The sequence below is a fragment of the Hemitrygon akajei genome, chromosome 11 (assembly GCF_048418815.1).
Source record: "Hemitrygon akajei chromosome 11, sHemAka1.3, whole genome shotgun sequence".
NCBI classification, from domain to species: Eukaryota; Metazoa; Chordata; class Chondrichthyes; order Myliobatiformes; family Dasyatidae; genus Hemitrygon; species Hemitrygon akajei.
The window spans coordinates 6,252,323-6,368,514 of NC_133134.1; the positions used below are offsets into that span (position 1 = coordinate 6,252,323).

The following is a 116,192-nucleotide window of genomic DNA, read 5'->3' on the forward strand; positions in this document are numbered from 1 at the left end:
AAGCCGAGCCTCCAAACTCGGCACACCTCCCTGGGGAATTCTGTGTACTGCTGGATTCTGATATGTTTGATCCAAAATACTTCCAGAGGTCAGGAAAGAGGCTTAAAGCTTGTTGCTTTGTGATTGTTTTATTCAGGGCTAATAGACCAAAGGGAGTCAAAAAAGGGGAATAGTGAGGGTCCAAGACAAAGAGGAAAGGAAGAGAAGGAATAAAGGTGTTGAGGGAACATTGTCAATCCTTCCATAACCCGTGGGTAAGAGACATTCCATTCAACTATGTAGATAAGGGTTCACCAATCAGATAGCCCCTATTCAAATAATGAAATACCAAGAGAAGATTCCAGAATCATGCAAAGAACCACAACCACGAGGGAACACGCTGAACAATTGCATATGCATAAATACGAGAAAGTCTGCCGATGCTGGAAGTCCAGAGCAACACACACAAAGTGCTGGAGGAACTCAGCAGGTCAGGCAGCATCTATGGAGAGGAATAAACAGTCGACATTTTGGGCTGAGACACTTAATCAGGAATGGAAAGGAGAGGGAAGATGCCAGAATAAAAGTGGGGGAAATGGAAGGAGGACAGCTAGAAGGTGATAGGTGAAGCCAAGCCAAATGGATTGGAAAGATAAAGGGCTGGAGAGAAAGGAACATACATATTGTGACCACTAGGCAACATACTAAACAGTTACATACATATAAAATATAAGCAGGCAATTATTTGTTAAACTGCAAAGATAATTACAATTATACAGTCTAATCCAAAGTAGACTCACAGCCCATCAGAGTGGGACATCTCATCCTAAACTCCCTCTCACTGTGGACTTACTGAGAAATGTCGGGTACCTGTTCCTGTTGTAACTCTCTGTTCCTCTTACAGACCTACCAGCCAAAGTGCGGGAAATTCTGGTTAGTGACAGAATTTTGTTTAACTCACAACTTCCTTCCCCATTTGTCATGGTCAGCATTTTAATCCTGTCTCTTACACTTCAGGACAAATTGTTGGAGGGGAAATACATCGAAGGTAAGAGTCTGCCATGTGTGTTTACATCAAATGACCTGAGGCCTTGCCAGACTGCCTGCCTCCTGAATCTCTCTCTCTCTCTCCCTCAGGAACCGTTGAAGCTATTGAATATCTCAGGTAGGTTCTTCACCCGATGCCAACCTGCGTTGACTTAGTGCCTTTCTCTGCCTTGTGACATCTCAGAATCCTCTCCAGACAACAAGTTGACGTTGACATCCTGTGGGTGAAATTGCACCTTTCCGTAAAACTGTACATAAAGCTCCCACAATCAGCATGAAACTGCTTCTTACTGAACGGACTGAGGGATAAGTGGGGGCAATATCTCTGGAGACAACCCTGCCCCCCCGTTATAATAATACAGAACACCCTTCCCATCGTGGGATGACCAGAATCAACTGCAATCCTAAGATAGTAGATCGGTTGGTGGGGTGGAGATACGTCTCTACCAAAGGAGGTGCAAGCCACTCCTTCCCTCCGCTAGCCTGCAGGTCACCATTGGGCAAGGTGTGGCACCTGATTAGCCCCTGAACAGGGTCATGTGAAACCACAGGAGCAGGTGGTGGATGGTCGTATGAGCAACTGGTGCAGATCACAATTTCTGGTTCTGCGACCGTTGACACCAGGCAGACAATCTCTGAAGAGTATTGATAATGGCTGGGGTCACCCATCTTGTAAAGACACTGCCCAGAAGAAGGCAATGGCAAACCACTTCTGTAGAAAAAATTGCCAAGGACTATCATGGTCCTAGTAAGACCACATAATGATGATGTCAGCACAGCACATAATGATGATGATTGTACTTGCCTCCAATGTCACCTCTGACTATGCATTCCAGGCACTCACCACTCTCCATGCAAAAGCAGTTGGCCCATACATCTCCTATGAACTTACCCCCAATATCTTAAGGGTGACATGGATGCGTAGCGGGTGGTGTCACACTTTACAGCATCAAGTACCAGGTTCACTTCCACCGCTGTCTGTAAGGAGTTTGTACGTTCTCCCCATGATGACATGAGTTTCCTCTGGGTGCTCCGGTTTCCTCCAATCCCAAAGACACAACGAGTCGGGATTAGTGAGTGATATGCTTCCATCAGAAGCGTGGTGACACTTAGGGGCTGCCCCCAGTACAAAGTTGACGTTGTACTGATCTCTGAACACACAAAAGTGCAGAGGAGATTTACAAGGATGTTGCCTGGATTGGGGAGCATGCCTTATGAGAATAGGTTGAGCAAACTCGGCCTTTTCTCCTTGGAGTGACGGAGAATGAGAAGTGACCTGATAGAGGTATATAAGATGATGACAGGCATTGAGCGTGTTGATAGTCAGAGGCTTTTTCCCAGGGCTGAAATGGTTGCCACAAGAGGACACAGGTTTAAGGTGCTGGGGAGTAGGTGCAGAGGAGATGTCAGGGGTAAGTTTTTCACACAGGGAGTAGTGAGTGCGTGGAATGGGCTGCCGGCAATGGTGGTGAAGGCGGATACGATAGGGTCTTTTAAGAGACTTTTAGATAGGTACATGGAGCTTAGAAAAATAGAGGGCTATGGGTAAACCTAGTAATTTCTAAGGTAGGGACATGTTCAGCACAACTTTGTGGGCCAAAGGGCCTGTATTGTGCTGTGGGTTTTCTATGTTTCTATATTCTAAATTCAATCTAACCTTCCCTCCCACATAGCCCGTTTTTCTTTCATCCAAATGTACCTCATGTATCTGACTCTACCACCACCCCCGGCAGGAGTTCCACGCACCCACCACTCTGCGTGTAAAAAACCTACCTCTAACTTCCCCCCACACCATATCTTCCTCCAATCACCTTAAAACTATGGCCCCTTGTAATAGCCATTTCTGCTCTAGGAAGATATCTCTGGCTGTCCACTCTGCCTTAGCCTCTTATTATCTTATACCCCTCTATCAAGTCACCTCTCATCCTCCTTCACTCCAAAGATAAAAGCCCTCGCTCACTGAGACAGCATCCTGGTAACTCTCCTCTGCACCCACTCTAAACCTTCCACATCCTTCCCTTAATGAGGTGACCGGAACGGAGCATTGGCCATTAACCCACCCGAAAACAAAGAGTTTAAGTTGCCCCCCCCCACCCCCCAGACAACGGCGTGTGCTCTATCTGTTACAGGAATCAATCCTTTGATGACCACTACAGAGAGATGCTGAGGTATCTCCATTCCAAGCACGTCAGTCTGCAGACCCTCCAGGTGGGAGAGGAACAGCCTCGCTGTGGGCGATGAGATGGGTCATGGGGGAGTGGGTGCTGGAAGTGTGCGGGTCTGGCTGGGGATGGCAGTCGGAGAGGTCTGGATACACAGTCGGGAGGTCCATCCATTGCCACTAGGTCACATGGGCTGATCTCCCAGGTGGGACCAGCGAGAATCAGACGGGCATGGTCAGGGTAAGAGGTGGAGACATCTTTGCTGCAGGGCTGGACCTAAGGAGCAGTGGAGGGATGGTGGTGGTGGAGAGGCAGAGACCTGGGTTGTGGGAAATGGTCTAGGCCTTGGAGAGGGATGTCCGGGTTATTCTGAAGGGGAAAAGGTCTTTGGAGGACAGGAGTGGTGGAGGTCTATGTAGCGGCAGGGCCTGGTCTGCCTGAGTGTGACTGACTGATGGGGGGGTGAATGAAATCTGGGTGTGTGTGTGTGTGTGTGTGTGTGTGTGTGTGTGTGTGTGTGTGTGTGTGTGTGTGTGTGTGTGTGTGTGTGTGTGTGTGTGTGTGTGTGTGTGTGTGTGTGTGTGTGGCCTGTGGAGGTGGGGTCTGGGTATGTGGGAGTGGTGTGTGGAGGTGGGGTCTGGGTATGTGGGAGTGGTGTGTGTAGGTGGGGTCTGGGTATGTGGGAGTGGTGTGTGGAGGTGGGGTCTGGGTATGTGGGAGTGGTGTGTGGAGGTGGGGTCTGGGTATGTGGGAGTGGTGTGTGGAGGTGGGGTCTGGGTATGTGGGAGTGGTGTGGAGGAGGGGTCTGGGTATGTGGGAGTGGTGTGTGGAGGTGGGGTCTGGGTATGTGGGAGTGGTGTGTGGAGGTAGGGTCTGGGTAAGTGGGAGTGGTGTGTGGAGATAGGGTCTGGGTAAGTGGGAGTGGTGTGTGGAGGTGGGGTCTGGGTATGTGGGAGTGGTGTGGAGGTGGGGTCTGGGTATGTGGGAGTGGTGTGTGGAGGTGGGGTCTGGGTAAGTGGGAGTGGTGTGTGGAGGTAGGGTCTGGGTAAGTGGGAGTGGTGTGTGGAGGTAGGGTCTGGGTATGTGGGAGTGGTGTGTGGAGGTAGGGTCTGGGTATGTGGGAGTGGTGTGGAGGTGGGGTCTGGGTAAGTGGGAGTGGTGTGTGGAGGTGGGGTCTGGGTAAGTGGGAGTGGTGTGGAGGTGGGGTCTGGGTAAGTGGGAGTGGTGTGTGGAGGTAGGGTCTGGGTAAGTGGGAGTGGTGTGTGGAGGTGGGGTCTGGGTATGTGGGAGTGGGCTGTGGAATGTAGTCTGTCTGTGTGGGAGTGGCCCTCAGTGGGTGGGGTCAGATTATATATGTGGCCCCGGCATGGGCAATCCGCTTATGTTGGAATAGACTTCCCTGTTGCAGTGAACTTGGGTGGGTCTGCATCTGGGGGTGGGGTCTGTCAGTGTGGGAGGTGTCCAGTGAATGGGGTGGGGTCTGTCAGTGTGGGACGTGGTCTTTCTGGTGATGGTCAGACCATGCTGGGTGAAGTCTCTAGGGACAGCATCTGTCAGTTTTGGGGGTGTGTGTTTTCTGGGGGGTCAGAGCCAACCCACACCAGTGGATGTGTCGTCCCTTTGGGGGTGGAACCTTGCTCTGCAGGCTTGTAGATGGACAGAGAGAGCTGTGTTAACCGGGGTAACGGGGTAGTGCAGGGATGAAGTTCCTGAGCTGCTGGGAACATTCCCATTTCCAGTTGTCTCTCTTCACCTTCCAGACATCGTTCGCTGCCTACTTCCAGGGAATCGTGCAGCAGCCCAAGCAGCTGGGTGCGGAGCTTTGGCAGATGGACACTGACACCTTCCTGCTCAGCATGAGATACCTGTACAGCGACGGGAGTGTGGAGGTTGGTGTCGCTGTGCGAGGTCATGGTGTTCATCCCCACTCCTCCCTCCTCACTGTAACCCACTCCCCACCCATCCCTCCTCACTGTAACCCACTCCCCACTCCCCACCCCTCCCTCCTCACTGTAACCCACTCCCCACCCCTCCCTCCTCACTGTAACCCACTCCCCACTCCTCCCTCCTCACTGTAACCCACTCCCCACTCCCCACTCCTCCCTCCTCACTGTAACCCACTCCCCACCCCTCCAGCCTCTGAGATCCCTGAGCCACTCCCGTTGTGGTTTCCTGAGTGCCTGTTCATCCCCACCCCTCTTCCTTTCAAAGTTCAAAGTACATTTATTATCGAAGTACACATCTGTCACCATGTACAAACCCGAGGCTCATTTTCCTGCGGGCATACTCAATAAATCCATCATAGAATAATGACCATAATAGAATCAACGAAAGACCACAGCAGCTTGGGCGTTCACCAGTGTACAAAAAATTGCAAATACAGAAAAAGAAATAATAATCATAATAATAATCAATAAATAAATAAGCAATAAACACTGGGAGCCTGAGATGAAGTGTCCTTGTAAGTGAGTCCATAGGTTGTGGGAACAGTTCAGTGATGGGGTGAGTGAATTTAAGTGAAGTTATCCCCACTGGTTCAAGAACCTGATGGTTGAGGGGTGATAACTATTCCTGGACCTGCTGGTGTGGGTCCTGAGACTCCTGTACGTTCTTCCTAATGGCAGCAGCTGGAAGAGGTTAAAGGTAAAATATTTAAGGGGAACCTAGGGGGAATTTCTTCACTCAGACGGTGGTGTGAATGTGGAATGAGCTGCCAGAGGATGTGGTGGATGCAGGTTCAATTATAACATTAAACAGAAGTCTGGATAAGAACGTGGATGGGACTAGGCAGAAGATCAGGTTGGCACTGACTAGATGGGCTGAAGGGCCTGCTTCCTATGAGAGTCCCATAGATCCCTGATAGTGGCAACACAAGTTGATAAATGGTGCAAAAGGCTTGTGGTAGGGTAGGGTACAGAGTGGGCTGGTCTTGGGCAACCCCACAAAGCCACATGGAGTACAGTGTGACATTCCAGTTCCCACCTGGGGAGGATGTGCATGGAGAGAGAAAGATCTCTCTATCTTTCCCTGGCTTTCTCCCACTCTCTCCACTTCTCTCTCTTGCTCCCTTTCTACCCCTCTCTCTCCCCTTTCTAACCTTGTTAATTTCCCTCTCTCTCTCTCTCTCCCTCTCTCTTTCCCCCCTCTCTCCCTCCCCTCTTTCTCTCCCTCCCTCTGTCTCTCTTTCTCTCCCTCTCTCTTTCTCTCTTTCCCTCTCTCTTTCCCTCTCTCTTTCCCTCTCTCTTTCCCTCTCTCCCTCTCCCTCTCTCCCTCTCCCTCTCCCTCTCCCTCTCTCCCTCTCTCCCTCTCCCTCTCTCCCCCTCTCCCTCTCCCTCTCTCCCTCTCCCTCTCTTTCTCTCCCCTCCTTCTCTCACCTTTCTCTAACAGGCTCCTCTACTTCCTCGCTGAGAAACCACCATCAGTGTGGATCGGAAATAACAAAGCCCACTGCTCTACTCTCTCTACACCCACGACTGTTTGGTTAGGCATAGCTCAAATACCATCTATAAATTTCCTGATGATAACTATTATTGGCAGAGTTTCATACGGTGGCAAGGAACCGTACAGGAACAAGATCAATCAGCTGGTTGAGTGGTGTTGCAGCAACAACCTTGCGCTGAATGTTAGTGAGACCAAAGAATTCACTGGGAATTCAGAAAGCAGAAGACAAGGGAACACACACCAGTCCTCATCGAGGAATCAGAATCGGAAAGCATGGACAATTTCAAGTACAGTACCTGGGTGTCAACATCTCCGAGGATCTATCCTGGGCCCAACATACTGATGCAATTACAAAGAAGGCACGGCAGTGACTATATTTCATTAGGAGTTTCAGGACACTTGGTATATCACCGAAGACTCTAGCAAATCTCTACAGATGTACCATGGAGAGCATTCTAACCGGTTGCATCACCAGCTAGTATGGAGGGGTCACTGCACAGGGTCAGGAAAAGCTGCAGAAAGTAGTAAACTCAGTCAGCTCCATCACGGGCACTCACCTCCCCAGCTTCCAGGACATCTTCAAAAGGCCATGCCTCAGGAAGGCAGCATCTTCATCAAGGACCCCATCACCCAGGACATGTCTTCCTCTCTTTGCTACCATCAAGGAGGAGCTGAGGAACCTGAAAACACATGCTCAGTGTTTAGGAGCAGCTTCTCTGCTGTCAGGTTTCTGAATAGACAATGAACCCATGAACACAACCTCACTATTTTGCTCTCTTTTGCACTACTTATTTAAATTAATCTTGTTTATATATATTTCTTATTGTAATTTATATTTTTATTATTATGTATTGCACTGTACTGCTGCTGCAAAACAACAAATTTCACAACATATGCCAGTGATATTAAACCTGAGTCTGATTCTCATTCTCTCTCTCTGTCCCCCTCCTCCCCCCCGTCTCTCTCTCTCTCTCTCTCTCTCTCTCTCCCCCCCTCCTCCCTTCTCTCTCTCTCTCTCCCCCCCCCCTTCTCTCTCTCTCTCCCCCTCCTCCCTTCTCTCTCTCTCTCTCTGTCCGCCTCCTCCCCTTCTCTCTCTTTCTCTCTCTCTGTGTCCCCCTCCTCCCTTTTCTCTTTCTCCATCTCTCTCTCCCCTCTCTCTTTCTCCATCTCTCTCTCACTCTATCTGCCTCCTCCCCTTCTCTCTCTCTCTCTCTCTCTCTCTCTCTCTCTCTCTCTCTCTGTGTCTCCCCTCTCCTTTTCTCTACCTTTCTCCAACTCTCTCTCTCACCTCTCTCTCTCTCTCTCTCTGTCCCCCCCTCCTTTTCTCTCTCTCCATCTCTCTCTCTACCTCTCTTCCCCTTGCCCATTCTCTGGCTTCCCATCCACAGCTCGTTCACACGACCCTTTCCTTCGGGGAGATCCGAGAGGCGCTCCTGCGCTCCCCGGGCGGCGGCCGCAGCCTCTTCGTTCCGCTCTGGCAGAGGTGCTCCCTGCAGCTCAGCTCGCCCAGGTGCCTGGAGCTTCTCAGCAAGGCCCTGAGGCTGTCGTCAGCCGCCTACCTGCAACCAGAGATGGTCACTGACATGCCCCAGGACCTTCCGGAGGACACTTTCAACAACATGTGAGTCAAAGTAAATCTGTTACAGAATCTGCCACCACGTACGGTACAACTCTGAGATTCATTTTCCTGTGGGCATTCACAGTAAATACAAAGAAACACAATAGAATCAGTGAATAAACACACACATGAAGGACAAACAAGCAACGTGCAAAAGACAACAGTCTGTGCAAATACCAACAGGGAGAAAAAAATAATAGCAAGCAATAAATATTGAAGACATAAGATAAAGAGTCCTTGAAAGGTTGTGAAGTCAAATTAGCGTTGAGGTGAGTGAAATTATCCACAGTGGTTCCAGAGCCTGATGGTTGCAGGGTAATAACTGTTCCTGAACCTGGTGGTGTGGGACCTGCTGCCCGATGGTGGTAGTGAGAAGGGGAGTATGGTCTGGGTGGTGGAGGTCCTTGATGAGGGAGCTCCTTTCCTGTGGCAGCACTCCGTGTAGATGTGCTCGGTGGTGGGGAGTGCTTTCCTGTGATGGACTGGGCCGTATCCACTACTTTTTTGAGGCTTTTCCATTCATGGGCATTGGTGATTCCATACCAGGCTGTGATGCAACCAGTCAGGGTACTCTCCACTGTGCATCTGTAGACGTTTGTCAAAGTTTTTGGTGACATGCCGAATCTACACAAACTTCTAAGAAAGAAGCAGAAGCACTCTGGTGCTTTCTTTGTGATGATGCTTACGTATCACTCCCCAGTGAGTTGTTGCACAGAAAGTTTGAGGGCTTTGTTCCACCCAACGTCTCCAGTGATAGCCATTGCTTCCTATTTGGCTGCAGGTGAGAGTGAGGGTGAGGCAGGATTTTCAACTGTGCCCCGCAGGGTAGGGCTAGTGTTACTTTTAAGAGCAAGTCTACCTCAATACGTTAAGTCATTAGTAGGTAGCTGTAAGCTTACAGCTCAAAACAGATCATTTTTATATACTTACAGAGTCCAGTAATTCATCCTGATCTGCATCCATCTGTAATGAGTCCATTTGTCTTTTGAGGCTTCTCTTCTTCCCACCCCCCAAACCCAGGACAGTTGTGTCCTGTTTTTCTCTGTTGTCAAGACACTCCCTGTCATAAAACACACGCCCTTCAAAAATCACTCCTTTTCTTGAAGCTTTCATCCAAGCAAGTGAACAGTCCAGCAGAGCACCCTGTGATCACACCGGTTCCATTTTGTCACATTACATTTTACAACTGCTAGAAATTCATAGACACTTCAGGGTTACAGATATAAGCAGTCACGCTCTGTGCACACGCATGTGTGTGCACGTACACACACATGTACACACATACACAGAGTGAGTAGGGGGATTTCCTAGTCTGACACCCACTCCTCTACCAGCATTATCAGAGTGGACTGTCTGTTGACCATCATCCCACTGTTTGTAGGACCTTGCTGTGGCCAAATCGCAGAGCTGGTTTAGTTTGAGATGTTTTGCTGTCATGAGAGGCACCACATGAGTGCAGCTGCTGTCCCTCTGACCGAGTCACCTCTCTGACTCCACAGCACCGCCGTGTTTAAGGAACTGTACGACGACATGACGTCTCGTTGTCAAAGGGCGGTCTACGAGTGGATCCGACACATCCTGCAGAGACCCAACCAGCAGTCTGGTATGTGATGTGGGAACCCTCACCATCCCGACCGTTCCTCCCATCCAGACCCTCCGACCCTCAGACGGCCAGTGGCAGTGGAAAAGCCGTGGACACTTTGAACACTGTTTTCTTTCCCACTGCAGGAGCGAGTGGGGGAGCGCCGTGGATTGTGGCCGAGAACCTATGGTTCCTGGGGCGATTCGTGGTCCACCTCCCTCCTGAGGAGATCCACAAGATCAGCCTCAATGAGGTCAGCCTCACCCACTATCCTCCTCCTACCAGGCAGGGAGCAGGACTGAGAGGCTGAATGGCCTCGTTCTATCTCAGGCCATCTCAAGTTTTAGACCCTAGAAGAAAAAATCACAACGCGAGAGAACCTGCAGATGCTGGAAATCCAGAGCAACACACACAAAATGCTGGAGGAACTCAGCAGGTCAGGCAGCATCTAGGGAGACGAATAAGGGGTCAAAATTTCGGGCTGAGATCTACTATCAGGACTGGAGAAGAAGGGGGCAGACACAATGAATAGGCCATTCAGCCCACAATGCTGTGCTGAAATAATTGACAGAATCAGAATCAGGTCTAATATCAACAGCATGTCATGAAATTTGCTGTTTTGTACATAAAAATTAAAACATATATAAGTTACAATATGAGATGTACACAATATAAAAATTAAATTAAGTAATGCTAAAAGAGAGCAAAAAAAGACTGAGGTGATGTTTATGGGTGGGAAATCTGATGATGGAGGGGAAGAAGCTGTTCCTGAAATGTTAAGTGTGTATCTTCAGGCTCCTGTACCCCCTCCCTGATGGTGGTATTGAGAAGAGGACGTGTCCTGCATGGTAGGGGTCCCGAATAATGGATGTTGCAACTCCAACCTCAGCAATCTCCATTTCCACCATCCCCTTCTCATCCATGTGTTTATCTAAGAGCCTCTAAAGCACCTCTTCTGTATCTGCCTCCTCCACCACGTCTTGTACCACATTCTAGCCCCCACCCCCCACACTCTCTGTGTTTAAAAAACACTTGCCCTACAGATCTCTTTTGAACCTTCTCCCTCTTCCCTTCAATGCGTCCCCTCTTGTATTAGACATTTCTACTCGGGGAGAACAAGTCTGACTGTCTACTCTATCTATGCCTCTCATAAACCTCAGCATCCACTGCTCCAGAGAAAACAACCCACGTTTATCCAACTTCTCATTAAAGCACACCCCCTAAGTCAGGCAGAATGCTGGTGAACCCCTCTTGCAGCCTCTCCAAAGCCTCCACATCCTTCCTCTAGTGGGACGACCAAAGCTGCATGCAACTCTACAAGTGTGACCTCAGTAAAGTTTAAGCATCTGCTCATACTCCACGCCTCAACCAATGAAGGCAGACATGGCATAGGCCTACTTTAACACCCTGGCCACTTTCTGGGATCTACAGCCTTGGGCATTAGACCTCTCTCTCTCCCTTTCCATTGAAACTTCCCTCTGACCATTCTTTGGAGCTGTATAAAATCACGAGGGGCATAGACAGGGCAAGTGCACTCAGGTCTTTTTCCTGGGGTGGGTCTATCAAGAAGCAAAGTCAAAGGTTTAAGGTGAAAGAGAAGAGGTTTAACAGGGATCTGAGGAGTGAAATTTCAATGCATGTGTGGAGCGAGCTGCCAGGGGAAGGGTTTGACTTTTACACGACACTTGGACAGGTATATGCATTGGAAAGGGTTAGATAATCATGGGTCAAATGCAGGCAACTGGGGAAAGCTTGGATGGGCATCATCGATGAGTTAGGTCAAAGGGCCTGTTTCTATGGTGAATATGACTCGCTCTATAGGAAGGGTGCTATCTCCCGGGGGAAGGGTTTGAGTGTTGCACTGAAGCCATTGAAAAGGTGCGGTGTTCTCCAATCCCTCCCTGGTTAACCAGTGAGTCATTTCCCCCAACCCCAGATCCGGCTCTTCATTAATTACGACAATGCCACGAAGCAACTGGACTCAGTTTACGACATCACGCCAGCAACTGCCAGAGCCTTCCAGGAGAGGATCAACGCCAGCGGCTTCAACATGGCCAACACCTCGACTGTGTACAGGTGAGTCGCAACTCAACCCTGGGAACTTCCCCCACCCCAGCCCCACACCTCTTCTTGTCTGGCTATCACCAACATGAAAATCTGAATCTGAATTGGGTTTATTATCATTGACGTATGATACAGCAGTTACCTCCTGTGCCTAATAAAGTGGCCACTGAGTGTATGTTTGTGATCTTCTGCTGCTGTGGCCCATCCACTTCAGGGTTTAATGTGTGTGTGTTCAGAGATGCTCTTCTGCACACCACTGTTGTAATGCGTGGTTATTTGAGTTTCTGTTGCCTTCAGAACAGCTTGAACCAGTCTGACCATTCTCCTCTGACCTCTCATTAATAAGGCATTTTCACCCACAGAACTGTCGCTCACTGGATGGTTTTTGTTTCTCACACTACTCTCTGTAAACTCTAGATTAGGGGTTCCCAATCTGGAGTCAATGGATTCCTTGCTTAATGGTATTGGTCCATTGCATGAAAAAGATTGGGAACCTCTGCTCTAGAGATGTTTGTGTGCGAAAATCCCAGGAGATCAGCAGTTTCCGAGATACTCAAACCACCCCATCTGGAACCAACAATCATTCCAGAGTCAAAAGTCAATTAGATCACATTTTCTTCCCCATTCTGAAGTTTGGTCTGAGCAACAACTGAACCCCTTGACCATGTCTGCATGCTCTTATGCATTGAGTTGCTGCCATGTGATTGGCTGATTAGATAGATGCCTTAACGAGCAGGTGTACAGGCGCTCCTTCCCTCCGCTATCCTGCAGCTCAGCCTTGGGCAAGGTGAAGCACCTGCTTAGCCACCCCCCACCCCCACCCCGAGCAGGGTCACGTGAAGATATGAGAGCAGGTAGTGGGTAGTCATGTGAGCAGCTGGTGCATATCACAAGTGCTGGTTCTGTGACCACTGACTCCAGGCAGACAAGCTCTGAAGAGTTTTGATAATGGCTGCGGTCACCCGTCTTGTAAAGACACTGCCCAGAAGGCAATGGCAAACCGGCTCTGTAGAAAAATTTGCCAAGAACTATCATGGTCATAAGACCGTGATCACTAATGTCATACAACATGGCACATAATGAAGATGATGATGGTGTAACAAAAGATCAGAACATTATGTTCTTTCTGTAACAATGATGTGTAATTTATGTTTTATTTCTTGAGAATGGCTGCCCATTGATGACAGTTGTGTCATCTCCATGGACGGTGCCATTGTCAAGTTTAAGTTTGGCTTTATTGTCATCTGGCTGTACATGTATACGACCAAAATAGTGTTCCTCTGGAAACACGGTGCACCACAAAACATATATCACACACAGCACATACAGTGCTGTGCAAAAGTCTTAGACACACACACACACACTCACACACACACACACTCACACACTCACTCACACTCACACTCACACACTCACACACTCACACTCACACACACACTCACTCACACTCACACACACTCACACACACTCTCACACACACACTCACTCACTCACACTCACTCACACACTCTCACACACACTCACACTCACACACACACACACTCACACTCTCACACACACACTCACACTCACACACACACTCACACACACACTCTCTCTCACACACACACACACACACACCTATATATAAAAGGATGTTGGGAATGGTGAGGATGGAGATCCACAGGAGGGGTGAGGGACAGGTGACAGAGGAGGAGCGCCAGGGGCAGGGGAAGGCATGGGTGCAGACGCACCCAGCCCTGAGACACCAGTCAAGGTCATTTGATTCCAAACAACTGGTTTATTGATCATTACAGAATGTCTCTCTGGTGCTTCCCACTCTCTCCCCTCTCCCTACCCCTTTTCCCAACCATGATTCCCCTCTCCCTGCCCCCTTCCCACTCTGAGACCACAATAGAGACCCCTATCAGAATCAGGTTCATCATCAGAAATGAACCAGCAGCAATAGACTATACATGGAGTCTGGTTTTGAGGTTAAAACCACGATCTTTATTAGTAATTACTTAATATAGTAACTTAAACTAAGATGTGTATATATATGTATGTAAATATAACTCCCAAACTATATTGAGCTTTGAGGGGGAACAAGGCTTAGAGTCTTGAGATGGTAAAGTAGGGAAGTTCAGTTCATCCATGGAATAAATGATGGGAGAGAGATATTTGTAATCCAGTGTAATATATATATATATAATCTCTCTCTCTCTCTCTCTTCCCCCCCCCCTTTTAAAATCCACAAGCTGACATTATAGTCCCGCCTCACTCGGGCACTCCCTTAAAGCAACAGTCACAGCAAACAAAACCTATGGGTTCGTAACAAGCAGTACAGTGCAATACATAAAATTATTGCAGTACTGTGCAAAAGTCTTAGACACCCTGGTTATAAATATGTGCCTAAGACTCTCACACAGAATTGTACAGAACGGAACAGAACTGAGTCTGATTCTCATTCACACACAGCACACAAAACAAAATATTACCATAAATAAAATATAATTGAAAGTGCAGGAAGATTGCAGTACAGGTAAGCAGCTAACAGCTGGCTGTCGAAGTGACGAGACCTCGGTGGTGGCAGGGTTGGACTGATCACCAGAGATGACAAATCCAGGTATCACCAGGATGTAAACAAGGTAGAGTCCTGGTGCAATCACATGATCTGGAACCTAATGCCCTCAAAACTGTGGAGAGGGATATCGCCGTCAGGAGAAATGTGTCTCATCATCAACAACTCCAGTTCGCACCGTTTCAATGTTCATCTTCCTGGGCATCAATTCATAGGAGCTCACGGCAGGATCAGAATTAATATCACCGATATATGTCATGAAATTTATTAACTTGGTGGCAGCAGTACCATGCAATACATAATGATAGAGAAAAAACTGTAAATTACAGTAAATATATGTACATTAAATAGTTAATTTAAATAAGTAGTGCAAAAATGGAAATTAAAAAAGTAGTGAGGTAGTGTTTATGTGTTCAATGTCCATTCAGAAATCAGATGGCAGAGGGGAAGAAGCTGTTCCTGAAATGTTGAGTGTGTGCCTTCAGGCTCCTGTACCTCCTCCCTGATGGTAGCATTGAGAACAAGGCATGGCCTGGGTGATGGGGGTCCTTAATGATGGACGGCACCTTTCTGAGATGTCCTAGGTACTATGGAGGCTGATGCTCACGATGGAGCTGACTGAGTTTACAACTCTCTTGCAGCTTATTTCGATCCTGTGCGGTAGCCTGCTCATCTGCAGCCCCCCCCGCCGCCCGCCCGCCCATACCAGACGGTGATGCAGCCATTTAGAATGCTCTCCACAGTACATCTGTAGAAATTTGCAGGTGTTTTTGATGACATCCTGAAACTCCTAATGAAATGTAGCCGCTGAACATGCCTTCTTTGGCATCGATACATCGGATGCAGACTAGGTCCTCAGAGATATTGACACCCAGGAATTTGAAATGTGGGAGAAGCATCTCTCCTCCATTAACAAAAAGGCTCGGCAAAGGCTGTACTTCTTGCGACAGTTGGTAAAGTTCCATCTCCCTTGATCCTCGTCTGATAGAGGTGAATAAACAGCCAACATTTTGAGCTAAGAGCCCTGATGAAGGGTCTTGGATCAAAACGTTGACTGTTTATTCCTCTCCATAGATGCCACCTGACCTGCTGAGATCCTCCAGCATTTTCTGTGATTTGTTCAGGATTTCCAGCATCTGCAGAATCTCCTGAGTTTGTGATTTGTTGTTTTTCTGATGCCGTGTGCCTGTGACGCTGTGGCAAGTAAGCTTTTTATTGCATGGACTTGCACACAGGACAATAAAATCCACCTTGAGATTAGCTGGCTCCATGTCAACCTCACCATGTGGAATTCATTGCCACAGATGGCTGTGGAGGCCAAGTATGTTTAAAACGGAGGTTGATGGGTTCTTGATTAGCCAGGGTGTCAAAGATTATGGGGTGAAGGCAGGAGAATGAGGTTGAGAGGGATAATAGATCAGCCATGGTGAAATGGTGGAACAGACTCAATGGGCCAAATGGCCTAATTCTGTTCCTATGTCTTATGATCTTAACTGTTCCCTTTCACAGACTTGGCCTCCTGGTTTGCTTCTTTGACAACGTGCAGGAGTTGGATACTGGCGAGGCCCGCAGCCTCCTCCACCAGATGATTAAATGCAACCGCCTTAAGGGCTTCCAAGCTGATGTCAAGAAGGTAGAGTTATCATTGGGGGCCCGGGTTCTACCTCATTGGGTATGGAGGCTGGAAACTGTGGGACAGAAATGAAACACAGAAATACTCGGCAGGGCAGGCAGCATCTGAAGAGAGAGAAACGAGAGTTAATGTTTCAGGTCAAAGACCCTTCACTGTTTCTGGCAGTGCCCCCCCTTGGTATGCAGCTGGAAATTGTGGGGCAGCAAACTAAATGGGGAATCAGTATCTGGTTTATTATCACTGATATTTGTTGTTTTGGGGCAGCAGTATGTTGCAATACATAATTAAAAAGCCATAAATTACAATTTCAAACCCGGCGGGTTCCAGCCTGTGCAGCAGCAGTAACTGCGTGGACGAAAGGCCTGACAATCTAGTTCCGTATCTCGCCATGAAAACCCTATAGACCCTATGGTCCATGAGGTCACGAAGAGTCAGACTCAACGTAATGACTGAACAACAACAACAACTTCTAAAGGAGACCAAGTAAAAAGAAAAAAATGGTGAGGTCACGTATGTGGAATCATTGTTCATTCAGAAATCTGATGGCAGAGGGGAAGAAGCTGTTCCTGAAAGATTGAGTGTCTCTCTTCAGGCTCCTGACTCTCCTCTCTTGATGATAGTAATGAGAAGAGTCCATGTCCTGGGTGATGGGGATTCCTTAATGACAAATGCTGCCTTTTGAGGATGTCCTTGATGCGGAGGAGGTTCATGCCCATGATAGAGCTGGTCGAGTTCACAACTTTCTGCAACTTTTTCCGATCCTCCGTTCCAGACAGTGATGTAACCAGTGAAGTGGAGAGTTCGGTGGTGGTAAATACACTCTAAATCAGAGGCTCTCAACGTGGGCCATATTGAATTCCGTAGGGACCACAAGTGAAAAACCAGAAACTAAGGACATAGAAGTTTCTGAACAGGCCTTGATAAGTTTACTGTTCTAATAAAATATTGCTAAAATATATGACCTCAGGAACGTCAAACCCCAAATCCCCCCTCCCCACGCAAAAAAAACAAACAAAACAGAACAGGAACATCCACCCACAAATCCCACCTCCCCACGCAAAAAAAACAAACAAAACAGAACAGGAACATCCACCCCCAAATCCCCCCTGCCCACGCAAAAAAACAAACAAAACGGAACAGGAACATCCACCCCCAAATCCCCCCTCCCCACGCAAAAAAACAAACAAAACGGAACAGGAACATCCACCCCCAAATCCCCCCTCCCCACACAAAAAAACAAACAAAACGGAACAGGATCACCCACCCCCAAATCCCCCCTCCCCACACAAAAAACCAAACAAAACAGAACAGGAACATCCACCCCCAAATCCCCCCTTCCCACGCAAAAAAACAAACAAAACGGAACAGGAACATCCACCCCCAAATCCCCCCTCCCCACACAAAAAAACAAACAAAACAGAACAGGAACATCCACCCCAAATCCCCCCTCCCCACACAAAAAAACAAACAAAACGGAACAGGAACATCCACCCCCAAATCCCCCCTCCCCACGCAAAAAAACAAACAAAACGGAACAGGAACATCCACCCCCAAATCCCCCCTCCCCACGCAAAAAAACAAACAAAACGGAACAGGAACATCCACCCCCAAATCCCCCCTCCCCACGCAAAAAAACAAACAAAACGGAACAGGAACATCCACCCCCAAATCCCCCCTCCCCACGCAAAAAAACAAACAAAACGGAACAGGAACATCCACCCCCAAATCCCCCCTTCCCACGCAAAAAAACAAACAAAACAGAACAGGAACACCCACCCCCAAATCCCCCCTCCCCACGCAAAAAACCAAACAAAACGGAACAGGAACAACGACCCCCAAATCCCCCCTCCCCACGCAAAAAAACAAACAAAACAGAACAGGAACATCCAGCCCCAAATCCCCCCTTCCCACGCAAAAAAACCAAACAAAACGGAACAGGAACAACGACCCCCAAATCCCCCCTCCCCACGCAAAAAAACAAACAAAACAGAACAGGAACATCCACCCCCAAATCCCCCCTCCCCACACAAAAAAACAAACAAAACAGAACAGGAACATCCACCCCCAAATCCCCCCTCCCCACGCAAAAAAAACAAACAAAACAGAACAGGAACATCCGCCCCCAAATCCCCCCTCCCCACACAAAAAAACAAACAAAACAGAACAGGAACAACGACCCCCAAATCCCCCCTCCCCACGCAAAAAAACAAACAAAACAGAACAGGACCATCCACCCCCAAATCCCCCCTCCCCACACAAAAAAACAAACAAAACGGAACAGGAACATCCACCCCCAAATCCCCCCTCCCCACGCAAAAAACCAAACAAAACGGAACAGGAACAACGACCCCCAAATCCCCCCTCCCCACGCAAAAAAACAAACAAAACAGAACAGGAACATCCACCCCCAAATCCCCCCTCCCCACACAAAAAAACAAACAAAACGGAACAGGAACATCCACCCCCAAATCCCCCCTCCCCACGCAAAAAACCAAACAAAACGGAACAGGAACAACGACCCCCAAATCCCCCCTCCCCACACAAAAAAACAAACAAAACGGAACAGGAACATCCACCCCCAAATCCCCCCTCCCCACACAAAAAAACAAACAAAACGGAACAGGAACATCCACCCCCAAATCCCCCCTCCCCACGCAAAAAACCAAACAAAACGGAACAGGAACAACGACCCCCCAAATCCCCCCTCCCCACGCAAAAAAACAAACAAAACAGAACAGGAACATCCACCCCCAAATCCCCCCTGCCCACGCAAAAAAACAAACAAAACGGAACAGGAACATCCACCCCCAAATCCCCCCTCCCCACGCAAAAAAACAAACAAAACAGAACAGGAACATCCACCCCCAAATCCCCCCTCCCCACACAAAAAACCAAACAAAACAGAACAGGAACATCCACCCCCAAATCCCCCCTCCCCACGCAAAAAAACAAACAAAACGGAACAGGAACATCCACCCCCAAATCCCCCCTCCCCACGCAAAAAAAACAAACAAAACAGAACAGGAACATCCACCCCCAAATCCCCCCTCCCCACGCAAAAAAACAAACAAAACGGAACAGGAACAACGACCCTCCCACACAAAGGCTGAACAAAATAGATCAGGCACATTTTCCTCCAAATTCCCCTCCCTGTGCAAGTGGAAAACAGTGAACAATGAGGCTGATATCAACTCTAGTCCAAGTCCACATCCAAAACGCAGAAAACCTGGGGACACTCCCCAGGCCCAGTGGCAGACCGGCTTTCGAAAGCTTGCACCTGCTCCCCACCTGCTTTGAAAAGCTCGTAACCATCTCGATGTTGTGTAAAAGGTTGATCTTTGGTTACCTTCAATCAAATTGCCACCAGATATTCAACAACTCGCTAGTTTGCATCAGTTGTAAGATCCCACTAGATACCCAAAGTAACAATATTAAGTGCTTTTCCATTGCTGGTTGAAGAATATCATATAAATTATAAATAAAGTATCCGATTCAGGGTTCCTTAAGGTTGTTATAACTGGGGGTGGTAACAGAGAAAAATCCCACTACCTATTAAATGCTCCCAGTGGGTAGTAAGCCCGGTGGAACTGTTTCTACTGAAAGGAGAAGGGGTAAAGGTGAATTACTGGTGCCCTAAAACCAGTCGCTTCGGGCAGATGGGGCTCATCAGCCCTGGTTGGCTGATCTAGGGGAAGGAAAACTCGAATCTCAAACTTCTCCTGATTGGGAAGGCTTCGGGAGTAATCTGCTAGGGAGAATCCAGGATTCAGTCCCTATGGCAGTCCTACAGTGACGTCAGCGCTGACTGGCTACTCCTGTGATGCTGCTGGAGTCAAACTGTATTGGTTTCTGCCCATGCTTTGAGTTCATCAGGTGTGTGGAGAGGGGGAGCTTGCTCTCCACACCGTACTGCCCTGACTTGCGTATCTGGACAGCTAGGGTGCAACTTCCATGGTCGACCCACACCAACGGAGGCCTCAGATCGCATTCAGAGCTTTGCAATAGTTTTATTTTTCTTATACATCTGTTGAGGACCTCAGCTGTTTAGGGTCAACCATGGAACAATATCTTGGGCTCTCCATTTCCAAGACGGACCATGAATGCTGCATCCCAGCTGTCTACATGATACACAAGCCAGGGCAGTGCGATATGATCAGAACTTTCCTTCTCCTAGATGAGCTGCCAGCCACAGCTGATCAGCCCCATCTGCCCAAAGCAACTGGTTTTAAAATGGCAGTAACCCGTCTTGGCCCCTTCTCCTGTCAGTAGAAACGGTTCTGCCAGGCTTCGTAGCTAAGCCACACGTGAAGGTCAGGAGCTGGACTTGGTCGTCAGAGGCTATTTGAGATACACGCCATTGGGAGAATTTAATAGTTAGTGAGAGCTTGTCCCCATTACCACCCCCAGCTATGACAACCATAAGGTTGTTACATTATATTTAACATATAATACTATCTATAACCTGTTAAAACATAAATAAGTATTGAGTGTATATTAAAATAATTAGTACAGCTGCCCAAAAATAAAACGTAACCAGCTATCTAACAGAGACAGTGGAGGGTGGAGGCCTCAGAGGTAAATGAAAGACACAGTTGGGCCCCGAGGAGAGGAGGGTTGAGAACCATTGTTAAAAATTGCAATAGTCTTTAGTGTCACAAACAGGAGGAAATGTGCAGACGCTGGAAATCCCAGTAACACACACAATGCTGGAGGAACTCAGCAGGCCAGGCAGCATCTATGGAAAAGAGTAAACAGTCCACATTTCGGGCCGAGACCTTCATCAAGTGTATAGTGTGCTGGTGGAGCAGCCTGGTTTCCCGGTGGCGTTACGCTGCCCTCATCCAGAGAGTTTCCAACCTGCTTCTCAGAATCAGGTTCATTATCACTGACATAGAGCATGACATTTTTGTTTTAGGGCAGTGGTACGGTGTAATGCATTAAAAAATTACTATAAATTACAATAAAAATATATATTAATGCTACCTTGGCTTAAGTGTCTACAACCAGGGTTCAATATCAACACTTAAGAGAAGTTTGGATAGGTATCTGGATGGGAGCGATTTTGATGTAACTAGGCAGATTTGATGGGCTAAGAGGCCTTTTTCTCTTCTCTATGTCTCTAAGAGGTGACTGTCCCATTGACCATTCATTCCATAGGGTGATGGTCGCTGATAGTTAATAATCGGGTTATTACTGTCACACCTACCGAGGCTTGGTGAACAGCTTTGATCTGCTTGCCATGCACAGAGATTATACCATCACATCAGTGCTGGTTCTGAGGCTGGTTTCAGTGATGAGCTCAGTTGAGACATGGGTTAAGGTAGGCTTTTATTGGTTGGAAGAAAGCACAAGCAGCAAGTGACCATCACACAACATCCTGGAGACTGAGGAAGAGTCTGTGGCTCCAATCGCCTTTATACAGGGGTCCGTGGGAGGAGCCACAGGTGCAGTCAGCGGGGGGGGGGGGGGGGGCGTGTCCAGACAGATATATGTAGTTCACCACAGGTCCGTGGACTCCGACTGTCCTGACCGCGACTCTTTGCTCTCTTCCAGCTGAAGTCCCAGCTATTGGGACTCGTGCTGAGAACTCAACGGCTTAATGAGACCCTGGGCTCCGTCTCCGACGCTCTTGGCTGCCTGTCCTTCCCTCAGCTCGAATCCCTGCCGCCGGAGTCCGTGCAGAGCGCCATGCCAATCCTCGGAGCAGTCAGTGGCTGGAGCCCCGGCCAAGCAGTCATCCTGGCCGACAAGATCGTCGGGGATGGCGGTGAGGTGAGGGGGAAGGGGTCAGGGTGATTGTGTGTGGACCCGCTCACAGGGAGGAGAAGATCCACCAGCTTGTTCAAACCAACCCGCGGGGGACTTCAGTGAGTCTGACAGTGTCTGTGGAGGCAGAGGGATGGTCAACACCCTACAAGGCTGAGAGTGCAGATGAGAGAAAGTTGGTGTCGAGAGATAAGAACGTTTTGATAGGGTTCATTTTTGTCACATGTACGGAGGTACAGTGAGAATTCAAAATTTGAATTGGTTTATTTTTGTCACGTACCCAGATCGGGAAAAACTTCAGACCATTACACAGTGTGATGATGTTCAAAGTTCAAAATAAATTTATTATCAAAGTACATGTATACAAAAGGTAGTGGATTCAGCCCAGTACATCACGGGTAAAGCCCTCCCAACCATTGAGCACATCTGCATGAAACACTGTCATAGGGAAGCAGCGTCCGTCACCAGGGATCCTCACCACCCAGGCCTTGCTCTTTCTCATTACTGCCTTCAGGTAGAAGGTACAGGTGCCTGAGGACTCACAGCACCAGGTTCAGGAACAGTTACCACCCCTCAACCATCAGGCTCTTGAACAAAGGGGATAACTTCACTCACTTGCCCATTCATTGAGAAGTTCCCACAGCCAATGATCTCATTTTAGGGACTTTTTATCTCATTATCTCATGTTCTTGTTAATTATTGCTATTTACTTATAATTGCATTTACACAGTTTGTTGTCTTCTGCAGTCTGGTTGATCTTTCATTGATCTGTTATAATTATGTTCTAAAGATTTGTTGAGTATGCCCGCAGGAAAATGAACCTCTGGGCTGTAGGTGGTGACATGTATGTACTTCAATAGTAAAGTTTACTTTGAACTTTGAACTTCTGAACTTTGTCACCATATACCATCCTGAGATTCATTTTCTTGTGGGCATTCATGGTAAATACTAAGAAACATGATAAATAATGGAAGACAACACACAAAGATGGACAAACAACCAATGTGCAAACAACAACACATAGTGCAGACACAAAAAAGAAAAAACAAAATAATAATAATAAATAATTACTGAGAACAGGAGTTGTAGAGTCCTTGGAAGTGAGTCCATAGTTTGTGGAATCAGTTCAGAATTGAAATTAAGTGAAGTTATCCCCTTTGGTTCAGGAGTCTGATGGTTGAGGGGTAATAACTGTTCCTGAACCTGGTGGTGTGGGTCCTGAGGCTCCTGTACCTCCTTCCTGATGGCAGCAGTGAGAAGAGAGTGTGGCCTGGGTGGAGGGTGTCCCCAATGATGGATGCTGCTTTCCTGGGACAACGCTCTGTGAAGATGTGCTCAGTGGTGGGGAGGACTTGGCTTGTGATGGACTGGGCTGTAGCCACCACTTTTGAGGTAGAACAAGGAAATCGATAACAATGCAGAATAAAATATAATGGTAACGGAGAAAGTGCAGTTCAGGTAGACAATAAGGTGCAAGACTGTAACGAGGGAGACTGTGAGGTCAGGAGTCCATCCTATCCCATTAGGGAGTCATTCAAGTCTCTTAACTGTGGGGTAGAAGCTGTCTTTGAGCCTGGTGGGACGTGCTTTCAGGCTTTTGTATCTTCTGCCTGATGGGAGGGGGAGAAGAGAGCATGTCTGGGTGGGTGGGGGCTGCTTTACTGAGGCAGCGAGAAGTGGAGGGGAGGCTAGTTTTCCGTAATGTGCTAAACTGTCTGCTAGGGGTCAGCATGGTCCCAATGGCCTGAATGGCCTCCTGCAGAGGGGTGGGATTGGTGTGATGTTAATGGCTATGTGTATTCACCGCCCCCCTTATTCCTGCAGCAGTTGACACTGTCTCTGCTGAGGCAGATGGGATCTGTGGTGCCTGGGCTCGGTGCCAACATTCTGTACAACACCCAGGCTGGTGAGCTGGCACAGGCCCTGCGGGGAGTCCTGACCGAGCATGGAGACCAGCTCTCCATCGCCCAGCGGCTGGCTATCGTCTCCCAGGTAACCAGCACTTCAGGGTGGGGGGGGGGGTTCAGGAGAGGGGGAGGGGTCATGAAGGGAATGGAATGAGGGGGAGAATGGGGAGGGAGCGGGAGGTGGGGATGGGATGTGGTGTTGGAACAGGATGGGGAGAGAATTGGGGAGGTGGGATTCTTCTGGTCTGAGCCTCCTCCACTCCCCAACACCCTCTCCACATCCATTCTATCCTGACCTTTCAACATTCCGTACATCTCAATGAAATCTCCCCCCGCCATTCTTCTAAATTCCCATGAATACAGGCCCAGAGCCATCAAACACTTCTCATTCATTAACCGTTTCATTCTCGTGAACCTCCTGTGGACCCTCTACAATACCAGCCTTGATAAGGGGCCCAAGTACTCCAAGTGCGGTCTGACCGATTCTTTATAAACCCTCAGCGCTGCATCCTTGCTGACACTGCATTTGCCTTCCTTACCAGTTGCAAGTTAATGTTTAGGTCCTAGTGACACTGTGCGGGGAGGAAGATGCTGGATCGGTTTCCCAAACAGACTGCCAAAGCCTCAGGGCCGGAACATTTCCAGCGAGAACCATATCCGCATCGGATTCCCAATGCGCGGTTCACTGGCCGCGCCGCACGCTGCTGTGGATGGCTCCAGAGTCAGAATCAGAACCAGGTTCATTATCACTGACATCTTGTTGTGAAATCTGTGGTTTGCGGCCGCAGTACACTGCAGTACATAAAAACCTACCAGTTATATAGGAAATATAAAAAATAGTAGTACAGATAGAGCAAAAAGTTAGGGTTCACAGACCGTTCAGAAATCTGATGGCAAGGGGAAGAAGCTGTTCCTAAATCGTTGAGTGTGTGTCTTCAGACTCCTGTGCCCCTCCCTGATGGTGGCAGTGAGAAGAGAGGGCATGTCCTGGGTGCTGAAGGTCCATAACAATGGCTGTTGGCTTCTTGGGGTTTCGCCATTTGAAGATGTTCTCGGTGGGGAGGCCAGTGCTCACAATGGAGCTGGCAGAGGTTACAACCCTCTGCAGCTCTTTCCGATCCTGTGCATTGGAGCCTCCTAGAACAGGGGACATTTAGGGGGAGTAGATTTAGGACGGAGATGAGGAGGAACTGCTTTTCCCAGAGTGTGGTGAATCTGTGGAATTCTCTGCCCAATGAAGCAGTGGAGGCTACCTCAGTAAATATATTTAAGACAAAGTTGGATAAATTTTAGCATAGTAGAGGAATTAAGGGTTATGGGGGAAAGGCAGGTAGATGGAAATGGTCATGTAACACTTGCCCAACAGGCTGGTAAATGTCTAGGGGAAAAAAGGAACAGCCACTCACCAACCCTGCCTCCCGTATACGCAGGTGTTGTGGGAATCAAGTTAATGCCGCGTCGCACACACAATATCAAACTCACACCAGATACCGTTATGGAATATACTTTAGAGATTTTACTAAAACTAAATGAGTACTACCAATACAGTATATATGAAGGAAAAAGAAAATAAAGTAAAAGGCGCCAAACTTATCAGAGTTCAGTCGGTTTAGTGCACATCGTTGGAGCTCAACCATTGAACCATTCGACCCCTCGTCGCTTTCCTCCGACCTCCACGCCCTTGCACCTGGGACCACCCTGGTGGTCCACCGAGCAGTGCAGCACGTGTCTACCTTCCTCGGCGTCTTCTTCCTGACTCCTCGAAAAGACTGCGAAAACCCCCAAGCTCCCAGACCCACAAGACAAAATAACATCCCCCCATTGGTTAACAAATGAATACAATCCCCGTTATCAGCAATTCTAAAGCTAAACAACTGCGAGAGAAAGCACTTCTCATAACAAAGAAGCATTCCTACTCTTAACAAAACAAAGAAGCCATTTTGATTAACATACTCAGTACATTGTACAGTCAGATCAGCCATGATCTTATTGAATGGCAGAGCAGGCTTGACGGGCCGGATGGCCGACCCCTGCTCCTATTTCTTTTTTTTTGGTGAGCAAATGTACATTTTATTTGAATGAAGTGTTTTAGTACAAGGCTAAAATAAACAAATAGTTCCATTATACCTCATGAAAAAAGTTAAAGGCTAAGCACTGCCACAGATCACTGAAAATTGATGGTTCAGGCTCCAACCTGGGCAAAAGCCTCAGGTAACTTGGAAACGTACGATTACACAAATCATCTTGAGATTTGGATTTTGCCACCTTCATAGCAACATACCAATGGAAAAAAGACTGAGCAGCCACCGTAGGAATGTTCTCATCACATTGTTCCACAGTGAAGAATGCGAACAGTAACACTCTGTGATCCTTTTGATTCCGTTTGTTGTATGACATCGTAGCCTTCTACCACACGGCCAAACACAACATGCTTTCCATCCAACCAATTAGTTTTGTCAGTACAGATAAAAAATTGTGATCCATTTGTATTGGGCCCAGCATTTGCCATCGATAGTGTTCCTGGTCCTTCATGTTTGAGTATGAAGTTCTCATCTGGAAATTTGTTCCCATAGATGGATTTGCCCCCTGTGCCATTGCCTTTTGTGAAATCTCCACCTTGGCACAGAAAGCCAGGAATTACTCGGTGAAAAATCGATCCCTTAACCCCGTCACCCTCTGGCTTGGTACAAAGCACACGGAAGTTCTCTGCAGTTTTTGGAACAACATCGCTCCTTAGCTCGAATACAATGCAGCCCCCTGGCTGCTTATCAAAACCAGTGTTGAAGAAGACACGAGGGTTGCCCATTCTCTTTTCTCTCACCACTTACTGCTGACCTAACTGAGCACACTGCTAGGAGTGCTAATTCCCCCTGCTCCTATTTCTGATGTTCTTAACTGACATGTGGCTGTTGTGTTTTTACTGTTTATTGTTATGTTTATTATTTAGTGTTGTGTTTGTTATGTTATGTTTGCACTGCTCCTGGGAAATGCTGTCTCATTCTGCCCTGCAGAGCTGATGTATGGTTAGAATGACAATAAAGTTTTTGAATCTGAATCTTTATGAGCCTCCATACAAGATGGTGATGCGACCAGTCGGAATGCTCTACATCGGTAGAAATTGGGGGACACACGGAATATTCTCAAACACCTGATGAAATACAGCTACCAAAGTGTACCACAATCTCATCACCATGAGCAATGACAATGAATTTCTACTCTGTTCTTCATCAGTATGGTGGTACCAGCGTAGACCTTCAGAGATGTTGACATCCAGCAACTTGAAACTGCTCACCCTTCCCACTGCTGATCACTTGATGACTGTTGTGTGTTCTCCCTGGCTTCTCCTTCCTGGGAATGGGACCCACCCTCTCCAGAAATGCTCCTGTGCCAGTCAGGGATGTAGAGGTGTTTGTCCCACACTTCTAAGAGTCGTTCCCAGGGACACACACTAAATCATCAGCCCTGTGAATGATTCCTCCTGGTCTGAAACTTTATTTGTCACATTGAAGCATACAGAGACATGTGTCGTTTGCATCGATGACCAGCACAGTCTGAGGATGTGCCGGGGGCAGCCCACGAGAGTCATCTCACTTCCGGCACCAACACAGCACGCTCACAACTCACAAACCCTAACCTGGACTGTGGGAGAAAACTGGAGCACCCGGGGAAACGTACGTTGTCACGGGAAGGCCAGACTGCATTGTGGAGCCTGGATCAGTAGGTCAGACTGAATCACGGTGTCTGGATCAGCAGGTCAGACCGAATCACGGTGTCTGGATCAGCAGGTCGGACTGAATCACGGTGTCTGGATCAGCAGGTGAGACTGAACCACGGTGTCTGGATCAGCAGGTCGGACTGAATCATGGTGTCTGGATCAGCAGGTCGGACTGAATCACGGTGTCTGGATCAGCCGGTCGGACTGAATCACGGTGTCTGGATCAGCCGGTCGGACTGAATCACGGTGTCTGGATCAGCAGGTGAGACTGAATCATGGTGTCTGGATCAGCAGGTCGGACTGAATCACGGTGTCTGGATCAGCCAGTCAGACTGAATCACGGTGTCTGGATCAGCAGGTCGGACTGAATCACGGTGTCTGGATCAGCCGGTCGGACCGAATCACGGTGTCTGGATCAGCAGGTCGGACCGAATCACGGTGTCTGGATCAGCAGGTCGGACCGAATCACGGTGTCTGGATCAGCAGGTCAGACTGAATCACGGTGTCTGGATCAGCAGGTCGGACTGAATCACGGTGTCTGGATCAGCCAGTCGGACTGAATCACGGTGTCTGGATCAGCAGGTCGGACTGAATCACGGTGTCTGGATCAGCAGGTGAGACTGAATCACGGTGTCTGGATCAGCAGGTCGGACTGAATCACGGTGTCTGGATCAGCCGGTGAGACTGAATCATGGTGTCTGGATCAGCAGGTCGGACTGAATCACGGTGTCTGGATCAGCAGGTCGGACTGAATCACGGTGTCTGGATCAGCAGGTCGGACTGAATCACGGTGTCTTGATCAGCAGGTCGGACTGAATCACGGTGTCTGGATCAGCAGGTCAGACTGAATCACGGTGTCTGGATCAGCAGGTGAGACTGAATCACGGTGTCTGGATCAGCCAGTGAGACTGAATCACGGTGTCTGGATCAGCAGGTCGGACCGAATCACGGTGTCTGGATCAGCAGGTCGGACCGAATCACGGTGTCTGGATCGGCAGGTCGGACCGAATCACGGTGTCTGGATCGGCAGGTCGGACCGAATCACGGTGTCTGGATCGGCAGGTCGGACCGAATCACGGTGTCTGGATCGGCAGGTCGGACCGAATCACGGTGTCTGGATCGGCAGGTCGGACCGAATCACGGTGTCTGGATCAGCAGGTCAGACTGCATCGTGGAGGGAAATGGGGAGTCGACATTTCAGGTCAGGACTCCGGCTGAAGGGTCTCAACCTGAAACGTGGACTCTCCAATTCCCTCCATAGCTGCTGTTCGCTCGATGCATTAAGTTCTGCCAGTGGTTTGTGTGATACTCCAGGTCCCAGATTCTGCAGTCAGTCTCTTGTGTCTCAGGGGATGAGCAGAGATGGTAATTGGAACCTGCAGTTTATGGGGACGATTCGAATTGTAGAGTCATGAAACACTACAGCACAGAAGCACGTCCTTCGACCCATTAAGTCCATGCTGACCTGACCTTCCTTGGCATCACACATACAACACTACAGCAATCAGGATCAGAAAAAACTGAATTACAGTTAAATTAAATACATAGTGCAAAAATAGAAATAAAAAAGTGGTGAGGTAGTGTTCGTGGGTTCGATGCCCATTCAAAAATCAGATGGCAGAGGGGAAGAAGCTGTTCCTGAATCATTGAGTGTGTGTCTTCAGGCTCCTGACCTGAACTCAGCAGGTCAGGCAGCATCTGTGGAAATGAATAGGTTTCGGGCTGAGACTCTTCTACAGGAAAGGAAAGAGGGAAGACACCAGAATGAAAAGGTAGGGCGAGGGGCAGGAGGATAGCAGGAAGGTGATAGGTAGCGGGTCTGGGTGAGCACACAGTCGAAGAGTTGGAGAGCAGCAGAGATCACAGAGGGAGGGTCTCACTGATGAGAAGATTTAAACTTCTTCAGGGTAGGTTAAAGAAGCTGACCTTCCTAGTGTAACGCAGACACTCTTCACTGTATGTTTTGATGTATATGTGATAAATAAGCCTGTTTCTCGATCTGAATGAACAAATCATTTGCTGAAGGGCCTGTCCATATGAAAAACCTCAATGGGTTTAAAGTCACCAGGCCTCCGTTAACAAGAGCTGCTGGAAACAGTGAGAGCTCACCGTGGGGGGAAGGAGTTGTCATGGACACTAAAAGCAGTGAAAAGTATTTGTTTGTGTGTCTTCCAGGTGGATCATTTCACAAGTACATCGGGGTGGTACTAAACCAGAACACAGAGTCCCGCAACTGGTCATCTAGTCCATACTGATTGATCTCTTGCCTAGTCCCACCTACTTGCACACAGACCCCGGCCCTCCATACCCCCGACTTCAATGTTGAAATCAAACCCACATCCAGCACTTCCTCTGGCAGCTCGTTCCACACTCTCAGCACCCTCTGAGTGAAGAATTTCCCCCTCATGTTCCTCTTGAACATTTCACCTTTCACCCTTAGCCCATGACCTTTAGTTCTCGTCTCACCCAACCTGAGGGGAAAAAGCCTGCTTGCTGTCATCCTGTCTGTACCCCTCACGTTCTGAGACTTCATTTTGTCGCAGCTGCAGGTTTATTCGGATATGAAGTTTATTTATTTATTTGTTTAGTGATTCAGCATGATAACACATCCAAACAAGCCCGTGATGCCCAATTTCACTCTTGTCCAGTTCGTTGTCACTTAACTATATACACATGTACCGTTAAACGAGATGACGTTTCTCTGGACCAGGGTGTAAAGCACACTAGTACTGTACACATAACACACAATAACTTAGGGAAGTAAGAATTAAGTCCACAAATGAATTACGCATAGATAAACAAAGTGAAGTGTATAAATTAAATATTGTCAGGTACAGTACTAATTATCCGGTGACAATTCAAATGTGATGCGGCTGGGAGTTCAGAAGCCTAATGGCCTGAGGGAAGAAACTGTTTCCTATCCGGACTGTTCTTGTCTTTATGCATCAGTGTCTCTTGTCTGCTGGTAGAAGGTTAAAGAGGACGCTGGATGGACGAGTGGGATCTTTGATCATACTAATGGCCCTGTATACACAGCACTCCTGGTAAATGTCCCCTGTGATCCTCTCGGCCATTTTCACAGTCCTGATGTGACCAATTAACCTACTAACCCATACTTCTTTGGAATGTGGGAGAAAATCAGAGCACCCCGAGGAAACCCACTCGGTCATGGGGAGAACGTACAAACTCCTTACAGACAGAGGCAGGAGTTGAACCCTGGTCACTGTGCTGTAATAGTGTTACAGTAACCAATATTTCATAAAAGTGTTTTTTTTTTGTCCTCAGATCTGACTATTTATGCTCCCATTCCCAGATTGCAGATTCCAGGAATGTGTCGGCCTTGCTGGACCTCTTGGATGGTCCCTTCTTAAAGGAGCTGCCCCTGCAGGGCCTGCTTCCACTGGAGAGCTACAACATCAGCCACCTTGAGCGGAAGGAGCTGAGGAGAAGTCAGGTTTGTCTTACCTCCTTCCAGCTGCTCATTTCTTCACATCGGATTCCAGCATCTGCGGATCTTGTGCCACACGCACAGAGAGCAATTCAGACAGACAGACAGACATACTTTATTGATCCCGAGGGAAATTGGGTTTCGTTACAGCTGCACCAACCAAGAATAGTGAAGAAATATAGCAATATAAAACCATAAATAATTAAATAATAACAAGTTAATCATGCCCAGTGGAAATAAGTCCAGGACCAGCCTATTGGCTCAGGGTGTCTGACACTCCGAGGGAGGAGTTGTAAAGTTTGATGGCCACAGGCAGGAATGACTTCCTATGACGCTCAGTGTTACAACTCGGTGGAATGAGTCTCTGGCTGAATGTACTCCTGTGCCTAACCAGTACATTGTGGAGTGGATGGGAGTCATTGTCCAAGATGGCATGCAACTTGGACAGCATCCTCTTTTCAGACACCACCGTCAGAGAGTTCAGTTCCACCCCCACAACATCACTGGCCTTACGAATGAGTTTGTTGATTCTGTTGGTGTCTGCTACCCTCAGCCTTCTGCCCCAGCACACAACAGCAAACATGATAGCACTGGCTACCACAGACTCGTAGAACATCCTCAGCATCATCCGGCAGATGTTAAAGGACCTGTCTCCTCAGGAAATAGAGACGGCTCTGACCCTTCTTGTAGACAGCCTCAGTGTTCTTTGACCAGTCCAGTTTGTTGTCAATTCGTATCCCCAGGTATTTGTAATCCTCCACCATGTCCACACTGACCCCTTGGATGGAAACAGGGTTCGCCGGTGCCTTAGCCCTCCTCAGGTCCATCACCAGCTCCTTAGTCTTTTTCACATTAAGCTGCAGATGATTCTGCTCGCACCATGTGACAAAGTTTCCCACCGTAGCCCTGTACTCAGCCTCATCTCCCTTGCTGATGCATCCAACTATGGCAGAGTCATCAGAAAACTTCTGAAGATGGCAAGACTCTGTGTTGTAGTTGAGGTCCGAGGTGTAGATGGTGAAGAGAAAGGAAGACAGGACAGTCCCCTGTGGAGCCCCAGTGCTGCTGACCACTCTGTCTGACACACAGTGTTGCAAGTGCACGTACTGTGGTCTGCCAGTCAGGTAATCAATAATCCATGACACCAGGGAAGCATCCACCTACATCACTGTCAGCTTCTCACCCAGCAGAGCAGGGCGGATGGTGTTGAACGCACTGGAGAAGTCAAAAAACATGACCATCACAGTGCTCGCCGGCTTGTCCAGGTGGACGTAGACACGGTTCAGCAGGTAGACGATGGCATCCTCAACTCCTAGTCGGGGCTGATAGGCGAACTGGAGGGGGTCTATGTGTGGCCTAACCATAGGCCGGAGCTGCTCTAGAACAAGTCTCTCCAGGGTCTTCATGATGTGGAAGGTCAATGCCACTGGTCTGTAGTCATTGGATGAAAGGTCTCTGCCACACACCCCTCCATAGATGCTGCCTGACTTCAGCCAGGATCAGCCTTATTATCGTTGATGTGCCATGAAATTTGTTGTTTTGTGGCAGCAATACAGAGCCATAGATAAAATCACTATAACTTACAATAATATACCTACAGTACTGTGCAAAAAAGTCTGAGGTCGCTGTATACAGCTAGGGAGCCTAAGACTTTTGCACCGACTGTATTTGTCAATGTGGAGCGGAGAGCGAGTTTGTAAATCTGGTGGGAGCAAAGGATGTTGGGAATGGTGAGTGTAGGGTGGCAGAGAAGGAGTGAGGGACCGGGGGGTGGCAGAGAAGGAGTGCCAGGGGCAGGGGTGGCGTGTGCAGACACACCCAACCCTGAGAAATCAGGTAAGTTCATTTGATTCCAAACAATTGGTTTATTGATCATTACAGAATATCTCTCTGGTGCTTCCCACTCCCTCCCGTCTCCCTTCCCCCTTTCCCCAACCATGATTCCCCTCTCCCTGTCCTGTGTTGGTTGTTGATGTAAACAACGCATTTCACCGTGTGTCTCTTACACATAGCAAAGAAAGCTAATCTAATCCGTGGCGTTCTCTGAGGGGCACGTGTGTGGGAGCGGGTAAAGCCCAGGGAGTTGTCCTATCCCCCTGAGCTCTTACGGTGGCTGCACCAAGCTTCAGTGTGCCACCCCTCCCCGACCCCCCACAGGTGACATTATAACTGTCAGAAATCCAGATTCAGATTCAGTTTATTGTCATTTAGAAACCACAAATGCAATGCAGTTAAAAAATCAGACAACATTCCCCCAGAATGATATCACAAAAGCATATGACAAAACAGACTACACCAGAAAATCCACATAATGTTTGGCAATCCCCAATCCAGCATCCGGAGAGGCTGCTGCGTATTAATATCGAGCTACCGTCTAGCGCGTTCCCTAGAAAGGAGCTCCAAATCCACCAGGCAAAAACAAGACCAAAAACTAAAGCTACAAGACCTGCACAAAACCAGCCCTAATTGCTGGGTCAGGCTGCTGCAGGAATGGGTTTGTGGGCACCCAGTACAGGGGGGGGCTGGTTGCCCGTGTGACCTCCTGGCCTGGCCAAGAGGGCCATTTGAGGGTCCGGACAGCAGCTGTTGAGGGCTCTGCCTGGGCCGAATGCCTACTCCCCTTCCAGGGCTATGGTTGTGCCCGGTGTCCTTGCTCAGGAGCATGCAATCCCAATGGGTTCAGTGGGGATTGCTGGGAAGGGTGGGCCCTCCAGGGAATTGAGTACATTATAATTGTATTTTCATTTGGATTCATTAACAATATTGTAACTCCTAAGCTTTGTAGGTCTTTTGTATTTGAATGAAGTTTTGTATGTTTGTAACAAAAACAAGGAAGGGAGGGGAAGGAACGTGATGGTGCTCCCTTTCTGTCATATTCAGCTATGACTTTCCCTGTCACCCACAGGCTCTGTTCCTGTACCACCTGGCATCAGACACACTGCCCATCCAGGAAATTATCCGGTAAGGAGCACGTGGGAACTTAATTTTCCAATAATTGGTCCCTGGAAAGGTCTCCTTTGGTTCAGATAAGGAAGTGTTCAAAAATGGGTCTTCCTCACAAGTCACTCTCCCTTTGAATATTTTGCTCCCTCTCTCACTCACTGTGGTAAACTATGTATACCTGTCTGGACACACCCCTCTGCTGACTGCTCCTGTGGCTCCTTCCACAGACCCCTGGATAAAGGTGATTAGGGCACTGCTCCTCCCTCAGTCTTCAACATGGTCGTGCCCGTTTTCGCTGTTAATAAAAGCCTATCATTGTGGTGAACTACATATACCTGTCTGGACATGCCCCCTGCTGACTGCTCCTGTGGCCCCTCCCACTGACTGTGGCTCCTCCCACAGACCCCGGTATAAAGGCGATTGAGGCCTAAGCCCGGCCTCTAGTCTCCAGGATGTAGTATGGTGGTCAACTACTGCTTGTTCTTTCTTCCAGTAATAAAAGCCGATATCTCGCCTTCACGTCTCAGAGAGAGTTATTGATGGTGCATCAATCATTTTGTACTCTACTTCCAGTCTCCTAGAGTTATTGATAGCACATCACTCACTCTCCTCCCTCTCTCTCTCTCTGTCTCTCCCTTTGTTTGTGTGTCTGTCTGACTCTGTCTCTCTCAGTTTCTCCCTCTCTCTCTCGGCTTTCTCTGCTACTCTCCTCCTCTTTTTATTCTCCATTTCTCTCTATATAAACTCTTCTTCCCTCTCTCTACACCCTTTCCTCTATCCATCTCCTTCTATCCCATTCCCTTTAACTATCTCTCGTCTCTCTTTCTCTATTCCTCACACTCTATCCATCCCTCCCTCTCGCTAACCATCCTGCCCTCTCTATCTCTCTCTCTCCCTCTCTTCCTCTCTCTCCTTCTCTCTCCCCCTCTTCCTCTCTGTCTCTCTCCCCCTTTCACTCTCTCTTTATCTTCCTTCTCCCATTCTCATTTGCATCAGATTTCCCAGTGAAAGCTCCTGCTGTCTTCCTGGGAGAATGTTTGCATTGGAGGTCCCTCTGACAGGACAGACCCTCCTTTTCAGTCATGCTGCTCTGTCCATTCTCCCCCCCCCCCCCACAGTTTCTGGGAGCTTGCTGTGGCTGGGGTGAGGCCTCCCTCCCCCCATCGATATAGACCCTGGCTTTGTCACCCTTCACTGCTTCTGCTTCTGTCTGCCTGCACAGATTCGGGGAGCTGGCAAGGGGCCTGACCTGCAGCCACCTCCGTTCCCTGGAGCGGCCCACCTTCCTCCGGCTTCGTGCCCTCTTCCAGGAGAGCCTCGCCCTGCTGTCACCCCACCAGGTAAGCGGCGCTACCAAGAGGCAGCGGTCACTATTCCCGGGACACTCGAGTCTCCTCCTGACCAATGACGTCACTCCTGTCCCATTGGATTGGTGGCGGCCAGCGTGCGCACAGCCAGATCCAACAAGATGGAAACCTGGGCAGCGTAATGCTTTGACATTGCCAGCAGCCCGGGTTCGGTTCCCACCGCTGTCTGTGAGGAGTTTGTAGGTCCTCCCCGTGGCCGGATGGGTTTCCTCCGGGTGCTCCGGTCTCCTCCCACAGTCCAGACACATGCCGGATTGGTTTGGTGGGTTGTGAGTGTGTTATGTTGGTACCAGGAGGAAAGAGGCACTTGTGGGCTGCCCCCAGCACATCCTCAGACTGTGTTGGAAGTTAATGCAATCAATGCCTTTCACTGTGTGTTTCAATGTACATATGACGAATAAAGACACTTGGACAGGTGCATGGATCGGAAAGGTTCGGAGGGACACGGGCGTGGGACGAGCTTACTCCTCGGTCGGTATTGGAACTGTAGGGCTGAGGGGCTTGTTTCCTTGCTGAGCTACTTCCTGAAGCCACCTGATGGTGAGAGCCCTGACCAGTGTGGTTGACCAGGTAGACACCATTCCTGAGATCCCACCCAGTGGAGTGAGATTGTTCAGCCCGTCAACCCTGTGCTGGTGTATGAGAGTTGCTGGTTGGTCCTTCATTCGCAATGGTTTCTCGTCAGGCTGCTGCCCCAGAGGGCTAGAGGTAATGTTGGGTGGGGGGTGCCAAAAGCTGGTGTTTGTAGAAGCCCTTTGTCTCTCTCGGTGATACTAGCCCCCTCAGTAACTCCGACAACGCATACTTCCTCGGCGGTGCCTGTCCGTAACATGTTGCTCCTGTCCGTCCAGCTGAACTGCCTGGCCTGGAGGTTTCTGCGGCTGGAACCCGACTCACTGCCTCCTCTCCTGCTCGCCACCCTGCCGTGAGTAGCCGCTGCCCGGGGAGCAGGGAGGGTGAGGATGGCTGGGGCTGTAGGCTGGAGTGGTGTGGGTGGGGTCGGTGTGGTGGCTTTGTGGGAGGGTGGGTCGGGTGGGTGGAGATGGAGTTGGGATGTGGCTGCGGCCGTGGGGGGGGGGGGGGTTGTTGCTTGGCTGAGATTGACGTGGGCGGGGGTGGGTGATGGTGGGTGTGCAGACGTGGGTGGTGTGTGGTGTGTATGAGTGTGTATACTGGGCACTGTGGAAGCATAGCGGTTAGTGCATTACTGTTACAGCATGGAGGGTCAGAGTTCGGAGTTCAATTCCAATGTCCTCCGCAAGAAATCACTGTACATCCACCCCAAGGAACGCGTGGGTTTTCCCGGTACTCTGGTTCCCTCCCACATTCCAAGGATGTCCCAGTCATTGCAAACAAGAGAAAATCTGCAGTGCTGGATATCTGAGCAACACACACAAAGTGCTGGAAGTACTCAGGTAGCATCTATGGAAAAGAGTAAACAGTTGACCTTTCTTTCGTCCTTTCATCAGGACGTGTAAATTAGGTTGGGGTTCAATTAGTATTGTCCTGGGCTGCCGGGGCAATATGGCTGGAGGGGCTTATTCTGCGTTGTATCGCTCTGTGTGTCGGTGGAATTGGGGTCGGTATACGTGGGGGTGTGTGTCTGTGGAATTGGGGTCGGTATATGTGGGGGGTGTGTGTCTGTGGGTTTGGGGTCGGTATATGTGGGTGTGTGTCTGTGGAATTGGGATGGGTATACGTGGGGGTGTGTGTCTGGAATTGGGGTCGGTATACGTGGGGGGGTGTGTCTGTGGAATTGGGATGGGTATACGTGGGGGTGTGTGTCTGTGGAATTGGGATGGGTATACGTGGGGGTGTGTGTGGAATTGGGGTCGGTATATGTGGGTGTGTGTGTCTGTGGAATTGGGATGGGTATACGTGGGGGGGGGTGTCTGTGGAATTGGGGTCGGTATATGTGGGGGGTGTGTGTCTGTGGAATTGGGATGGGTATATGTGGGGGTGTGTGTCTGTGGAATTGGGATGGGTATACGTGGGGGTGTGTGTCTGGAATTGGGGTCAGTATATGTGGGGGGTGTGTGTCTGTGGGTTTGGGGTCGGTATATGTGGGGGGTGTGTGTCTGTGGAATTGGGGTCAGTATATGTGGGGGGTGTGTGTCTGTGGGTTTGGGGTCGGTATATGTGGGTGTGTGTCTGTGGAATTGGGATGGGTATCCGTGGGGGTGTGTGTCTGTGGGTTTGGGGTCGGTATATGTGGGGGGTGTGTGTCTGTGGAATTGGGATGGGTATACGTGGGGGTGTGTGTCTGTGGAATTGGGATGGGTATATGTGGGGGTGTGTGTCTGTGGAATTGGGGTCAGTATATGTGGGGGGTGTGTGTCTGTGGGTTTGGGGTCGGTATATGTGGGTGTGTGTCTGTGGAATTGGGATGGGTATACGTGGGGGTGTGTGTCTGTGGAATTGGGGTCGGTATACGTGGGGGTGTGTGTCTGGAATTGGGATGGGTATACGTGGGGGTGTGTGTCTGTGGAATTGGGGTCGGTATATGTGGGTGTGTGTGTCTGTGGGTTTGGGGTCGGTATATGTGGGGGGTGTGTGTGCTGGTGGAGATTGTGTGGCCGAGTGGTGGGAGTGTGTGGGCCATGGGTTTGGTGGGGGGCAGCCGGGGAGCAACCTCCCATTGTGACCTGTTTCTCCTCTGCCCAGGGCTGGGGTCCTGGCCACGAGCCCGCCCTCTGTCTGCCGGCCGCTGTTAGCGGCACTGTCTGAAGCGGATTTGTCGTCAATCATTCCCGACCCGGCAAAGAGGGCGGTGGTAGTCAGCAGAGCAGAGCGCTGCCTGGTGAGTCTGGCGCTGAGTGGGAGATCCGCTAACTGACCCACTCACCACAACCCTCCCCGCACAACTCCCTGCCCCCCGAGGCAGATATCCCACCTCCATTCCCCGCTGACAGACACCCGCCAACAAGAGGAACAGAAAGCAGTATAGAACAGGAACTGGGCCTGCTGCCCACAGTGCATGTGCTAACCACCAGTGCAGAAAGAAGAACAGAACAAGGAGGTAGGGTTCGTGGATTAAACCCTGGGTGTGGGTCTTTAGGCTCTTGTACCTTGACCGTGACGGTAGCAATGAGGAAGCCATGTCTTGGGTAGTGAGGGTCCTTAGTGACGGACGCCGCTCTCATCCTCGATGGTGGGGTGGGTGGTGCCTGTCGTGGAGCTGACTGACTCTACAATCCTCTTGTGAACCTGTACGTTGGAGCCTCCAGACCAGAATGGTGGCGCATCTCCTGAAAGTTGCGAGAGTCTTTGGTGGCAAACCACGTCTTCTCAAACTCCGGATGGAATACAGCCACTGGCATCCCCTCCTCGTGATTGTGTCAATATGTCAGACCCAGGACAGATCCTCGGCAATGTCAACACCAAAGATCCTGAATCTACTCGCCCTTTCCACTGCTGATCCCTCGATGAGGATTGGTGTGTGTTTCCTTGGCTTCCCCTTCCTGAAACCCACAATCAGTTCCAACAGTGTGAATGGGCGTTTAGTCGTGTGCTGAAGGACCTGTTCCCGTGCTGAAGGACCTGTTCCCGTGCTGAAGGACCTGTTCCTGTGCTGTACGGCACGACAACTCTTCTACTCAACATCAGTAAGACCAAGGAATTGGACTTGGGGAAGTTGAGGGAACACACACCAGTCCTCATTGAGGGGTCCGTGGTGGAAAGGGGAGCAGTTTAACGCTCTTGGTGTCAACATCTCTGAAGATCTACCATATCCTGGGCCCAACATGTTCATGGAATTAAGAAGAAGGCGCACCACCAGCTAATGTATATCTCATTAGGAATTTGAGGAGATTTGGTATGTCACCAGAGACTCTAGCAAATTTCTACAGATGTACTGTGGAGAACAGTCTGACTGGCTGTATCACTGTCTGGTACGGAGAGGCCACTGCACAGAATCAGAAAAAACTGTGGAAAGTTGCAAACACAGTCAACTCGGTCACGGGCCCTAGGACACCTTCAAAAGCTGATACCTCAAAAAGGCAGCTTCTGTCATTAAGGACCCCCCATCCCCCAGGACATGCCCTCTCCTCAATGCTCCCATCAGGGAGGAGGTACAGGAGCCTGAAGGAGCACACACAACATTTTAGGAATAGATTCTTCCCCTCTGCCTTCAGATTTCTGAATGGACAATGGACCCATGAACACTACTCAGTATTTTTGCTCCCTTTTTGCACTACTTATTTGATTTAATTTTTAATATATTTTTGTTATTGTAATGTTGTAAATGTTTTAATGTATTGCATTATACTGCTACCACAAAACAACAAATTCCATCACATTTATCAGTGATATTAAACCTGAGGTTCCTTAAGGTTGTCATGGGGATAACCTATTAAATGTTCCCAATGACGTGCATCTCAAACAGCCTCTGACATGCACATCCAGCTCCTGGCCTTCACGTGCGGCTTAGCTACTAAGCCCAGCGAAACCGTTTCTACCGACAGGAGAAGGCGCAAAGGCGGATTACTGGCGCCATGAAACTAGTCACTTTGGGCAGATGGGGCATATCAGCCGTGGTTGGCAGCTCATCTAGGAGAAGGAAATCTCTGATCTCAAACCTCCGCTGCCTTGTGGCTATACACACCCACTGGGAAGGCTTTGGGAGTGAACCCCGAGGGAAAAATCCAGAGCTGGAGTCCCTCAGGCAATCCTACATTGAGTTCGATGCGGACTGGCAATTCCTGCGATGCTGCTGGTATCGTTCCTTTAGATCCACCAGCTGTGTAGAGAGGGGGAGTCTGCTGCATGGGCAACAGCTTGCCCTCCGTATCGCACTGTCCTGGCTGGCATATCAACAGCTTGCTCCCCGTATCACACTGTCCTGGCTGGCGTAACAACAGCTTGCCCTCCGTATCGCACTGTCCTGGCTGGCATATCAACAGCTTGCTCCCCGTATCGCACTGTCTTGGCTGGCGTATCAACAGCCTGTTCCCCGTATCGCACTGTCCTGGCTGGCGTAACAACAGCTTGCTCCCCGTATCACACTGTCCTGGCTGGCGTAACAACAGCTTGCTCCCCGTATCACACTGTCCTGGCTGGCGTATCAACAGCTTGCTCCCCGTATCACACTGTCCTGGATGGCGTAACAACAGCCTGTTCCCCGTATCACACTGTCCTGGCTGGCGTAACAACAGCCTGTTCCCCGTATCACACTGTCCTGGCTGGCGTAACAACAGCTTGCTCCCCGTATCACACTGTCCTGGCTGGCGTAACAACAGCTTGCTCCCCGTATCACACTGTCCTGGCTGGCGTAACAACAGCCTGTTCCCCGTATCGCACAGTCCTGGCTGGCGTAACAACAGCTTGCTCCCCGTATCGCACAGTCCTGGCTGGCGTAACAAATGTAGACAACTGGGACGCAACGTCCATGGTCGACCCCAGCTGATGGAAGATCTCACTAAACCTGATTCTGATCGGGGTAGCTGAGCGTTCTGTTGACAATGGGGGGCCAATTGAAATGCTGGGGTGGTGGAAGAGGGCGGGCCGGACATTCAGGTGGCTAGTATCGGGAGATGTGCGGGAGTCTGGGAGGTTGGTGAGCTGGAGGAGTTACAGAGATGAAGCCTGGATGAGCCCACACAGAGTCACATAGCACAGAAATAATTTGGCCCATCTAGTCCGTGGCAAACAATTATTCTGCTTAGTCCCATCGATCTGTACCTGGACTAGATTCATAGCTTCCCTTTGGTACCCCTCCTCCTTCCTTTTCTCCTATGGTCCACTCACCTCTCCTATCAGATTCTTTCTTCTTCAGCCTTTGACCTTTTCTGCCAATCACCGCCCAGCTTCTCACATCACCCCCTCCCCCACCCACTCAGCTTGTCTCACCTATCACTTTCTCACTCGCACTCCTTCCTCCCCAACCCACCTTTTAATTCAGGTGTCTTCCCCCTTCCTGTCCAGTCCTCAGGAAGGGTCTCGGCCCCAAACGTCAACTGCTTATTCTTTTCCATAGATGTTGCCTGACCTGCTGAGTTCCTCCAGCATCTTGTGTGCATTGCTCTGGATTTCCAGCATCTGCTGAATCTGTGGTGTTTCTGTACTTATCCAAGCTTTTCTTTAAATGTTGCAATCAAAGCCACATGCACTACGTCTGCTGGCAGCTCCACCCCAGAGCAACCACAACTCCAGCTGTCTTGTTAAAGCAAATGGGTGAAAGTTCATTTTCACATTCTTCAGGACTACAGACTGCTGGACGAATATGATGTCGATGTCCTGGGCAGAACCATCTGCCATCTGTCACCCGAGTTCATAAGGACCAACATTTCCCACAAGGCCATGAATGAAGCCCTCATGCAGTTCAGGACTTGTACGAAGCTCAGCCCCGCCCAGAAGAGCGAAGTTAGAAATAAAATCCAGGAATATTACGGGTAAGGCAGAAGATTGTTTGTTACCCAAAGAAAGCCAAAAGTGAGTTTATTGTCATCTGCACAAGACAATGTATGCATAATGAGAGACTTACAGCAGCATCACAGGCACAGAGTAGCTGATTAAAACATAAATTAAACTAAAGATAATGAAAAAATATTAGCTTTGTATGTCATGTGTACAGTGAAATGGATGGGTCAACAACCAGCACAGTCCCAGGATGAGCTGGGGCTTCCAACACCAGCGTAGCATGTCCACAGTTTACTAATCCTAACCTGGACTGCGGGAGGAACCCAGAGACCCTGAGGAAACTCACACAGTCACGGGGGACGTACAAACTCCTTACAGACAGTGGAGGGAATTGAACCCGCCATCGCTGACACTATAGAGCATTGTGCTAATCTCAACCTTGCAGTTCTCTCCAAGTATAAATTAAACACAATTTGTACAACAAAGAACTCACTAAGAACAAATGACTAAGGTCAGTTTTAGTGCAGTGTGGACATGGTGGAGATAAACTTTAGAGATTAAGGTTGTGCCGGTTGGTTCAGGAACCGTATCATTGAAGCGAAGTCGCAGTTCCTGAACCTGGTGGTGTGGGACCTCTGGCTTCTGCATCTCCTGCATGATGGGAGCTGTGGGAAGATGCCATGGCCTGCTACCAGCAAGGCGGAGCTACAGGAACTTGAAGGAACTACACACTCAGCAATTCAGGAACAGCTTCTTCCCCTCTGCCTTCCTGGTCCTGAATGGACAATGAACCCACGAACACCACCTCACCAGTTTTATTCTCTTTTTGCACTTAATTAATTTAACTTTATATATACACATGCTGTTTACTGTGATTTACAGTTTTTATTATTATGTACTGCTGTCGTATAACAACAAATATCACAACATTTGCCAGTGATATTAAACCTGATTCTGATTCTGAGGCAGAATCTCTTGTGGGGAGGGCAATGAACATACATATGTGGCGAAGGTTTGGGGTATGTAGTCACTAGACCACTCCCAGTTAAAGCAGAGATCTAACACTGTCTTTGCCCGACACCCCCGAATACCTCTAGTCAGAAGTCCACTGAGTTCCCAGATCTCCCTGTGTTTCTGTAACAGCGATCCAGCCGTGTGGCCGCCAGAGCTGATGCAGGATCTGGGACTCCTGGTTACACTCTTGTCAAAGGAGGACCTTACCACGGTTGCTGAGAAGGTACCACCCGTCTGCGCTGTGTCTTACTGTCAGAGTTAAGTTCAAGTTTATTGTTGTGGGCATTCTGTACATTCTTCTTCTGCTTCTTAAGCCCAATACCCCTACTGGGGCAAAGGCCACCGACAGCAGCTCACCACAGCTCTCTGTCCTGGGCCAGTCTTCCAAGCTGTCCCCAGGTGTAGCCCATCGTTGAAGATGCTTCCCCTCCCAGGGACGAGGTCTATGGAGCTTCTGTGGGTGTTTCTGGAGCTCTGGGTTTGCTAGTCCCATGCCCAACCCTCCTTCCACAGCCAGGCTTGGGACCATGCATGAGCATGCGTCCCCAGGGTATAAATGTCATGAAAATTATCTTCTAGCGGCAGTAACACAGAACATTACAAACTCACATTTACAGGTTGAGTCAGCGGTGAGGAAGGCAAATGCATTGTTAGCATTCATTTCGAGAGGACTAGACTATAAAAGCAAGCATGCAATGCTGATGCTTTATAAGGCACTGGTGGGGCCTCACTTGGAGTATTGTGGGAAGTTCTGGGCACCCAAGTTAAGAAAGGATGTGCTGACATTGGAGAGAAGTCAGAGGAGGTTCACAAGAATGATTCCGGGAGTGAAAGGGTTATCGTATGAGCAACTATTGATGGCTCTGGGCGTGTACTCACTGAAATTTAGAAGAATGAGGGGGGATGTCATTGAAACCTATTTAATGTTGAAAGGCCCGGGTAGAGTGGATGTGGAGAGGATGTTTCCTACAGTGGGGGAGGCTAGGACCAGAGGGCACAGCCTCAGAACAGAGGGGCACCCATTTTGAATGGAGATGAGGAGGAATTTCTTTAGCCAGAGAGTGGAGAATCTGTGGAATTCTTTGTTACAGACGGCTGTGGAGGCCAAGTCACTGGGTGTATTTAACATGGAGATTGATAGGCTCTTGGATTAGTCAGGGTGTGAAAGGTTATGGGGAGAAGGCAGGAGATTGGATTGAGAGGGAAATGTATCAGTCATGATGAAAGACAGAGCAAACCAAATGGGGAGAAGCGCTGTCGACGTTTCGGGCCGAGACCCTTCGTCAGGACTCAGGACCCTGACGAAGGGTCTCGGCCCGAAACATCGACAGTGCTTCTCCCTATAGATGCTGCCTGGCCTGCTGTGTTCCACCAGCATTTTGTGTGTGTTGTTGTTTGAATTTCCAGCATCTGCAGATTTCCTCGTGTTGGGTCAAATGATCTAGTTCTTCTCCTATATCTTATGATCTGAAATTAATATCATTTGTACTTAACTCACACAAGAAAATAAGCTTAACAACATCAGTGCAAGTAGAGGGAGTTACAGTCAGAAGTAGTGTGAGGGTTGTTTGGGTCAGTTCAAGGAAAAGCAGTGGGACAGGAGCAGTTGTTAAACCTCGAGGTGTGGGTCTTCTGGCTTCCGTACCCACGGCATGACTCGAGCATCAAGGAGGGGCCCTGGTGATGAACGTCATGTTCCTGAGACATCACATCTTGTAGATGGTGGGGAGAGCCATCCCCGTGACGGAACTGGCGCTGATTCCCACCACTCCCCAGGACCTCGGCCATCCGGGTGGTGATGCAGCCAGTCAGAATGCTCTCCACTGTACATCTGTAGGCCTTTCAATGACACGCCAGATCCCCAAACTTCCGAGCATTCCTGCTTCCCCGAAACCCCAGTGAAAAAGCCAATCCATGTTCAGGGAAGACGATAGAGTTGTCAAACCACAGAGGGTAGAGGTTTGAGGCGAGAGGGGAGAGACTCAACAGGAACTTGAGGGGCAGTTATTTTTACACAAAGGCTGCTGCGTATGTGGAGCAAGCTGCCAGAGGAAGTGGCTGAGTTAACAACTTTTCAATAGTTCAGTGGTTCCATTTAATATCAGAAAATATATACAGTACACAGCCTGAAACTCTTACTCTTTACAGGCATCCAGAAAAACATTAAAACCCCAAAGCCCCCTCTCCCCCCCCACCCGTTTTAGCAGAAAACATCAGTGCCGATCTCCCACCAAGCGACAGGAAAGCACCCAAAGAGAGACCATGTTCTGCAGCCCAACAAAAAGAACTATTGTTTACCCGACAGTTCATCAAGTCACAGGCTCTCCCTCTCACTGACAGAGAGATGTCAGCCATTTCACTTTCCAAGGACAGTTGGACAGATACAACTGATCGGGAGGATTAAGTAGGTTCCGGTTGCTCCAGGCTTCATACCTGAGGACTCACTTTAGTTCTAAATGCTATTTGCTTACTTTTATTCTCTGCACAATTTGTTTTTTTTTTCTCTCTCTCTATACATCAGGTGTTGGTTAGTCTTTTTTTAATGGATTCTTTCAGGTTTCTTGTTTACTGGCTGTCTGTGAGGAGACAAATCTCAGGGCTGTATAATAAACATATTATAAAGGGTTGATAAGAAACATATCTTGATCTTTGAAGTTCTAGGGGTGAGTGAAGTTAGTCGGTTGAAGAGCCTGGTGGCGATAGGGTAATAACTGTTCCTAAGCCTGGTGGCGTGGGACCTAAGGCTTGTCCCCAACCGCAGCGGTAAGAAGAAAGCATGGCCTGGACGGTGGGGTCCTTGAGATGGGCCACATGCTGACTAGCTGAGGTGAAGCATCTTGGTGTTGCATGGAGCAGTCCGGCTGAAGGCCCGTTCCTGATCCTGCGTGACTCTGTAGACTCTAACTGCATTCGGAATCAAGAATGGAATTGGTAATGGTGACACAACTGCACTGGGTTGCCATAGAAACCTGCCTGCTGCACCAATGTTACGTTGAAGTTGTGCAAGATGTTGGGTGAGGCCAAATTCAGAATACTGTGAGCAGTTCTGGTCAGCTGTCTGCAGGAAGGATATCAGTAAGATTGCAGAGAACATTTACAAGGATATTGGCAGGACTTGAGGATCTGAGTTACAGAGAAAGTTTCAATAGGTCAGGACTTTATTCTCTGGAGCTTGCGAGAATGAGGAGAGATTTGATAGTGGTATACAGAATTATGTGGGATATGGATAGGGTAAATTCAAAGAGGCTTTTTCCACTGAGGTTGGGTGAGACTAGAGCTAGAAGTTCATAAATGCAATAGATTTGGCAGTTGCTGGAAATCTTGAGAACACACACAAGATACTGGGGGAGTGTCGAAGAATGCAGGACTGAAGCTGCTGTATTTAAATGCGCGTGGCATTTGGAATAAGGAGGACAAACTCGTGGTACAATTAGTATGACATTGTGGGCATCACTGATTCGTGGTTGTAAGAAGGCCATAGTTGGGAGTTTAACATCAAAGGATATACTTTGTATTGAAAGGGCAGGCAGGAGGCATAGGCTGTGGTGTGGCTCTGTTGGTAAGAGATGGAATTACACTTTAGAAAGAGGTGACATCGGGTCAGAAAATGTTGAATCTTTGTGGGTGGAGTTAAGAATTTACAAGGGTAAAACTACCATTATGGGAATCATATATAGTTCTCCAAATAGTAGCCAAGGTGCAAAGGTTGCTGGAAAGGGCATGTAATAAGGGGACGTCAGAATTGTAACGGGGGACTTCAATATGCAAGGGGATTGGAAAAATCAGGTTGGTGCCAGATTGCAAGAGAGGGAATTTGTTGAATGCCTACGAGTTGGCTTTTTAGAGCAGCTTGTGTTCAGGCCTACTCAGGGAAAGACGATCTTAGTTTGGGTGTTGTGTAATAACCTAGATCTTATTAGTCACCTTAATGTAAAGGAACCCTTAGGAGGCAATGATCATGATATGATTGAATTCACACTGCAGTTTGAGAGGGAGAAGCCTAAGTCAGATGTATCAGTATCACAACGGAATAAAGGGAATTACAGAGGCACGAGAGAGGAGCTTGCCCAGGTGGATTGGAGGAGGATACCAGCAAGGATGACAGCAGAGCGGAGATGGCTGAAGTTTCTGGGAATATTTCTGGGCACAGGATGGATATGTCCCACAGAAGAAATTATTCTCAAATGGCAGGAATAGGCATTCGTGGCTGACAAGGGAAGTTAAGAACTGCACAAAAGCCAAGGAAAGGGCATATAAGCTAGCAAAAATTAGTGGGAAGTTGGATGATTGGGAAGCTTTTAAAATCCAACAAAAGGCAACTAAAAAAAACTATAAGAAGGGAAAAGATAAAATATGAGGGCAAACTAGCCAATAATATAAAGCAAGATAGTAACAGTGTTTTCAATTATATGAAGAGTAAAAGGAAGGTGAGAGTTCATATTGGACCGCTGGAAAATGATGCTGGTGAGATAGTAATGGGGGGACAAAGAAATGGCAGATGAACTTAATGGGTACTTTGCATCTGTCTTCACTGTGGAAGACACTAGCAGTGTGCCAGCGGGCTGTGAGTGTCAGGGAGCAGGAGTGAGTGCCATTGCTATTACAAAGGAAAAGTGCTAGGCTAACTGAAAGGTCTTAAGGTGGATAAGTCACCTGGACCTGATGTATTACATCCCAGAGTCCTGAGAGAGGTTGCTGAAGAGATAACGGATGCATTGGTCATGATCTTTCAAGAATCACTTGTTTCTAACATGGTCCCGGAGGACTGGATTGCAAATGTCACTTTACTCTTTAAGAAGGGAGGAATATAAAAGAGAGGAAATTATAGACCAATTAGCCTAACCTCAGTGGTTGGGAAAGGGTTGGAGTCCTTTATTAAGGAAGAGGCTTCTGGATACTTGGAGACTAATGATAAAATAAGTCAAAGTCAGTATGGTTTCTTTAAAGGGAAATCTTGCCTGACAAATCTGTTAAGAGTTCTTCGAGAAAGTAACAAGCAGAGTGGACAAAGGAGAGGCAGTGGATGTCATTTACCTGGATTTTCAGAAGGCATTTGATAAGGTGCCTCACATGAAACTGCTTAACAAGATAAAATCCTATAGTGTTACAGGAAAGATACTGGCATGGATAGAGGAATGGCTGACAGGCAGGAGGCAGCGAGTGGAAATAAAAGGGGCATTTTCTGGTTGGCTGCCAGTGACTAGTGGTATTCCTCAGGGGTCAGTATAGGAACCACTACTTTTCACATTGTTTGCCAATGATTTGGATTTGAAGTAATGGCTTTGTGGCAAAGTTTGCTGATGATACGAAGGTAGGTGGTGCTGAGGAAGCAATGCGATTGCAGCAGGACTTAGACAAATCGGAAGAATGGGCAAAAAGTGGCAGATGGAATACAGTGTTGGGAAATGCACGATAATGCATTTTGGTAAAAGGAACAATAGTGCAGACTATTAACTAAATGGGGAGAAGGTTCAAACATCAGAGATGCAGAGGGACTTAGGAGTCCTTGTGCAAAATTCACAGGAAGTTAATTTACAGGTTGAGTCTGTGCTAACGAAGGCAAATGCAATGTTGGCATTTATTTTAAGTGGAATAGAATATAAAAGTAGGAGATAATGCTGAGGCTTTATAAGACACTAGTCAGGCCACACTTGGAGTATTGTCAACAGTTTTGGGCCCCATATCTCAGAAAGGATGTGTTGTCATTGGAGAGAGTCCAGAGAAGGTTCAAGAGGATGAATCCATGAATGAGGGGTGTGTTTGGCAGCTTTGGGCCTGTACTCACTGGAATTTAGACGAATGTATGGGGATCTTATTGAAACCTGCCAAATGTTGTAAGGACTAGATAAGGTCGATGTAGAGAGGATATTTCCTCTGGTGGGGGTATCCAGAACTAGAGGGCACAGCCTCAAAATTGAGGGGCGACCTTTCAGAACAGAAGTAAGGAGGAATTTTTTAACCAAAGAATGGTGAATCTGTGGAATGCTCTGTCACAGACTGCGGTGGAGGCCGAGTCCGTGGGTATGTTCAAAGTGGAGGTTGATAGACTCCCGATTGGTCAGGGCATCAAAGGATATGGTGAGAAAGCAGGTGTATGAGGTTGAGTGGGATCCAGGATCAGCCATGATGAAATGGCGCAGCAGACTCGATGGGCTGAATGGCCTAATTCTGCTCCTATGTCTCATTGTCTTATGGAGTTCAGCAAGGCAGGCAACATCTGTGGAGGGGAATAAACAGTTGATATTTCAGCCTAAGACCCTTTGTCAGGACTCTAGTTATGTGTAGAACTAGAGGTTATAGGTTTTGGATGAAAAGTGAAATATTTAAGGGGAAACCGAGGGGGAACTTCTTCACTCAGAGGGTGGTGAGAGTGTGAAACAAGCTGCCAGCAGAAGTGTGGATCCAGAGTCGATAGCAACATTGAGGAGAAATTTGGGTAGGTACATGAATGGGAGGGAATTGGAGGGATATGGCCCAGGTGCAGGTAGATGTGACAAGGCAGAAGATTGGGTCAGCATGGCCTAGATGGGCTGAAAGGCCTGTTTTTGTGCTGTAATGCTCCATGACACTGAGTCATAGAGCAACACAGTACCGATTTACGTCTTGGGGGAGGAACCCCACCCAGTCCAACAGTGGGGCTCCCCCCATCCCGGTCTGAGCAGTCAGGGATCTCCCCCACCCCGAGTCTGAGCAGTGTTCTATCCATCCCCTCTCTCCTTATCTCCCTCCCTCCTTCCCTCCCTCTCTTTCTTCTGTGCTAAATGGGCAATCAGCAGAACCAGCAGCTGAGAATAGAAAAGGTTTGAGGAAACATTCAGTGAGGCATGCACTACTGTGCCTGAGACTTTTGCACAGTACTGTACTATTTTTATGCATTGCACTGTACTGCTGCCACAAAAAAACCATTTCATGACATAAGTGAGTGATGATAAACCTAATTCTGATACGGGTCTCTGTTGTGGACTGAGAGTGGGAAGGGGGAAGGGAGAGGGGACTCATGGTTGGGAGAAGGAGGAGGGAAAGGGAATCACCAGAGAGACATTCTGTAATGATCAATTAAAAAATTGTTTGAAATCAAATGACCTTGCCTGGTGTCTCAGGGCTGGGTGTGTCTGCACCCGTGCCAACCCCTGTCCTGGCACTCCTCCTCTGCCACCTGTCCCTCACCCCTCCCGCAGCTCCCCACCCTCCCCATCCCCAGCATCCTTTGCTCTGCCAGATTTACAAACTTGCTCTCCGCTCCACGTTGACAGATACAGTGCTGTGCAAAAGTCACAGGAACCCTATACGTGCTTAAGACTTTTGCACAGTGCTGTGTTTCTCCCAGTGAGTTTAACCGTGTCCGTTCGCCTACAGTTCCCCGACATCTTGCTGCAGTCAGCGCTGGAAGCCAAGGGCACGGCTGTTCCTCAGGATTTCCTCCGGGCAGTGTTCCACGCTCTCGAGAGAACCAGTGGGAGCATGAAATCCTCGGACCCGTCTTCAGGTGAATCTGCTCCCTTCTCCTGACCCCCTGGCAGGCGGCCCAACCCCCTCTCTGACATCTTTTCCTTTCTGAAAGAGCCCTCTGTCTGAGTCTGGCTGTTATCGATCCCTTCTGTTCTCTGCTTGCCTGAATCGGTTAGAGATCCAATCCTGTCCGGCCCTGAACCCTCTGGAGAGCAAGCGTGAGGAAAGTACTTGTTGATAAGGTATCTTTGTGTTCAACAAGCACTCCGTTCAGGGCAGACACAATAAGGGGAACTTAGTCAATCCACAGAATAGATACCGTACACCTAGAATGAAAGAGTAGCCACAGAGAACCTCACCATCTGTGAAAACGATACTGACTTGTGTTAGACTGAAAGTAACTGAGAGACGGAGAGAGGAGAGGTTGGACAGGCTGGGATTCATTCCACAGAATGTAGGAGACTGAGGGCTGATCTTACAGACCTCTGTAAGATCACGAGGAGCGGAGATATAGTCTTTTTCCCAGGGGGGTGGGAAATAGATTGCTTTCTCTGTAACTGTAACACTCTATTCTGCACCATTGAGCACATCTACACGGACCGCTGTCACAGGAAAGCAGCATCCATCATCGTGGACCTCACCACCCAGCTGGAAGAAGGTGCAGGAGTCCCGGGGCTCACACCAGCAGGTTCAGGAACAGTTATCAGCCCTCAACCATCAGGCTCTTGAACTGGAGGGGAAAACTTCACTCACCTCAACACTGAACTGCTCCCACAACCTATGGGCTCACTTTCAAACAAGAGAAAATCTGCAGATGCTGGAAATCCAAAGCAACACACACAAAATGCTGGAGGAACTTGGCAGGCCAGGCAGCGTCTGTGGAAAAAAAGTACAGTCAACGTCGACTATGGCCTGCTGAGTTCCTCCAGCATTTTATGTGTGTGTCACTTTCAAGGCCTCTTCATCTCATGTTCTTGATATTTATTGCTTATTTATTATTATTATTATTGCATTTTTCTTTTAGTATTTACACAGTTTGTTGTCTTTTTCACGCTGACTCTCTGTCCTGTTGGGAGTGGTCTTTCAAATCAAATCGAGTTTAATTATCATTAAAGCCATACGTGGATGCAGCTGAACAAGACAGTCTTCCTCTAGGGCCAAGCTACAAAAACATACATGCGCATTCAAAATAATGAGAGGAACAAATGAACAGTCATGCAAGAAAACACATTTTTAGTCCAAGTCCCACGAATTGATGGTTCCCAGCAGCCCAGCCTGGAATTCCGCCAATCCAGCACTGGAGGGCAGCCCCAACCAAGCCCGGACGAGTCCGGAATCATTGATTCTATTGTGCTCTTATATCCACTGTGAATCTCGGGGTTGTATATGATGACCTGTATCGTCGTTGGCATCCGTCTGTCTCGAAAGACAATGGGTGATGATGATCATTGCAAGCCTGGGCAGAAGGTACGGAGATTGCGATACCCAGTTGTCAAGATCCCCCTCTCGGCCTCACCAAAGGAAAGCTTATGAAGCACCACGTTTGTCACCAGCTTGGCTGCAGGAGCTGCTGGAAGGATATTCAGTGACATCCAGCCACCTTAGGGCTCCACTACGGATTTGCTTTCTGGGTTTACTCCCATAGCCTTCGTCTCCCGAGGCTGCCCATGGGCTGTGGGACTATTTACCCGTAGCTGGGGATCAGGTTCATGAGCACCAGGGTGTGTCCACCCTGGTGGGCCTGTGTGCTACGTGTGCAGGGGCCAGACCTCCTCCCCGTCCTCTGTAGTTCAGCCCGAGTCTGAAAGGAGTTCAGTTTCCGTGTGTCACCAGTAAGGAGGCACTGCATGAGGCTTGCTGTTGGAGAGGCTGTGTACTGGCAGGGAGAGACTTACACATTCCGCTCTCCTTTATGCAAGACTGCTAGCCAGCGGTGGAAGCTGAAAGTGAGAGCGATGAGCACTACCCACTACACTACCGCACTAGACACATCACAGCAGCCATTTTGACGCCAATGACCTTTATGTACTTTGATAATAAATTTACTTAGAACTTTGTTGTTGTTGTTTTCCCTTGTTCTACCCAAGTGCACTGTTGCAATGGAATTATCTGTAAGGACGGTATGCAAAACAGAGTTTTTCCCTGTACCTTGATCAGGTGCCAACAATAAATGGATAAACCGATTTATAATCTTTCCAGAAGGCGTGGCCCTTACAGTGACGGTGATGTGTCAGAGGCCTGGCTTACAGTCTCCATACTCTACATTTCTGAAGGCCTTTTAATTTCCTGTACAATGTTCCTGCTTCCAGCTTCACGTCCTTAAGGACTGAAGTCAAAGTGGAGTTTATTGCCATCTGCACAGGTCCATGTGCGCTGTGAAAAACTTACAGACAGCAACATCGCATCAGATAAGCAGCATTCACAAGAAAAACATGAACGTAGATTGTACACAGTTCTTTAACAAGAAAGAACAGAATTAGAACAAAAAACAAGACAAGGGAGGTTTTAGTATTTTTCTACAGGTGTTGAGAGACTTGTTCCATTCCCAGGAGTGTTTGGCGGCTCTGGGCTATACTCACTGAAGTTCAGAAGAATGATGGGAAATCTCATTGAAACCTTTTGAACACTGAAAGGCCTAGATAGAGTGGAACTTGGAGAGGATGTTTCCTATAGTGGGGGAGTCTAGGACCAGAGGGCACAAATAGAGTGGACATGGAGAGGATGTTTCCTATAGTGGGGGAGTCTAGGACCAGAGGGTACAGATAGAGTGGATGTGGAGAGGATGTTTCCTATAGTGGGAGAGTCTAGGATCAGAGGACACAGATAGAGTGGACTTGGAGAGGATGTTTCCTATAGTGGGGGAGTCTAGGACCAGAGGGTACAGGTACAGGTACAGTGGATGTGGAGAGGATGTTTCCTATAGTGGGGGAGTCTAGGACCAGAGGACACAGATAGAGTGGATGTGGAGAGTATGTTTCCTATAGTGGGGGAGTCTAGGACCAGAGGACACAGATAGAGTGGATGTGGAGAGGATGTTTCCTATAGTGGGGGAGTCTAGGACCAGAGGACACAGATAGAGTGGATGTGGAGAGTATGTTTCCTATAGTGGGGGAGTCTAGGACCAGAGGACACAGATAGAGTGGACGTGGAGAGGATGTTTCCTATAGTGGGGGAGTCTAGGACCAGAGGGTGCAGCCTCAGGATAGAACAGAGATTAGGAGGAATTTCTGTAGCCAGAGGGTGGTGAATCTGGAACTCATTGTCACAGACGGCTGTAGAGACTGTCATTGGGTGTATTGAAAATGGAGGTTACAGAGAGAAGTCAGGAAAATGGGGCTGAGTGCAATAATAAATTAGTCATCATGGAATAGCAGAGCAGAGTTAATGGGCTGAATGGCCTAATTCTGTACCTATGTCCTTTGGTCCCACACTCCAGTGGGTTGGTCCATGTTGCTGTATCATTTGGGTGTCTGGGAATCCAGAATGACTGCTGGAATCTGGCAATGATGCTGAGTTTATGCTGGGTCCAGTGCTTGTCCCACTGTAATGGCTGAGCCTGGCCATCGCAAGCAGTGCTGGACCCAGGTCAGGTAGTGCCCATGGAGTCAGGAATTGCTTTTTTATTGTCACATGTACCGAGATACAGTGAAAAGCTTGTCTTGTGCACTGTTTATACAGATATGGGGAGCAAGCCTTATGAGAATAGGTTGAGTGAACTTGGCCTTTTCTCCTTGGAGCGACAGAGGATGAGAGGTGACCTGATAGAGGTGTATAAGATGATGAGAGGCATTGATTGTGTGGATAGTCAGAGACTTTTTCCCAGGCTAAATGGTTGCCACAAGAGGACATAGGTTTAAGTTGCTGGGGAGTAGATACAGAGGAGATGTCAGGGGTAAGTTTTTTACTCAGAGAGTAGTGAGTGCATGGAATGGGCTGCTGGCAACAGTGATGGAGGTGGATACGATAGGGTCTTTTAAGAGACTTTTGGATAGGTACAGGGAGCTTAGTAAAATAGAGGGCTATAGGTAAGCCTAGTAATTTCTAAGGTAGTTATGTTTGTCATAACTTTGTGGGCCGAAGGGCCTGTATCGTGCTGTCGGTTTTCTATGTTTCTAGATCAGATCATTACACAGTGCATTGAGATAGAACAAGGTAAAACAATAACAGAATGCAGAGTAAAGTGTCACAGTTGCAGAAAAAGTGCAGTGCAGGTTATCAGTAAGGTGCAAGATCATAAGATGGTAAATTGTGACTCTCTTTCTCTCTCGCTCTGTTTCTTGCTGTCTCTCATGCTCTCTTGCTCTCTCACCCTCTCTCTCTCTTTCTCACTCTCTCTTATTCTCTCTTACTCTCTCTCCCTACACCCCCTCTCCCCCTCCCCTCTTCCCCTTTCTCCCACATTCTCCCTCTCCCCCTCTCTCGCTCTCCCCCCTCTCCTTTCTTTGTCTCTTAACCAATCTGTGCTGATGAAGTGTTTCCCCCTCCATCTCCCCTCAGGCTGCACTGGGGTTCGAACCCCACCCTCCGACCACATCCTCAAGCTGGCCGACGCCAACTCCTATTGGTCAGTCCAAGAGCTGCGCTGCCTGTCCCAGGAGACCTTTGTACGAAGCGTCGAGCTCCTCGGTACCGTGAAGACGTTCAGCATCGCTCAGCTCGAGGCCCTGAAGGAGAAGGCCAAAGAGGTGTGGGACGGGGTCTCCTCCATGCTAAGCCTTGACACAGGAGCCAGACAAACACAGGAAAGGCAGCGTCTGTGGAGAGAAAGAGACAGTCTGCCTTTTGGCTTGATGACCTCACATCAGAGCTGTTTTCAAGCAATAACTATAAAACAAATTATAAACACGAGATGCTGGAAATCCAGAGCAACACACATAAAATGCTGGAGGAACTCAACAGGTCAGGCAGCATCTATGGAGAGGAACAGCAAAAGGATAGTGAGGGATAAAATTGGTCCCTTAGAGAATCAGAGTGGACAGCTATGTGTGGAGCCGAAAGAGATGGGGGAGATTTTGGACAGTTTCTTTTCTTCGGTATTCACTAAGGAGAAGGATATTGAATTGTGTAAGGTAACGGAAACAAGTAGGGAAGTTATGGAAACTATGACGATTAAAGAGGAGGAAGTACTGGTGCTTTTAAGGAATATAAAAGTGGATAAATCTCCAGGTCCTGACAGGATATTCCCTAGGACCTTGAGGGAAGTTAGTGTAGAAATAGCAGGGGCTCTGACAGAAATATTTCAAATGTCATTAGAAACGGGGATGGTGCCGGAGGATTGGCGTATTGCTCATGTGGTTCCATTGTTTAAAAAGGCTTCTAAGAGTAAACCTAGCAATTATAGGCCTGTCAGTTTGACGTCAGTGGTGGGTAAATTATTGGAAAGTATTCTTAGAGATGGTATATATAATTATCTGGATAGATAGGGTCTGATTAGGAACAGTCAGCATGGATTTGTGCGCGGAAGGTCATGTTTGACAAATCTTAATTGAATTTTTTGAAGAGGTTACGAGGAAAGTTGACAAGGATGAAGCAGCAGATGTTGTCTATATGGACTTAAGTAAAGCCTTTGACAAGGTTCCACACAGAAGGTTAGTTAGAAAGGTTCAATCTTTAGGTATTAATATTGAAGTAGTAAAATGGATTCAACAGTAGCTGAATGGGAGATGCCAGAGAGTAGTGGTGGATAACTATTTGTCAGGTTGGAGGCCGGTGACTAGTGGTGTGCCTCAGGGATCTGTACTGGGTCCAATGTTGTTTGTCATGTACATTAATGATCTAGATGATGGGGTGGTAAACTGGATTAGTAAGTATGCAGATGATACTAAGGTAGGTGGCGTTGTGGTTAATGAAGTAGGTTTTCAAAGCTTGCAGAGAGATTTAGGCCAGTCAGAAGAGTGGGCTGAACGATGGCAGATGGAGTTTAATGCTGATAAGTGTGAGGTGCTACATTTTGGTAGGAATAATCCAAATAGGACATACATCGTAAATGGTAGGGCATTGAAGAATGCAGTAGAACAGAGTGATCTAGGAATAATGGTGCATAGTTCCCTGAAGGTGGAATCTCATGTGGATAGGGTGGTGAAGAAAGCTTTGGGTATGCTGGCCTTTATAAATCAAACAAGAGGACATGAGTTGAGAGTTAGGGGGCAAAAGTTTAAGGGTAACACGAGGGGGAATTTCTTTACTCAGAGAGTGGTAGCTGTGTGTTACGAGCTTCCAGTAGAAGTGGTAGAGGCAGGTTCAGTATTGTCAATTAAAGTAAAATTGGATAGGTATATGGACAGGAAAGGAATGGAGGGTTATGGGCTGAGTGTGGGCCAGTGGGACTAGGTGAGAATAAGCATTTGGCATGGACTAGAAGGGCCAAGATGGCCTGTTTCCGTGCTGTAATTGTTATATGGTTATATGGAATAAGCACTGGATGTTTCAGGCTGAGATCTTTCATCAGGGTATCTTGTTGGCAATTAGAAATGTTATTTATTTTTATTTTATTTAGAGATACAGTGTGGAACAGACACTTCCAGCCCAACAAACCGCACTGCCCAGCGACCCACCTATTTAACTCTAACCTAATCCTGGGAAGTTTACAATGATCAATTAACCTACTAACTGTAGGACTTTGGAGCGTGGGAGGCAACTGGAGGAGCCAGAGGACACCCACACGGTCACGAGGAGGGCGTCAGACTTGAACTCTGAACTCCAGCGCCCCCTACTGTGAGAGCGCCACATTAATCGCTACGCTGCCATGTCTCCCTCTAGAGGTTTATCCCTCTCTATAGACACTGCCCGACCTGCTGAGTTCCTCCACATTTTGTGTGTGTGACTTTATAAGATTAGTAACAAATCTGTCCTCATTATGGAGTACAAGATATAAAATAATCTTTGCCCTGAAACAATAACTCTCTCTCTCCATAGACCTGCCGAGTGTTTCTAATCCATTCTTTTTCTTAGCGTCCCAGAAAAAAGCCTCCTGGGGATTTCAGTTTAAATGTATGCTGAGCCACATGAGGGAGGAAAGGAATATCTTTAACACCACGGTGGTGGGAATGTGGAAAGAATGATCGAGGATTGAAACAATTAGGGAGAGGTTAGAGAAGGTCAGAGGGTCACACTGCTACATTTAGATAGAGAAAGGCAGGAGAAGGCTTGGGCATAAAGGCTAGTAAAGATTGGCTGGGCTGAATGGTGTGTTCCTCTGGGCCAGAATCCAAATGGCCGAGTCACTGTGGATCCCATGCTTCTTAATCTTTTTTTAGTTTACTGAGATTCAGTGTGGGACAGGCTGCAACAGACAGCAAACCCTGATTTAACCCCAGCCTAATCACGTGATAATTTACAATGACCAATTAATTGATCTACCAACCAGTATCTGGAGGAAACCCATGTGGTCACAGGGAGAACATACAAACTTTTCACAGGCAGTGACGGGAATTGAACCCGAGTTGCTGGCACTGTAAACCATTGTGCTAACTACTACATTACCATACCGCCCTAATCTTCTGGATGAGCCCAGCATGAGAGACTTTGTCAAATACTTTCCTAAAATCCACATCGACAACTTCCATGGCTCTACCTTCACTAATCACCTTCTTCACCTCCTCCAAGGGGAAAAGAGAAAGAGGAGGGCGATAGAGAGAGAGAGAGAGAGAGAGAGAGAGAGTGAAAGAGAATGAAACAAAGAGACAGATGGGGAGAGAGAGAAAGAGGGAAGGAATGTGAGAGGGAGAAAGAGGCTGAGGGAGAAGGAGGGAGAGAGAAGACAGGAAGAGAAGGTAGGTATGAGAAGGCAAAAGAGAGAGATGGAAAGAAAGAGGGGAAAGAGAATGGGAGAAAAAGAGACAGAGGAGAAAGATGGGATGAGAAAGGAAGTGAGAGAAGGGGAAGTGGAAGTTGAGGAATGTGCCAATGGCATGATGTTGAACACGGGTGGGATGTTGAACACGGATGAGGATGTTAGTATTAAGAGTTGCTGAGTTAGGAAGGGGTCATTGAGCGGGGGGGGGGGGGATGACATGGGATGTGGGGAGGGAGAGGTTAGTTGCCCTTGTGTATGGAGAGTGGGATTAGGGAGACCAGTGACAGACCTGCCCCTCCACAAGCACTCCTGCAGCTGGTCCCACCCCTTGGGAGTGGTGGTGGGAGTTGGGGAGGGTCTCTTTGTCTTGTGTGCGGGCTTGTTGAGTTTCTCTGCTTTGTGGCTGCCTGCAAGATGAATCTCAAGTTTAGATACGTGGGTAGTAAATGAGCGTTGAGTGCTGACAGTGTCACTGACGCCTTGCCGGTAGGTGTGGGGCCCTGTCCCGGGCTGGAAGAAGTACCAGGTACGTGCTCTCGGCCGGATCGTGCTCTCCCTGAGTGAGGCGGAGATTGCGGAGCTTGATCTCAGCTCCATCGACACCGTGACGGCTCTGAGTTGGCACAGTGAGTGGTCTCCACTGCAGGTAGGGGCAGCTAACACCCGAAACGTTAACTTGGTTCCTTTCTTCACAGACGCTGCCTGGTCTGCTGAATACTCCCAGCACTCTTAACAAAAGACCAAAATTAGGCTGTTCAGCCCATCGATTCTATTCTGCCATTTCATGATGGCTGATTTATTATCCCTCTCAACCCCATTCTCCTGCCTTCTCCCCATAACCTTTGACACCCTTATTAATCATATTAATCATGAATCTATCATCCTCTGCTTTAAATATGCCTAACAACTTGACCCCCACTGCCGTCTGTGGCAATGAATTCCACAAATTCACACTCCCAGCTAAACAAATTCCTCCTCATTTCTGTTCTAAATGGATGCCTTTCTATTCTGAAGCTGTGCCCTCTGGTCCTAGACTCCCCCACTATAGAAAACATCCACTCCATTTCCACTCTATCCAAGCCTTTCAATATTCAATAAATTTCAGTGAGATCATCTCTCTCTCTCTTTCTTCTCAACTGGCAACACTTGTGGGCTGCCCCCAGCACATTCTTGGACTCTGTTGGTTGTTTACACAAACGAGGCATTTCGCTGAATGTCTCAATGTACATATGATAAATAATTTGCATAATTCAGATGTGTGCAAAACGGACAACAGATTAAACACGCCAACACTGGTGCGAGATGAGGCCTCACCTGGGACTCTGTGAAAACAAGAGGATGCAGATGTTTTGATCCAGAAAAAAAATAAATGGCTGGTGGAACTCAGCAGGTCGGGCAGCATCTGTAGAGGCTGTTGACCCCAAACATTTTTGTCCCTTTCTTCAACCAGTTCCTTCCGATCCCCACCTCCCTGTGTGAAAAAGCCTGTCTCAGAGGAATGAGTTGGAATTGGTGCATTATTGTTTCTAACTTGTCTTGCATACTGTTCATTACAGAGTAAATCATTGCACAGTGCACTGAGGTAGAACGAGGGAAAACAGTAACTTCTTACTCTGATTCTCCCCTTCCTTTCTAATCCTGATGAAGGGTCTCGGCCTGAAATGTCAATGGTCTACTCTTTTCCATAGATGACCTACTGAGCTCCTCCAGTATTTTGTGTGTGTTGCTCTGGGATTCCAGCAGCTGCAGATTTTCTCTTATCGTACGAGGGGACCGTTCAATAGTCCCATAACAGTAACAGAATGCAGAACAGAGTGTCACAGTTAGACAGTAAGGCACAAGGACATAATGAGATAGATTGTGAGGTCAGGAGTCCATCTTGTTGTGTACTGAGGAACCGTGAAAATCTTTGTTTGCATGACATCCATATTGATCATTTCATGACATCAGTACGTCAAAGTGGGTTCATTATGTGCTGTGTCGTATGACATCATCATTATGTGCTGTGTCATATGACATCATTATTATGTGCTGTGCCGTATGACATCATCATCATAATTTGTGTTGTATGACATGGACGATCATGGTCTTTTGATGACCATGACTGTTCTTGGCAAATTTTTCTACAGAAGTGATTTGCCATTGCCTTCTTCTGGGCAGTGTCTTTACAAGATGGGTGACCCCAGCCATTATCAATACTCTTCAGAGATTGTCTGCCTGGTGTCAACGGTCGCAGAACCAGAAATTGTGATCTGCACCAGTTGCTCATACGACCATCCACCACCTGCTCCCGTGGTTTCACATGACCCTGATCAGGGGCTAAGCAGGAGCTGCACCTTGTCCAATGGTGATCTGCAGGCTAGTGGAGGGAAAGAGCTCCTTACACCTCCTTTGGTAGAGACACACCTCCACCCCGCCACACCTGAGAAGGTAGTTCAAAGTGAAATGATAACAATGCAGAATACAGAGTTACATCCTGCTGCTGTCTGTGAGGAGTTTGTACGTCTCCCCGTGACCATGTGGGTTTCCTCCGGGTGCTCCAGTTTCCTCCCACAGTCCGGAGAGATTCCCTACAACAACAAGATGGACACCTGACCTCACAATCTATCTCATTATGTCCTTGCACCTTATTGTCTGTCTGCACTGCACTCTCTCTGTAACGGTGACGCTCTATTCTGCATTCTGTTATTGTTTTCACTGAAAAGCTTGTCTCGCATACTATTCACACAGACAGGTCACTGCACAGTGCATTGAGGTAGAACAAGGTAAAACAATAACAGAATGCAGAATAAAGCATCACAGTTACAGAGAGAGTGCAGCGCAGACAGACAATAAGGTGGAAGGTCACAACAAGGTAGATTGTGAAGTCATGAGTTCACCTTATCTAACCTGATGCTGAGATACATCAGGGGATGTGCTGGGACTCATCATCAGTGATGTAACCTGGGGTCATCAGGTGTTTCAGCATCAGTCACCCTCACTCAGGCGACCCGGCCAGGTTTGATCAGGCCCTGGCTTGTGTCCCAGCATGGTCCATGGGTCACACCTCCTGATCCACAGCCATCTGGAGGCTCGATCAGCCCCCTCTGGGGTGGCTCAGTAGACTTATCACAGTGGGTGTTTGAGCCCGGGGGACTGTGCTTTCCTTTGGAATGTGGGAGGAAACCGGAGCACCCAGAGGAAACGCATGCGGTCACAGAGAACAGACAGACTGACAGTCCTTACAGACAGATGTGGAATCGAACCCGGCGCACTGGTGCTGTAATAACGTTACACTAATCCGCCACACCACATGCCTCCCCAAATTTGCCTGCTGGGAGAGAGAAGAGGGAATGTTCAGGGTGGATGAAGTCCTTGATTCTGCTGGCTGCTTTACCGAGGCAGAGAGGAGTGTGGACAGAGTCCGTGGAGGGTGACCGCTTCCTGTGATGTGCTGAGCTGCGTCCACAGCCCTCTGCAGTTTCTTACGGTCACAGGCTGAGGAGTTACGGAACCAAGTCATAATGTGTCCAGGTAGGATGCTTTCTATAGAATATAGAAACCTCTGCACTCGTTCTATAGTATCTACAAATCTTTCTATCGTATTTACGGGGTCATGGCAGATTTCTTTAGCCTCCTGAGATATTGGTGAGTTTTCTCAGCCGTAGCATCAATGTGATTGGAAGAGGGCCCTTTACAACAGGGTCAGTAACTGTCCCTTTCTGTTTGCACTGTACAAGATGTAAAATAATCAGAACTGAACTTTGACACTAAAGCGTTAACAGTTCCTCTCCCCACAGATGCTGACTGAGCTGCTGAGTCTCTCCAGAACATTTCGTTTTTATTCCAGATTTCCAACATCTGCAGGTTTTCTGATTCTCAGCAAAAATAGGTGATTCCCAGCATGCAGAAAATTTGGGGAGGTACCTAGCAGAGAAACAGGCTGTTCGGCCCATTGAGTCTGTGCAGACCATTTACACTAATCCTAATTTATTCTCCCCACATTCCCTCCAATTTTCCCCAGATTTCTACCCCTCACCAACACACCAGCAACTATTTACAGCAGCTGATTAGCCCATTGACCCACGGCTTGGAGATGTGGGTAGAGATCAGGGAAACCCATGCGGTCACAGGGAGAACGCACAAACTCCACACAGACAGCGCCGGAGGTCAGGATCAAACCTGTGTGTCTGGATCTGTGAGCCAGTGGCTCTATCCACTGCACCACAGTGTCATCCTTCAGACAGAAGACACTGGAGTTGTTCTTAGACAAGGTGGGGAGGGTTTAAAGGAGACTGGGCCCAAGCTCTGAAATTTCCTCCCTGCACCTCTCCATCTCTCTCGTCACCTCTCACAGGCTCCTTAAACTCCTTTCTTTGACTGAGCCTTTCCTCTCCTATCCTTACGTTTGCTGCTGAGATACGAGGACTACGAGAGTGCAGATTATTTCTTGTTCAGTTCAGCACCTGCTCTTCCCCGGCAGGCTAGAGCCATATTGGACGGGTTTCTCCAAGGTTCCGGCCTGGCGGTTCGTGATCTGGATGGCTGGGTCCTGGCCGGGCTCGGCAGCTTGCTGTGCGCGATGACCAGCTCTGAGGTTGACTCCATGAATGCTGCCGCCTACAGGTAGGGAGACCATTTTGCAGGTTGGAATCAAAATCAGATTTATTTCAAAGTTCAAAAGTTCAAAGTAAATTTATTATCAAAGGACATATATGTCACCAAATACAACCCTGAGATTTGTTTTCTTGTGGGCATACTAAATAAATCTATAGAGTAATGACCATAACAGAATCAGTGAAAAATCACACCAACTTGGGTAAAACCAGTATGCAAAACAACAAGCTGTGCAAATACAAAAATAAAGAAATAATAATAATAAATAAGCAAAAAATATTGAGAACATGAGATGAGTCTTTGGAAGTTAGTCCATGGGTTGTGGAAACAGTTCAATGATGGGACAAGTGAAGTTATCTCTCAACTTCACTTCAACTACAGAGTCAGAATGAAAATGAGAATCAGATTCATTATCAGAATCAGACTCAAAATCGGGTTTTGAATCAGATTTATTTTCACTGATTTTGATGATGAGAAGTTTTTTTATTTGCAGCAGCAGTACAGAGCCAAGACAAAAGATCAGTATAAGTCTCAAAAGGATAAATAAATAGTGCCGACAAAGAGGAGTACTGAGGTAGTGTGCATGGGCTTCCATTCTGGAAATGGTGGAGGTGAATGTACAGTGGCAGAGTGAAGCTGGAATCGAGGTCACGGTGTTGTCGAGGCAACCGCTGCACAAGAGAGAGGCCGTGAGACACAGTGAGAAGCTTGTCTTACACACCGTTCACACAGATCAGATCATTACACAGAGCACTGAGGCAGAACAAGGAAAAGCAATAACAGAACTGGAATTGGTTTATTGTTGTCACACGTACCGAGATACAGTGAAAAACTTGTCAGCATCAGGTTTAGTATCGCTGACATTCGTTGTGAAATTTGTTGTCTTTGTGGCAACAGTACAATGCTATACATAATAATAGAAAAAATACTGTGGGTTTCAGTAAGTGTGTGTGTGTATGTATATAATAGTTAAATTAAATAACTAGTGCAAAAATAGAAATTAAAAAAGTATCAAGGTAGAGATCATGGATTCGGTGCCCATCCAGAGATCGGATGGCGGGGGGAAGAAGCCGTTGCTGAATCGTTGAGTGTGTGTCTTCAGGCTCCTGTATCTGCTTCCTGATGGTAGCAATGAGAAGAGGGTGTGACCTGGGTGGTGGGGTCATTAATGATGGATGTCGCCTTTTTGATGTAGATCAGATCATTACAACTGTGCATTGAGGACGAACAAGGTAAAACAACAACAGAACGCAGAATAAAGTGTCGGAGTTACAGAGGGAGTGCAGTGCGAGGAGACAATAAGGTGCGAGGTCATGAGGGAGATTGTGAGATCAAGAGTCCACTTTGGGGTATCAGGGCCAGTTCAATAGTCTCGAGCCTGGCGGAATGTGCTCAGGCAATGGCTGCACCCGGTGATCACCCTCTGCCTCTCGCAGTGTCGCAGCAGCAAGGATCGGCCAGGTCACCTGCGGGCTGGAGGTGCGGCGGAGGCTGCTGAGGAAGGCGAGGGAGGTGTTCGGAGACATCGGCGAGTGGCCGGGCTTCGTCCTCCAGGAAGTTGGAACAGTGGCAGGTCAGAAAGCAAGGGAGACGGTGCTGCAGCCATGAGGGAGCTTGGCCGTGTATGGTGGAGGGAACGGGGGTCAAGGTGGACAAGGGCTGAGCCCTAGGATTGGACTGGACAACAGTCGTAGATTTAGCCGGCATGGAAACTGACCGTTTGTCCCACTGTATCTGTATTGACCAGCAAGTTAGACTAATCCCACCAGCTCCCCACATTCCCGTCAATATGGGGTGTCACCGTTATTACAGTACCAGCGACACAGGTTCAATTCCCACTTCTGCCTGTAAGGAGCTTGTACGTTCTCCCCATGAACACATGGGTTTCCTCTGGGTGCTCTGGTTTACTCCCACAAGGATAAGGCAGGAGAATGGGGTTGAAAGGGATAATAAATCAGCCCTGATGGAATAGCAGAGCAGATGTGATGGGCTGAATGGCCTAATTCTGCTCCTTTGTCTTATGCTTTTATTCCAAAGTCATACAGCCGGGTTAGTAGGTTAACTAGACACATGGGTGTAACTGGGCGGCCTGGGCTCGTTGGGCCAGAAAGGCCTGTAATTGTGCTCTATCTCGAAATAAATAAATTCCCTCTCTGAAAGGAATTCCCTGTCCCTACCACTGAAACTCCCGTAAGGAATTCTCTATCCCTACCACCGAAACTCCTGTAAGAAATTCCATGTCCCTACCACTGAAACTCCTGTAAGGAGTATTGGAAAATCCTAATTCGGGAAGTTTATAAACATTGAGGGTTATTGATAAGCTGAATAGTCAGGGTCCTTTCCCCAGTGTAGGGCAGTCTAAACCTAGACAGCATTGGATTGAGATGAAAGATTTAAAAGAGATTCTCTCTCCCCACTGCCAACTGTCACCCCTCCAGCACAGGGCACAGAGAATTGAGTCCAGCGGTCCGATATCTCCTCAGGAACAGTCTGCTGGAGGAACTCTAGCAGGTTGGGAAACCTCTGTTGCAGGAGGGAAGGAGCTGCCAACGATGCATCGAAGACTGAAAATCCTGATGTAGACTTTCCTCCCCACACCACAAACTAAAAATGAGTTCCTCCAGCAGATTGTTTTAAGGATCAGAATCAAGTTTATTAGCTTCGTCCTATATAAGAGTCTCAGCCCAAAACACTGACTGTTCATTCATTTCCACAGATGCTGCCTGACCTGCTGGGCTCCTCCAGCAGTTTGTGTGTGATGATGGGAAATTTGTTGTTCAGCAGCTGCGGCACAGGGCAAAAACATGAAATTAATGTCAATTACCAAGAAATCTGAGCGAAACGAAGGGAGAATGAGCTAGTTGTTCAGGGTTTTATGGACCGTTCAGGAATCTGATGGTGGAGGGGAAGAAGCTCTTCCTGAGTCATTGGGAACAGAAATTAGTTTTATTTGTCACATACACATCAAAACTTGCAATGAAATGCATCATTTGTGCCAAATCAAATCAGTGAGAATTGTCCTGATGGCAGCCCACAAATGTTGTCACATTTCCAGCGCCACAACTTACTAACCCCAAAGTTCAAAGTACACTTATTATCAAAGTATGTCTACTGTGCACAACCCTGAGATCTGTCTCCTTGCAGGCAGCCACAAAACAAAGGAACACCATGGGACAAACCATTTAAAAACAAGCCCACACAGCACCCAAAGTGCAAAAGAAAAGAACAAACAATCAAAAAGTAAATGAATAACACACAGAACAGAACATCATTCACAGGCCATAGTCACAGAGCCGGTTCAGGGCTGAGGAGTGTGCTAATGGCTGCAGGCCACAGTCACAGAGCCAGTTCAGGGCTGAGGGGTGTGCTAATGGCTGCAGGCCACAGTCACAGAGCCGGTTCAGGGCTGAGGGGTATGCTAATGGCTGCAGGCCACAGTCACAGAGCCGGTTCAGGGCTGAGGGGTGTGCTAATGGCTGCAGGCCACAGTCACAGAGCCGGTTCAAGGCTGAGGGGTATGCTAATGGCTGCAGGCCACGGTCACAGAGCCGGTTCAAGGCTGAGGGGTGTGCTAATGGCTGCAGGCCACAGTCACAGAGCCAGTTCAGGGCTGAGGGATGTGCTAATGGCTGCAGGCCACAGTCACAGAGCCGGTTCAAGGCTGAGGAGTGCGCTAATGGCTGCAGGCCACAGTCACAGAGCCAGTTCAGGGCTGAGGAGTGTGCTAATGGCTGCAGGCCACAGTCACAGAGCCGGTTCAAGGCTGAGGAGTGCGCTAATGGCTGCAGGCCACAGTCACAGAGCCAGTTCAAGGCTGAGGAGTGCGCTAATGGCTGCAGGCCACAGTCACAGAGCCAGTTCAGGGCTGAGGAGTGCGCTAATGGCTGCAGGCCACAGTCACAGAGCCAGTTCAGGGCTGAGGGATGTGCTAATGGCTGCAGGCCACAGTCACAGAGCCGGTTCAGGGCTGAGGAGTGCGCTAATGGCTGCAGGCCACAGTCACAGAGCCAGTTCAGGGCTGAGGAGTGTGCTAATGGCTGCAGGCCACGGTCACAGAGCCGGTTCAGGGCTGAGGGGTGTGCTAATGGCTGCAGGCCACAGTCACAGAGCCAGTTCAGGGCTGAGGAGTGCGCTAATGGCTGCAGGCCACAGTCACAGAGCCAGTTCAGGGCTGAGGAGTGCGCTAATGGCTGCAGGCCACAGTCACAGAGCCAGTTCAGGGCTGAGGGATGTGCTAATGGCTGCAGGCCACAGTCACAGAGCCGGTTCAAGGCTGAGGGGTGTGCTAATGGCTGCAGGCCACAGTCACAGAGCCGGTTCAGGGCTGAGGAGTGTGCTAATGGCTGCAGGCCACAGTCACAGAGCCAGTTCAGGGCTGAGGAGTGTGCTAATGGCTGCAGGCCACAGTCACAGAGCCGGTTCAGGGCTGAGGAGTGCGCTAATGGCTGCAGGCCACAGTCACAGAGCCAGTTCAGGGCTGAGGGATGTGCTAATGGCTGCAGGCCACAGTCACAGAGCCGGTTCAAGGCTGAGGGGTGTGCTAATGGCTGCAGGCCACAGTCACAGAGCCGGTTCAGGGCTGAGGAGTGCGCTAATGGCTGCAGGCCACAGTCACAGAGCCAGTTCAGGGCTGAGGAGTGTGCTAATGGCTGCAGGCCACAGTCACAGAGCCAGTTCAGGGCTGAGGAGTGTGCTAATGGCTGCAGGCCACAGTCACAGAGCCGGTTCAGGGCTGAGGAGTGTGCTAATGGCTGCAGGCCACAGTCACAGAGCCAGTTCAGGGCTGAGGGATGTGCTAATGGCTGCAGGCCACAGTCACAGAGCCGGTTCAAGGCTGAGGGGTGTGCTAATGGCTGCAGGCCACAGTCACAGAGCCGGTTCAAGGCTGAGGAGTGCGCTAATGGCTGCAGGCCACAGTCACAGAGCCAGTTCAGGGCTGAGGGATGTGCTAATGGCTGCAGGCCACAGTCACAGAGCCGGTTCAAGGCTGAGGGGTGTGCTAATGGCTGCAGGCCACAGTCACAGAGCCGGTTCAAGGCTGAGGAGTGCGCTAATGGCTGCAGGCCACAGTCACAGAGCCAGTTCAGGGCTGAGGAGTGTGCTAATGGCTGCAGGCCACAGTCACAGAGCCGGTTCAGGGCTGAGGAGTGCGCTAATGGCTGCAGGCCACAGTCACAGAGCCGGTTCAGGGCTGAGGGGTATGCTAATGGCTGCAGGCCACAGTCACAGAGCCAGTTCAGGGCTGAGGGGTGTGCTAATGGCTGCAGGCCACAGTCACAGAGCCGGTTCAAGGCTGAGGGGTGTGCTAATGGCTGCAGGCCACAGTCACAGAGCTGGTTCAGGGCTGAGGGGTGTGCTAATGGCTGCAGGCCACAGTCACAGAGCCGGTTCAGGGCTGAGGGGTGTGCTAATGGCTGCAGGCCACAGTCACAGAGCCAGTTCAGGGCTGAGGGGTGTGCTAATGGCTGCAGGCCACAGTCACAGAGCCAGTTCAGGGCTGAGGAGTGTGCTAATGGCTGCAGGCCACAGTCACAGAGCCAGTTCAGGGCTGAGGGGTATGCTAATGGCTGCAGGCCACAGTCACAGAGCCAGTTCAGGGCTGAGGGGTGTGCCTATGGCTGCAGGCCACAGTCACAGAGCTTAGAAACAAACTGCAGAGTTGGTCTTTGGAATGTGGGAGGAAGCTGGAGCCACCGGAGGAAACCCACACAGTCACACGGGGAGAACGTACAAACTCCTTACAGCAACCATGGGAATTGATCCCTGTTCTGACATGAGCTGCTGTAATGCTTTACGCTAACTGCTACACTCCTGAACCTCCTCCTCCGGGGGTGGGGGGGGGGGGGTAACAAGAAGAGGGCATCTCCTGGGTGATGAGGATCTCTAATGATGGACGCTGCCGTCTTTAGGTGCCAGATGTGTTGCTCCAGATTCAACATCCGCATTCTCTTGTACCTCGACAAGTGCCCCTCGCCCCCATGGCTGCTCTGACTGTGCCTGCAGAAGGAACTGCTGTCCCTGTCACTGGCCAGTTCTCTGCAATGTCTCCACACATAGAGAGGAGGTACTGAAACTGTCCAGTTGGTGCAGAAAGCACAACGCAACCTATCACTCAACATCACGAAGACTAAAGAAATAATAATTGAGTTCAGGAACAAGCCCCACTATTCATACATAGTGAGATAATGGAAAGGGTCTCCAGTTTCAGGTTTTTGGGGATGAACATCACCGAGTTCTCGTGGTCCGTCAACACAGCCTCGGTAGGAGGAAAGGCACATCTGCCACTACACGAGCTGAGGTGCTTAAGGAGAGCTGTACGCTGCCATTTACTGTGAGCTGCTGCCCCCTCCTGGTGGATGTTGTGCTCTGCGGATCACTCTCCTCAAAATGGGAAGTTAATTCCAACTCAAAGTTCAAAGTAAATGTTACTGTCAAAGTATGTATATGTCACCATTTTCAACACTGAGATTCATGTTCTTGTGGACGTACTCAACAAATCTATAGAATAGTAATCATAACAGAATCAGTGATCGATTGCCAAACTAGTGCTTTCAACCGGAGCGCAGAAGACAACAAACTGCAAATGCAAAAAGAAGAAACAATAATATAAATAAATAAACAATAAATATCTAGAACATGAGATAAAGAGTCCTTGAACGTGAGTCTATCGGTTGTGAGAACATTTCAATGGTGGGGCAGGTGAAGTTGCCCCAGCCAAGTGAAATTGAGTGAAGTTATCCCCTCTGGTTCAAGAGTCTGATGGTTGAGGGGTAATAACTGTTCCTGAACCTGGTGCAAGTCCTGAGGCTCCTGTATCTTCCACCTGATGGCAGCAGCGAAAAGGGAACAGGTCCTGGGTTGTGGGGGTTGTCTCGTGATGGGTGCTCCCTTCCTACAACAGCGTTTCATGTAGATGAGCTCATTGCTGGGGAGGGCTTTACCTGTGATGGACTGGGCCATATCCATCACTTTTTTTGAAGGATTTTCCATTCAAGGGCATTGGTGTTTCCATAGCAGGCAGTGATGCAGCCAGTCATTATACATCTATAGAAGATTGTCAAAGGTGGGTAGTTGGGGGAAGGTGGATGAATCTGGGAGGTGACAGGTGGAAATGGCAATGGGCTGAAGAAGAAGGAATCTGATAGAAGAGTGGACCATGGGAGAATGGGAAGGAGGAGTGGACCAGCTGGAGATGATGGACAGGTGAGGAGAAGAGAAGGAATGAGAGGGAAACCAGAGTGGAAAAAGAGAGCAGGAAAAGTAGGGGGGGGGGGAATATCTGGAAGCTGGAGAAATTGATGTTTATGTCGTCAGGTTGGAGACTACCCAGATGGAAAATCTTCATCCAATGTGGCCTCATTGTGTGGGATTCCCGTTCTGGGGGTGGCTGCCAGAACCTCCTTTTCCCTTTGGGAGGGGGCATATGGTTCTGGCGCAAAGCTCACCCCACTTCCACGAGGCACTGCTGTTGCTGGGAGCTGCTGGATGGGGAGGTGGCGGGGTTGTAGACTTCCTTGTTGTGTTACAGCCTCTCACTGTTCACCGCTGAACTTCTTGGCAGCCGGGATGAGCCGGGAGGAGGTTCAGGAGCTGAACCGGGACCTGATGCCCTATTTCATGCCAGCAGCGGTGGCTGCTCTACCTGCCAACGTATTCCAGGTGAGAAGACCGGACTCTCCCTGGTCCCAGGGACGTCGTTGACGGTTGCAGTTTGGTGCATGCACTAGTGCGATGGGTATCCGCCGTGTGTGTAAGCTCATCTGCTCATGCTGGTGGGGAGGGGGACGTGTGGTACCCCTGACAATCACACCAGTCGCTGGGAGAAGTTTCATAGCTGCCTGCCCTTGTGTTCAGATCTGGTCACCTCATTAAAGGAAGGATGTGGAAGCTTTAGAGAGGGTGCAGAGGAGATTTACCAGATGCTGCCTGGATTAGAGAAGTCTTATGAAGGTAGGTTGAGTGAAGGAAGATGAGAGGTGACTTGATAGAGGTGTACAAGATGATAAGATACATTGATAGAGTGAACTGTTAGTGCCTTTTTCCCAGGGCAGAAAAGGGTAATTCAAGGGGCATAAGGTGTGTGGAGGGAAGTTTGGGGGGAGGGGATTTCAGAGGTAGGTTTTTACACAGAGGGTGGTGGGCGTGTGAAACACACTGCCAGGGGTGGTGGTAGAGGCAGATACATTAGGGGCATTTAAGAGACTTTTAGGCACATGGATGGTAATGGAGGGTTATGTGGGAAGGAAGGGCTGAAAGGTGGAGGGCTGAAGCTTTACTCTGGTGTAGTGCTCCACGTTCTGGAGAGGGGTAACTCAGAGTTGTGCTTTGGTTTTGAGAAACGTGAAATGGTTTTGTCATGAACATTATCCAAGTTCACTGGAGCACAAAAAAATAGGAGCAGAGGAGGCCACTCATCCAACCCCACTATTCAATACAACTGCCGCTGATCTATGTCGGTCTCAGAACTCTACCTACACCTCCCCACCTTGTACCTCTCTATCAGGTCACCTCATCCTCCTTCACTCCAAAGTGAAAAGCCCCAGCTCGCCCAACCTGTCCTCCAGTCCAGGTAACATCCAGGTAAATCTCCTCTGCTCCCTCTCTAAAGCCTCCATATCCTTCCTGTAATGAGGTGACTGGAACTGAACACAATACTCCAAGTATTCCCAATATTCTCCCTGTATCTCTCTGTCTGTCTCCCTCTCTCTCTGTCCCTCACTCTGTTCTGCCCTCTCTCTTATTCTGTATCTCTCTCTCTCACTCACTCTCTATGTCTCTCTCAATCTCTCTTTCTGTCTGTCTCAATCTCTCTCTCAGTATCTCCCTCTGCCTCTCTCCAACTCTCTCTCTCCATCTCTCTTTCAATCTCTCTTCCCCCTCTCTCTGTCTTCCTCTCCCTCCCCCTCCCCTCCCACTCCTCCCCTCCTCCCCATCCCCTCCCCCACCCCTCTCCCTCTCCCCTCCTCCACCCCTCCCCTCCTCCTCTCCCTCTCCGTTTCTCTCTTCCCCCTCTCTCTGTCTTCCTCTCCCTCCCCCTCCCCTCCCACTCCTCCCCTCCTCCCCATCCCCTCCCCCACCCCTCTCCCTCTCCCCCTCCTCCACCCCTCCCCTCCTCTCCCTCTCCCCCTCCTCTCCTCCTCTCCCTCTCCGTTTCTCTCTCCCCCCTGAGCAACTGCAGCAGTTGTTGCATTTCATGCCTGGCATGACCAGATGAGTGACTGAGGGGTCGGTGATGGATGGGTGTGCCGTGGGCAGATTGGCCTGTGGTTTTCCTCTCCTGCAGGAGCTCTCCCCACAACAGCTGCTGAACCTGGGGCCAGAGAACGCGGCTGCCGCGACTGGGGCCCAGATGGCAGCACTGGGCCCGGACCAGGCCTCCAGCCTGCAGGCCGCCAGGGACGGAGGCGAAGCAGAGGAGACGTCCCCCTCCACTTCCCCGATTACAGGTAGTGAGTGTGGAGTCGCTGCTGTACTGAGCTGGGCATATAACTCACCCTACTGTCGCCCCTCCCGTCAACTCACCGGGATCCGAGGACCTCCTCCCGACCACAATGAGACTCTGGTCCCCTTCCCACCCACACTGGACCAGGTGTCCCCCTCCCCATCACCCCATCAGGATTCAGATCCCTTTCCCATCTGCACCGGGACACCAATTCATACAGTAGTCATAGAACACTACAGCACAGAAACAGGCCTTTTGGCCCATCTAGTCCATGCCAACCCATTAATCTGCCTACCATCCACCACTTCCACTGGCAACTCTCACTACCCTCTGAGTGAAGAAGTCCCCCCTCAGGTTCCTCTTAAACATTTCATCTGTTACCCTGAACCCATGACCGCGAGTTCTAGTCTTACCCAACCTCAGTGGAAAAAGCCTGCTTGCATTTGCCCCATCTATACCCCTCATAAACTACCTTTACACTCACCTGGATCTGATTTCCAACACTCCCTTTAGATTTACTCGGATCACTTATAAATAAAAGAAATGAATTTAAAAATGTTTTGAAGTTTTGGTAAATATAATATTCAGCAGTCCAGACAATGCACAGACCAGCACCAACAAATCTCGAGAGTGCCAGATTGACAGAGTTGCACTGTTCTGTGAACCAAGCGCAGAGGAGTAATTGTTTTTGTCTTACGTTGCTGTGTCTCCTGCGTCTAATCATTCCTTTCATTCGTTAGACTTTCTAACAGGTTCGGCTTGCCGTGGTGACCTAGGCCTCCTGCTCTGGGCTGCCTCGACCGCAGCTGCTGTGTGTGTTGTTTCCTGATGGTCAGACTGAGTTGCGTGTCCCAGCACATACTGTTGTACATTCGAATGGTCGAAGGCTGTAGATGTCCCTGTCAACACAACGTGGCTGGCTACAAAGTCACAGATTAGCATAACGCTTTACGGCACCAGCAATCACTGATCAGGGTTCAATTCCCGATGCCGTCTTTAAAAAGATAAAATTATCTTTATTTATCACATGTACATCGAAACATTCAGTGAAGTGTGTTATTCTTAATCTTCCTCCTTCCTTTCAGTGCTGATGAAGGGTCTCAGCCCGAAATGTCACCTGGTTATTCATCTCCATCGATGCTGCCTGACCTGCTGAGTTCCCCCAGCATTAGTTTGTGTTCCAGTGAATGGCATTGTTTGTATCAAAGCACGTCAGCTGGGCTGCACTTCTGGAGCCAACATAGTGTGCCCACAGCTCACTGACCCGAACCCATTCCTCTTTGGAATGAAGTAGGAAACAGACTCTTGTATAGTGCTGTATTTGTCAACGTGGACAGGAACAAAGGATGTTGGGAATGGCGAGGGTGGAGCACCGGGGGAACAGGTGGCAGAGGGGGAGTCTTGGGGTTGGGGAGTGGCACAGGTGCAGACACACCCAGCCCTAAAGCACCAGGCAAAGTAATTTGATTCCAAACAGTTGGTTTATTGATCATTACAGAATGTCTCTCTGGTGCTTCCTGCTCCCTTCCCCTTTTCCCAACCATGATTCCCCTCTCCCTGCCCCCTTCCTACTCTCAGTCCACAATAGAGACCCATATCAGAATCAGGTTTATCTTCACTCACACTTGTCCTGAAATATCTTTTTTTTTCCCAGCAGCAGTACAGCACAATACATAAAATTACTACAGTACTGTGCAAAATTCTTAGGCACCCTGGCTATAAGTGTGTCCAGGACCTTTGCACAGAGCTGTCCGGGTTAGGGTTAATATGTTGAGGACACGTTATGTTAGCCCCCCAGCACATCTTCTGACCATGTTTGTCATTGACACAAGTGATGCATTTAACTAGATATCTTGATTTACATGTAACAAAATAAAGCTAAGCTTTAATCTTTAACAAATCGAGGATCAATTTTATTCACCACATACATTTACATGGATTAGGAATTTGCCGTGGTGTGTAGGTCAGGGTGTGACATGCAACAAAAAACACAATTATAATTTTGAAGAATTATATCAAATAAATATAGAATAAAATGTGCATAAATACTGTAAATAAACACCAGTATGTATTTACAATATAAAACATCATTATAAACAGTGGTTTAAAGTGTTTACAGTGCAGTGACAGGGTTGATAGATAGAGGGGATGGAGGTGGGTGCTAACTAGAATGGTCAATCAGATTAACTGCCTGGGGGAAGAAACTTTTAAGATGGAGTGAAATTTTTGTTTTAATAGCCTTGTGATGCTTTCCAGAGAGAGCTTTTGGAAAAGGTAGTTTTCTGGTGGGTAGTGTCCACTATGATTTTCCTGCCCAGTTCATTGTCCTGGACACATGCAAGTCCTGCAGTGACGGTCAATGACCTTTTCTGCTGACCTGACAGCTTGCTTAGTTTTCATATATTGTGAGAGGACGCTGCACTAAACCAGAGAGGAAATAGCTGATGTGAGGATGCTGTCTGTGATGGCAGTGTAGAATCGTACCAGTAGGTGCTGGGGAAGATGGAATTTTACCCACTGCTGCACGAAGTACGTCTTCTGCTGAGCCTTTTTATTAATGAAGGAGATGTGGTTCTCATACGTGAGGTCCTGTTCAGCACACAACAGGGCCTTTCACGATGTTTTGACAACCGTTTAACTTACTCTAAGATCAATCTGACCCTTCTCTCCCACATAGCCCTCCATTTTTCTATCATCCATGTGCCTATCTAAGTGTTTCTTAATGTGATATTAACACCACCCCTGGCAGAGTGTTCCACACACCCACCAATCTCTGTGTAAAGAACTTACCTCTGACAACCCACCTATACTTTATCTATTCATCTTCAAATTATGCCCCCTTGTATGTCATTTCCACCCCAGCTATCCACTCTATCAATGCCTCTTATCCTTTTGTATATCTCTGTCAAGATCACCTCTGATCCTCTTTTTCACCAAAGAGAAAAACCATATCTCGTTCAACCTATCTTCATAAGACATGCTCTCCAATCCAGACAGCATCCTGGTAAATGTCCTCTGCAGCCTCTCTAAAGATTCCACATCCTTCCTATAATGAGGTGATCAGAACTGAACACAATATTCCAAGTGTGGTCTAAACAGGGTTTTATAGAGCTGCAACACCAACTCACGGCTCTTGAACTCAGTCCTCTGAGGAATGATGGCCAACACATCAAAAGCTTTCTTAACAATTTATAAACTTGCACTGCGACTTTTTGGGATGTATTGTCATGAACTCCAAGATCCCCCTGTTCCTCCTCATTGCCAAGAATTCTGCCACCATCCCTGTATCCTGCCTTCCAGTTCCACCTTCCAAAGTGAATCATTTCACATTTCTCCAGGCTGAACGCCATCTGCCACTTCTCAGCCCAGCTCTGCATCCTGTCAATGTCCCACTGCATCCTAGAACAACCCTCCAGGTTACCCACAACTCCACCGACCTCTGTGTCGTTTGCAAACTTACTAACTCACCCTTCCACTTCCTCATCCAAGACACTTACAAGAATCACAGAACTGGGGCCCCAGAACAAATCTCTGTGGAACACCACTGGTCACCGACCTCCAGGCAGAATATGCTCCATCTACCTCCATCGCCAACACAGCACTTCCAAGCATATTAACCTTTACATCTTTGGAATGTGGGAGGAAACTGGAGCACACAGAGGAAATTCACGGTGTCATGGGGAGAACGTACGAACTCTTTACGGACAGTGGCAGGAATTGAACTGTGATCGCGAGCGCTGTAAATCATAATCCTAACCGCTAAGTTACCATGACTTCACTCACCAGGAAAGCAATGAACTGGAAAGGAAATGTTTTACTATGCCAATAAATTAAACTGCTTCAAAATTAATCAGAATCAGATTTATTATCACTAATCTATGTAAAGCTTGTTATTTTGTGGCAGCAGTACAGCGCAAAGACTTAAAATTATGATAAATTACAAAAATAAGAGTACTGAAAGAGGAATAGTGATGTACAATCAGAATCAGGTTTAATATCACCGGCATATGTCACGAAATCTGTTGACTTTGCGGCAGCAGTACAATTAAATATATAATTAAAGAGAAAAATGAATTACAGTAAGTTTACACAGTATACGTATGTTAGTTAATATGTAGTGCAAACATAGAAATAACAAAAGTAATGAGGTAGTGTTCATGGGTTCAATGTCCATTCAGAAATCAGATGGCAGGGGGAAGAAGCTGTTCCAGAATTGATAAGTGTGTGTCTTCAGGCTCCTGTACCATTTTCCTGAAGGGGATCCTTAATGATGGACACCATCTTTTTTTCTTTTTTTCTTTATTATTTTTTTATTAGTTTTTCTATACATTTTACAAATTAAAAACCCCAAATCCCAATGAAGAACATTAATACAGTGCAAAATTTAGCATACAATGACAATATGCTACAAAGGAAGAGAATTTGACAAAAAAGCACCTAAATTAAAGACAAGTAAACTTAGTATCCTCCCCAAGCCCCACAACACAAGAAAAAAAACAACTCCAGACCGACCACAGCACAATATAGAGAGTATAAATCAGGACAGTCAAACTCCCAGACTGTGAATACACTTAGCAACAGAGGATAATAATGCCTACTACCAGAAAAAAAAAGGGAGCTGAAAGCAAGGGACCGAAAAGAAAAGAAAAAAAAAAACCCTAGTCAAGAGGAAGGTTATGAAAGTACTCGATAAAAGGTCCCCAGACCTTATGGAACTTTAGATCCGAATTAAGAACTGAATAATGAATTTTTTCGAGGTTCAAGCAGGCCATAATGTCGTTAAGCCATTGCGCATGAGTGGGCGGGGCAACATCTCTCCATCTAAGGAGGATCAAGCGTCTCGCCAGGAGAGAGGCAAAGGATAATATTCGGCATTTGGTCGGACTCAGACGTAAATCTGTCTCGCCCCAGAAACCGAACAAAGCAATTAAGGGGTTTGGTTCTAGGTGCTGATTCAGAATACACGATAACGTAGTGAAGACATCTTTCCAAAATTTCTCCAAGCTAGGACAGAACCAGTACATATGGATGAGAGAGGCCACGTCCCTCTTGCATTTATCACAGAGTGGACTAATGTTAGGGTAGAATCGAGATAGTTTAGATTTAGACATATGGGCTCTATGAACAATCTTAAACTGTAAAAGGCAATGGCGAGCACAAAGAGAGGTTGAGTTAACCGATTTGAGAATCAAGTCCCAGCTCTCATCGGATAAGGAGGTATTTAAATCCTGCTCCCAGGCCATTTAAATTTTATCCACAGGGGCCCGTTGTAAGGCTGCTAATTTATCTCGAATAATTGATATTAAACCTTTACCTAGTGGATTAATGGAAAGAAATAAGTCCATAGCATTTTTCGCAGGCATTTCAGGAAAGTTAGGAATTAAAGGAGCAATAAAGTGTCTAATTTGGAGATATCTAAAAAAATGAGCATTGGGCAGATTGAACTTAACAGAGAGCTGCTGAAAAGAAGTGAAGCGATTATCAATGAAAAGATCTTCAAAATGTCTAATGCCCTTCCTATACCAAACATGGAATGCTGAATCGTACGTAGCAGGTAAAAAAAGGTGATTATGTGCGACAGGGCTGGAAACGGAAAAACCATGGAAACCATAGCATTTCCTAAACTGAGCCCATATACGCAAAGTGTGTCTAACAAGAGGATTAGCTATTGATCTGGGCAGACTACTAGGGAGTGCAGAGCCAAGAAGTGCAGAGATAGATAATTCTTTAGTGGAGCTCAACTCCATTGCCACCCAATTAGGGCACTCGGGTTGGCCGTGGAAGAAAGACCAAAAGGTAGCACAATGTATATTAGCTGCCCAATAATATAAACGAAAGTTAGGTAAAGCCATGCCACCCTCTTTTTTAGATTTTTGGAGATGGATTTTATTAATTCTAGAGCGCTTATTCTTCCACAGATATGACAAAATAATAGAGTCTAAGGAATCAAAAAAAGATTTAGGAATAAAAATTGGGATAGATTGAAATAAGTATAAAAATTTGGGGAGAACATACATTTTAACAACATTAATATGACCTACCAAAGACATAGATAGAGGTGACCATTGTACCAGACTCTGTTTTATAGTATATGAAAGATTGGCAAAGTTTTCACGAAAGAGATCTTTAAACTTCCTTGTGACTGTAATTCCAAGATAAGTAAATTGATTATGGACTACTTTAAAAGGGAGATCACGAAATGTTAGTTCTTGTGCTTCTTTATTAATTGGGAAAAGTTCACTCTTATGTAAATTAAGTTTATAGCCAGAGATCTGGCTAAACTGGTCAAGAAGTGAAAACATTAGAGGTAAGGATGTAGACGGATTTGAGAGAAAGAGTAATAAGTCATCAGCATAGAGAGAAACTTTATGCTCAACACCCCCTCTCCAAATCCCGGTCAATTCAGGACAATTTCGAAATGCTATCGCCAGAGGTTCTATAGCCAAATCAAAGAGAAAGGGACTTAAGGGGCATCCCTGACGGGTGCCACGTTTGAGAGGACACCATCTTTTTGAGGCAACACTCCTTGAAGATGTTCTGGATACTACGGAGGCTCGTGGCCATGATGGAACTGACTAATTTTACAGCTCTGTTTAGCCTACTTCAATCCTATACAATAGCCTCTTCCCCACCACCCCCCACCATACCAGACGGTGATGCAACCAGTTAGAATGCTCTCCACGATACATCTGAAGAAATTTGCAAGTGTCTTTGGTGACATACCAAATCTCCCCAAACGCCTAATAAAATATAGCCACTGATGTGCCTTCTTTGTACCTGCATTGATGTGTTGTGCTCAGGATAGATTCTCTGAGATGTTGACACCCAGGAACTTGAAATTACTCACTCTTTCCACTTCTGATCCCACTATGAGGACTGGCTGTGTTCCCCTGTCTTGCCCTTTCTGGTGTCCACTATCAGTTCTTCACACTTACTGACATTGAGTTCAAGGTTGTTGCTGTGACACACTCAATTAGATGATATGTCTCGCTCCCTCTCTTCACCATCTGAAATTCTGACAACAATACTTGTGTCGTCAGCAAACTGATAGATGCCATTTGGGCTGTGCCTGGCCACACAGTATTCTTGGGTTCATGGACTGTTCACAAATCTGATGGTGGAATGGAAGAAGCTGTACCTGGAACGTTGAGTGTGGGTCTTCAGGGTCCTGGACCTCCTCCCAAAAGAAGAAACTGGAAAGTTTCCCTGGATTGGTACCTCCCACCTGCAAGAGGTGGTATTGTTGTGTGAGAACCCCTGAAAGAGAGTGAGGCTTTGGAAGAGTTCAGTCTCTCTCTCTCTGTCTCTGTCAACCCTCCAAGACAGGGCACCAGAAATTGAGTGGAAAGGTGGAAAAAATCTTGGGCTTCTTAGATTTCTTATATAGTTTCAAATGGTATGGGCTCCACAGAGCCCTGATCTCAACATCATCGAGACCTGTCTGGGATTACCCGGAGAGACAGGAGCAAGCGAGACAGCCAAAGTCTGCAGAAAAACTGTGGCGAGTTCTACAAGATGCTTGGAGCAACCTACCAGCCGATTTTCTTATAAAACTGCACAACAGTGTACCTAAGAGAATTGATCCAGCTTTAAAGGCAAGGGGGGGGGGGGGCACACCAAATATTGATTTTAGTTTTTATTTACTGCTTACTGCTCTTTCTATTAATTTTTTTGATATTCAGTATCTTTTCACTTCATTGGTTTTGAACACATCTTCACTTCACAGATTTTTTTAAGTGTGCCTAAGATTTTTACACAGTACTGTATTTCCTCAGGAACAGTTTGCTGGAGAAACTCAGGGGATCAAGCAGCATGTGTGTGGGAGTGGGGGTGGGGGGAGATGACTGTTTAATTCCTAGATTAGACTGTTCAATTATTTTATTTACAGTTTAGCAATAATTATCTGCTTGTATTTTAAGTGGTTCTTAATAACAGTGTAATATGCCTCCAGTGTCTATGCAAAGCATAATTCTGGAACACTCTGGAAGCTTCTTTGTTTCACATTAAGTGAATATGTGCTTTCTCATTGGCTAACTTGGTACTGCAATATTCAAATGAGCACTTTCTAATTGGCTGTCTCTTATCTATAGCTTTGAATGGAAATTTTCCTTATCTTGGAAGTATAAAGTTAGCTGTTTTATAATAGGCACCATCTTTAGTTTCTCTCTCATCATCAAATGGTAGACTCCCTGGTCACTGTTTCAATTTCTCCTTGTTCTATCAAATTTTAATAAAACAATTGTGAAGCGACATGGTTTATGTCTCATTCTTGACTTCTAAAAGAACCTTGATTAAAATGGCAGCATCTATCGGAACTGTCAATGTTTAATTTTAGACTCTTGGTTCTGATGTAGAGATTTGACCAGAAGCATCGACAGTTCCTCTCCTCGCCTGCACTACAGATGATGCTCCACCTGCTAAGTTCCTCCAGCAGATCGTTTGTTGCACAAACGTAAAACCTTAATGGGTGATTTCCTTGCAGAATGAATATTAATGCAGTCTGGCTCTTCACTCGGGGAGACTCAGGACTCAGTTTCAGTCTCAGTGTAGGAGGCACTCCTTGCAGGAGTGATGTTTGGGGAAAGTTCAGGAGCAAATATCAGCTGACTTGGATCAGTAATTAATTTTGACATGATGTGTAACACAATGGAACCAGGCAACAGAATCCTGAAACCCCACCTCCATCGTTCAATAGGATTATGAGAATCAGAATCCAAATCAGGTTTATTATCACTGACATACAGCACTGAGCAAAAGTCTGGATTTTTTATATGGTGTCAGATGGTGTGGCATCCACATAGCCCTAATCTCAACATTATCCAGGCTGTCTGGGATTACCTGGAGAGACAGAAGCAAGTGAGACAGATGAAATCTGGGGAAGAACTGTGGCAAATGCTCCACGATGCTTGGAACAGCTACCAGCTGATTTTTTTTATAAAACTGCATGACAGTGTACCTCAGTTGATGCAGTTTTAAAGGCAAAGAGTGGACACACCAAATATTGATTTAATTTAGATTTTTATTGTTTACTGCTATTTGTAGTAATTTTTTGATATTTAGGAACACTCAGTCTTTTAGGAACAGCTTCTTCCTCTGTGCTATCAGATTTCTGAACGAACAATGAACTCAGGAACACTACCTCACTATTTTTCTCTCTTTTTTTCCTTCCCTTCTTCCTCTGTCCTCTTTCCCTCCATTTTTCCTCCCCCCCCTTCCATCCCTCTTTCCTTCCCTACTTCCGACCTTCCTTCTTTCTGAATTTGCAATATTAAAATTTTTGGACTGTACTGCTATCTTATCAAAAACAACACATTTCACAACATATGTCAGTGATAATAAGCCTGTTTCTGATTCTTATCAGAACACAAGAAATTCTGCAGATGCTGGAAATCCAGGGCAACACTCACACAAAATGCTGGAGGAACCCAGCAGGACAGGCAGCATCTATTGAAATGAATAAACAGTTGGCGTTTCGGGCCAAGATCCTCATCAGGGAAGTGGGAAAATGCCAGAATTTTCTGGCCTTTCTGGTGGGAGAGGGGAAGAAGCCTAGCTGGAAGGTGACAGGTGAAGCCAGGAGGGTGGGAAAGGTAAAGGGCTGGAGAGAAAGGAATCTGATAGGAGAGGAGAGTGGACCATGGGAGAAAGGGAAGGAGGATGGGGACCCAGGAGGAGGTGATAGGCAGGTGAGGAGAAGAAGGGGCCAGAATGGGGAATAGAAGCAGAGAGAAGGCGGAAGGAAAATACTGGGAGGAGAAATCAGCGAGTTGTTTGCTATGTCTCTCCTCTCGCTATGAAATGGGGACACCTCTTCTCTCATTAGAGAGAGAGAGAGAGCCTGTGGTATGTCGTATACCGGGTGAACGAGTAGTCTTTGGGGTACTGCAAGTCTGTGTCTTCATTGATGCTTTGCTGCACGTTTGAGTGCTCGGTGGGGGGTGCCAATGCTTTTTTGCTGGTGGGGCTGGGGGGGTTGTTGCCTTGCTGTGCTTGTGCATGGGGGAGCTGGGGGCCCTTGGGGTTCTAACATTTAACTGTCATTCATTCTTTGGGGCACTCCTCTGTTTACATGGATGTTTGCAAAGAAACAAGAAATACAGGATGTATATTGTATACATTTCTGACATTAAATGTAGCTTTTGAAATCTATTGATATTCATGCCATGAGTAAGATGGTCATCATGGATTTGAGAAGGAAGTACGTTTGACAAATTGGAGAGATTTTTAAAGTTGTAGCCAGCAAATAGGTAAGACAGAAGCAGTTCATGTGGAGTCTTTGAACCTTCAGAAAGCCTTTGAAAAGTTGCCACACAAAAGATAATTAAAGGAGATTAAAGCACAGACTATTGGAGATGACATATTGGAATGGATTGAGGATTGGCTGTTGGATGAAGGACACAGAGTTGTAATAGGGTTCGGATACTGTGACTAGTGGGACGCTGTAGGGATTAGTGCTTGGACACTAACTTTGTAATCCAGATCTATGAATTAAGTGAAAAGATCATGTGTAATACATGTGAAGTGATTTACTTTAGAAGATCAAATTTGAAGGCAGAGTACAGGGTTAATTCAAGTTCAGGTTTAAGTTTTTGTCAACAAGCAAATGAAACAATGTTCCTCCAGACCACAGTGCAGCCACACAACATATATCACACATGGCGTACAAAACAAGTTATTAACATAAATAAGTTAATAAAATATCATTCAAAGTGCATGTGGTGCACAGCACAGGTAAACAGTAAACAGCTCTCTGTCCTAGTGATGAGACCTTGGCAGTGGCATTCATTAGTCTCACAGCCTGAGGGAAGAAGCTGTCACCCAGTCTGACAGTCCTAGTCCTGATACTCCTGTCCCTCCTTCCTGATGGTAGTGGGTCAAAGAGACTGTGGGATGGGTGGTAGGGATCCTCAACAATGCTTTGGGCCCTTTGTCTACAACTCTCCTGGTAAGTGTCACAAATGGGGGAGGTGGGGGGAGACCCCCCCCCCCATGATCCTCTCAGTGGTTTTTACTATCCTTGAAAGGCTTTGCGGTACGATGATGCAGTCAGACAGGACACTCTTGATGGTGCTCCTGTAGAACGTTGTTAGAATGGGAGCCTTGCATGCCCCAGTCTCCTCAGAAAGTGTAGACACTGCTGTGCCTTCTAGACTAATGAGGAGGTGTTGTGGTTCCAGTTTGGATCGTCTATGACTGCATTCTTTGCATCGTGGAAGAACAGAGGGACTTTGGAGTTCCAATCCATAGATTCCTCAAAGTTGCCGCACAATGATTTGATAGGGTGGTTGGTCTGCTGGCCTTCATTAGTCGGGGGAATGAGTTCAAGAACCACGAGGTAATGTTGACGCTCTATAAAACCCTTTTCAGACCACACTTGGAGTATTGTGTTCAGTTCTGACCACCTCATTATAGGAAGGGGGTGGAAGCTTTAGAGAGGGTGCAAAGGAGAGTTACCAGGATGCAGCCTGGATTAGAGAATGTGTCTTGTGAGGAGAAGTTGAAGAGCAAGGACTTTTCTCTTTGGAGCGGAGGAAGATGAGAGGTGACTTGATAAAGGAATACAAGATAGAGGCATAGGAAGAGTGGCCTTTTCCCCAGGTGGAAATGGCTATTACAAGGGGGCATAAATTGAAGGTGATTGGAGGAAAGTATAGGGAGGGTATCAGAGAGAGGTGGGTGTGTGTAACACCCTGCCAGGGATGGTGGTAGAGGCAGATACATTAGGGACATTGAAGTCAATCTTAGATAGGCACACGTATGAAAGAAAAATGGAAGTTATGTGGGAGGGAAGGGTTAGATTGGTCTTAAAAGGTTGGCACAACATTGTGGAGAGGTTTTGTTCCTGAGGCAGCGGAGGTGTAATCATAGTCAATGTAGGGAAGGTTCACAACTCTGCAATTTCTTGCGGTCTTGGGTGCAGTCGTTACTGTACCCGATGCGTCCGATCCACAGAGTAATCGGAGACACGCTGAATCTCTTTAGCCTTCTGAGGAAGTAAAGACATTGCTGAGCTGTCTTATCCATTGAATACATGTGTTTGGATCGCGGTAATATTTAGAGCTCGGAATTTGAAACTCTCACCCATCTTCATCTCCGTACCGTTGACACATAGAGAGGTGTGCAGTCCTGCTTCTAATTTTTAAAAAACTGCACATGCTGAGATTCTGAAATCAACAGACCGTGTCGTGTAAATTCCCACAAGGTATTTCACCGTTCTGAAATGTTTAATGATGCGCAACGGTTTTGCCTGGTTCCCTCTTCAAAGATACCTCCTAACCTGATGGGTGTTTCTAGTCCCAAAGGGTCTCGACCCGAAACGTTGACTGTTTATTCATTTCCATAAGTTACTGCCCGACCTGCTGAAGTCCTCCAGTATTTTTTGTGTGTTGCTTTGCAGAATCTCTTTGTTTAGGTATTTCTAGTGTTTATTTTTATTTATTAGAAGGACCATTCTTCTTTTACTGTTAGTTGTGCACCTCCGAAAGGGGATAACTTTGTGGAGTTTTGGAAAAGACATTACTATAATATGGGGCGAAACATGACACTGGCCCTTTAAGAGCGGCAGTGGGCGGGGCTAAGGGCCGAGCGGGCGGGGATGACGTCATAGGGTGTTGCGCGCCCTGGCCGGTTCCGGATTCGCACGGGTCCGGGTCTGGGTGGGCGTGTCCCCTCGCGGTCAATGGCGCGGGTTAGGTGGGCGTGTCTTTGCTCCGGTTGCAGAATTGGGGGGCGTGGCTTTATTTTGGTCCGGGATCCGGGTTGTGTAGGTGTGGCTTCCAAGAAGGCAGGGATGACGTTGCCCGCAATCCCATGGTGCGCGGCGCGGCCCCGGAGGGGGCGTGGCCTCCCGGCCGTTGGCCACGTCCCCGGGCCACGTCGCTGCCGCCGCCATTTTGCCGGGGAGGAGCGCCCAAGGTTTGGCTGACTGACGGTCACCGCTTTGCTTTCTCTCATTCCCTCTCTCCTGCCTCTCGCTCAGACGCTCGGCCACCATGAACATCTTTCGGCTGACCGGCGACTTCTCGCACTTGGTGGCCATCATCATCCTGCTGCTGAAGATATGGAAGACCCGATCGTGCGCCGGTGAGCTCGGCGGGTAACGGGGAAGGGGGCGGTAGCAGCGCCGAAGCTGCAGAGGGCTTACCTTCGTGGGGTTTTCATGTAGCAAATCCCGGGGAGTGGACGCCGGCCGGTCGGCGGCCCACGGTAGGCCCGGTTGCCTTTGCGATGCCCCTGGGTCCTCCCTTCCACCGCTTTATGTCTGTCTCCAGGTGTTGGCCGCATCTGGTCGCTGTCCCGTCCGTGGCTACTGTGCTGACCTTTTGGACCCTGCTCCCTGACCAGCCCTGCGGTCACTCACACCATCTCTCTCTAACCCCTGCTGACATCACGGTTGGATTTCGCTTTGCAACGATCACGCTAAATAATAGTTTCATGTTCCTTGCAAGTTAGCAAGAATAACCATGGATGTCCTAAAGGATGCTTTCGTCCAATTCGTAGTGCATTTGTAGCTCAAATAGGGAATGACTAATGATAATTGATCGTTCGAAAGGCTTTTATTTTATTGAATCATGACTTTCTAACTGCACTTCAGTGTATTCCTCGGGTCCCCCCCCCCCCATGCCATTGTGGAGCCGTCAGTTTGGTTTGATGGTCATGCTCTGACGTGGCAGACGCTTTAGGTATAGTCAGGGAGTTGTCTTCTCTGCAAAGGATGCGCTTCGAATGAGAATGTTAGTTAACTTTAGGTGTTTGGTTTAACAATCTGTTGGTTCCGATATTGTGAGGAAAATGCAACAGCTTTGTTTGCCCTTTGTTTCTCCACCGTTTCTTGAACGCATGCGTGTAAGTTGCACTCAGTAAAATTCACTTTGCTGAAATTTATTTATTAAAAAAGATACACAATGTATTTTAAGTGTTTGAGCGCTCCCGCAAATTCAGCCAAACCTTGCTGCTCGTTGCACTTCTGCCCTTCCAAGTTAAAATGGGGAACAGTCCAGTAAAAATTCTGATAAATTGTCCATGTACAAACCGAAGCTATTGTAGTCCCCAAATCCAGATATTGAAAAACTTCCCTAAGTGTATTTTGAGGGTTTGCCCTTGAGTGTCTTCCCTTTTCCCTTGTGAAGAGCTTGGTTGGGCCCCTCCAAGTACTATTGGAGTTGGATTTACAGTAACTGGCAATGCAGTAAGCTGCCTATTCAGAAGCAGCCTTGTCCATTAGCATAATGATTTGTGGGGTTATTTGTAGCAAAAGTCTTCAGTAATGGGGGGGATTTGGTAAATTGACCAAATGTCTGATCACCAATTCACAATGTATTCATTCGATCCCATGAATCACAGAATACTGTTTCTTGTACAATCTCTCATTGATAAAGAAAATACTTTTCTCTGAATTAACTCTGCTTACATTATATACCTTTCTTGTCTCTTATCTCCTGTAATTGGACTTTGTCATTGACAAAAGGTTGTTTGTCAAAGGAACTCAGTAGGCCAGGCAGCAGTCAATGTTTTGGGCTGAGACCCTTCATCCGCACTGGGAAAGAAGAGGGTGGTAGAAGCCAGAAGTTGGTGGGGGGTGGGGAGAAGGGAAGGAGTACAACTGGCAGGTGATGGGTGAAACCAGGAAGGGGTGGATTGGGAGAGGGAATGATGTGAGAAGCTGGGAGGTGACAGGTGGAAAAGGTAAAGGGCTGAAGGGGAATCCTGATAGGACAATGCACCATGGGAGAAGGGGAAGGAGGAGGGAGGCGATGGGCAGCTGAAAGGGGAATCAGAAGGGGAGGAGTGAATTTACTGGAAGTTAGATAAATTGATATTTAAGATCCCTTAGTCAAAGATTTTCAAAGGTATAGCTTGGTGTGTGTACATGTGTAGTTTTGTAGTGGCAGTGCCTTTTGTTTTTGGACATGTAACTTAAATAAACATTTGAAGTGATTTACCTGTGATACTGACTGATTAAGATTTCAGTCACAACAGAAATAACAGTCTAATTGTTGAAGTGACAATGAAAGAAGTTTTGTTAGTTGTAGTGGTTGGGTGTGTTGCAAAAACTTCAAAATAGCTTCTACGTTTAACCTCTAAACTCTGATTTTTTTTTTCTAGTGTTAGCCTTCCCTCATAGCAAATACTTGCCTGTTAGGCTGTCTTTAGCTTGTTTTCCCCACTGATTTTATGTACTTGAGAAAGCCTTGGTGTGGTCTGTGAAGGCTAACCAACTCTCATCCCTAAATTAAGTGCAGTGTATCTGCTTTGTTCACAACACATGGAAGGGTATAACAACTGCTGGAAATACACAGCCAATCATGCAGCTTGTGTGACGAGACGATTCTGATGAAAGGTCATTGACATGAACTGTTATGTTACTTTCACTTTTATTTCAGCTACCAACTGTTGTATAAAGCATTCGGCCAAGCAGATGGTTATCCCCCAGGTTACCTCTCCGTATTAGGTTATGTGAACTCTGCCATAAGCGCACCTGTGATGAGCTGTACTGCAGTTTGAAAGTACTGCCAGCACTTTATCAGTGACCTCCAGCATTTACTTAAGAATGATGCTATAAAATCTTAATAGCTGCCACGTGAAGAGGTGGTTTCCTGTTCCTCCTTGAAGGTGGAGTTTTTATCAATGTTTTCACTGTATATTAAAGTGTCAATAGGAAAATGTTTGGTGAAAGCAATACTTCAACTGTAAAATGATCCCATTTGTAATGTAAAGCATGTGAAAAGTTGAGTCAGTCATTTTCATTTCATTGTAGTTCTACAGTGCTGCTTAAAACTTATCTGCTCAGATTTTACACACAATGCTATCATTATCTACCTGTGCTATCCTTCAAGATGAACAGATGCCACACACCAGTGTAGTTGCTGCTCCTGTAAACGTGTACTTTCTGTGCAGCTGACTGCTTTACCCAACATTGTGCAAGGTATAGCTAGCCATCAGGTTAAATTCTTCCGGGTGTGTTCTTTGAACAACTTACTTGCATGGGAGGAATTTCTTCAAATATCTTTCAACTCTGTCACAGCCTATCCTGAATTTGGGACTAAAAAACTTAGAGCAATTGTCTTTTCTTAAATATCACAATTATAGTTCAGATTCACAAAGGATAAAAATTAATTGTATTATCTGTCACACATCCATCAAAACATACAGTGAAATGTGTTGTTTTATGTCAACAACCAATACTGTGTGAGTATCATGCTGGGGACACCTGCAAGTTTCGTTGCACTTCCAGCACCAACATAGCATGCCTGCAACTTACTAACCCTAACCTGTACACCTTTGGGATGTGGGAGGAAACCGGAGCACCCAGAGGAAACCCATACAGTCACAGGGAGGTTGTGCAATCTACTTGTGTCAGCAGGAATTGAACCCAGGTTAGTGATCGCTGTGCGCTAACTGCTACCCCGCCATGCCGCCCAATTGGCATTGGGATCAAAACTCCTCATAGGTGTTAATCTTGACCCTCCATTACCAAATGTATATTTATTCATTCCTGAGCTACAATAAAAGGTGCTTGCTTTTAACCAAGGGGTATTTTCAGCTTTGGAATTACATTGTTTGAGATTGTGAGTCCTAAGTTACTGATTTCCTCAAGGGTTTCCTAAAATTCAGTCATTTGATGTCTTTGTCCCTCAGAGACCACCATCTTTCTCTGCCCCAGTTTAAAGCTGCCAGTGTTGTAGCTCACATACAGCGCATGCACACACACACACAAATTGTCTGTACTATGTTAAGTGGCTAGAATTGTACTTTTTCCCCATAATCGGAAAATCTTTTAGCTCTACAAGAATTATTATCATGTATCTGTTGTTTCCAAACCATCTGGTGTAATGTAAACAGAGGAAACTTCATTTGATAGACTTCTTTATTAGAGTCAATGTTGGACCTTGGGAAAAGCAGGTGGAGCAGCTTCCTGCTACGTACACTGAAGTTTTTGATGACGAGGCCCTTTGCAAGGAAGCCTAAGTGATTCCACCCAGGTCTACAAGGTGTGGTGCACAATGTTGACTTAATGTTGCTGTGCAACATCATTTGTGGGGGAAATTCCTCCCCTTGCTCCCACTCCACTCCTACACACAAACATGCTTTAGCTCCAAATTAATGTCTGATGTGAGAAGGTGAACTCTTCTGGTAGGTGTTTCAAACAGAGATCATTGGGTCCAGAGAATAGGTTAAGTCACTTGAAAATTTTTAGCAGTTTATTGTAGTTCTGGAAAACTCTGTCCTGGTTAGGGAGAGTGCATCATTAAAATGTGTCGGTGATGTGATATGCCATTGAAAGAATATTAAAAGTAATAGGTCACAATGTAATGGGTTGCCACATTAGTGCGATAGTTAGCTTGGGGTGTTGGAGTTCGAAGTTTAATTTTGGTGTCCTCTAAGAAATTTATATATCCTTCCTGTGAGTGCATAGGTTTCCTACAAGTGTTCCAATTTCCTCCCACAGTCCAAAGACCTAGTTAGTAGGGTAATTATAAATTAACTTGTAAATTGTAACCATTGCAGATTGTCCTGGGGTTAAATCGGTGGGTTGCTGGGTGGGTGGTGCGGCTCATTGGGCCGGAAGGGCCTGCTCCTCACTGTGTCTCTAAATAGGTAAATAAAACATGGCCCTCAAGAATGGTCGGGCTTGCAGGAGGATTGTAGTTGGTTAAATGGTTCAGGCTCACTATCTTGCCTGTTAGTGGCCAAGATAATCCATCTCACTTCATAGATCAGTGCATAGTGTCTAGACTGATAGTGAAGCATAAAACTGAGGGAATGATGTGCTATTGGATATGGCACTCTTGGAATGAGTTACACAGGGGGTCCTAACCTAGGATCCCCAGGCTCCTTGCATAATAGTATTGGTCCAAGGCTTAAAAGTTGGGAACCCCCACAGAGTGAATCAGTTCTGTGGTTATTTCAGAGTTAAGTTCTCATGTGTCAGTTAACTTCATTCAATGCAACAGATTCTTCCATTGTACCATTATTTCTCTTGTAGACCTGGATTTTTCTTACATTTTTCTTACATTCCAATAGCACCTCAATGATTCTGAAATACCTTGTAATATCATTGCGTAGTGAAGTGTGCTTTGTGAATGGTTTCTTTAGTGTTAGTAAATGTGACAGTTCTTTAATTGGAGAGATTGGTCATCATCTGTTTAAAGTGGTCACTTAAACCCAAAACCCCTACTGGGACATAGGCTGACGACAGCAGCTCGCCAGAGTCCTCTATCCTGGGCCAGTTTTTCAGCCTGTACCCAGGTGTGCCGTATCTTCCTCTCCCAGGGATGAGGTCCTCGGAGCTTCTGTTGTGCTAGGTGCTTATGGGCTAGCCCCATGCCCAACCTTCCTCCTCTGGGCCGCCAGCCTTGGCTGAGTTGGTTAAGATGGTCGTGGAGGTTGATGATTCTCTGGTGTATTTCGACATTTGCACTTTTCTACAATGAGTGGTTTCCTGTGTTGACAAAATGTCTCCTGAATTTAGCTTGTTTTGAGGGTGATGTGACATTAAATTGTCATGAATTTAGCTTGTTTTGAGGATGTGATATTAACTTGTCATGAATTGGCTCATTTTGAGGGTGATGTTATATTAACTTGTCATAAATTTAGCTCATTTTGTGGGTGATAGGACATTAGCTTGTCAGCTTACATTAGATTTCCCTTTCCTAATCTCATGGCTGAGAAGCTAATTGAATAACCCCCTGAAATATACAAGAATCTGTGTGCAGCTTGGTGATTGGGTGCAGTTAATGCCTTTGTGCTGTGTCTGCCTCCCTGTGCTTCCATCGCCTGCTATGGTCGCATCTTTTCAGTTTTTGCGTTATTGATTCAATGGGGCATACACCTTTGCAGAAGAGACTCAGATTCATTATTCAGAACACTTCTGAAGTGTGGAAATCTGATCTTCCTGGGAGATCTTTGCCACGTATATTCCGATTGCATACTTGTGCTCTTTCTGGAATACTGTGGCAGTGTGCCAACTTCCTGTAGCAGAAGTTGCAATGGTAAATCACTCTGTATGTCAGGGATGGGAAAGTTCCAGCTAATTGTATTCACCTTTTAATAGATAAAAAATGTATTTAAGTATTTTGCAGTACTTTAAAATTAAACTTGCCACTTGAAAAAGTTGAATACTTTATGTTTGAATGTTAAAGGATACAGGCATTAGTCTGTGATGTTTTGACAGCTGGTAATTTCGCTGTATGACAGGATCAGCTGTCATAGTATTTTTAAGGATGGCTCTTAAAGTGAGAGGGCTCTGTGCTTTTCAAGGAACCTGTCAGTCGGGAACTGCATTCCAAGTTGTTGATGCAGAATGGCTGAATGGGGTCTTCCCATAGACTGGAAGTTCTGCATCGTTGGTCTAGCCACACATTAGAATGCCATGAAATCTGTATAAACCATAGTTTAATTTATTAGCTTTTAAATCTTTAACATACCTTGCAGAGTGTTAAATCAAAGAATAACAGATCTTGTAATCCCTGAACCTGAATGCTCAGATTACACAGTGCTGAAAATACTTAGACCTGTAGGCAGTTCAGTTTGGAATTTTTGGGAGCTGGGCAAAATGGAGCTGTCTTTGGTAGCTCTTTAGAGATCTGCTCGGGTCTCCAACCACGTCAATCTAAACCCACCAGGACCAGGCACTTACTTTTCTTTATTACCTGACGTGACCTACACAGTTGGGCTCTGACTGCCGTGTTTTACAGTGAAGCCAGTATGTTGAGAGGTGGGAATCTCTTCCTGCACTGGCTGTTGGCAGTGAAGATTCTGAATCTAAAACATTGGTATATTGTCCCCACGCCCATTGGAAGAGCTCTTCAAGGGATTTTCATTTTCAAGCACTGGACCCGTTGCTCTGCAGGTTGTGGCTCTTCAAGTACACAACCAGGCAGGTTTATTTCCACTGTTCTTTTATTGATTTCCTTTTCCCCTACTGTCTTTGTCAGGCTGTTTGAGCACATCTCCCTATAGTCATTCTACAAATTATTTTAAAACTATACATACCCCTTGAGTCCATTCATTCTTTCATCAATGGTTTTATGAGTATGCCCACAAGAATATTAATTTCAATTTTGTATATGGTAGCATATGTACTTTCAGACATATTTAAGGTGGGGCAGCACCACTAGTGAAGAGGCTTGTCGTGTCCATTCCGAGGTAGCTCACTCACCTTTACTCCCCACTGGACACTGGTTCCAAGTGGCTGTTGGCACCCTGGTATAGCCATTTCAACAGGCAGCCTAAACCAGGTGAGGGTAGCTGGCAGCCTTGTACCCTAGTGAGATGGGGACAGGGCTGTCTAAGCCATCTACAGTAAGATCCAAAGGCTAGGAAGATCGTACTGCAACGTTCCGTGGAAAGCGAAGGACATGACAAGGTACAGAAGATGTAGTGATTATCCACTGCAACCATGGAAGACCCCAGTTTGAGATGCTTGTTTGTACCACTTGACCCAGACTTCTGAGGTCGAGAAAGTGGAACTGCTCCAGTGCAATGCCTTTTCCACTCTAAAAACCATCCCCCTTAGGTTTTTCTGTCATCATTGGACACAATGGGACTTTGAACTTTGGGTTTTGACCCTATGTCCAAGGGAAAATGATGACAATGAAACTGCAGATACTAGCATCTGGAGGAACTCAGTGGATCACAGAGCATAAGTGCCAATAGGTGTGTTGGGTCAAGGCTCTTCATTTGGAAATTGTTCAAATGAGAAGTCTTGACTCCAAACATTGACTCTGTTTCCCTCCATAGATGCTACCCAATTCGGAAACTCTTGTGTTTAACATTTACATTTCCACAACTTTCTTTGTTCTGATGAAGTAACCCCCAGTGTTTCCAGTCTTTCATTCTATAGCTACAATTTTCCAATCCGAGCAACAATTTCATGAATTTCCACCACACGATCTTGTGTAGTTGCAGCTTTTCTACAGTGCTTGCTATCTTATTTGTGCTATATGGGATCTTGTCAAAAATCTGAGTACACGATCCTCAGCCCTCCTTGTTACCGCCTCAAAGAATTCAGTCATATTTGCCAACCATGTCTTTCCCTTAACAGATGCATGCTACATTGTCCTTTCTAATGAATGCCTATATCGTATCTTAGTGAATTTGAATAATTTGCCAACTACACATGTATAAGGATTCATTGCTGTTTTAGTAACAGTTTTGTTTTGTCAGTCAGGATTGTTAGCCCTAAGCTGAACCCCTGAAGTTGCAGGACCAGTAACCACCCTTAGTCTGGCCTCTACGCTTTGACATCTTTGGCATGGGTGACCCAATCAGAGCCAAGGCACAAGGTCATGACTGTAGCCAACGTAATTGTAAGAAAGTTTGTGAATCCTTTGCAATTACCTGATTTTCTGCATTAATTACTCATAAAATGTGGTCTGATATTCATTAAGTCACAATAATAGACAAACACAATTTGCCTGAACTAATGACACACAAGCAATTGTACTACTTGTCAATACTGAGTACACCATTTAAACAATCACACTCTATGTTCACCATGCCTCCATCAGAACTACTTTCAGAGGATCTTAGAAGAAGAATTGTAGAGATGCATGAAGCTGGAAAAGACTACAAGAGCATTTCTAAACACCTGAGAGTTCGCCAGTCCACAGTAAGAGAAATTATCTATAAGTGGAGGAAATTCAGTACTGTTGCTACTCTCCTGAGGAGTCCAGCAAAGAACTCAAGTGCCTCCAAGATGGATTCTTAGAACAGCTTGTACTGGAGCCTACCAGGGAGAAGGCAATTCTAGATTTAGTGTTGTGCAATGAACTGGATTTGATCAGGGACCTCGAGGTAAAGGAACCATTAGGAGGTAGTGACCATAGTATGATATGTTTTAACCTACAATTTGAGAAGGAGAAGGGAAAATCGGATGTGTCAGTATTACAGTTGAACAAAGGGAACTATAGAGCTATGAGGGAGGAGCTGGCCAAAGTTCAATGGAACAATACCCTAGCAGGGAAGACAGTGGAACAAAAATGGTAGGTATTTCTGGGAATAATGCAGAAGGTGCAGGATTGGTTCATTCCAAAGAGGAAGAAAGATCCTAAGGGGAGTAAGGGGCGGCCGTGGCTGACGAGGGAAGTAAAGGGCAGTATAAAAATAAAAGAGAAGTATAACATAGCAAAGATGAGCGGGAAGCCAGAGGACTGGGAAGCTTTTAAAGAGCAACAGAAGATAACAAAAAAGGCAATACGCCAAGAAAAAAATGAGGTACGAAGGTAAACTAGCCAAGAATATAAAGGAGGATAGTAAAAGCTTCTTTAGGTATGTGAATAGCAAAAAAAATAGTTAAGACCAAAATTGGGCCATTGAAGACAGAAACGGGTGAATTTATTATGGGGAACAAGGAAATGGCAGATGAGTTGAACAAGTACTTTGGATCTGTCTTCACTAGGGAAGACACAAACAATCTCCCAGATGTAATAGTGGCCAAAAGAACTAGGGTAAAGGATGAACTGAAGGAAATTTATATTAGGCAAGAAACAGTGTTGGATAGACTGTTGAGTCTGAAGGCTGATAAGTCCCCGGGACCTGATGGTCTGCATCCCAGGGTACTTAAAGAGGTGGTTCCAGAAATCGTGGACGCATTGGTAATCATTTTCCAATGTTCTATAGATTCAGGAACAGTTCCTGCTGATTGGAGGGTGGCTAATGTTGTCCCACTTTTCAAGAAAGGAGGGAGAGAGAAAACAGGGAATTATATACCGGTTAGCCTGACGTCAGTGGTGGGAAAGATGCTGGAGTCAATTATAAAAGAGGAAATTACGACACATTTGGATAGCAGTAGAAGGATCAGTCCGAGTCAGCATGGATTTATGAAGGGAAAATCATGCTTGACTAATCTTCTGGAGTTTTTTGAGGATGTAACTATGAAAATGGACAAGGGAGAGCCAGTGGATGTAGTGTACTGGACTTCCAGAAAGCTTTTGATAAAGTCCCACATAGGAGATTAGTGGGCAAAATTAGGGCAAATGGTATTGGGGGCAGAGTACTGGCATGGATTGAAAATTGGCTGGCTGACAGGAAACAAAGAGTAGCGATTAACGGGCCCCTTTTGGAATGGCAGGCTGTGATCAGTGGGGTACCACAAGGTTCGGTGCTGGGACCACAGCTGTTTACAATATACATTAATGATTTAGATGAAGGGATTAAAAGTAACATTAGCAAATTTGCCGATGACACAAAGCTGGGTGGCAGTGTGAAATGTCAGGAGGATGTTATGAGAATGCAGGGTGACTTGGACAGGTTGGGTGAGTGGGCAAATGTATGGCAGATGCAGTTTAATGTGGATAAATGTGAGGTTATCTACTTTGGTGGCAAGAACAGGAAGGCAGATTACTATCTAAATGGAGTCAAGTTAGGAAAAGGGGAAGTACAACGAGATCTAGGTGTTCTTGTACATCAGTCAATGAAAGCAAGCATGCAGGTACAGCAGGCAGTGAAGAAAGCTAATGGCATGCTGGCCTTTATAACAAGAGGAATTGAGTATAAGAGTAAAGAGGTCCTTCTGCAGTTGTACAGGGCCCTGGTGAGACCACACCTGGAGTATTGTGTGTAGTTTTGGTCTCCAAATTTGAGGAAGGACATCCTTGCTATTGAGGGAGTGCAGCGTAGATTCACAAGGTTAATTCCCGGAATGGCGGGACTGTCATATGTTGAAAGATTGGAGCGACTGGGCTTGTATACACTGGAATTTAGAAGGATGAGAGGGGATCTGATTGAAACATAAGATTATTAAGGGATTGTACACACTGGAGGCAGGAAGCATGTTCCCGCTGATGGGTGAGTCCAGAACTAGAGGCCACAGTTTAAGAATAAGGGGTAGGCCATTTAGAACAGAGATGCGGAAAAACTTTTTCGCCCAGAGGGTGGTGGATATGTGGAATGCTCTGCCCCAGAAGGCAGTGGAGGCCAAGTCTCTGAATGCATTCAAGAGAGAGATAGAGCTCTTATAGATAGTGGGGTCAAGGGATATAGGGAGAGGGCAGGAACGGGGTACTGATTGTGTATGATCAGCCATGATCACAGTGAATGGCGGTGCTGGCTAGAAGGGCCAAATGGCCTACTCCTGCACCTATTGTCTGTTGCGCAACATTCAATGCTGAAGGAGGTGTAAATGAACACACAGGGAGCAGCAGTGTTCTGTGGGCAGGTGAGACTAAAGTTGAACTTTTTGTTTGGCAGAAATGTATTTGGATGGAAAAGGGCACTGCACACCAACACCAAAACCTCATTCCGATTGGGAAGCATGGTGGTAGCATCGTTGTCTGGGACTGCCTTGCTGCTCTTGGCCTGGAGAGCTTGCAATCGTTGAGGAATTCACTGTTCCAAGACATTTTACAGGAGAATGTCTGGATAGTAGGCCGTCACCTGAAGCTTAATAGAAGTCGGATGATACAACAAGACAATGATCTGAAACAAGGGAGTAAATAACATAATGCTTTTTTTTTAAAAAAAAGAAAATTCATTTTTTAGAATGGCCAAGTTAGAGTCCAGACCTTAACCCAATTAAAATACTGTGGTATGACATGAAGAGGGCTGTTCCTGCAAGAAATATTGATGAACTGAAACAGTTACAATATTGGAGTGATTTAAAATTCCTCTTCACCATTGTGCAAGTCTGATCAGCAGCTGCAGGAGACGTTTGGTGGAGGTTATTGCTGCTTAAGGAGGTTCAGCCAGTTATTAAATACAAGGGTTCACATACTATCTCCAGCCTGGACTGTGAATGGTTAAACAATGTGTTATTAGTTTGGGCAGATGGTGTTTGTCTGTTATTGTGACTTGGATTAAGATCAGACCATTTTTTGAGTAATTAATGCAGAAAAATAGTTAATTGCAAAGGGTTCACAAACTTTTTCTTGCAACTGTATTTTGGCTACAGTCAAGTTCTTAATTTTTTTGTGTGTAAATCTGTCCGTTTCACTGCTATTTTTAACAAGCTAGTATCAAAATGTATGTAACATTTGTCGGAGTACATCATATGTCTGATGTTAACAGCTATCTAATTTATGTAGTGATTGCCTGACAAATGTCTTGGCATTGCAATGTCCCATTCATACCTCCTAAAGTTAGACATTTTGTGCAAAGTACAAGTTTCTTGCGTTTTAGATTCTGGGTGTTCATAGGTTTATTAAATTTTTTGAATGTTTATTTTCCAGTTAGTTAACAGGTGCTGCTTAACTGCTTCTCAGACAAGTTGATGAATCTTTTGCCTACCTGGTAAAGCTTGAATAATCTTGGATTCATTTTAAGCTTGCATATTTTTTAAAACATGAGATTCTGCAGATGCTGGAAATCCAGAGAAATGCACACAGTGCTGGAGGAACTCAGCAGGACGGGCACATCTCTGGAGGGGGAGAAGCAGTCGAGGTTTTGAGTAGAGACCTTTCATCAGGATTGTTTAAAGCTTGTTTGTCACCAATACGAGCGATCGTCTTGGCTACATTTCCCTAGCTTTTGCATATTTTCCAGAGGTTGAGCTTAGGATTTACTTATCAGACATCCAAAGGCACTCGGTCTGGAATGGGGTAGCAGAATGGGAATGTAGGGAGGCAAAAGTGGCACTAGGACAATTGGGTGTGTGGAGAGATTTTAAACTTAACTGCTTTTGGGGGAGCATTTTAAATATGTATATTCTTGTAAAATAATTTAGAAAAGCTGCCCTTGTCTCCATTTGGTTTCCCACTCCCCAGCCCTCATGGTTTTGTATACCTTGTCCATATTCCAGTAACACAATTTTTCTACATACACTTGTACTATTTTAAACTCGAGTTATTGACTCATCAGTAACGATTGCTGGCTTATAAATGTATTGTCCTTTTTGTTGTGCTTACAGCAAAGAACTGGATAGTTATAAAATACTATAGGATAGAATCAGGCCCTTTGGCCCATCCAGTCTCTGTCGAACCATTTATACTGCTTTGTCTCATCGATCTGCACCAGGATCGTAGCCCTCCGTACCCATCCCGTCCAAACTTCTCTTAAATGTTGAAATTGAAATCACATTCACCACTTGTGCTGACAGTTCATTCCACACTCAACACCCTCTGAAGAAATTCCCCATGTTCCCTTTCACCCCTGCCCCATGACCTTTGGTTGTAGTCCCACCTAACCTCACAGGAAAACCCTTGCATTTACCCTAACTATACTCATAATTTTGTATACCTCTATCAAATCTCCCCTCGTGCTCTAGGGAATAAAGTTCTAACCTATTCAGTCTTATAACTCAACCCAGCAACATCCTTGTAAATTTTCTTTTTGTATATATCCTTTCATTTAGTTTTTTTGAGGGTGAGAATCATGGATGGCATGTTGATGTTTTGCACTGATCTTTCGATACCCACTTCAACTTTCAGTATCACTTTTAACCTGCCAACTGAGTCTGAAGCACTAAAACAGTGAATTGAAATTGCAAGTTGTCAGGTTGCTGAGCAACACCATGCCAATAATGCCAGGTCTTGCTTTTCAGCTTGTTGATATGCAGTGCACTTGCTTCAGTAGCGATTTTTAGAACCGTACTGGAGTGTGAAGAGTCATTCACTGTTAGGTGCAAATGCTCTGCTTCTCTCAAACTATTTATCCTGGTAAGTTTTCCATTGTGTATTGTGTTGAAACTAATCTGTAACATTTTCATTTTATCTTTGGTGTCTTGTGCCCTGAGCAGTAGATTGACTTGTGTTTCCGTGTGGTGTCTGCCCAAACCAGTCATCTTTGTTCTTGCCTGAATGCAAGCATACCTTTGGAACGGTTTGCAATCGGTAGGATTTTGTGTGTGCATGTGTTTCATCTGCATTGGCACCAATTCACTTCTAGTTAAATGAGGTGCACAGTTTGTCAGCTGGTTGTACGGAGATGGTCTACTGCTGATCTTACTAAGCTTGGCAGGTCAGGTCAGTGATATTTCAACCCACTACTTAGGCAGGTTTGCGTGATCGTCCACTGTGGCTTTAGTGCAAGGATTCCCAACCTTATGCCATGGTCCAATACCATTAAGCAAGGGTTCCGTGGACCCCAGATTGGGAACAGCTCCTTTAGTGGGTGGTAACCTCATGACCAGCATAAAAATGGATTGATCTCTGTTCAAATTAATATCAGAGAATGTATACAGTTTACAACTGAAATTCTTATTCTTTTCAGAATCCACAAAACAAAAAGAATAAATCACAGAAACATCAGAACTCCAAAGACCCTCCTTCCCCTACCCACGCAGAAGCATCGACCCTCCCCCTCCCCCCCACTACTTACACAAGAAACATCACAGAGCCCACTTCTCCCCCACAGTGACAGCAGGCAGCATGCGCTTTTGCCTTGAGGTTTCAGTCAGCGACATCGGCGAGGAACCGAGTCATCCACAGGGCCACACCCTGAAGAGGCATTTCTTCCAGGCTGCACCTGGAGATATCAAAACATCGGGCCGCATGCCAGTCTGCTCGTGTTTGAACTCCGACAGGACCCCAGCCACCTTCAAAAGAAAAGAGAGATGTGAGAAAAGAATAAGCTGTTTGTGGACAAACTGGAAGAAGTTGCCTGGGTCTGCAAAACCTTCTGGTGCCGTCTTTTCTAGAGAAAATGTCAACTCTGCTTTTCGATTAATCCGAAAGCAAAATAAAATGGCAATTCTGGGAATCTGATATAAATACAAACTAGTGCTAATACACAGCTGGTCACTTGTGGAATTGGAGACGCAATTACTTTGTTGTCCAGCATTTTGAATTTATTTCAGATTAATTTGTTGTTTTCCTTTTTGCGTACAGGTTTCCCCCATTATCCGAAGGTAGAGCGTTCCTGTGAAACCGTTTGTAAGCCAAGATGTCGTAAAGCAAAGAAGCAATTACCATTAATTTATATGGGAAATTTTTTTGAGCGTTCCCAGACCCAAAAAAAACCTACCAAATCAAACCAAATAACATATAAAACCTAAAATAATACTAACATATAGTAAAAGCAGGAATGATATGATAAATATACAGCCTATATAAAGTAGAAATATTGTATGTACGGTGTAGTTTCACTTATCAAAATCGGGAAGACAGCGAGCCAAAATGAATTTGGAGAAAAAAAATCAACATGTACAAGCATGTGCACACAACTGCCCGCACAAGGCTTCATGGTCATTGTAGTCTTTCTCGGGGTAAACACACGTATAAAGCGGGAGTCTTCTTTTCGTAAAAGCGAAAATCCTCTTTGGTTAGCGAAAACAGGTACTAATGTAGGTCTTTCGTAACAGCGAGCTGTCGTAAACTGAACGTTCGAAAAACGGGGGCCACCTGTATGTGTTGAATGTTTCCACAGATTGGTGCAGTGCAAGGTACTATGAAGTTTCAACAGATGTAGAGCAGAGCACGGTTATTAACATTGCAATATGTTGCAGAAACAAAAACTGGAGGATTGGATTTTCATAATCCCATGGAAATTCCACAACATTTCTATAGAATTAAGGTCAGGCCTTTTGACTCAGCCATTCCAAAACATGAAATTTCTTCTGTTTAACCATTCTTCGGTAGACTGACTAGTGTGGTTAGGGTAGTTGTCTTGCTGCCTGACCCACTTCTCTTGAACTTCAATTCATGGGCGGATACCCTGACATTTTCCTGTAGAATTTGCAGGTACAATTTAGAATTCATAGTTCCACCAATGATGGCAAACTGAGGCAGAAAAGCAGGCCCAAGCCACGACACTTCCACCATGTTTCACAGATGGGATGAGGTTCTTGTGCTGGAATGCAGTGTTTGCTTTTTGCTGAACATAACACTTCTTATTTAAACCAAAAAGTTCTTAAAAATGCATTGTCCTTTCTGATGCGGTTACAACAAATTTCTGGATAAAGTTATAAAATACTGTAGAACAGATCAGACCCTTCGGCCCTTTTAGTCTCTGTCGAACCATTTAAACTGCTTGATCTCATTGACCTGCACTGGGTCCGTAGCCCTCTGTACCCATCCCGTCCATGGTACCTGTCCCAACTTCTCTTAAATGTTGAAAATGAAATCAAATTCACCACTTCTTCTGACATCTCATTCCACACTTTCACCACCCTGTGGACCCATCCCGTCCATGGTACCTGTCCCAACTTCTCTTAAATGTTGAAAATGAAATCAAATTCACCACTTCTTCTGACATCTCATTCCACACTTTCACCACCCTGTGGACCCATCCCGTCCATGGTACCTGTCCCAACTTCTCTTAAATGTTGAAAATGAAATCAAATTCACCACTTCTTCTGACATCTCATTCCACACTTTCACCACCCTGTGGACCCATCCGTCCACAGAAGATTTTTCCAGTAGCCTTCTGGTTTATCCATGTGGTCTTTAGTAAACTTTAGACTGACAGCAACATTTGTTTTGGAGAGTAGTGGGTTTCTCCTTGCAGTCCTGCCACGCAAACCATTGTTGTTCAGTGTTTGCCTAGTAGTAGACTGATGAACACTGTCATTAGCCAATGCAAGAGAGGCCTGTAGCTCCTTAGATGTTACCCTGAGGTTCTGAGTGATCTCCTGGGATATTACACGCCCTGTTCTTGGAATGATTTTTGTTGGTTGACCACTCCTGGGGGAAAGTAACAACGGTGCTGAATTTCCTCTATTTGTACACCATCTGCCTGATTGACCACTCCTGGGGGAAAGTAACAACGGTGCTGAATTTCCTGTATTTGTACACCATCTGCCTGATTGACCACTCCTGATTGACCACTCCTGGGGGAAAGTAACAACGGTGCTGAATTTCCTCTATTTGTACACCATCTGCCTGATTGCGTACAAGCTCTTTAGAGATGATTTTGTGTCCTTTTCCAGCCTGGTGAGCATCAACTTTTTTTTTTGAGGTCCTCAGAAATCTCCTTTGATCGAGGCATGGTACACTTCCAAAAACCTTTAAATATCCGACTTTGATAGTGAAGACCCAGGTTTATGTTCTATAAATAGGGCAGGGCCTCACACATTCACACCCGATTGTCATCCCATTGATTGAAATGTCTAACTCTAAATTCCCCTTTAAATGAACTGATAATACTGGAGTTTCACATTTTTTCCAACAAATACTTGTAATATTGGATCATTTTTCTCAGTAAACAAATGAACAAGTATAATGTTATTGTGTTTTAATTACCGTAGATGCCAGATTATAAGCCGCTACTTTTTCCCCACGCTTTGAACAGCTTTGAACACTGCGGCCTTTACTACGGTGCGGCTAATGCATGTTTTTTTTTCATGCCGCCAAAAACATTTTGCCTCGTAACAGTAGACCAATAAAATTGATGAGTAGTTCACAGAGGTCCAGTGAATTTGTACGATAAATCAAGCGCACTTTCACAATTGTACTCATCCTCATCAACATGGAAAACACTCGAAGAAAAGCATTGTGCTGCCTTTATGGCAGTTATTTAGTTTATAATATTTTCGCTTAGTAATTCATTTGTTAGTATTTTCTAGTTAAAGTTAGAAGTGTTTAAGTATATTTGTTTTCTGTACTACATCCCGGGATGCTATGACGTCACATCCGGTTTCGCCGCGTCTTGTGGGAAATACCGGTTTGCGATAAACGGAAAGGTGGGGGCGAGCGCATTAGACCCGCGCGAGAACGCTGCTTTTAAGTTAAAGGCGATCAATAACTTTTCCTGGTAGGCTGCAGTATATATTTTTTTTACCAGTCGTTAGGAGATATTGGAATGTTGTTCGTGCACTGTTCAGTAAAAAAGTATACGCAACGTAATTTGTGTGTTACCGATACGTATGTATATTTAAAAGTAGCCGTGTTACAGGCACGGTTCGAAAAAAAGCATTTGCAATATGTATTTGTTTATGTTACCATACGGATTTAATTAAAAGTTAAAAAATCCTCACGTGTAATATCTTTCTGTGTAAATATCTCATATTACAACGTGGGACACCTGCGGCTTAAAATCCGGTGCGGCTTGTACAAGTACAAAATTGATTTTCTTTCTAAAATTAGAGCCTGCGGCTTTTAATCAGGTGCGCTCTGTAGTACGGAATCTACAGTAGGTTCTCTTTATTTAGTTTTAGGTCTTGTGTAAGATCTGATCATATTTTAGGTCATTTATGCAGAATAGACAAAATTCTAAAGGGTTCACCTGGTACATTGTACTTTTACAATTATGTTAAATGGGATTAAATGGATCTTGGTTTTTATCTAGCAATTGCCATGGTATTGCTTTTCATATAAGCCGTTGTGACTAGATTAGCTAACAAGCCTGTCAACTCAATGGTGACTCTTAATGACAGTCACCATTAAGAATGATACAGTAATGCTACCTTAATGTTACATCATTAAAGGGTGGCACAGTAGTGTAGCAGCTTGTGTAACACCAAAGTCTCAGCAATTCAGGTTCAGTTTCCACTGTTTGTAAAGAGTTTGCGTGCTCTCCCCCATGACCCCCTCTGAGTGCTCCAGTTTCCTCCCAAATTCCAAAGGTGTGCAGGGTAGTTGCAGATACCGGAAGCATGGTAACACCTGTGGGCTGCCTCGGTGCCTTTCACTGCTTTGTTGTACATGTGACTAATCTAATCTTTTATCTTGCCATTTAAATAATGGTCAACAACATTGTGTGTGTGTTAAGTTAATTATTTAAGTAAAACTTGTAATGCCATTTGGATATTTTTGGAGTGTCCTGTTTAAAGTTGTTGTTTTCTCTCTCTTAGGAATCTCTGGGAAGAGTCAAATTCTGTTTGCCTTGGTCTTTGTCACTCGATACCTGGATCTGTTCACGGTTTTCATCTCTTTCTACAACACGTTCATGAAGGTAAATTTAAGATTGTGGCTGAAGAATTTCCTGGAACACTGAAGTGTGGTAGCACAGAGACCTTTTATAAAGTACCGTTCTTGTGCAGTCACAATGTGGAAAATTTCCTCTGACACTTCCTATCAAAAATGATAGGATAAGGTCAATACAACTATTTATTGCCCAGTATGTCTACTGTCACTCAGTGGCAGGTGTAAACAAAGTGACATTTGTTCACCAGCATACCACTCATTGGCCCATTTGGGTTTCACTTGCCACCAGCTCTCTTCAGTCTTAGCTCAAACATGGCTGCACAAAGTTCCCTCAAAGTTGCTGTGTAAGTTGAAAGGTGGATCATGAAGGCACATGTATGTTAGCTTTCATTAACCAGGAAATTGAGCTGAAGAGCCGTGAGGTAATATTATAGCTCCATAAAACTGTTTAGACCACACTTGGAATATTGTGTTCAGTTCTGCTCATCTCATTATATGAAGGATGTGGGAGCTTTAGAGGGTGCAGAGGACATTTACCAGGTTGCTGCCTGGATTAGAGAGCATGTCTTATGAGGATAGGTTGATCAAGCTAGGGTTTTTCTATTTAGAGCGAAGGAGGATGAGAGGTGATTGGATAGAAGTGTGTAAGATTGTAAGAGGCATTGATCGAGTGGACAGCCAGAGACTATTTCCCAAGGTGGAAGTGGCTAATGAGGGGGCATAATTTTAAAGTGATTGGAGGAAAGTATGGGGGGAGATGTCAGAGGTCATTTAGACGTTGTGGAGGGTGCTAGGGGTTCACAAGTGTATCACCCATTTTAAGAATCTTGTGTGCAATAGCATGTGGTTGTTAGATTTTTAAACTGGGTGATGAGGCTTGTGAAGAATTGATTCACTTTTAAAATAAAACAGATTTTGCCTTATTCTTCAACGCATATAAAATAAAAACTAGTGTGCAGAAACAATATTTCCGAGTAGACATGTACTTCAGTGGGTCAGGCAGTATCTATATAGAGCTGGGGTTTCCATCCTGGAGTCCACAGACCACTTGGTTCATGGTAGGTTTAAAAAAGGGTGGAAACCTCTGATAGAAGGAAATGAACAGTCAACTGCTTCAAGAGGTACATTTAATGTCAGCGAAATGTATACAATATACATCCTGAAATTCTTTTTCTTTGCAAGCATCCACGAAAACAGAGGAGTGCCCCAAAGAATGAATGCCAATTAAATGTTATAACCCCAAAGCCCCTCGCAGCTCCCCCCTTCCCTCACACAAGCAGCAACAAAGCAGCCCCCCCCTCTTCCCCCCCCCCCCCTGCCGAAAGCAACGGCACCCACCACTGAGCGTAGAAGTGTGCAGCAAATTATCAGTAAAGACACAGACTTGCAGTACCCCAAAGACTACTCGGGGTAGTCACCTGGTATTCGATATATCGACCATTCCCTAATAAGGGAAAGAGGTGTCCCCATTTCACAGCGAGAGGGGAGACATAACAAACAACTCGCTAATTTATGATGTTAAAAGTCTGTTATGTATCTCCTTCCAAGTTCTGTGCCCAAAGAACTGGGGGTCTCTGGGCACGCAGCCAGCTCACTGCTATCAATTTTCCGTATCCCACGACACACTAGTTTTCTGCGGCAACACTGACCTCAAGTCCGCCCGCCTTCAGAGGCACGAAATCCCAGAACCCTGAAGGTGTGCTGGTCTTCTAGGCTGTGTCCTTGGCATGTCAAATAGTGGCCAGTCGTGGGACCCTGAGAGCGGGTCCCATTTTCGCAAAGAACCAAGGTCAGGGTCTTCAAAAGAACCCTGAAAGGGGAAAAAAAATAGAAATAGAACTGTTTCCGAAGATGCAGGCTAAGGAGTTGTCGTTAGGTGCCATTTTCCTCCGAAGCTCCTCCACGTGCCTATTCCCCTGTGTAGATGTTGCCTGACTTGCTGAGTTTCCCTAGCACTTTGTAGTGCACGACAGTCGAAGCGATCAGTGCTTTGCCCACCTTAACCTTTGCCACCCATTCAGACACTATTGTTACATGGAAACACTGCTGTTTCTTCAATGTTTTTGGGTCCAGATCTGGAACTTTACCCAACAGTGGAAGCATCTTCAGGACTGCAGTCGTTCAAAGAAGATTTGCTGTTCCACCACTTTCACAATGTCTTCCAAGGATGTCCATGAAATGCAGGCCTTTCTAGTGGGTTCACAAACTGCAAAGAGAAAAAAAGGCTTTCCTCTTTACCTTACATACCTTGGGCCCTCCCTTCCCATTAAAGAACCAAGCCAATTGCTTCACAGGTGGTTATATTAAAATTTTTTCTAACATTCATGCCTATATTATATTTCTAGAGTTATTTTTAAGAGTTTGTGTGTGTAGGTAAGCTCTTATGAACACGTCTTGCTTGTCCTCGCAGGTATTTATTGCTCTGCTGAGCCATAGTGACTTTGTTTTCACAGGTCGTCTACATTGCTTGTTCATTTGCCACAGTGTATTTGATCTACTTCAAATTCAAGGCTACGTATGATGGAAACCATGATACGTTCCGGGTGGAATTTCTGGTTGTCCCTGTCGGTGGTTTGTCCTTCCTGGTCAATCATGACTTCTCTCCAATGGAGGTAAATTATTTCAGAATCGGGTTTAATTTCACTCTGTCATTAAAATTTGTTGTTTTGCAGCAGCAGTACAGTGCAATTTATTAAAAATTACTGTAAGTTACAATAAGACTTTTATAAAAATAGGTACGAGAGCAAATGGTGAGGGAGTGCCCATGGACCGTTCAGAAATCTGAGGGACGGAAAGAAGCTGGTCCTAAACTTAAACTCATATGATCTTGAAAAACTGTTTCTGAAGATGCTTTTGTTAACTTCCCAACTAAATTTGATTAAGTTGCTTAGCTGTGATATATCTCTGCTCAGCATGGGAGGTGGCTCAGAAAGATTTCCTGTATTAGTGTTCAGAGGAGGAATGATCCCAGGAATGAAGGGGTTAACATATGTTGGAGTCTGTTGTTTAAATCCAAGGTTCTTTTAGAAGTCAGGAACGAGGCATAAAACTTTGATTGTTTTATTAAGAGTTAATAGAAAAAAGGGGACCAGAAACTGAACAGTGATAGGGAGCCTTACTACTTGGAGAGAGGAGCCAAAGATAGTGCCTAGCATAAAGTGGCTACTTTTATACCCGAAAGATAAGGAAATTCCATAGATAATAAGCCAATTAGAAAACACTTATTCAATACTGCCTTAAAAACAATGACAAAATACTAGCCACTTAATGAAAGAACAAAGATGCGTTAGAATTAGAGTTAGTCCTGATGAAGTGTTTCGGCCCGAAACGTCAACAGTGTTTCTCCTTATAGATGCTGCCTGGCCTGCTGTGTTCCACCAGCATTGTGTGTGTGTGTTGCTTTAGAATTATACTTTGTTTAACCACTAGAGGTATGTATTCACTCACAGGTGAAGTGTCACTTCATCTGTGAGTCTATTGGGGTCATATATTGTGTTCAGTGCTCCCAGTGTGGCCTCTTGTGTATCATGAGACCTGACGTAGATTGGGAGACTGTTCCGCCAGAACAAGCGGGATCTCCCAGTGGCCACCCATTTTAATTCCACTTCCCACTTCGGGATAAGGCCACGCTTAGGTTGGAGGAACAGCGCCTTGTATTCCATTTGGATAGCCTCCAACCTGATGGCAAGAACATCAATTTCTCAACAGTAATGCTTCCCCCCCCCTCACCATTTCCCATCACTTTTTCCCCCTCTCATGTTATTTTTCCTTGCCCGCCCATCGTCTTCCTCTGGTGCTCCTCTTCTTCCCCCTCCCCCCCACCTTTTTTGTGTCTTTCTTCCATGGCCTTCTGTCTCTTTCACCAATCAACTTCCTAGCTCTTTGTTTCATCCCTCCCCCTCTGTTTCACCTATTGCCTAGTTCTTCTCTCTCCCTCCCCCTGCCTTTCAAATCTACTCCTCAGCTTTATCTCCAGCCTTGCCAAACGGTTTCAACCTGAAACATCGACTGTGCTTTTTTCCATAGATGCTGCCTGGCCTGCATTTTGCATGTGTTACTCTGTCCACTGTCGCCAAATGTATTCTAACTGCTATAAAGTTTGAATAAAGAATTGCCCCCTTTTTTTTTAAAGAGGAATTGATTGTTTGGCTATTTGGGTGCAAGTACTTCCCTGTCTGTCTTGTATCTCAACTCCTCAGCCTCCTGAATAATCCAGAGTTTCCAGCTGCAGCTCCCTAACATGGTCTGTCAAAAGCTGCAGCTGGGTGCAGTTCTTGCAGGTGTAGTCATCAGGGACATTGGAGGTTTCCCCGTCTTCCACATCCCACAAGAGCAGCCTTGCACTATCCTGCCTGGCAAACGTACTGCTCTAAATGTGCAATTAAGAATAAATAATCTACCTACAAAAAATCTACCTACAGCTACACCCCTCCTTGCAAAAGCCTCGAAGAGTTAAAGCCTCAACTCTCCACTCTTAACACTGGGCCACTCACACAATGGCCACTCCACTTAAAGCTAACTATGGTTCCCTAGGAAACAAATAATCTGCAGGCTTTACTGAAACTCTGCAAACTGTGACTTCATTTGATTGTTGGGGTAAAAGTGATTGAAGACAGCGTACGGAGTTTTGTACTGTCAAGAGTTACCGGGTTAATTACCTGAGCTGACTGCAGACTAAATTATCCTTGCCTGGACATTATCATAACCATTGCCACAACATCCACAAATCCCAGCACAAACCCGCTCCTCAACCACTCAGATACATTTGGGAAAGTGAGCCTATGACCCTGCTTGGGATGGTGACTATCATATACACTTTCATTTCAAAGTTCAAAGTAAAGTTATTATCAAACTACATATATGTCATCATATACTACCCTGAGATTCATGTTCTTGCAGGCATTCACAGAACTAAAACATACAGTGGATTCAATGGGAAAAACCACACACAGGCTGACAAGCAACCAATGTGCAAAAAAAAACCTCTGCAAATACAAAAAATTAATAAAAATATTACTTGAGGGCTCGAGTTGTAGAGCCCTTGAAAGTGATTCCATATTTGTGTTCAGTGTTGCAGTGAGTGCAGTTATCCACGCTGGTTCAGGACCCTGGTGGTTGTAGGGGTAATAACTGTTCCCAAACCTAGTGGTGTGATTCCTGAGGCCCCTGTACTTCCTTCCCGATGGAAGCAACGAGAAGAGCATGGCCTGGATGGTGAGGGTCCTTCGTGGATGCTGCTTACTTGTGTTGGCTGTATCATGGCCTGGTATGAAAACAATAATGCCTTTGAATGAAAAATCCTACAAAAGATAGTGGATTTGGCTCAGTACATCACAGGTAAAGTCCTCCCAGTCATTGACCACATCTATAGGAAACCCTCTCAGAGGAAAGCAGCGTTAATCATCAGAGATCCTCACCACCCAGGCCTGCTCCTTTCTCACTCTGCCATTATGTAGAAGGTACCAAAGCTCCAGGACTCTCACCACCAGGTTCAAGAACAGTTGCAACTCCACAATCGGGCTCTTGGACAAAAGGGATTACTACATTCACTTGCCCAGCCTTTGAATTGCTCCCACAATCAGTGATCTCACTTTAAGGCTTCTTTATCTTGTTATTTCATGTTCTGGTTATTTATTTGCATTTACACAGTTTGTTGTCTTCTGCACTCTGGCTTATCTTTCATTGATCCTGTTATAGTTACTATTCTATAGATTTGCTGAGTATGCCTGCAGAACTGTGAATCTCACGGTTGTATGTGGTGACATATGTAATCTGATAATATTTACTTTGTCCTTCTAGATGCACTCAATGGGGAGGATGTTTTTCTTGTGATGGACTAGGCTATATTCACTACTTTTGGAGATTTGAGGAGAGGTTTGTGTGCAGACACATTGAAAAACTCGTGGGGTTGTCATGTATTGCAGAATGGGATGTAAATAGACTGAATTGGTCCTGTGTTCTTTATTCTTAGGATTCAAGTGTGAAATTTAACTAAATCAAAGCAGTTCAAAATCATTTAATTAAAAAGGATTTAGCCTGAAGGAGGTCTGATCAAAGCTTTCTCTTGCAGATTTTGTGGACCTTCTCAATCTATCTGGAATCGGTTGCCATCCTGCCCCAGCTCTTCATGATCAGCAAGACCGGTGAAGCAGAAACCATCACGACCCATTACCTCTTCTTCCTTGGCATGTATCGTGCCCTGTACCTAATCAACTGGATCTGGCGCTATTACTTTGAGGGCTTCTTTGACCTCATTGCTATTGTGGCAGGCGTGGTTCAAACCATCCTCTACTGCGACTTCTTCTATTTGTATGTTACAAAAGGTGAGAACTGCTTTTTCTCCCCGCTAGCTGGGTGCAAGATGTCGGGGTGATGGTGGAGGCGGATACATTAGGAGTATTGAAGATGTTCTTAGATTGACACACAGATGAAGAAAAATGGAGGGCTATGTGGGTTTGATTGATTTTGGTATAGGTTAAATGTTTGGCACAATACTGTGGGCCGGAGGGCCTGCACTGTTCCATGTTCACACACGAAATGCTGCAGGAGCGCAGCAAGTATAGGGATGATGTCAGGGGTAAGTTTTGTTTTTACACAGTGGTGAGTGCAGGGAGTGTGCAGCCAGGACTGGTGGTAGAAGCAGATATGTTAGGGGCATTGAAGAAACGTTTAACTAGGCACATGAACAAATTCACATTGTGGGCTTGGGGATTATTTGAGGCAAGGTAGCTTTTAAGCTTCCAGTACACTCTAGAGTGTAAGAGAATGAGAGAAGATTGAGGGGTAAGATAGGATAAATTCAAGCAGGCTTTTTCCACTGAGGTTGGGTGAGACTACACCTAAAGATCATGGGTGAAGGGGAACCTGAAGGGAACTTCACTCAGAGGGTGGTGAGTGTGGAATGATCTGCCAGCAGAAGTGGTGGATGTACATTTTATTGCAACATTGAGAGAAGTTTGGATAAGTACATGGATGGATGGGTTATGGGGGGGTGTTGTGGTCTAGACACAGGTTGATCAGTCTGGTCAGAATTATACTTCACAGACTAGATGTGTTGAAGGGACTTTCAGTGCTGTGTTCTGTGACTCTGAACAATAAACCTTAGTCATTATAATGACTTTTTCTTTCTCTGTTTTCCTTTAGTTCTGAAAGGAAAGAAGCTGAGTTTACCAGCTTAAGTGCCAAAGATTATCAGAACTTCTGTTGTTGGTCGTCTCCACACAAAGGAAGCATTACCACAAAAATCAAGAGCGTAAGATGCCTAAAACAGAGAGCAGAGGCAATAACTGAGTAGTATTTGAAGTTAATGTCAGCAGCTGATCTGTCGTATAATGGACCACAGACTTCAGTTTTCTGTTTTATGCATCTTTGCCTTTTTTTATTACAATGTAAAAATATATTTTCTACAAAAATCTATGCTGAAAGGCTGAATTACTCATAGTGGTTTAAAACAATCTTGGAGGCTTGGATTGGAAATGCATCATGTGTTTCTGCCTGAGCTGTTTACGAGGATTAAGTGCAAATTGTTTGGAAGAAATTTGAACATGGCTGACCACGTTAATTTACTTGTAATGCAGTATCTGATGGAGAAAACTGGTCTGTGATTTTATTTTTCCAACCACTTACTGTATTTATTTGAATTTGCCAAATTCTTTTTGAAAGTTGTTGATTCTATTCCCAGCTGCCATCTTTCGCTTCTACCAACCATTCAAAACAAAAACACTATTTGTCTTAAAGGCTGTTGGTGAGATTTGGTGAGATTTCCTTTATTCTATCAGTGGTTAACCCACCTCCAGATAGAATGCACATGTTCACATGTGAATATAGAACCTGAATAAAGATTATCAAAACCTGACTACATTAGATGTGCATATTACTGATTGGAAAGTGGTTTGGACAATATAACGTTTTAAGTATTCAAGGGACCACGAGGCTTTGAGTTTGATCCTGGGTTTTTTATTTTGTTGAACAAATTGATAGAATCGCTGACCTCGACTACCACTCTTATTATTTTTGAAACATTGAGAGGTTTACCTTGTAGTTTTTTTTTACACACTGAGCTGTTGCATGATATCTTGTGATACTGCCCAATAAACATTTTATGGAAAAAAAAACCTTTCCTTGTGTTCTGACACATTTGTCTACTTTTTAGTGTAGCTGTCAAAGAAGGAAAATGTCTGCTTTAAGTTGGCAGCATTTGTCCAATGTAAACTTTTCCTATTCCTCTCCTGCCCTCACACCTTCACTGAAGTGTACTCTGTGAGGCTGCATACATTTGGGTCTCTCAAAGTATTAATTTTACATTCTCTCCTTATTCAAACTGTTGCTGATGTTGCAAAATGCCTTTAAAATGTAGTGACAAATTGTACACTTGAATCTATAAATAAAAGCCACAAAATACAATAAAAGTAATGGCTCTGAGATTGAAAACAAACATTTATCTTTTCATTTATTTTTGCTGTTTCCCGCCATGGCTTGAATTCCTCTACAGTGACCATTCACGACCTCTAGGTGGTGATAGACAACATGGTTACATGTTTGAGTTCAAAGTACCCATAACTGCCTGGAGATTCATTTTCTTGTAGGCATTAACAGTAGAACAAAAGTACAATAGAATCAATGAAAAAACTACTCACCAAGGCTGCCAAGCATTCAATGCACAAAAAACAAACTGTACAAATACAAAAAAATAGTAATAATAGAATTTGAGAACTTGCAAGTGAATCCATAGGTTGTGGAATCAGTTCAGTGTTAAAGTGACTGAAGTTATCCACACTGGTTAAGGAGCCTAATGGTTGAAGGGTAACCATTCAACTTCCTGAGCTTGTCAATGGTGGGGAGGGCTTTGCCTGGGTTTTATAACCTGATGGCATGAACATTGATTTCTCTAACTTCTGGCAACTGCTTCCCCTGTTACTCCCTCCTTATCCCACCAGCCCCAGCATGCCAATCCTTTCCCCTCTCCATCTGCCTATCCCCCACACATTATCCTCCCTCTCACAAAAATACAACTGCAGATGCTGTGGATCAAAGAATACGTAAACAACGCTGAAAGAACTCAGCAGGTCAGGCAGCATCCGTGAGAAAAGAGTAGCCAACGTTTCGGACCGAGACCCTTCATCAGGAATGGGGGGGAAGAGAGGGCTGAAGCCCAGTAATAGAGATAGGGGAGGGGGTAGGGCCTAGAGGCGCCAGGTGGAAAACCAATCAGAGGAAAGATAAAGGAGGAGGGGATAAGCATGAAAGAACTGTAGAGATAAAGAAGCAGAAAGTTGAAAGGGGAGAGAGGCGGATAGGGAAAGGGGGAGGGAATTAATGGAAATTGGAGAATTCAATGTTCATACCACCAGGCTGGAGGCTACCCAGACAGTAGATGAGGTGTTGCGTTCCCATATATGGGTTAATTCCCATCTAGATATGTCCATACATGGCCTCTCTACTGCCATGATGAGGCCAAACTCAGGTTGGAGGAGCAACACCTCATCTACCGTCTGGGTAGCCTCCAGCCTGGTGGTATGAACATTGATTTCTCCAATTTCCGGTAATTTCCTCCCCCTATCCCAGGTCCCTCTCTGCCTCTCTCCCCTTTCAACTTTCTGCTTCTTTATCTCTACAGCTCTTCCATGCTTATCCCCTCCCCCCTCCCCCTTTATCTTTCCTCTGATTGGTTTTCCACCTGGCGCCTCTAGGCCCTATCCCCTCCCCTATCTCTATTACTGGGCTTCGGCCCTCTCTTCCCCCCCATTCCTGATGAAGGGTCTTGGCCCAAAACGTTGGCTACTCTTTTCTCACAGATGCTGCCTGACCTGCTGAGTTCTTCCAGCGTTGTGTACGTATTCTCTTATCCTCCCTCTGATTCCCTTCCCCATCTTTATTCCATGGCCCACTGTCCTCTTATCGGATTCCATTTCCTTCAGCCCTTTTCACTTCTATCTACCACCTGCCATCTTCTGACATTTATACTCCTCCCCATCCCTCACCTACCTATCATCCCCCTCCCTGGATCCACCTATCACCTGCCATTTCTTATCCCTCCCCCTTCCTGCCAGCACTTTGGACTGGCTATACCCCTCTTCCTGGCCCTGAAAAAGTGTCTTGACCTGAACTGTCACTTGCAGGTATTCATGAGGTTCAGTGCTGTTAGAAGTGCAGTCCTTCAGTTGAAACTAAATTCCTATGTGCTCTCCAAAAGACAACTTGTTTGTTCGACTGACTTTTACTAAACAACACTTGAAGGGCATCTTAATTCTATGATCGAATGTGCCAAAAGGCCTGATTCTGCTCGTATGTCTTGTCCTTCAAAATGTATACGTAGAGTGCATTTTTATTTATGTTGTGCTACAGCACACTAACAGGTTCTTCTGGCCCAATGAGCCTGTGTCTATTTACACCTGTGTGACCAACTAAACTACCAACACACAAGAGAAAATCTGCAGATGCTGGAAATCCAAGCAACACACTAACACGAAACGTCTTTGGAATGTGGGAGGAAATTGGGGGAGACCCATGTGGTCACAGGGAGTGCACACAACCTTACAGAGCCATTTTTAAACAGTATTGACTAGCAATTACGGATACTGACCAAAATACCTTGTTTGCACGATCAATTGCCATTCACAATACAGGTGTTAAAAGTCAATAGAAATTACAAGCTAACAACCGATTCTCATTGCCCACTTCAGGGAGGAGGTACAGAAGCCTGAGGGCACACACTCAATGATTCAGAAACACCGTCATCCCCTCTGTATCCAATTTCTGAATGGACATTGACCCCATGAACACTACCTCACGACTTTTAATTTACTTGATATGCATACTTACTGTAAATCGTGTTTTTAAATATATATTGTACTGGTGCCGCAAAGACACCAGAATTCATGATATATGCTTGTGATATTAAACCTGATTCTGATGATGTTTTGAATTGAGTAAAATATCCCCTAGTTGGTGCGTGCTTTGCATTCTTCAATTACATGCATCCTTATTTTGTCTATGGATGTCAAATGACTCTGGTCCCCTGTTGTGTAAAGAGAAGTAATGCTCTTCAAAGACCTTTCTTGCTTGGGTTGGTTGCACACTATCCATAAACTCCTTACCTGGACATTTATCTTACACCTTGCCTTGTTGCAAGGTGAAGGCAGTGAGCAGTTGGTGACATGGAGCAACTTTAACATCAAGTGCTGCTGGCACCATCAGCTCTGTGAGGACTGCCACCATGTTGAGATGTCTGCGGAGGAATGCTGCTGACTGGAACACTCCAGGCTGTGGGAGTACCTGCTGAGGGTTGCGGTGAAGCTTGGTGCAGCCACCTCAAGGGCTCATTGGGGAAGAACCACAGTGTAGGGTTCTTCTGCTAATGGACAGGGAGGGGCTGAGGTGGATGAGGAATCCCCTCAGCTATTGGAGTAGTATACCCACTCTGGGGGTGGGGGTGGACGCACGAAAGGCAGCAGCAATACTGAGCAGTTGAGGTGGGAGGGTACAGACTTCAGAGCAAGGAACAAGCCAAGGTTTGACAAATTTAAGCATTAGGCAAATCAAGGTGGTGGGACCACGGTCCAAGACTGGATCAAAACAGCAGCGTTCGGGTCTGAGAGCGAGAATTGACTTACTGTTTGGCCAATTCCAGCGCTGGGCCAGATTGCAAAGGTCAGGGGGTTGGTGCTGGAGGTGAGTGATGTGCTATTTGTTCGTCTCTGCGTTGAACTGAAGCTCCTGGATTGGCTGTGACTGACTTTGTGGCTCTGGACTCACTTTTGTCAACTTCAATTCTGAATGTTGTTTGCTTTTATTGTTTGCGTGACTTAATTATTTTCTGCACATGGGGTGTTTGACAGTCAGTGGGTTTACTGGGTTTAATTCTTGTGTAAGGAGATTGATCTCAAGTTGTATATATTAAACACTGATAATAAATGTACTTTGAACTTTTATGTGTAAGGGTTTTAAATAGAACAGTACTGTAGGCATTGATTATGAATATAAAAAGGCACTGCACAATCTATTCTTGTAAACATTTTTATTAGCAATCAACTTTATTTTGTTTAAAAAAAGTTTTGTTAAAAGTTGTGTACACCATTACTTCATGCTTCATGTTAAAATTGCATTGTTCAAAGGAAAGGAAGACTTACATTATCTACATGTCTCAACAGGTCCTCTAATGAAAGGTTGGACAGGTTAGGCTTCTGCTCATGGAACTCAGAAGAGTGAGAGATAATTTCATTGGGAAAAAAGTTAAGATCTTGAGATTTTGATGGGAGTCAAACATACAAAGTAGGGCAGCAGATTGTCTGCCTGGAGTCAGTGGTCACATAAGGATATGTGATCTGCACCGGCTGCTCATTCGATCATCCACCACCTGCTCCCGTGGCTTCCCGTAACCCTGATTGGTGGCTTTGAAGGAAGCTGCCTAAGCAGGTGTTACACCTTGCCCGAGGGCGAGTGTAAACTAGCAGAGGGAAGGAGCACGTTACACCTCCTTTGGTACCTCCGTCCTGCCACCACTTGCCCTCCCACACACTCTTCTATTTTCCTTTCATTCATAAGCCTTTCTAAGAGACTCTTAAATGCC

The 116,192-nt window shown here is 46.4% G+C and overlaps 2 protein-coding genes and 1 pseudogene across 2 annotated transcripts; 2 read left to right on the plus strand and 1 right to left on the minus strand.

Annotated features, from left to right (window-relative positions):
• The first annotated feature begins 3,182 nt into the window (after positions 1–3,182).
• LOC140735276 (otoancorin-like) lies at positions 3,183–73,729 on the plus strand. Its single transcript, XM_073060144.1, has 25 exons — positions 3,183–3,234; positions 4,949–5,077; positions 8,018–8,250; positions 9,747–9,854; positions 9,937–9,938; positions 9,979–10,082; positions 11,766–11,905; positions 15,963–16,086; positions 21,640–21,858; positions 23,677–23,844; positions 30,788–30,928; positions 33,828–33,883; positions 35,088–35,205; positions 36,084–36,157; positions 37,897–38,032; positions 41,431–41,621; positions 42,733–42,826; positions 49,960–50,066; positions 54,527–54,737; positions 58,338–58,493; positions 62,310–62,452; positions 63,880–64,016; positions 70,005–70,102; positions 71,727–71,889; positions 72,638–73,729. The coding sequence occupies exons 1-25, from the start codon at positions 3,187–3,189 to the stop codon at positions 72,712–72,714; spliced, it is 3,177 nt and encodes a 1,058-aa protein (XP_072916245.1). The 5' UTR covers positions 3,183–3,186; the 3' UTR covers positions 72,715–73,729.
• Positions 26,083–26,565, minus strand: LOC140735213 (peptidyl-prolyl cis-trans isomerase F, mitochondrial pseudogene; annotated as a pseudogene).
• An 11,021-nt stretch (positions 73,730–84,750) lies between the features above and the next one.
• On the plus strand, positions 84,751–112,032 carry kdelr2b (KDEL endoplasmic reticulum protein retention receptor 2b). The gene is made up of 5 exons (XM_073060146.1): positions 84,751–84,968; positions 103,552–103,652; positions 106,078–106,236; positions 109,695–109,947; positions 110,768–112,032. Exons 1-5 carry the CDS (start codon positions 84,878–84,880, stop codon positions 110,800–110,802), a joined length of 639 nt encoding a protein of 212 aa, XP_072916247.1. The 5' UTR covers positions 84,751–84,877; the 3' UTR covers positions 110,803–112,032.
• The last annotated feature ends 4,160 nt before the right edge of the window (positions 112,033–116,192 follow it).

Coding starts and splice junctions, on each gene's coding strand:
- LOC140735276 (XM_073060144.1), top strand. CDS start 3,187: ATGCTGAGGTATCTCCATTCCAAGCACGTCAGTCTGCAGACCCTCCAG. Junction 36,158..37,896: donor CTCCTGCTCGCCACCCTGCC/GTGAGTAGCCGC, acceptor TCCTCTGCCCAG/GGCTGGGGTCCTGGCCACGA. Junction 50,067..54,526: donor GAGAGAACCAGTGGGAGCAT/GAAATCCTCGGA, acceptor GCTGATGAAGTG/TTTCCCCCTCCATCTCCCCT.
- kdelr2b (XM_073060146.1), top strand. CDS start 84,878: ATGAACATCTTTCGGCTGACCGGCGACTTCTCGCACTTGGTGGCCATC. Junction 103,653..106,077: donor TCTACAACACGTTCATGAAG/GTAAATTTAAGA, acceptor TTGTTTTCACAG/GTCGTCTACATTGCTTGTTC. Junction 106,237..109,694: donor ATGACTTCTCTCCAATGGAG/GTAAATTATTTC, acceptor TTTCTCTTGCAG/ATTTTGTGGACCTTCTCAAT.